The sequence below is a fragment of the Bombina bombina genome, chromosome 2 (assembly GCF_027579735.1).
Source record: "Bombina bombina isolate aBomBom1 chromosome 2, aBomBom1.pri, whole genome shotgun sequence".
Classification (NCBI taxonomy): domain Eukaryota; kingdom Metazoa; phylum Chordata; class Amphibia; order Anura; family Bombinatoridae; genus Bombina; species Bombina bombina.
This window is the reverse complement of record NC_069500.1, coordinates 141,130,184-141,274,362: the sequence shown is the minus strand read 5'-3', so window position 1 is coordinate 141,274,362 and position 144,179 is coordinate 141,130,184. Positions and strand designations below refer to the sequence as shown.

Genomic DNA, 144,179 nt, shown 5'->3' with positions numbered 1-144,179 from the left:
CTGTTAAGTTGCGTCCGTTCTCCTCACAGGCTAGCTCCGCCCCCCGTTTTAATATGTTTTGAATTTAATAAAGAAGACTTTTTATACCAAAGCAAGGATTTGTGGATTCTCTCTATATTCTCTCTTTACCCTTCCAGATTATAAGTGGCTTACTAAATTTAGTTTTGCTATTGCACAAAACACTGCTCAAAGTAATCTTCTAACGGACGGGTTAGCTACCGTATTACAAGTATGTATGTACAGGTATACCTCACTTTACAGCGCTTCACTTTACAGCGCTTCGCTAATACAGAGCTTTGTGGAGCTGAAGTTCAACCTCCAAGGATTTTAAAACAGTGCTGTAATCTTCGTGAGATTGCAAGAAAAGTGACTGGCACCATTTTATTATGCTTAGTTCACTCTGTTTACAGAATTACAGTGCAATCTATGTCTCAGTGCTATTGTACTACAGTGATTGTCACTATTTTACAGGTACAGTATTTATTGAATACTGTGCTGTGCGAGTGTTAAACTAAACTTAGCGCTATTGTACACCTAATATAAGTTAGTTCAAACATGTTTTTAAGTTTTAAAACACACTGGCAAGTGAAAAGAAAGCTAAAACTGCCTTGTTTCACTTTAAGGCGGTTTTCACTTTACAGCGGAGCTCCGGTCCCTAACCCGCTGTATGAGCGGGGTATACCTGTATAAACATAAATACATACACATATGTAAATACACATACATACATACATACATACATACATACATACACACATACACACACACACATTCATTATAGCCATTTCCAGTCAAATACCATATCATATACCTTTCAACCCTTATAAAAAATGTTTTTAATATCAACATAAGTAATTTTATCAGAGATATTAATCGGTAAATCTCACAGCGCTTAACAAACAAAAGTTCCTTATGGCTCCTTGAGAAAAGGGTCCCTAGCTGACCCTAAAAATTAGATACAGAAATAGCTTAGAAACAAGGAGCGCCTAAAATGCAAGGCAAAGGACAGATACTAGTATGAAAGTATTTACATTTATTGGTAATACATATAAAATAACACATAAATTAATATAATGTAATATCATGGATCCATGTTACAAAAACCTAATAGGTTACATATAAGTTGAATAAAAAACAAGTTCAGAGGATGTAATGGTATCCTACTATTGCATTTGGTTAATTCAATATAAAAACATTTCCTTAGTCCAATAAGTCTATAAATAGTCCAATATATGATTGTGTTCCTGATCCAATGACTAGGGCTGTGGAAAACGTTGTATCCCTGAGGATAGTGAGTGCCTCACAAAAGAAAAAATAGTGACAAATAAAATGGATAAAAACAATAAAAAATGGAAATGAGTGCACGAGAAAAAAATGGTGGTTTCAAAAAAGTGCAAACAATCCAAAATATTTATAATATGCACAATAAAAAACAAAATATGAAAAAATACAATGTATGTAGTAAGCTCCAGTGGTGAGCTAGAGTGAAATGCTCCCTCTTGTTTATAATCCTCTGAGTGGCAAAAGAAAACTGAGGAAAATGCTGACGGAAAAAATCGGGTTTTATCCAAAGTGTCCCCCTTAAAGTGCTTAAGTGTTTGTACCTGTGGATAGAAAAGATACAACATAATGCAATAATGCTAAAATCTTGTATAAATAATCAGAGTGAAGCTTACCATAAGTGTCAACGCGTTTGGGCCCTTTATTAGGCCTTTATCAAGACTATAATATGGTGTGCTATGGTAGCTTCAATTATAGTTGCGTGTATCCAATCATTGGCACCAAAATATCATATAGTATTGATCGCAAAACCGGAAGTGATGCCTTCCTTATATTTACTCTCCGTTTTGGTACCTGCAATCAGATCTTATATATCCCCATTTTATCAATATTATTCCTACGTTCCGGAGGGGGTGGAGCTAGCTACCGAGCGGTGCAGACGTGTGGACAGAGAGCTCCTGTAGCATATTGCATTTAACAAGCATTAAAAGTTTAAGAAGCTGGTTATCTCTTACATTTTAGGTACCCTGCTACTCTTAAGGGGGAATTATACCTTACAGGCTATTCCTATACCGCACGTCCCAGAAAGTTAACCAGGGAAGTTTCGGCTCTACAGCGGGACATACATTAGGCCTTGCTCCAGGCTTGCCACCTACTGTGCTCCGGAGGCTCGGGGATCTGCTCTGGAGCATTCTCTAACATCACAGCAGGACCGGAGAACAGACCTTTCACAGCCCAGGAGGTGTCAAAGAACCAGACGCACCTCAGAATCCGGCTTGAGACCTAGCGACACCGGCCTGCTAAACATTTGTCCTGGCGGACTGCTGAAGGATCACAGTGAAGGTAACCCCCGATCAGATAGGGGTCCGGAGGGTGGCCGGCGAAGAGAGCGAGCAGGTACAGGGAGCTCTAACCTGGGATATTATCAGAGCCGACATCGGCATCACTTTTGGCGCCAAAAGCAGTCATATTGGGCCCTGTGAGAAGGAAAAAGCCGCATGCAGGCCCGTAGTTAACCCGGACACACTAAGCCCGATAAGAAACCCTGCAGACACATAGGGGTGACAGTTGCCGGTTAACCTAGCTTGCATAACACCTGTAGCGGAGGAGCTCTAGGTGCAGAATACAGAGACAGGCTATCATAGACAGTGCGCAGCGCCAGTCAAACACGCACAATCTTTGACTGAGGCCTAACTGCTCTGTCTTTGGTATCTCCTCAGGGGCAGAGACCCATTTACACCCGCATAACATTTGGGGTATCAGAGACACACAGAAAGAATATTTATGTACATCTTTGTACCCTAAAAAGTTATTACCCGCATGTCAAAAGCAAACAAGTGATGTGAAGGGATTGTAGAGGAAAGGGTGAAGCGCCCTAGTAAGAACTTTATATAAGAACTGTGTACACTGGAAGGTGTTACAAAGGACTTCAGAAAGCTCAATAAAAGCTGCGGGGCAGGGAACTGGGACCTTGATTCATACAAGCAGTGGGTCTGAGAGGCCTGGATAAGGGGGACACAGCTTTATTGCCGTAAAAACACCACAATTGATCCTACAGAGTGCTCCAACAAGCGGGCACCAACACTTCTAGGCCGCACCTGCCTCACAACTAATTTCCTAATAAGATAGAGAGGAAATAAGATAACCTTATACTCCACGGCCTTGGTATCTTGGAAATTTGGTCTCTCTCCCCACTTTCCTGCCGGCCCTTCTTGCCTGCGGGTCATACCCCACACACCCTTCCCCACGTCGTCTATAGGAGACATCTCCCCTGGAGAGAGATCTATCAATTTTATTTTATAGAGATATATAGTCCCAAATACAGATCCCTCTTGGTTTTACCCATCATTGACACTGGGAATCTGACTATAACATATATTGCCAAACCAAGGTATTAGCCCCTACCATTTCCCACCTCTCTACAGGTCATATCCTCATCCCCTTTACCCACTCCGTCAAAAAGGAGACATATCCCCCAGGGAGTGGGGTACATATTGAGGGCTGTGATCATCGCACATTCTACCCTACACAGCAAGACCCACATATGTGCTGAGAAAGAACCTAATAGCGAAAGGAGAAACCTTCCAGACATTCCCACAACTACCCCTACACGGATAGGGCACATGGCCTAAAGGCGCTCAGAATAAGCTGTCATTGATAACACACTCTCCCCTTCTTTAGAGGGTCTGGACTGTGGCGACATGTAAATAGCCCCTAAGTGTCTGTGCCCCCGCCGGCCAATGTTGCACCACTAGCATACGTGTAATAAGCAGGTCCTCAGCAATAACAAGTAATTACTAATAGATTGTCTCACTCATTACTATACTAAAATGTTGCAGGCTCATAAACGTAAACAGAAGCCTCATTCCACGCCAGAAAGAACTGTTGCAGATCACTTTCAACATCGCTCAGGCACTGCTCAGACAAGATCAGAGGATGACTACTCAGATGCAGGCAGCGCCTCTGACACCCAGGTTGGCTCTACATTAGTAAAGAGAGCATCACAAATTCTAGGGGCAGATACCTGCTCTAACAACAATATGATGGACACCATGAAATCACTGTTAGCCTCACACCATGATTCCCTATCGAAAAGGTTTGACAGGTCACATGCAGATTTGAAGAGAGATATCGGCCTCATAGGAGAGCGAACAGATGCGTTGGAACGCAAGCAGGAAGACCACACTACTCTCCTTAGCTACTCCCAATCTCTAGCCACCCAAATTACAGATTTGGAACTGAAATTGGCGGATCTAGAGGATAGATCGCACCACAACAATATACGACTAAAAGGCATACCAGAATCTGTTTTACCACAAGACTTGGAGAAGTATCTACAGAGTCTATTCGAAGCGGTGTTGGGCCCTGCGACAAGTAATGAAAACCTTATAGATAGAGTACACAGAGCTCTCAGAGCACAGTCAGCAGATGGGGGCCAGCCAAGAGATGTGATAGCAAAACTTCACTATTATACATTCAGGGAAAAAATTCTCAGAACACTAGCCAGAGACAAGCGACTCCCTGAAGAATATACTGGACTACAAATTTACCCAGATCTTTCTCCCCACACACTACAGCTTCGCAGGCACTTCCAACCATTTACCAAAATATTGAGAGAGAGAGACCTAAAATACAGATGGGGGTTCCCAGTACGACTCTTCATTACCAAGGACGGCCACCAATACATGGCCTCTACTCCCCAGCAAGCACGGGAACTACTTCAACAATGGGACTTACTCCCACCAGACAGGGAGGATCATTCTACTAGCTCAGAAATGAGCACTGGCCTGAGAGCCTCAGCACCACCTTGGAAACCACTACCACGGAGACCTTCTGGAAATACTGGAAAATCTACTGAGACCCTCAAGAAACTCAGAGACACTGTTAGTACACACCAAACCACAGACCCATAGAGAACCTGCTTATACAATCTACCCTGACTGTATACCTCAAGAGGGAGTATCCCTCACGACTCGAGGAGGATCTCAAGAGATGAGCAAGGAGAAGATGGGTGAGATCAATGCAGTTTACATGTTATGATCTGTTTATTTACTATGATAATGGACACTAGTTAAAGACTTCACATATAGCTGCTTCTTGTTAGTAATGACCCATGTGTTACTACTATATTACATGGCACTATACATTTATTTAATCAACTGTTTATATGGAGTGTTATATTGTTCTCAATAACCTTTAGATACTAGATACATTATGTCTACCTCTCAAGATAATAGACATTGGTCAAAGACTCTGAACATATTTCCTTCCCCCTGCTGATAACACATGTGCTGTTACCGCATTATGTTATATTATGCATTTAACTAATCGACTGTTCATGTAGCGTATTATATTGTGCTCAATGACCCTTAGATACTAGAAATACCACTGATAGGCTGAACCTATGTTCCATTACTACCGTTGGCAATATGAGGCTTATAACCCCATCACTTATGGTCATACTTCACTTATCAAACCCCCACGGACCACGCTTATTACTCCCTGTTTGACTTCAATGTATAAAATGATATTAAAACACTGAGGCTATTTTCTAATGATTAGCTAACCTGTCAACCTACCCTCCCTGAGATCCTTAGCTGTAAGCCATAGACATTTCTGGTTGTTTTTATTTACTACCTCACTGCCAACGGTCGATAAGTAAAGTAAAGCCCACACCCCCTTTAGGCTATGACTTTAAGCCCCCCACTAGTCAACCAAAATATGATGAGTCCCATATAGTAACTCTAGAGCAAGGATAGCATACATCACATAGGTCCCCATGAGGACAACCACTGGTCATAACTACATAATAAGGAAATAACAGCTATATCACTCCCATTTATTCCTATTGCATTACCCCATACTGTTTCTTGTTTCTCCTGTTGAGATTAATGTTGCATATTTTGAGGTTTACAGCATCAAATTTAATCTCACATATGCCAAAAATACATGAATACAATGCATAAGCCTTTTTTTCTACAGATCTTTGCACTGCATATTAGGCCGGCGGGGTCCTGGACCCCTCTCCGCATAGCTCCACCCCCTACAATTTAGTTGTGCCCCTCTGGCATAGACCAGACGGAACACTCATTGCAAAAGTGTATATCTATCACTTTTGAACAGCTATAGAGGCTTTTCCCCTAGCACCCACTACTCGAGGATTTACCACGCGCTCCTATCCCCACGCAGAGAGAACAAACCCTTACATTTAAATCCCGGACTAGTCTCCTGTCCCTAGTGACCCCGACAACCTTCTGCCCACTCCCATAATGGCCCCAATACGTATAGCCACACTGAACACGCAGGGCTTAAATTCCCCCACTAAGAGGAAGCTCCTACTGCGTTACATGTTAGCGCACAAAATACATATCCTGTTTCTGCAGGAAACTCACTGGACAAGGGAGCCCCGGATCTCTGGGATCTCCCAGCATTACCCGATCTGCGAGATTGCCTCTAACTCTGAAAGCAAAAGCAGAGGTGTTGCCATATTAATCAGCAGAGACCTGTCCTATAAACTGGGATACGTTGAAAGAGATAGCGAAGGCAGATTTCTTATACTTATCTGCTCACTTAATGACACCCTGTTTACCTTAGTCTCGCTGTACTCACCTAATACCAAGCAAATACCCTTTCTTCGTAATCTTTTGACACACATAGACCAGATTAAAAGAGGACGCTTGATAATGGGGGGAGACTTTAATATGGTTTGGGACCCCTCCAAAGACAAACAGTCCACCCTCACGACACACTCTGACAGAAACGTCTCATCCACCTCCAATGCCTTTAGGAAACTCATCTACCAATATAACCTTTATGATACATGGAGGTGCCTGGCACCCTCAGAGAGAGATTTCACGCATCACTCAAAAGCCCATAATTCATATTCTCGACTGGACTATATATTCTGTGACTCTTGGTCCCTAGATCAATTCATTAACCCCAACATTAGACCATGTACGTGGTCAGACCGCGACATGGTATACCTGGACTTCGCCAAATTACAGTCCTTGTCTGGTAGACCCCCATGGAGACTCCCAGAGCAATGGCTGTCTGACATAGAACTCCCGGCACTTCAGGAGACTGTGAAGGAATTTCTATCACATAACGACACAGGGAACACTGATATTGAAGCATACATACGTGGACATTTTATTAAAAAAGCAGCGCGGCTTCGTAGAGAGGGCAGCCAGTCCTTAGCGAAACTTTACGGAGACCTGCGCGTCCTTGAACGGACAAATAAATTAAACCATAACACTCAAATAGCACACCAAATAGGAATCATCAGGGAGGAAATCTCCAAGAGAGATTTGCTGCGGGTCCAAGAAAACCTACATAAGCTCAAACAACTTTATTACTATAAAGGAAATAGAGCAGATAGGCTCTTGGCTAACAAGCTACGCAAGCGCACACAGCAGAAGAGAATACCCCACATTGCGACACCCAGAGGTGTGGTACATTCACCCAAGGATATAGGCGCTGCGTTTGCAACCTACTACTCTTCCCTATACAATATTGAGACCGCAGAAGAGATAGACAAATCTAATCATGGTGATATTCATGGATTCTTAGAAAAACTACCCATACCCACCCTTTCTAAGGAAGCTAGGACAGAGTTAGGGCAGCAATTTACGTTGACAGAGATCAAAGCAGCCATAGATTAACTTGCACCCCACAAGGCCCCAGGCCCAGACGGCTTCACAGTGGCGTTTTATCAAGCACACAGCCCACTTATAGCCCCGATACAGCTCCGTTTGTTTAAAGATGCGGCAACCAAGGGCGGTTTCTTGGCAGAACTCTTGGAGGCAAACATCACAACGATCCACAAAGAGGGTAAAGACCCTCTATTGTGTTCCAGCTATAGGCCCATTTCACTCATCAACGTCGATGCCAAGATTTACGCTAAAGCATTGGCGAATAGACTAGGGAAACACCTACAGACGCTCATACACCTAGATCAGGTGGCCTTTATCCTGGGCCGGCAGGGCACAGATAATACCCGGCGCCTTCTGAATATATTTTCGGAGGCCGCGGATATGGGACTCCAGATGCTCACCCTGTCACTAGATGCAGAGAAAGCATTTGACAGGGTGAGGTGGGACTATTTATTTCAGACCCTATCAGCTTTTGGTATCCCAGACTCCTTCATTACGGATGTCAAAGCATTATATTCGGCCCCCACAGCAGTTGTTAGGGGATTGGGATTCTGTTCACCCAAAATAACAATCCGCAATGGCACCAGACAGGGATGCCCACTTTCCCTCCTTCTATTTGTTCTTGCGATCGAACCCCTGGTGATTGCCATAAGGGAATCGGAGATGATCCATGGCGTACAGATGCATGATACTCCCCAGAAACTAGCGCTCTTTGCGGGCGACCTTACAGTATTCCTATCAGACCCTGTTGAATCCCTCCCCCCACTAATGGCCCTCTTCAAACAATTTGGGGAAATTTCCTATTATAAATTAAATGTAGCCAAGACAGAAGCATACTCCATTAATATCCCGCGGAGCGAGAAGGACTCTGTCCAGCTTAACTACTCCTTTAAGTGGTCCTCCAAAGGAATTCGCCACTTAGGAGTTTTTCTATCCCACGCAAAATCTACAGTGATTAACGAGAACTTTGAAACCCTCCTAACAACTATCACCTCTGAACTCCACTCTAAGAGATACAGTGAGATATCCTGGTTAGGTAGAATAGCGGCTCTCAAAATGATGACTCTCTCTAAACCTATCTGTTCCGCTGTGTTCCGTTACCAGTCCCATATACATTGATTAGGAAGTTCCAGACCCTTTTCAATGCATATATTTGGCACGATAAAAGACCCCGGGTAGCAGCACATATTCTACAAATGCCATTAGAGAAAGGAGGCCTAGGCCTCCCCAACATCAGAAAATATTATGAGGCGGCAATGATAACACATGTTACAGCCTGGGGAAGAGACCTTCCCCCAACAAGGTGGAAAGAACTAGAACAGGATTCTTTGCTAGCATACATTCATTTAGAGGACTTGCTCTGGTTGCCCCCGCACTGGCAAACTAAAATACACGTTGCAAATAACATTGTAAAGGGCTGTCAACAGACCTGGTTTAAGCTGAAACATAATAAATTAGTGGCCGCACACCCCTTGCCGGTACACTCTATAAGAGGACTGCTGGTAGGACTGCCAAACACACACCTTAGCGCCTGGGCTGATTCGGGAATAAACACTTTAGAGGACTTCTACAATAACGCACAACTACGACCTCACCAAGATATGTTAGACCTCCCTACCCTGACTCCCAAACTTCGATTTGACTTACTGAGACTACGTACACTAATGAAATCCTGGGGCTTCCTAGATGAATCATTACGAGACTTGACTATTTGGGAGGTAAGGTGGGCGACCAATCTCCAGCAGTTTAAACCCCTCTCAATACACTATCACTGCCTTATAGAGGGAGCATCCCCCCAAAAAACGACTCATATGGACTCATGGGAGAGAGACTTACAATTAACATTTACATCGGAGACCTGGAATAAGGCCATTAGTCTAACGAAAAAGGCAACACATTGTATTACCCTATATGAGCTGTATTTCAAAGTCATTACCAGATGGCACCTAGTGCCTACAAAACTACAGAAACTTTTCCCTGAGCACTCACAGCAGTGCTGGAGGGAATGTGGAGAGCCGGGATCCCCCATACATGTCTGGTAGACCTGCCCTAGATTGGCGGAATATTGGCAGAAAGTAGAAAAAATATGTAGGGACCTAGGACTAACAGCAACCCTGAACCCTGCCCTGGCCATACTGCATCTAGACATAGACAAACTCCCCAAAAGCAAACAAAACCTCCTGATATATATCCTCATCTCCGCCAAGCTACTTATAGCTAGGAATTGGAAAAAGAGCCAACCTTCAAGGCTGCAAAGTGTACTGGAATATGTAAACTACATTAAAAATATGGAAAATTTTGTAGCTAGAGAACGGGGTCAGCTGAACAATTACTGTCCTACATGGGAATCTTGGGAGTCTATGCTGAGCCGTCCACTCCCTACCTAGCTGCCTACGGAATCCATGCTGTGCCTTTCTCCTCTTCCCCTCCCGCACCCCTTACCACCACCCCCCCTAGAAACTGAACTGATATCCCCACATACTTCCTTACCCCCAGAAATCCCCTCCCTGAGACTAGCCCGTTAAAGGACAAAATAGAAAATGTGATCTGCTCTGCGAACCAACAGATAGCAGGCGGAGAGGGGTCTACGAGCCCCCCGGCCTACCACCACTAGGAGTCTGTGGTATAATACAATTTTCTAAGCTATGCTATGGTGTTACATCTATAGACTGGCTAGCTGTCTTGAAGATCGCATCAGCGCAGACTATTAATGCAAAACCCTACACATATTAAAAAGTGTTGTATATGTATAAGATACCTCTGTAAAAACGAGGACTCCCACACAGGGAAAGGTTTACACTCCCACTTGTCATCTATTTGTACAAACTATCTGCATTATCTTTGTACCTTTTACGCAATATTCGATGTTTGTATACTGCTTTTACCTTACACAGGAGCAAGCTGCACTTAATCTTATGGGCACGGTCGGGCCGGGCTGTGACTATACAGCTGGCCCGATGCGCTGTGAAAAAAAGCAGACCCGCTCAGCAGAGTGCAGAGAGCGGGTCTGTAAAACGGCGTTTTTTGTTAAAAATGAAAAGGGAATATTATGTGTTAGAAAGTTTGGCTAATATAATGTTATAGAATTCTGCACTATGTGCAGAATTATATAACATTAATTTTAAGGTTTACTGTCCGTTTAAAATGTGAGCTGTTTGTAAAATAAGTTGTTAATATAGCCGTAATAGAAGAACGGCAAAACCGGAAGTGACGTCATATCTCCGACGTCACTTCCGGTATCGCTGTCTATGCGGTGTGTCACTTCCGGTTTAGTTCTTATTGTTTGCTTATGGAAAGCAGCAAATGGCTAACTAAGATAATAAATTAAATAGATAGTAATATACATCATGTTGTGTCTTAGTGTTTTCTTCCAACATCGCTGTCTATTCCTATGAAGATAATGAAGGATCTAAACATAAATCTAAAATCCTCTAATCTTCTTATGGGGGGGGATGAGTGTACATTGCCACCTATAATTGTAATAGGTGAATATCAGGTGAATGGAAAGTTATTCAAAGTGATTGGAACCCATGTGTGTAATAACAATAAAACGTTTCTACCATTAAAAACTATCCAATAAGCAAATATAATGAAGAGAATCTATTAAAGAATAAAAAAGAAAATCTGTTGAGAAACAGATATGTATACAAATGAAAATAGAATACAATATAAATGAAATGCACAGATTTCTATGCAGTTTGACTAAGTCTCTCTAAAACTGAATAACATACAGTGGATATAAAAAGTCTACACACCCCTGTTAAAAAGTCAGGTTTCTGTGATGTAAACAAATTAGACAAAGATAAATCATTTCAGAACTTTTTCCCCCTTTAATGTGACCCATAAACTGTACAACTCAATTGAAAAACAAACTGAAATCTTTTAGGTAAAGGGATATAAAAAAATAAAATAATATGGTTGCATAAGTGTGAACACCCTTAAACTAATACTTTATTGAAGCACCTTTTGATTTTATTACAGCAAAGACAAAGATCAGACTATACTCGGGTCTAAGTGTATAAAGGACAATCATAACATATCTAAAAGAGAACAGTTAGGACATATCTAAAAATATATCTAAAAATGTATCCAAAAATATCTAAAAATGTACTTACTTGGGCAAATATAAGCTATATTCGAGTCGATATGAGGAGCATTCCAAGATAGGACAACTGTATCATAACTGATAGAGGCTATTGAATAGAGGATAACTATCAAGAGGTAAAGTTGGGATTTTACAAATCAGTTCTATAATAACCAAAACAAGTCGACTATATAACTGTAGAATATAGTTAACACTGATTCCACATCAGGCTGAGTTAAGGCTTGGGATAGAGGTGTGTCCCCAAAGCCATCTAATAGAGAAGACCTATCACATCTTCTTAATCTGAAATAACCAGTTAATATGTCAATTTATGAAGTCACACATCCGACTATTTGCATGTATGCTCATACTAGCTCTATAAAGTTGGATGGGAGTATTTCTTATTTTGTATATAATACGAGACCCAATAATAAGTTGAGTAATTACTTTATAATTATGTTATTACACATTTGGGTAATTTCTAGTCCCCTAAGCGAGATTTCACACTGTTTGTGATTATAGAGATCAGGACCCTAACCCTTAGATGGCTCTGGGGACACACCTCTATCCCAAGCCTTCACTGATGTGGAATCAATGTTAACAATATACTACAGATATATAGTCGACTCGTTTTGGTTATTATAGGACTGATTTGTAAAATCCCAACCTTTACGTCTCAATAGTTATCCTCTATTCAATAGCCTCTCCCAGATATGATACAGTTGTCCTATCTTGGAATGTTTCACTGTCCCTCACATCGACTCGAATATTGCTTATATTTGCCCAAGTATTTACATTTTTAGATATATTTTTAGATATGTCCTAACTGTTCTCTTTTAAATATGTTATGATTGTCCTTTATACACTTAGACCCGAGTATAGTCTGATCTTTGTCTCATTAGCCCATCCAGATCATTATTATTAGTATTATTTATGATATAGATGTTACATATCTACATATGTTATTCAGTTTTAGAGAGACTTAATCAAACTGCATAGAAATCTGTGCATTTCATTTATATTGTTTTCTATTTTCATGTGTATACATATCGGTTTCTCAACAGATTCTCTTTATTATTCTTTAATAGATTCTCTTCATTATTTTGCCTATTAGATAGTTTTTAATGGTAGAAACAGTTTATTGTTATTACACACATGGGTTCCAATCACTTTCAATTCACCTGATATTCACCTATTACAATTATAGGTGGCAATGTATACTCATCCCCCCATAAGCAGATTAGAGGATTTTAGATTTACTGTATGTTTAGATCCTTCATTATCATCATAAGAATAGACAGCGATGTTGGAAGTAAACACTAAGACACAACATGATGTATATTACTATCTATTTAATTTATTATCTTATCTAGTATCTTAGTTAGCCATTTGCTACTTTCCATAAGCAAACAATGAGAACGAAACTGGAAGTGAGACACCGCATAGACGGCGATACCGGAAGTGACGTCGGAGATATGACGTCACTTCCGGTTTTGCCGTTCTTCTATTACGGCTATATTAACTCATTTTACAAACAGCTCGCATCTTAAGTTCTGCTGAAAGGAGCGTAGGAATATTATTGATAAAATTGGGATATATAAGATCTGATTGCAGGTATCAAAACGGAGAGTAAATATAAGGAAGGCATCACTTCCGGTTTTGCGATCAATACTATATGATATTTTGGCGCCAAAATAACGGCGATAACTGCACAAAACAATCGCTGTTTAAATATTTATGTTTGAGGTCTTGAGTAAAACTGTTATTGACCTAATGTACCACTCGATACGTTATTGTATATCAATGCCTTTTTCTTACAGGTTTGTGTACATTGATTTATTTTAGTTTAACTGGCTCGGAGGTGGGGCCTATCCTCTGAGCTTATGTGTGTTTATATATGTTTGTTTAAGTTACATGTTTGAGCTATATTACACTGTCAAAACGTGGCCTATGGCCTGAGAGTGGCCCGTCCAGGGTGATCCTGGGCTTTGACAAGTCGCTTTCTGAGCAACAGAGTGCCTGGTTATATTAAACCCTAAGAGTGAGCTACTTACACTCATACAAGTTTTGGTTTTATATTTTATAGAGTTATATGGTCGGTTTGGTTTGCTCCCTCTCTCCCCGCCCTCTTCCCCCCATATGTTTGCCAATAGGCAGTTTCTATTTAGGTAATTTAGATCAGATTTCAAATAGTACCCCTAAGACCGCCGGTTATCCTGGCTGACTTTTCATAATTTAAGGAAACTCCACCATCTTGTTTCCACCCCCCCATGAAACTGTAGTTTACGTTGTAAACACCTGAACACAGATTCTAATTTCCTGCTTCCCTTTACACGCAATAGACCTACGGATTGGTTTGATAGCCAGTAATAGTTCTAGGTTTTAGATAACCAAGTCACTTGAGTGACCGTTCTACAGACTGTACATCTCCCTCTCTATCAAAACTTCCCCCCTCCTACCCTCCTTCCTTCCTTTCTCTCCCTTCTTTCCTCCCCCCCCCCCTTTTTTTTTTTTTTTAGGAAATGTCTCACAAGACGAACTTAGCTTTCCTCACATTAAACGTGAAGGGACTGAATTCCCCCAATAAGCGAAGTTTGCTTAGAAACTTCCTCAGGTCTCAGAGTCCTGATGTGGTCTTCATTCAGGAGACCCATTGGGCGACTACACATATGCCGGTAATCAAGTTCTCTCACTTTCCGGAAATCTTTCATTCCATTTACAAAGACAAGGCGAGGGGTGTTTCGATTCTGATTAGCAAGAATGTGGCTTTTCACCCGATACATATCGAAAGAGATGAGGAAGGAGTTTTCCTCATTTTAATCTGTAAACTCAATGACCAATTGTTTACACTAGTTAACGTCTATGCCCCTAATCAGGGACAAATATCTTTCTTGAAAAAAAACCTTCATCATGGTGGAAAGACTGAGGCAAAGAACCACAGTCTTGGGGGGAGACTTCAATCTGGTTTGGGACCCAACCCTAGATAAGAGAGTCCCTTCTCATAAAAAACTAGACTCTTTCTCCGCTTCTGTGGCCCCTAAGTTCCAGCACTTGATATTTCAGCACTCTCTCTTCGATGTTTGGCGGGCATGCCACCCTGACTCGAGAGACTTTACTTACTTCTCAGCCTCACATAGGTCTTACTCCAGGCTTGATTATTTTTTTGTCAGCTCATGGACTCTGAGCTATGTTACCAGATCGGCTATACATCACTGTGCCTGGTCTGATCACGATGCTGTTTCGTTTCGGATTCAGGGTACGGAGGCCTCTTATGTGAGGCCCCCCTGGAGGTTCCTGCAAGAGAACCGGGAAGGTCAAACCTCCCACCAAATTAGGTTTGCGGCCTTGAAGGCCTATATAAGGGGAGTATGTATCTCTAAAGTGGCGAAAGTACGTCGGCTTGCCGGCGCTCCGCTAGGCAAATTGATATCAGCTGAAACTCGAAATAGAAGAGATCCTTCTCAGACACTTATGGAGGAGATTAGGAGACTCAGAGGTCTGATTAGAGATCTTAAACTCCAGAGGATCCAAAAGGCTCTTTCTACTTTTAAGCAGCTTTTATGTCATAAAAGCAATAAAGCTGACTCGTTACTAGCCAGCAAGCTCAAGAACCGTCTCGCCACGGCGAGAATCCCTTGCATTTCCCACAATGGCAAGAAGGTTTATGCTCCAGCCGACATCAGGAGAGCGTTTGCGCTATTTTATGATAAACTGTATAATATAGCCAAAAATGAACACTCCAGCTCGGCCTCAGTTGAAGAGATTTCTCAATTTCTTAACAATCTACACCTTCCTACGCTTTCGGAGGATGACAAATCTGCTCTTTTAGAACCTTTCCATGGTAGGGAAATTACATTACTTCTTAAAAATCTTCAAAATAATAAGGCTCCGGGACCGGATGGGTTTCCCGGTATCTTTTATAAGAGATTTTCAAAGCTATTGATCCCGGTGCTATGCCCACTTTTCAACGAGATTAAATCGGAAGGTCAGATGTTGAGAGAGAACCTTGAGGCGTCAATTGTCACTATTCCCAAACCGAACAAGGATTCAACAATGTGCAGCAGCTATCGTCCGATTTCATTAATTAATGTCGACACTAAGCTTTATTCTGAGCTTCTGGCCGATAGGCTGGTTAGCCTTTTGCCTGCTCTTATACAGATGGACCAGGTCGGCTTTACCAAGGGCTGTCAAGGACCAGACAATACGAGACGACTGATCTCTGTATTTTCTGACGCACTTAAAACAAAGACCCCACTGGTAGCCCTGTCTCTTGATGCCGAAAAGGCCTTTGACAGGGTCCGGTGGGAATACATCTGGGAGGTGCTTAAGGCATTCAATTTTCCATCTCAAATCATTTTGGCCATCCAGGCTCTCTATTCCTTGCCCCATGCGCGAATTAGGGGTGCAGGTTTTTGCTCTCCAGAAATTGATATTTCAAACGGCACCAGGCAAGGGTGCCCCCTTTCCCCTTTAATTTTTTCTTTGGTAATGGAACCATTTGCCCAAGCGATCCGACAATCGGATCAGATCTCTGGTATTTCGTACTCTTCTCATGAGGAGAAAATCGCCCTCTTCGCTGTGACTTTATTGCTGACTAATCCAGAGACCTCGATCCCGGCTGTTTTTAGTTTAATCGATCAATTTAGTAGTCTCAGCTATTACAAGTTTAATGTGGCAAAAACGGAGGCTTATGCAATGAACCTCCCGGCGGACCGTCTATTTCTCTTACAGAAAAGCTTTCATTTCCAATGGTCTACGGAGCATTTAACCCACCTAGGGGTGATGTTAAGTTGAAATATAAACACTATGCTCAAATTGAACTTTGATAAACTACTTGCTGACATCCAAGCTATGACAACAGCATGGGACCATCGAGAAATATCATGGCTGGGGCGAGTTGCCACACTTAAGATGTTGCTCCTCCCGAAGGTTTTGTATCTCTTTCGGTGTCTACCGATTAATGTTCCTTACCGAATCCTTCACCAGATACACAGAATCTTCCTACACTATGTTTGGAGGAACAAAATCCTGAGAATAGCATATAAAATCCTTCAGCGGCCATTCTCCAAGGGAGGTATTGCATTTCCAAACATTTACCTCTATTATGAAGCGGCGAGGCTCACGCATATTTCTGCATGGGGACCGGCTGTTGAGAGACCGGGTTGGTATAAACTGGAGCAACTAGCCTTGCCTAAAGGCCTGGACCTGAGTGATGCCATCTGGGTTCCTAAGTATGCGAAATTATCTCCTCAGGTCGACAACCCAATTGTTAGACAGTCTATACTCATTTGGCACGATCTTAGACATCGGCTAGGTATCGCGCCTCATCCCTCCCCTATTCAGAGCCTGGGGGGTCTGTTGTGGAGTACTCCTGAGGTCCACTTGGACTTCTGGAAAAGTAAAGGCATTGTTTGTGTCTCTGACCTTTACCAGTTGGGAGTTCTTGTCGCTGCTTCCCAATTGGCTGGGTCCAGTGGAGAAAATCCATTATGGTTCAGATTTGAGAGCTATAGAGTGTTGAGTATTACTAAGGCCAGGGGATTCCCTAAAACATCCCTGCGGGACAAGACCAAGTGGGAGGAGAGGTGGTCAGGGCAGGACGGTATCTAGACCTATATCCTTTCACTATGCTACCTCCTTAAATGACTATTCATCGGGCTTACCATGGCAAATAAAAGCCTGGAGTCGAGAACTGAATATTTCTATTTCTGAAAGTGAGATCTCCTCTGCGATCTCTTTTAAAAAAAAAAAAACGCTTCACTGTGTCACAGTGTTTGAAACATACATGAAAGTTGTATTGAAGTGCGATTAGCAATGATGTACCCTTCCACCACTATGAAATGCTGGAGAAACTGTGATCTGGAGGCCTCAGACCTCCACATTTGGTGGGCATGCCCAAAGGTGACTCCATTGTGGAGGGAAGTCGAAATGTTACTTAGATCTATTAATGTAGACATTCGCTTGACTCCCCAGTTGGCTCTGCTACATATTTTCTCGAAATCCATCTCTTTATGTTCCAAGAGGTTTCTAGTTTATGTCCTGGCGGCTACCAAATTGTGTATAGCCCGAGCCTGGAAACAGGTTGAACCTCCGAACCTGGATGAGGTCTGCGATTTGGTGAATCATTTTGCGACTATGGAAAGATATGTAGCCGGAGAAACCAATGGCCTGGACTGGGAAACGTGGACAGATTGGTTTGCGATCCAATAATCTTGGATGGCAATACTCCACCCTCAATATCTGAACACTAGGAGCTCTGTGAAATGTGTTTTTATTTCCCCCCTCCGGAACCCTCACCTTCCCTACTCCCTCTTCTACTGGTATCTGTCATTCAGTCTACACTTGATATGCTACCCTTTTCATTCTTTCTTTGAAGGAGATGTTGAAATGTGTTCAAACTCAATCTGTAGATTTTCTGAAAACCAACCTATGGGCTTTGTCTGCCCACTTTATGCTAGATTTCCTTGACTGGGGCTACTGAGTGCCCTACTCCCTTACACTACTTCTCTGACTAGTAAGACCCCTTGTTATGCGACTCCAGATTATAGAGTCCCGATGTGTTTATTCCTTGGGAAACCTAGATCTCGGTCTCTTGCTCCCTCTAGACTTGGGGTCTAACTCTCACATGATGTTAATGATTTAGGGTCTGCCGATTTTTCTTTTTAATGAATAAATGTTTGTTATATTCTTCTATGTTCAAATGTTTCATAGACCAACAGTATGCAAATTCCTTGTGATTATTGAGCTGTAATCTGAGGTATATATTTGTCGAGCTTGTATTATGCTGTTATGTTTATATGCTGACATTGTACTGTGAATTTGTCTTCAATAAAAAATAAAAATATTAAAAAAAAAATAAAAAAATAACGGCGATAATGATTGGATACACGCAACTATAATTGAAGCTACCATAGCACACCATATTATAGTCTTGATAAAGGCCTAATAGAGGGCCGAAACGCATTGACACTTATGGTAAGCTTCACTCTGATTATTTATACAAGATTTTAGCATTATTGCACTATGTTGTATCTTTTCTATCCACAGGTATAAACACTTAAGCACTTTAAGGGGGACAATTTGGATAAAACCTTTTCCTCAGTTTTCTTTTGCCACTCAGAGGATTCTAAACAAGAGGGAGCATTTTACTCTAGCTCACCACTGGAGCTTACTACATACTTTGTATTTTTTTATATTTTTAATATTTTGTTTTTTATTGTGCATATTATAAATATTTTGGATTTTTTGCACTTTTTTGAAACCACCGTTTTTTCTCGTGCACTCAATTCCATTTTTTATTGTTTTTGAAGACTCCATTTTATTTGTCACAATTTTTTCTTTTGTGAGGCACTCACTATCCTCAGGGTTACAACGTTTTCCACAGCCCTAGTCATTGGATCAGGAACACAATCATATATTGGACTATTTATAGACTTATTGGACTAAGGATATGTTTTTATATTGATTTAACCAAAATGCAATAGTAGGATACCACTACAACCTCTGAACTGGTTATAGATTTTTTTTTAGAAGGTTTCAATATTTATTAATATCCATGTCAGTCTTTTTTTATTTAACTTAAATATAACCTATTAGGTTTTTGTAACATGGATCCATGATATTATTACATTATTTGATATGTATTACCAATAAATGTAAATACTTTTATACTAGTATCTGTCCTTTGCCTTGCATTTAAGGCGCTCCTTGTTTCTAAGCTATTTCTGTATCTAATTTTATCAGAAATACATATTTATATATGAGTGTAACACTTCCTTTTAATGTAGTTATGCTGTGCTTGGTGCAACTTTTTTTTAACCCCTTACGCAAGGTTTTCACGCTAACCTGACTAGCTCTCAAGTGCACCCATTTACTTTCAACTTGTAATACGTGTGCAAGTTAGCGTGGTAGCGACATTGCTTTTATTATGTTAATATTTTCTTTATTTAGAATCTCAGAAGATACTGAGTTATGCATTTCTCAGATAAAATATCACAAAGTGAAGAGATGCTATTAGAATACAAACAATGAAAAGGTAATTGATACATTCAACCTCAGCTCCAATGACAAACCGGGGTTGTAATTGTTTTCAATTCAAATATATCAGAAGGTGTTCAAAGTTCAGGTAAAATGTCCATACACAAATCACTTGTAGTTGAGTAAACATTTACATTTGTTTTCACCTGTGTGATTCCCCCTTTTTTTCCTTAAATCTTATTAACCCAGTAACAATATTAAACAACTCAACATATACAATTATATTTAAATCTGCATGGGATCATGAACCTGGAGAAAGACGGGTACATATCATATAGGTCGCGACATTGCTTATTACGACCAGTGCTAACTTTTGTGCACCACTTGTAATCTAGCCCATACTGAGCTGACCAAACTCTTGACTGACTTGACCCAAAAAAAGTGCTGCCATTCAAGAACTAAAAACAGCACTAAAAGGAACGAAAGCCATGCCGTTAGGGACGACTTTTTACAGTTACCACCAGTCATAATACCCTGGTCTGGTTGAACCTAGTGGCATAATAGCAGACTGTTGCGCTGGAGCCATGCACTTCAACTTAACAATATTACCATACAATATCGGTCAGGCAGGGACAATAGAAATAACATAAGAAGAAAAGAAGGCGCCCCAGTAATGTAGAATATGTAGAATCTTTAGTGCATATAATACTCCACACACAAAACAGAATACTCCTAGATTTAACATGCACCAACGAGTGCACACACTAGTGTCCTGAACCTTTGAGAGCTGTTCAGTAAGTTCACATTGATGTCACTGATCTCCGCTTTTCCTTCAGCCCTCTCCAAATCAGGAATCAGTGTTACGACTGTACACACCTAATCTCAGATGCCTGTACCTCCATTGAGCGCTATATTAATGGATAACATGCCCTAGGTACCTTTGCCTCTAATGTAAAAGAACAGTTATCAGGTGAATTGCGGTATTAAAAATATATATTTAATAAAAGAATAAAACCATAACATTTCACCATGCGTTTCTCTGTGTTGTAGCCATGGTTTCCTCAGGTGAATAAGTAAAACCCCGGCGTCTATAAAATTCTAATATGCATGCGATAGACTACGTCATACTACGTAACTATACTTCTAAGGAATGCCTCGATTATCAGCCCCAATTGGTGATGTTGAGTATTAACGCCCACAGTATCACAGGGTCACTCCCCTTTTAATACACAATCTCTAATTATAGTTTACCTACGCTATAAAATACTTGATATAAAATTACATTTAGGTTCAATTGAAATACATTTATATTCAATTAGCCTAAATGTCTCTAACAAGAATTCATCAAATTCCTATAGATCAACTACTCGTGAAAGGTTTTACACCTAGACTTATAGGGTCATAATAAATGCGATTTGAAATGTCATACACCTATTATACATGTGATCCAAAAAACTCACAATGGAAATATGGCCTTTCAACGCAATCAGAATGGAGTCTGGAAGATATACCCGGGCAGACTGCAGCCGACCCACCAAAGGATCTAGCATGACCTTCGATTAAGGGGGAGCATTGTGACACAAAGCCTGTTGCTTCTTCTACAGTCCAGCCACTCAGGAGTAAAAAAAAAACAGTTCTTAGCCACAAGTATTTTCTTTCTGCCCTATTAAACTATGTCCCCCCTCCCCTCAAAAAAAGCAAATTTTTCAGGCCATTCCTTAAGCGGCCGGAATGTGTTGCGCACCCGGTAAACACAAAAAGGCTTGTTGCACCCATGCCATGTGACTGAAATGAACCAAACTTTCACAGAACGAGAGCTTTAAAATGATATCAGACACTTCATGGTGCTTGTACCAAGTTTATTAAGCACATATAAACACTTTAAATTTGTATTGAGTCTAAGTGACTGTTCATATATGCTCCCCCGCATTGTAGATATATTGTTTCATCCTATATTAAAACCATATTAAGTGCGATTTATTATTGAGAATAGGTAGTTAGTGAGGGACTCTGCTACACCTATCTTTTAATATTTTATGGATTTGATAAGCATGAAATGAATGTAGTTGTTTATTCATGACCATACTGACAAGTGACCCCCCCCCACATACACTGTGGTAGCATTCATCTGCAAAAGGCAGAGAAGTTGCACTGTTACAGACAGAAATTGCTGCACAACCATCTCTCCCACCTTTGCAGAATGGATGCTTATCTCATGAGCACAATATACTTTGGGTAAACTGCAGAACCTCTCTGTATTTTAGAAATACACTATTACCATAAGCTGGAACAAGATAGATTTTAATGTTTTTTCATGTTCTTATTGTATAGAGTGTGTGCACGGGTGTGCGTCAGTATGTATGCAATTTTAATAAATAAACTACAAGCATACAAAGTGCATCCTTTCACAAATTTAATAACATCTATGGCAGGGAGCTAATCTTAAAAGTTTAGCCAAAGAGGAGGCCCACTGTGTAAGACTTTGAAAACCTCTGTTTTAGATCATCTGATCTGAGTGGAGATGCTTATGGGAGGCATATCTCTAATACTCACTCAGTGAGTTCAGCCCCTGTGAAGACTGCACTACAATTTCTCTCCAAGCAGCAGAATATTTTATTATTAGTTAAAATTGTCCCTGTCCTTTGTTATGCGAGTTGGAATGTGACCTTTGCCATATGTAGTGTGTTGGTCAAACAAAAAGAGAACTTAGGTCCAGAGTATGGGAAGAATTGCAAAACCCAGAAACTAGGGATTCAGCAGTTTATAAATATTAAAATAAAATTACAAATAAACAAAATTTAGAGTGGAATGAAAGTAAAAATTAAACTTCTATTATCAAATGTACTTCTTTCTATTGGTATCCTTTGATTAAAAGCATATCTAGATAGGCTCAGGAGCAGCAGAGCATTACTGATATTTGGTGATTTGTGGCTACAAACATATGACTCTTGTCATTGGCCAATCAGATGTTTTCAGCTTGCTCCCAGTATTGAATAGCTGTTTGCGATGTTTACTATCCATGTTTATGCTTTTAATTATATTTGCATAAACAATGCTTTTTAAAGACTTTTGCTAAACCTAAGTAATTTAAGTGTATGTAAAAAATGTCCCCCTGCCACACCACACCCTTTAATTGCCTAGCCACACCGGAATAGCCAAGTCACTTCCTACAATACCAATGAAGCATAGCACCTCCAGTGTAGTGCACGCTGCCAAGGAAGCTGTCCAACCTTCAATCATAGATCCACACACAGCAGCACATCTATGTGACACTGCTGTGAATAAAGGTACTTTTATTATAAAGTGCTGCTGTGTGTGGATCTAGTCACATCCTAGACCTAGACTTACCCTTAACAACCACAATGGTGCCTCCACCCACCATGGCACTGCCTATGTAACACCTACAACTATGTGCACATAGAGGAATAGAAGAAAATAGAGGGGCACCTCATGTGTAGGATCAACAGATATAAAAGCCAGTAATATTAGTAGTAGAGCCAAATGGGTACTCACACACTTCACAAGAACACCAATGTGCTGGTAGTAGCAGGCTGCAGATTCATATAGGTGTGGCAGCTCAGGTTAACCCCTTTTTATCCACCTAACACAGCAACTGTTTTGTTGTGTATTTTTAACTTTTGTTTTTAATAAATATCTGTATTTTATTGGAAATACGTTATTGAGTGGATATCTTTACCTACCTACTGCCTTGCTGATACATAAGAGTCTCTCTACCATTCTGGGACCTTGTGTTGCCTATTGGAGCCATTTGATTACAGCATCAAGAAATCTGATTTGGGGTGAGCTGCTACACCTGCCTAAAATTTTCAGCTTGTTCCTACCAGCACATAAGTGTGCTCATGGAGTATGTGAGTAACCATTTATACCACTGAAAATATTGTCAGTTATATTTTTAATGGTCTGCACATGTAGTGCTTTTTTTCCTTCTCTGTGTCTCCTATTCTATCTCCAGCATCACAGTACTGCCTGAGAGGTAAGCTGCCACACCTATATGAATCTGCAGCCTGCTACTACCAGCACATTGGTGTGCTTGTGAAGTGTGTGAGTACCCATTTGGCTCTACTACTACTAGTATTACTGGCTTTTATATCTGATGATACTACACATGAGGCGCCCCTCTATTTTCTTCTATTCCTCTTAGTTATACCCGGACCAGTCGGCGAGGAGGAGGCAGCCACCACAGGGCATTCCACTTGGCTTTGGAAAAGGACTTTTTTTTTTTTTTTGCCTTGACTTTGTAATTATCTTTATATTTCTCTCATTTAGAGAGGATTTTAGTTATTTGTATTGTATACACAATTACCAATTGTATTTTTTAAAAGAGTATATAGATTCACACTATTATCTTTATTATCACAAGCGCCCCCTTATTTTGCTGCAAGGCTATACATAAACTATGTGCACATGCCTCACTGGCTCAGTCCCCAGATTCCTGGCTCCTGCATGCCGCTCCGCAGGTTAAAAATGTAAGTGTTTTCCACACAAACACATCCAGACACTTCTGGATCCACCAATTTTTATACACAAAAACATTTAGGTCCATTCAGAACCAACACTTTTCTACAGAAAAACAACCGGATCCTGCCAGATCCATGTCTAATTTAGACAGATATACACAAATTAAATTGTTTTCCACACAAACACATCCAGACACTGGAGCCAACAATATTTTACACCAAATCATTTGGTTTGTGTGTAAATATAGCACTAGATTCAGTAGTAGTTGGTTGTGGTAGGATCCTGATGTGTTTGTGTACAATAGCTTTGGATTCAGGAGTGTCTGAATGTGTTTGTGTGGAAAACACTTACATTTGTGTGCACCTATCTAAATTAGACACAGATCGGGCAGGACCCAGCTGTTTTTATGTAAAAAAAAAAAAAAATAGTTGGTTCTGGTAGTATCCTGGCGTTTTGGGGTATAATAGCATTGGATCCAGCAATGCTTGGATGAGTTTGTATTAAAAACCATTTGGATTTTGTATGTGTTTGTCTAAATTAGATATGAATCGGGTAGGGTCTGTCTATTTTTCTGAGGATCAAGATGTTTTTGTCTAAAATAGCATTAGTTCCACCAGTTTCTAGATGTGTATGTGTGAAAAGCGCTTACATTTATATCTCTGTCTAAATTAGACATGGATCGGGCTGGTTGTGGCTATTTTTCTGTAATAAAAATGTTGGTTCTGGTAGGATCTATAGTATATGTTTTTGTTTGAAATATAATTAGATCCAGGAGAGTCTGGATGTGTTATGTGGAAAACATTTGGATTTGTGTGTGTTAACCATGGATCCAGCTGTTTTTCTATTAAAAAGAGATGGTGCTAGTAGAATCCAGATTTTTTTCTCAAAAATAGTGATGGATCCACCAGTGTATAGATGTTTTTGTATGGAAAATACTCAAATTAGTGTTTGACTTTCTAAATTAGACATGTATCCAGCAGGATGCGGCTGTTTTTATTAAATAGGGTTGGTTCTGGTAGTATCCAGATGTTTTTGTATACTATTACATTAAATTCAGCATTATCTGGAAGTGTTTGTGTGGAATATACCTGAATGTGTGTGTGCCTGTCTAAATAGGACATGAATCCAGCCTTTTTTCCATAAAAAAAAGCTGGTTCTGGTAGGATCCAGGTGTTTTTATGTAAAATATTCTTGGATTCAAAAGTGTCTGAATGGGTTTGTTTGGAAAAAAACTTCAATTTGTTTGTATCTTTTTAAATTAAGCATGGATCCGGCTGTTTTTCTATAAAAAAGAATTAGTTCTGGAAGGACCCCAATGTTTTTGAGTAAAATATTACGCTTACATTTGTGTATATCTGTCTAAATTAGAAATCAATCCAGCAGGATCCGGCTGTTTTTCTGTAAAAAAAAAGTGTTGGTTCTGAAAGGATCTCAGATGTTTTTGTGTAAAAAAAAAAAAAAAGTGGATCCAGAAGTGTCTGGATGTGTTTGTGTGGAAAACACTTCAATTTGTGTGTCTGTCTAAATTAGAAATTGATCCGGCAGGATCCAGCTGTTTTTCTATACAAAATAGAGTTGGTTCTAGAAGGTCCCAGATGTTTTGTGTAAAATATTGATGGATTCAGACATGTCTGGATGTGTTTGTGTATATCTGTCTAAATTAGAAATGGATCCGGCAGGATCAGGCTCTTTTTCTAAAAAAAAAAAAAGCAGTTGGTTCTGGAAGGACCCAGATGTTTTGTGTAAAATATTGTTGAATTCTGAAGTGTCTAAATGTGTGTGGAAATGTGTTTGTGAGTGCGTCTAAATTAGACATGGATCCGGCTGTTTTTCTGTTAAAAAAAAAATGTTGGTTCTAAAAGGACCCAGATGTTTTTGTATAAAAAATTGCTGGATCCAGAAGTGTCTGGATGAGTTTGTGTGGAAAACACTTAAATTTGTGTATATCTGTCTAAATTAGACATGAATCCGGCAGGATTAGGCTTTTACCCACACCCTAAAAAAGCTGTATAAAAGAGATTGCATTTTTGTATAATCTGATATATACAGTATCTCTTGCACAAAACATTAGCTCATGCTTCCAAAAATACTGAACCCTTTTTGATTTAGCACCTGGGTAGCGCTTGCTGATTGGTGGCTAAATGCAGCCACCAATAAGCAAGCGCTACCCAGGGCGCTTAACCAAATATGGTCAGCTCCTAAGCTTACATATACTGCTTTTCAAATAAAAGATACCACGAGAACTAAGAGAAATGATTTATAAGAGTAATTATTAAGTTGCTTTAAATTGCATGCTCTGTCTGAATCATAAAAAAACAATTGGGTTTCATATCCCTTTTGTGATGATAGCAGGATGTGATGTCACTAGCTGGTGGGCGGGGCTTAGGTCCGGTGTCTGTGTCGCAGTTAGTTTAGTACAATCAACCTGTCTGGATGTGTATTGCTATGCTCTGTAATAAAATAGAGTTGTACCATCATTGCTGTGTCCTGCATCTCATGACATGGTGTCAGAAGTTCTGGACTACGCTTCTGTTTCTGATGATGACGATGTCAAAGTTTACCCCACCTGAGCCTTTTGACTTTTCTCAGCCTGCAGCTTGGCCCACATGGCGTCAGCGGTTTCAGCGCTTCAGGATTGCTTCCAAACTGAACAAGGAGAGTGGTGAAGTACAAGTTAATTCTCTTTTATACTCTATGGGGAAAGACGTAGAGCCAGTGTTCAATGCTTTTACTTTCCAAGAAGGGGAAGAAGTTAACTTTGATATAGTTATGGATAAACTCAGTGCCCACTTTGTGCCCAAAAGAAATGTGATTCACGAGAGAGCTTGTTTTCACAAACGTAATCAGCGTGTGGGAGAATCTGTGGAGTCATTTGTGCGCAGCCTGTATGAATTAGCTGAATTCTGTGAGTTTGGTGTTGCTAAAGAAGAGCAAATCAGAGACAGAATAGTTATTGGAATTGCAGATGCTGAAGTCTCCCTGAAGCTGCAGTTAGAGCCTGATTTAACATTAGACGGGGCTATTAGGATGGCCCGCCAGAGTGAACTGGTGAAAAAGCAAAGTGCTGATCTGAGGTCTGAGAGTATTGTGGATGAAGTGCAACAGTCTAGGAAAATTACTAGTGAAAGGCACAGTGTGAGCGGTAGATCTAAAGTACTGGAAAGGCCTAGAAGTGGATGGGCGCAACATGGCCGATGCACACGGTGCTACCGGGCTCATGATCAGAGTGCTATATGCCCGGCCAGAGATAAAAGATGCAGAAAATGTAACAGAATAGGCCATTTTGAAGTGGTGTGTAAAACTGAATACATTAAGGAGATGCAGGTGGACAGTGACCAGGAGGGTCAGGAAGTGTCTTTTGTGGGGTCTGTTGTGGAACGGACAAGCTCAGAGGAAGATTGGAAAGTTACCTTTACTGTAATGGGAGCCAATGTTGATTTTAAGATTGACACAGGAGCTGATATCACTGTAATGTCTTTTGCTGAATTTATGAAACTGCCTCGACAGCCCCAGCTGGCGAAGGTTACTACAAATGTTCATAGTCCTGGTGGCCGCATTGATTGTGTGGGGAAATTTCTTGCCAGCTGTGAGTACAAACAAAGGAAGTTCACCATGTGGGTGCATGTGATCCGAGGTCAGTGTGTTAACAGTTTATTGAGCAGAAAAGCAGCCTGTGACTTGGGCCTCGTGGCCAGAGTGAATGAGATCTCTGAAGATATGTTTGGCGAGTTGGGCCTACTGAGCTGCAAACCTGTCCGTATAGCACTTAAAAGTGACGCAGTCCCGTATAGTATTTCTACTCCTCGTAGAATTCCGTTCCCGCTCATGCCTCAAGTGGAGAAAGAGCTCATGCGCATGAAGTCTATGGGGGTTATTGAAGAGGTTGTTGAAGCAACTGATTGGTGTGCCCCCATTGTTCCAGTTGCAAAGAAAAACGGAAAGGTGCGCATCTGTGTGGACCTGAAAAGGTTGAATGAGGCAGTAAAGAGGGAGAGATTTGTGCTGCCGACACTGGAAGATATAGCCCCGAAGTTGGCTGGGGCGAAGTTCTTTTCCACATTAGACGCTTCTAGCGGCTTTTGGCAGATCCCCCTGGATCCAAAGTGCCGCAAACTGACTACCTTTATCACTCCGGTAGGTCGGTTCTGTTTCTGCAGACTTCCCTTTGGGATATCCTCCGCTCCTGAGATCTTTCAGAGGGAAATGAGTTCTCTCCTGAGTGGCCACGTGGGCACAGCAGTCGTCATGGACGACATTCTAGTGTATGGGTCTACAGTGGAGGAGCATGATCAGCGTTTGAGTTGTGTGCTGCAGGCTATCAAAGAGTCTGGGCTGAAGCTGAATAAAGAAAAATGTCATTTTAGGAAAACTGAATTATGCTACTTTGGGCATATCATCAACGGGGATGGCATCAAGCCGGACCCCGAGAAAATTCGGGCTATCGAACAGATGAAAAGCCCTTCTGATGTACATGAGCTGAGACAGATATTGGGCCTTGTAAATTACGTGGGCAAGTTTCTTCCAGATTTATCTACAGTTTTGCACCCTATCACAGAGTTGCTTAAGAAAGATGTTGCCTGGGTCTGGGGACCCTCACAAGAAAAAGCGTTCCTGCATGCTAAGTCCCTGCTGGGGTCTGCCCCAGTGCTGGGGTTCTACGACCCTTCAAAAAAGACTGTGGTTAGTGCTGATGCAAGCAGTTATGGGTTGGGGGCTGCACTCCTGCAGCTGAATGACAACAAACTACAGCCCATCGCCTACTGTTCCCGCACACTGACGGCTGCGGAGTCAAAATACGCTCAAATTGAGAAAGAGTGCCTGGCTGCAGTTTGGGCCTGTGAGCGCTTTCAGCGTTATCTAGTGGGTTTGGAGAAATTTAGTCTGGAAACTGACCACAAACCGCTAGTCCCTCTTATCAATTCTTATGACATCGACAAAACACCCTTGAGATGCCAGAGACTTTTAATGAGACTGCTCAGGTTCAATGTTCAGGCAGTGCATGTGCCGGGGAAGCAGCTGGTTGTGGCAGATACACTGTCCAGGCTCCCGCTGGCTGCTGCTGAAGAATCCTCTACAGAATCGGATGTAAAAGTGTATGTTGATTCAGTTCTGGCCTCTAAGTCCATTTCTTCAAGGAAACTGGAAGAGATAAAGAAAGAGACATATTTGGACACAGATCTGCAAGAAGTTATAAGGTACATAAGAGATGGCTGGCCCGAGAGCCGGGCAGCCTGGATGTCTTTAAATGCTTACCAGCCAGAGAGGTCGCAGCTCACGGAGCTGGAGGGGTTGGTGCTGTTCCAAGACCGTATTGTAATTCCTGTCAGCATGAGGAAGGAGATGTTAAACAGGATTCATGATGGCCACTTAGGCATTACAAAGTGCAGAGAAAGAGCAGCTACAGCTGTGTGGTGGCCTGGGATCAGCTCCGACATTGCAAATCACGTGTCTAAATGTGCCTTTTGCCGGGAACGCCGGCCTACTCAGAGAAGGGAGCCCTTAATGTCTACTCCGCTGCCTGCGGGGCCGTGGCAGAAAATAGCTGCTGATTTGTGCGAACTGCACGGGAAAAAGTTTCTTGTTGTTATCGACTACTATTCCAGGTATTTGGAAATAGCACCCCTGAATGATATCACAAGTCAGGCCGTTATCATTCGCCTGAAGAGCTTGTTCGCCCGCTGGGGCATTCCAATGGAGCTGGTGAGTGATAATGGCATGCAGTTCGCTTCTACAGAGTTCAGTGCCTTCAGCAGAGAATATGATTTTGTACATTCCACGTCAAGTCCACATTATCCGCAGGCCAACGGAATGGCTGAAAGGGCAGTTCAAACAACAAAATTCATCTTAAAGCAATCTGAACCGTACCTAGCCCTCTTGTCATACAGGGCGACGCCCATTCAAGCCACCGGGTTTAGCCCGGCACAGCTGATGCTAGGACGCCAGATTCGCACCACTTTACCCTCAGTGGGTGTCTTCAAGCCGCCTGGCCCTGTTCCTCGGGACGAAGTCCTTAGGAGGGATGAAGAGGCCAAAAAGGGTTATCGTTTCTTCTACGACAGGAGACATTCTGTCAGGCCTTTACAGGAACTGAAAGCGGGCCAAAGTGTCAGAATTAAACTGGATGATGAGAAGAAATGGAAGACGCCTGCTACGGTAGTGGGCCGCTCTCCAGAACCAAGGTCTTACACAGTCCTTACAGAGGGAGGGACGGTTACACGCCGTAACCGAAGACATCTTCAGCCTGTACCTGAGAGTCTGGAACCGGATACCTCAGTACCACCGCCGGTGGGATCTCCTGTTCTAAGAGAGGTGCCTTCCCCTCAGCAAGATCATAGCGGGGATATATCTTTGCCTCCAGCAGACTCTTGTTCACCATCTTCTGTATCAGAGGACAATTCATGCAAAGTTACATCAAGCGGAAGAGTGGTGAGGCTTCCGGCCCGATACAGGGACTGACTTTAGCTAGAACAGTGACCGGAAGTATGGGCAGAATAATCCCATGGTCACTGTGGACTAGGGTAGTCTACCCCGATGTCCAAGTCAGGATGTAATTTGTTTGTTCATGTTTTCTAATCTATCTGTTTTTTATAATGTTCTAAAACAAAATGTTGTGTATACCCTGTTGGTGTACCTTGTTGTTTAATATATGTGAATGTATGCTTTGCCTTTGAAAAAGGGGAAGATGTGATGATAGCAGGATGTGATGTCACTAGCTGGTGGGCGGGGCTTAGGTCCGGTGTCTGTGTCGCAGTTAGTTTAGTACAATCAACCTGTCTGGATGTGTATTGCTATGCTCTGTAATAAAATAGAGTTGTACCATCATTGCTGTGTCCTGCATATGTCCTGCATCTCATGACACCTTTAAATGTATAAAAAGAGTGACATACAGAATACTAATCTGAAAATCATTAAAAATAAACATTATTAGATGTCTATTAAAACGACGCGACGCCAGATAACCACTTTATTGCCACAGAGCCACAACCGACTGAACTTTAAAGTGATATTTAAAACAACAGCGTTAAATTATAAAAATTCTACTAGTTTTAATTTTTTGACCCGTGCAAACCAGGATGGTTACTGTGCACCCAATAGAGCTCGCGGCCAGACACCAGCCCCCGCACTAACACAGCCTCACTAGCCCTTGACAGTGCCCGCACACAGACACCAGCCCCCGCACTAACACAGCCTCACTGGCCCCCGGGCCGACAGTGCCCGCACCTAACTAGCCTCACTGGCCCCCGATAGTGCCCGCACACAGACACTAGCCCCCGACAGTGCCGCACACAGATATCAGCCCCGCAGTAACACAACCTCACTAGCCCCCGACAGTGCCCGCACACAGACACCAGCCCCCACACAACCTCACACTTTGCAGGGCTCCTGTCCTGCTCTACCTCAGTACGGTGACGTCACGGCGCAGTGCGTGCACTCCCAGTTGGCACAGGCAGCATATCGGGGGCAGTCAGGGGTCGGAACTTCACAGAGATCCCATGGAGTTTGGTGTCGGAACTGTCTATGTTGCCGCAACATGGGACTCTGGGTCAGCCTCACTGCCGCTGTACTTGTGTGGGGAGCCGTGTTGTTCAGCAGCAGCCAGCAGGTTCACGGAGGTAAGGAGTGTAGTGTAGTCCACCCCCTTTATGAATCCGAGTTCACTTGGTAGATGGGCAGCTCCACCTGCCCATATTTCTCTGGGAAACAAAAGTCACTGTGCCAGGAAACGTTCTGCTCTGACGTCTGCTTCTTTCAACGTGTGATGTTTTCTGTCTTTGTACAGTTTTATTAAGTTATAGGTCGATAGAGTTCTTAAAAAAATAATAATAGCCAGTCCGGCTAGTGATCATAAGCAACTTACAGTCTATAGAGCTGAGTCTCAACCTTTTGTACCTGTACTGAAGAGCTTTTACAATTAGTGTTTACAAAATCTTTACATTATGTTCATGTCCTAGACTGCGTTATGCAGAATATTGCTTTATCTTATTATATCTAACAGGTATGCACACTAACATAGGGGTGTCCTGAAACCTAAATAGAATCACTGCTGTAGAGTTCCTGTAAGTTTTCTCCACTTCATGCTATCATATTGCTGTACATACTCCTGTGACCCATTACAAAGTCTGAAAATGTATGACACAGGTGAAATGATAATACTGTAGTAGTAACAGAGTATGAAATGAGATCACAAGTAAGACTTCAACTATTCCAGAAATATTAACCCATTCACTGCTATGCCGCTTCGACCCTTGTCCTGAGTCTGTTTATAGTTTAAAAAGGATAGGCAAGTCAAAATTAAACTTGCATGATTCAGAAAGAGCATGTCATTTTAAGACACTTTTAAATGTACTTCTGTTTTTAAATGTGCTTTGTTCTCTTGCTATCATTTGTTGGTTAAGAATACGCACATATCCCACACTAGTGGGAGTTTGTTGCCTGTTTAGCTAAATGCCAGTAGTGCAGTGCTGTTCTTTCAGCAATGGATGACAAGAGAATGAAGCAAATTAGATAATAGAAGTAAATTCTAAAGTTGTTTAAAATCGTATGTTCTATTCAAATTATGAAATAAAATGTTGGGGTTTCCTGTCCTTTTCATTTCTTTTCTGTGAGGTAACAGCAAAAATTCTCTTACTTTTTAACAGACCAAACACTTTTTCGAAAATAACTAGTTTGCAGAGTGTTTTTTTTTTTTGTGTGTGTGTAATCTATAGGGTACCTGATAAACAAGACAATTGGAATATATCAAAAATAATTTGTGGTTCCACATTCAGCATAAGTTCACTTTTCCAAGAAATACCATATATAATCATACACTTTTTTTTAGGTAAAATTTAAAGTAACCTGTGTTCTCCATAGGACCATCTGTCTGGCTTTATTTGGCACCCAGCTAAAAGGTAAGCCAGTATTCAAAATCTGTTACACATCTGCAACCACCAAAAAACACCCATGTTAAATAGTTTCTAAATTTTGCTTTTTTTGCAAGTTATAGGGCTATAAGTACAAGTAACACTTTGCTACTTCCAAACCATTTTTTTTTTTCAAAATGAGCGCTAGTTACATTGTAACACTGATATCTGTCAGGAATCCCTGAATATCCCTTGACATGTATATATTTTTTTAGTAGACATCCCAAAGTATTGATCTAGGCCCATTTTGGTATATTTCATGCCACCATTTCACCGCCAAATGCAAACAAATAAAAAAAAAATCAATAATTTTTTCACAAACTTTTTCACAAACTTTAGGTTTCTCACTGAAATGATTTACAAACAGTTTGTGCAATTGTGGCACAAATGGTTGTAAATGCTTCTATGGGATCCCCTGTTTGTTTAGAAATAGTAGACATTTATGGCTTTGGCATTGCTTTTTGGTAATTAGAAGGCCTCTAAATGCCGCTGTGCACCACACTTGTGTTATGCCCAGCAGTGAAGGGGTTAATTAGGTAGCTTGTAGGGTTAATTTTAGCTTTAGTGTAGAGATCAGCCTCCCACTTGACACATCCCACCCTCTGATCCTTCCCTGACCCCCATCATACAGTTCTCTTCCCTCCCCCACCCCACAATTGTCACCGCCATCTTAAGTTCTGGCAGAAAGTCTGCCAATTTAAAAAATAAAGGTGTTTTTTTTTAACCCCTTAATGACCACAATGTACCCTGTATGTCACTGGTTGTTAAGGGGTTTTTCAGGACATAATAGCACACGTCTAGCAAGAACACTCTATTAATGCACTCCCTCCAGCAGGCTTTGTGGAATAGAGCAGTCTCAACGCTGGTGACAAGGCAGCGCTATAAAACAATCAAGTCCCAAAAAAAGGCCAGCGACATACAGGGTACGTCGCTGGTCCTTAAGGGGTTAAAGATGTTTTTTATATATATATATTTTATGTGAAGTGTAGGATCCCCCAATTACCCCCTAACCTCCCTGATCCCCCCAAACAGCTCTCTAAGCCTCCCCCTCGACCTGTACTGTCTGCCAGTACCCAGTTTACTAAAAATGTGCCCCTTTTTTTCTAAAAAACAAACAAACAACCAAACAGGCCGTTTTCTGTTGTGTAGCTGCCCCCCCCCCCTTAATACCCCCCTCCCGGATCTTTTTCCAAAATTTTCCCCTCTCCCTTTCCCTCTCCCTCCTTAGGCTTAACGTTGATGTGCATGCGCTCCCGAGCCCCGCCCCCCTGACCCCTCGCGCGCCCCTGGACACTAAGGAACAGGATCAGGAAGTCGCACCAGAGATGGGCCTCCCATCTGCCTCTTGTAATGGCTCCCACCCACCAAAGATTGACACCATCGCTGGCCGATGCAGAGAGGGCCACAGAGTGTCTCTCTTTGCATCGGATGCTTAAAAAAGGTTATTGCAGGATGCCTCAAAATCAAGGCATCACTGCAATAACCTGAAAGCGGCTGGAAGCGATCACGATCGCTTCCAGTGCTTGAAAACAGCAAGGACGTACAGGGTACGTCCTTGGTCATTAAGTGACAGTTTTTGTAGGAAGTACCCTGTAAGTCCTTGGTCTAGTATTAATTAGCTAGTATTAATTTTTTCAGTGTCTCTGTCACATTAAGAGGTCAATTATCTATAGATGTCTGGGCTGGCGAGAATATTTAAGACTGTGCTCCAGTCTTTCTATTTTTCTGGTGGAATTCTATAAAGCCATTTTTTACTCTGAAAACAGGATATCTCCCTAAGGGGCGTATACTGCATTTTCATCTGGAAAGGAGATGCATACATTACAAAAGTGCACAATAAAAATTACATTTTAAAACTATACAAAACGAATAATATAACCATTCACCCAAAAATACACAGGAAAAATGTATCATGATAAGGTGTATCAAAAATCGTAAATTACACAGAATTAAATTGTATTAAATATGCACAGTGTAAATTGTAATTTAAGTACACTAGATGTGCAAAAGACACATAGAAATCCGTATTTATAAGTACAAAATACAAAAGCGTTATTGTAGTCTTTTTGTAAAATTGGCTGAACATGGGTGTTCCATGGTCGTATATGAAATAGTCTCATATATTCAATAGGACAGTGCTTGACAAATATGTTTAGAAATTAGGAGCCAGTAAAAATATTTAGGAGCCAGGCATATTTTAAGGAGCCAGACAGTTGGAATTGTATATTGATCAAGCCCTGCAATAGGGGACATCTCGTAACTCGCAGGGTGAAAAACCAAGTATGATCTGGTGAGGGATAGATAATCAGACCCTAAGTTATTCCATTTATTTGTACTTTGGATAGCATAAGTAACATTTAAAATTATGAGAACATTTTATAATGTTGCAAAGAATTAATCGGCCCCTACTCGGTTACTTTAAAATTGCCACCTTCCTGGCAACATTTGCTGTGGAGAACACAAGTTTGCACTGTATACATGCTCCTACACCCTGTCCAGACTCATTTTGTATGGGATAGTGGAGTCCACCTAGCGCCTACTAAAAACTGGGGAATGGGTAATAAAGGGATTATCTATCTTTTAAAAAAATAAAAATTCTGGAGTAGACTGTCCCTTTTTAATATCGCTTTATCTGTCTAACAGGTGATCCACCCTCACTTTAGGGTGTCCTGAAATATTTTTGATCACCTGGAATCCAAACAGCAGCAAATATCCATTGCAAGTGTGGCTGGCAGCAGTGATTTAACCCATTTATTGCCCTGTATATTCTTGGCAAACAAGGGTTACATTACAATTGCAAATCACTGCAGTGATTTGAAATACCTTAATTGTCATGTTTGGGTTTTATATATGTGTCCACCCAATGATTTCTGGCTCATACATTTCGGCTGCATTTTAGAATTTAAACAAATTTGTCAAGTTCTGAAATAAATACTGTGACGGATATCGGCTTCCCTGACTGGCTAGCTCCGCCAAAGGGTCCTTTCTATATCTGGAACATGCCGCTGTGTAGCGGAGAAAGTGATTATAGCGGAGCCCACCCAAATGTCTAGACAGACTAGTATTCAGGTGAGACACAAAGAACAACTTTATTGTGGAAACACACTGTTTTTATACACAAACTGATCAAGATAAAGAGCCTTATCAGATCCCCAGATTTCCCGCCCCTCCAGACAGGCTGGTGCCCCCCATAGTGTCCATTGTCTCATAGAGTCCCAGCGGTATGGTGGTGTCGCTTCTGGGGTGATCCCGGGTGAGCGGCGGCACTTCCAGGGTGTCGTTAGAAAGCCCTCGGTCCCCAGATACAGTCCAAAAAGCAACGTGATCCATGGCTGGGGGCCGGAGCTACGGGTGATCAAACGTACACCTGGAAGGCCAAAGGGAAATAGGAGTTGTAGGGGGGTCCGGAACCCCCAGTTCCCAAGGAAGCTCTCCTCCAGCAATCACCCCACCTCTTGCCCTCCTTAGGGAGTACCCATCCCCAAAAGAGCGGAGCTCTGGGGTGAAGGGCCGCTGAAGCGACCTGGTGTAAATGTCAGTGGGTATGCATGGAGGCGCGGCCGGCCGGTAGTTCCAGGAGCCCGGCCAGCAGGAAAGGGGTTGGGCGGTCCGAGATCAGCTCTTCAGGGAGGATGTAAAGCGTACAAAATAAACAAAACTAAGCGTCTGAGAGATCGCAAAATCTCTCCAAAGTCCAAATCCGGTGAGTCCGGCAGACCCAGCTAGATCCACACACGGGTTGGCCTGGGGCTGTCCGAGGAGCTATTCTGATTCAGTTTGCTGGAAAAATTCAGTCAGCATTTCCATTGCTTTTTCCCGGCCTGTATTGGATGGTAAAGTTAAAGGGCTGCAAGGCTAAACTTCCCCGCAGCAGGCGTCCATTGACCCCAGCAACTCGGTTGAGCGAAACCAGGGGGTTGGGGTCCATGAGGATAGTGAAGGTCCGTACGTACAGGTATGGCTGAAGATTTTTCAGGGCCAGGCACTCTTTCTCCACCGCAGCGTAGCCTACTTCTCTGGGCAACAGCTTCCTGCTGATATTGGGTACGGGGTGGTCCTGCCCCCTGTTGTCCACCTGGCTCAGTACTGCTCCCAACCCGAACATGGAGGCATCTGTGTGGACACAAAAATGTTTGGTTGGGTTAGGAGCGGCCAGGATAGGGGCAGAAATCAAGGCTGTCTTGAGGCTTTGGAAGGTGGCCTCACACTCTGGGGACCACAGGACCTGTCGGGGCAACCGTTTTCGGTTTAGGTTGGTCAGGGGTTTGGCCAGGGCACTGTAGTTGGGGACAAAATTGCAGTAGTACCTTGCGGTCCCTAGGAAAGCTTAGACTTGGATTTTGGTCTTGGGGGTTGGCCAGTTTGCGACTGCCTCAGTCTTGGCCGATGTCAGGGTTTTTTCCCTGCTTTGTTTACCATGTGCTGCTGGCAGCCATTTTACTCACCTCTCTTGCTGACTCTGGTGCATACTGTGTGATGCTGCTCATTTCCTGCACTTCCTTTTATGGCCAGACTGGTGTACATCATCCGTGTGAGACAGGATGCAGTCTCAGAATTGTGATGTCATCACTTATTATTTAATGGGCCTCTGTTCAGTATGCTTTGCCCTTGCGTTGTCTCAGACCTGTTTGTGAGAGCTCCTGTGTATTACCTGGCTGTTTGACGTCCCTCCTGGTTCCTGATCCCTGGCTTGTTCCTGACTCTGCTGTTCTCCTTGTTCCTGATTCCGGCTCGTCTGTCTACTCGCTTTGGCTCCTGACTCGGCTCGTCTGACTACCAGCTCTGGTTTTGATTCCTGGCTTGTTATTTGACTTGTAGACTTTTTATTATTTTTTGCTATTAATAAACGTGTGATTATTTTTGCACTTCTCGTCTCAGTCTGATTCCTGGCACCCTGACATTACGCAAGGGCCATGAATCCTGATGGTGCTAATAATCCACCTTTACCTGCCATCATTTCCAGGATGGATGAACAGGATCACCGCTTGGATCAAATTGCACTAGCCCTGCAAACCCTGCTGACTCGCACTGCACATTTGGACCAAAGTGTCCCGCAAGTTATCGCTGCTCCTTTTTCCACTGCTGCACCTAGTCCTACCAGGACCATGTCTGGTTCTGCACCAAGGTACTTGACCTCCAAGCGCCCTTTCGTACATTTGTTGGGCTTCAGGGTCAGACCGGCGGCTATGATGTGGTCTAGAACGACGCCTAGGTGGACCAGATGGTCCTCCCAGGTGTCGCTGTAGATCGCAATATCATCCAAGTAGTTGCAGGCATAATCCTGGAGGCCATCCAGGAGGTGATCTACCATCCTCTGGAAGGTCGCTGGAGCATTCTTCATCCCAAACAGCATGACCTTAAACTGGTATAGGCCGCATGGGGTGATGAATGGCGACTTCGGGATGGACTCGGGGTCCAAGGGAATCTGCCAGTATCCCTTGCAGAGATCGAGGGTGGTCAGGAAGTTGCCACGGGTAATCCGGTCTAGCAGGTCATCGACCCGGGGCATGGGGTAGGCATCGGTCGTGGTTCGGTCATTGAGCCTTGGGTACCATTTCCCTGAGCTCGTTGTGCATGCTTTCCCTATCTTCCCCAGGAACCCGTTATGCCAACTGTCGCAGGGGCGCCTGCCCCTGGGTCTCCACTCAGTGTACTGCTGCCAAGGTGTACCCGGGGGTAGTGGAGAACATGTGTTGCCGGCTCCCTAGCATCTGTTGGACTTGCTCTTTCTGCCTAGCCCCTAAGTCTCTCGTCCAGCTGTAGGTCCTATATGCCTGGGGGCATCCTATCTTGCCCTGGGAGCTCCGGTATGGAAAGACTCTCGGAGTCCTCCATAGCTGGAGCACAGATGGCGGCTACATCCCCGGCCCTCTCCTGGTATGTTCACATGAAAGGTCCGTCGAACTCGGTCATCTGAACATTTCACTACCAGGTTGTGTCATTCAACTGATCTACCACTCGGTAGGGTCCCTGCCAGGAAGCCTGTAGCTTGTCCGTTTTGACAGGCTTCAAGGCCAGGACCTTCTGCCCTACTGCCAGGGTCCGGTTAAGGGCATTCCGGTCGTTCCACAGCTTCTGCCTACCTTGAGTGACCCGAAGGTTCTCTTGCACCCTCTTGGCGAGGTCCTTCAGTCGGTCCCTGAATTCTAGAACGTACCCCACAACAGAGTGTCCGTCCTCCCCCTCTGATCCTTTTCAGTGGGCTCTCAATAGGTCTAGGGGTCCCCTCACTTTCTGGCCATACACTAATTCAAAGGGGGAGAACCCAGTGGATTCCTGGGGCACCTCTCGGTATGCGAACAGGAGGTGCGGCAGGTATCTCTCCCAATTATTGTGAGAGGCCGAGAACGTCCTAAGCAATTGCTTCAGGGTCCAGTTGAACCTCTCACACAACCCATTAGTCTGGGGGTGGTATGAAGCGCTGTACAGGGGTTTTATCCCACAAAGTCTCCATAGCTGCCGGATGAGCTCGGCAGTGAACTGGGTTCTTTGGTCAGAGATCACTTCCCCTCGAAAACCTACTCTGGTAAATATCCGGAGCAGCGCATCTGCCACTGTCTCCGTCTGGAAATTGGACAGAGGGATTGCCTCCGGGTCGCATAATCTACCACTGTCAGTATATACTTTTTCCCGGAGGGACTGGGACGGGACAATGGACCAATAATATCTACAGCTACCCAGCTGAAGGGTTCGTCAATGATGGGGAGGGGGTGTAAGAAGGCTTTGGAGTGGTCCCCGGTCTTTCCTACTCTCTGGCACATGTGGCAGGTCCTGCAATACTGCCTAATATCCCCTGTAACCCCTGGCCAAAAGAAAGTCTGGGTCAGTCAATGATGGGTCCAAGAGATCCCTAGGTGTCTTGCTAGGGGAATGTCATGCCCTATATGCAGCAGGTCGTACCATACATCTGCAGTACCACCAGCTGGCGCTTGGGAAATGGCCCTTTCTTTCTCTTGGCAATCCTGTACAGGAGCCCATTCTCCTACTCAAAACGGTCCCCCCCTGGGTCCTTGGAGTCAGTCCCTACCCGGTCACGGTAAGGAGCTACGGTCGAGTCGCTCAATGTCTCCTGGGTGAAGTCAGTGGGAGACACCCAGGAAATCTGGTTGGGCAGGGCAGGAGTCGGGGCGGAGTGTCTTACCTGGGTCCCCTGATCGCGTGCCGTGGTCTGGCTTGCTGGCGGGTGGTGACAAGGCAAGCATCCGCGGGGTTATCCTACACAAAGGCTGAAGCAAGGTGGCTGAGGTTGTTTCCTAACAAGACCTCGGTGGGCAGATGACTCATGATCCCTACTTCCACAGCACGTGAACCGACACCCTAATCCAGGTGCACCCGTGCAGTAGGGATCCGAAGTACTTTACCCCCAGCCACACGAACTGTAAGGTATTTTCCTGTTTGGTCCAAGTTGGGGACCAGGTGTGGCTGGACAAGGGTAACCATGGCTCCACTGTCTCGTAATCCCCGGGCTGACCGGCCGTTGATCCAGATGACCTGGCGGTGGTGCAGGCGGTTGTCGCCGGTTGCGGGGTCCACCTCGTGCAGGACCCCGACCTCCTCTTCTGCCCAGCTGGCATAGTCTGCATAGTCTGCAGGGCCCTCTGCGTCCAAACAGTGGGCAGCGGCTTGGTAACCTCCGGCAGGAGCACTTGTCCACTGAGCCGAAGGGGGACTCCGTGGCTTCCGCGCTGGACAGTCCAGTCTGATGTGGCCCGCCTGTCCACACCCGTAGCACCCCTGGGGTGAACTGGGCCCAGAGGGGTGGATAGGTGCCGGTTGGGTCTGGGGGTACTGGGTAGGTGTCAGAGGGCAGGCAGAAGTTGGAGCAGAGCGGGTCACTGGTCGGGGCTTTCGGGATGGTCTGATGCCAGGCATCCAAGTACTGATTAGCCAGGACGGCTGCTTGGTCGACTGTTTTGGGCCCCTTATCTTTAACCCAGTCCCGTACCTCTGCCGGGGAGTGGTTGTAGAAGTGCTCCAATAATAAAATGATCTGGATAGCTTCGTCAAGGGTAGTTACGTGGCAGCCTGTGAACCAAGAGTCCAAGGACCAGGTGAACCGGTGGGTCCACTCCGTGAATGGCTGCCCCTCCGGCGTGAGACCATAGCGGGCAAGTATGAGCTCCTTTACCCGGTCTATAGTTCTTTCGGTCTCCTGGGTGCACAGTGTTGAAAGCCTCCATGGCCCGTCCGGACAGCTTTCCAAGCAGGAGGGTCACTCGGTCGGCATTGGCAACACCCTGCAACTTGAAATGGGTCTTGAACACTTGGAGGTAGCTGTAGATCTCCTCTTCATTGTCTTTGAAGGCTCGAAAATCCTCATGGGGTAGCTTCTTTGGTCGGAGAGGTGGATCCAGGGGGTCTGGCACGGCTCCCCCCATAGATTTTTGGATCTCCAACATCCGGACCCGGGTGGCATCTGCGATTATCCGAGTGATAACCTCCTCCAGTGGGGCAGTTCCATAGAGGTCAAGCCGTGACTGGATCTCTCTCTGGAGTTCGGACATCGTGGTCTCCCTGGGCTGTTCGCTGTCCCGGCTGTTACCGGCTCACTAGCTGGCTCGCTAGCCCGATCACCTTCCATGAGTTCGGCTATGATTGCCGCCTTGGACTTGTTGCCGGCAACTTACCCCCGGGCTTCCAACAAGTCTTTCAGTGTACTCTTCCTGAACCCAGCGTACTTCTGCTCCATCCGAGAGGGCTTCAGTTGGTGGTTTGAATGTTCCAGGTAGATGGAAGCATCCCACCGCTGCCACCAATTGTGATAAATACCGGCTACCCCGACTGGGTAGCTCCGCCAAAGGGTCCTTCCTATACCTGGAACATGGTATGTAGTGGAGAAAGTGATTATAGCGGAGCCCACCCAAATGACCAGACAGACTAGTATTCATGTGAAACACAAAGAACAACTTTATTGTGGAAACACACTGTTTTTATACACAAACTGATCAAGATAAAAAGCCTTATCAGATCCCCAGATCTCCCTCCATTCCCGCCCCTCCAGACAGACTGGCGCCCCGCATAGTGTCTTTTGTCCCATAGAGTCCCAGCAGTACAGTGGTGGCTATTCCGGTGTGATCCTGGGGGAGCCCTCTGTCCCCAGATGCTACAGTCCAAAAAGCAATGTGATCCATGGCTGGGGGCCGGAGCTACAGGTGATCAAACGTACACCTGGAAGACCAAAGGGAAATAGGAGTTGTAGGGGGGTCCGGAACCCCCAGTTCCCAAGGAAGATATCCTTCTGCAATCACCCCACCTCTTGCCCTCCCTAGGGCGTACCCATCCCCAAAAGAGCGGAGCTCTGGAGTGAAGGGCTGTTGAAGCAACCTGGTGTAAATGTCAGTGGGTATGTGGGGAGGCACGGCCGGACGGTAGTTCCAGGAGCCCGGCCAGCTGGAAAGGGGTTGGGCGGTCAGAGATTAGCTCTTCCGGGAGGATGTAAAAAAAATAAACAAAAACAAGCGTCTGGGAGATCGCAAAAGCTCTCCAAAGTCCAAATCCGGTGAGAAAAGGTGAGGGGCTAGGTAGTAAGGGGTGGAGGTTTAACCTTGGCAGTCTGATATCCATGAAAAATACACAAACTAAATAAGTCTTAACTGCACTCATTCTGTTTTTTTTTAAATTAAATGTCTTTATTAATTTTTTTACGAGTGTACATGAATTGAAATTTTACAGTTACCATTAGCGTACAAAGAAAAGCAAAAGGAATACAAGTGTGAAATCAACACAGTATTTGAGTTCATAAGGTTCTTGTTTAGTCTAAATGTCTATACAAATTTAGCTGATTTGTATATTTCACTCATTCTGTTTCTATGTAAAATGCATTCGCTGAAAAGTTCTTACCCGGTAAAAAAGTAAATAATAAATTATATTATTAACTGCATTCTCAGTCAAAGTTTAAGTATTGCTATCTTTTTTTTTTTTTACCTCCAATCATTTGTTTTCTTTATGTTACACAGCTGTGCACAAGTATGACTTTTATGTGTGGGAGTTAAAACATTTGTAAAGCAGATGCCATGAAATCCCAACAGCTGAAATCTCTGAATGCAGAATGCAGTTCTGTATTTTCTCATGTTCCAAAGACTATCTGCTAAGTCATTTTTTTTTTTAAACAATCTACCTGTAGTGTACATCTTATAGATAACACATGATTAATAATCATGTGTTATTTATTTTAAAAAAGTCCCACTTTATTTTATTATTTTTAAGTCAGGATATCATTATGTTGTTTTATTTGTTATTTAAGGTATTTATTAAAATATCATGAGCGTCATTGCTGCTTAAAATGAGCTGTCAATCTCCCTGGTCGGACGAGACCGGTGAGATTAAAATTCGCCACCTAAGAGAGGCGAAGAGGTTAGAGAAGCAGTGGTCTGATGACTGCTGCTTCATAAATACGGACAGCAGGTTGTCTTGTGGTAACCTGCAGTAGTAGGGGGGTGAAGGCTGGCGAATCCTTTAATAAATCGACCACTTTAGATTGAATTGTGTTACTGATGCTGGGAGTACATATTTATTTATTTGGTTTACTTTTTGTATATTGTCACCAAAAACCTAGTGTGCAATATAATTTGGGACTAACCACTTTTTTTCACAGTTTTAGTGCCTCTAATTATTAATTGTTTCCCCTAAGCTCAGCAGTAATAATTTTAGGGTCATCTTTAGGGTTGTCAACTCTTCTTATATTTTCCTGGGCAGCCAGTTGATCTACTGCAATGTTTCTCAACTCCAGCCATCAAGTAACCCTAACAGGCCAGATTATCATATTTTAACTAGAGCAAAAGTGAAATAATCAGCTGATGGGTGAGGTTAGTAAACATGGTTACTGATCAGCTGATTATTTCACCTATGCCCTATTTCAGATATCATGAAAATCTAACCTGTTAGTGGTACTTGAGGAGTGGAGTTGAGAAACACTGATCTAGTGCACACTAGCTTCACACCAGGACACCCAGCCACAATGCCTGGCCAACATGACTTTATGCTGGGTCATTAAGACGACACTCTGCTTACACCATACCAGTTATATCATAGGGAAAAAAATGGGAGTTATCAAAGCTGAACACTGTAAGGGAATCTATTTTTATATCCAGTATTATTTTGGGGAAATTAAATGTTTAAAAAATGTTCAGATTGTATTACAAATGTGACACCCCGAGTCTGTTGTCTTCTTTGCCCCCTATCACCGTGGTATTGTGCCATAACAACCTAGTATGTCTAAAATAAAATCTACAACCTGAAATCATCTGCCTCAAACGCTTGTGATTCACTGGACTGTGGCTTTCTAAGGACGAGGGAGTGCCAGGAACAAAATACCCAAAGGAGTGTAAGCTTCTTTTTTTCATTGTGTAGTCCTCCGAAAACCAATAGAATCTCTACGAGGTAGAATTATCATTGATCGGACTGACAACTACATGTGAACCCGTCTGTCCGAGATTGCAAATTGTGGCATTTATTCCCCGTATTTAACATTGCACAATCATCTACTCTTACAGTGCTGCCTCTGCTCTCGCGCAACCAGTTGTGAGAGAGAACAGCTTGTGAATCACCCTGTTCAAATCATTTGTCATTTCTAATTTGGCATAGAGGATTTAGGAGGCAGCGTTTTACATTGCTATTTCATAATGTATCAGTTACAGGCTCTAGTGAGCGAGTCTACAGCCGCTTAAAGGGACACTAAACCCAATTTTTTTCTTTCATGATTCAGATAGAGCATGAGATTTTAAGCAACTTTATAATTTACTCCTATTATCAATTTTTCTTTGTTCTCATGCTATCTTGATTTGAAAAAGCAGTACTGTAAGCTTTAGAGCCAGCCCATTTTTGTTCAGCACCTGGGTAGTACTTGCTGATTTGTGGCTAAATGTAGCAAACCAATTAGCAAGCGCTACCCAGGTGCTGAACTAAAAATGGGCCGGCTCCTAACCTTTCATTACTGCTTTTTTCAAATCAAGATAACATGAGAACAAAGAACAATTGATAATAGGAGTAAATTAGAAAGTTGCTTAAAATGGCATGCTTTATCTGAATCATGAAAGAAAAAAATGTGGAGTTAGTATCCCTTTAATAAAACCCCTTTGCGTGTGATAGTATTGCAAAGGAGATAGTCACTCTTTTATTTAGCTGCTGATTACCCATGAATCTTCAGTGGCTTTTAGGTATCTAAAATCATATGGTGGAACTAAATGCAAATAATTTTATTATGAAGGATTTGAAAATAAAAGTTTGGCTATTCTTTGTGTTCTGTACTATTTTTCTGTTATAACTTATAAACAAGCTAACTTAAAGGGAAACTGAACCCAAATTTTTTTCTTTTGTGATTCAGATAGAGCATGCAATTTTAAAGGGACAGTCAACTCCAGAATTTTTGTTGTTTAAAAAGATAGATAATCCCTTTATTACCCATTCCCCAGTTTTTTGCAAAACCAACACTGTTATATTAATACACTTTTTACTTCTGTGACTAACTTGTATCTAAGCATCTTCTGACCGCCCCTAATCACATGACTTTTAGTTATTTTGCATATAGTTGCATTTTAGGTAATTAGTGCAGTGTCTGCCACTAGCCACTGGCATGATCACAATGCTATCTATATGGCCTACATGAGCTTGCTCTCCCCTGCTATGAAAAGTAAATAAAATAGAGGCGGCCTTCAAGGGCTTAGAAATTATCATATGTGCCTTCCTAGGTTTGCTTTCAACTAGAATACCAAGAGAACAAAGCAAAATTGTTGATAAAAGTAAATTGGAAAGTTGTTTAAAATTACATGCCCTATTTGAAAAATGAAAGTTTTTTTTGGACTTAACTGTCCCTTTAAGCAACTTTTGTAATTTACTCCTATTATCAAATTTTCTTCATTCTCTTGGTATCTTTATTTGAAAAGCAAGACTATAAGTTTAGAAGCCGGACCATTTTTGGTGAACAACCTGAGTTGTTCTTGCTAATTGGTGGATACATTCACCCACCAATAAACAATTGCTGTCCAGTGTACTGAACCAAAAATTGGCTGGCTCCTTAGCTTAGATGCCTTCTTTTTCAAATAAAGATAGCAAGAGAACAAAAAAGAATTGATAATAGGAGTAAATTAGAAAGTTGCTTAAAATTGCATGCTCTGTCTGAATCACAAAAGAAAAAAATTGGGTTCAGTGTCCCTTTAAAGGGACATGAAACCCAACATGTTTCTTTCATGATTCAGATAGAAAGTTGTTTAAATGTAAACTGCATGCACTAATTTACTTCTGCAGTATTATCAAATGTTCTTCCTTCTTTTTGTATCTTTTGTTTAAAAGCATGGGCGTAAGCTTGGTAACTTGTATATGTCTCTAGCACTATATAGCAGCAGTTTTACAAGAATGTTATCCATTTGCAAGAGCACTAGATGACAGCACTATTTCCTGCCATTTAGTGCTCCAGATGCCTACCTAGATATCTCTTCAACAAAGAATAACATGGGAACAAAGCAAATTTAATAATACAAGTAAACTGGAAACTTTTTTGAAAATTGTATGCTCTGTCTGAATCACAAAAATATTTTTTTTGGATTTTATATCCCTTTAAAGGGTTTAGTTTTCTGTGTGTAGCAATTCCCTTTTTTATATTTTTATACAAAAATAGTTTTATGTGTACAGTTCTGTAAGTACTCACTATATTGAAATACAATCACCGGAGTGGTTGTGTTATCAGTACTCCAGGGCCGAGTGTTTTTTGTTTTTTTGTGCAGGGGAAATAGTATTTAGCCTAAAGCCCTTACGTGCCTGAGCAAGCATCACCTGGAATGCAGGAATACTTGGATGTGGTCTGTTTACTTATGTTTAATTTTGCACAGCAAAGAAACTTTGTTTTCAAAGGAATAAGAAAAAAGACAAAATAAACTTTTTAAATTTTGATATCTCTTTTTTCCTGGTAATTTTACTCAACTTTTTTTAATTCTTTTTATATAGATATATATAACAGATATCAAAGTACAATAATTTATAAAAATAGTAATGTATTGAAATAATGAAATAGTTACTGTTGCTACCTTAATAGCTGTGTGCTCCTTTAAAGGGACAATCTACTTGATTTAATTGTTTAAAAAGATAGAAAATGCCTTTTCTACCCATTTCCCAGCTTTGCATAACCAGCATCGTTATATTCTTAAACTTTAGAACCTCTCAATCGCTTCCTGTTTCTAAGCGACTGCAGGCTGCCTCTTATCTCGGTGCATTTTATTAGCTTTTTACAGCCAGACATTGCTAGTTCATGGGTGTCATATAGATGATTATGCTCACTCCAGTAGAGTTATGCAGGAATCAGTACTAATTGGCTAAATGCAAGTTTGTAAATAGAACCAAGATAAGAGGGCAGTCTGCAGAGGCTTAGGTACAAGGTAATCACAGAAGTAAAAAGTATATTAACCCCTTAAGGACCAGCGACGTACCCTGTATGTCGCTGGCCTTTTTTTGGAACTTGATTGTTTTATAGCGCGGTCTTGCCACCAGCATTGAGACTGCTCTATTCCACAAAGCCTGCTGGAGGGAGGGCATTAATAGCCTGTTCTTGCTAGACTTGTGCTATTATGTCCTGAAAAACCCCTTAACGACCAGTGACATACAGGGTACATTGTGGTCATTAAGGGGTTAATATAACCGTGTTGGTTGTGCAAAACAGGGGAGTGGGTAATAAAGGGATTATCTATCTAATAATATTTTTTTCAAGTAGGAAGTCCCCTTAACCCACCTGCTGTTGAACAATTTCATTTAACATCAATTTCACCATGTGTATGTTTTCACACATGCAAAACTTCCCCTAGACACGTTAATTAATGCAGATAACCGTATGATTCATTATTTTTTATTATTTTAAGGTCTTAATCTGCAGCTATATCTGAAATGATGCAGTGGGGTAACTCACATTTGGTATAGGAGAACTGTTCAAAATCGACCCCCAAAACTCTCACTCTCTCTCTCTTTCCCCACATATATATATATATTTAAACTTGACAACACAATGTATTGATCTAGGCCTATTTTGGTATATTTTATGCCACCATGTGACTGCCAAATGCCATCATATAAAAAAAAATAGTTAACTTTTTCACAAACTTTGGGTTTCAAAATTAAAATTATTTACACACAGCTACTGCAGCCATAGAAGCCCTCTAATTGCAGCTGTTCACTACTCCTCTGAACTTCCCAGCAGTGGAGGGGTTAATCAGTTAGCTGTAACGGGTGAAATGTATTGTAGCACACTGATTACTTACCACCTCCCTGATCCCTCCCAAACAGCTCTGTTCCCTCCCAGTATGCTGTTAGGGATTTTTTTTCTGTAGTGTAGGGATCCCTTCTAACCCTCACCACCCTGATCCCTCAGAAATAGCTCTCTCCCCCCCTCCTACAGCACCGCTATATTTGTTACCTGCATTAGGCCAGCATGTAGTCTGGGGGGTAGAGATTGTGTTTAGTATTTTTTTATTATTACTTTTTTATGTAGTGTAGTGAGCCCTCCTCACCCTGCCCTTCTTTCCTTTCAAGCAATCTTAGTGTAGGGGCCCACTGCCCCCTATAATTACCCCCTTTTCTGTAGTGTAGAGACCCATCCCTCCCTCTCCCCATCCAAACACTTTTCCGTAGCGTAGGAAACCCTCCCCCCTCCTGAAATGGACCACCCACCCACCTCCCTCCTTCCCTCCCAAACCTGCCACGGCACCACCACACCCAATACAGAAAGTGACACGGTTTGTGTCACTGTCTGTATTGGCAATCTGGCTTTATATATAAAGGGAGCGAGATCAGTGCTCCCATACTATATGAAGGCTGATGCCTTCTGCCCCCAGCTGCAGTTTCTGCTGTCTGAGATGACAGTGAGGGACACAGGATGAGCCAAAGTATTAGATTCTGGGCAAAGTACTGTGTGACGTAGTACCTACATCTCTTTGGCTTAAGGGGTTTAGGTACCACTCATAAGATGCAGAGCACTGATGGTTCCAAACAGATACATAGGCCAATCTGTAAGGACAGTTGCATGGCTATTAGACTGCCAATGTTTATTGGTTCAACAAGTGTGTCTGCGTGGGACCAGCGGTTCTCTGTGACCCCTGAATAAACGCACAGAACTCCAGGTCTCTAGTACTAGACTTACTATATAAAAGACAAAACAAAGGGGCGCCTCGTGTAGTATCATCAAATAAGCATAAAGCCACAGAAAAAAGCCAAATGGGTACTCACAAGGCTCTGGAGCACACCTATGTGCTTGTAGGGACAGGCTGCAGATTTTATCAGGTGTGACAGCTCACCCACAGAGGATATCAGTCATTAACTGTAGTAGGAAAATAAAACACAGGAAAAGCACCAAATTGTGCAGATCACAAAGGATATGGTGTTTGACTTAGCACAAAGAAAGATTGGGTACTCACATATTAGATGAGCACACTTATGTGCTAGTAGGAAACTGAGGAAACGGCGTATGAGCCGAGAAACGTGTTGCATTTACAGGGGGCTTGACTGTATGCCCCTAGTTCACTCCTTTGTATATGTATTTTAATTTGTTTTTAATAAATAGTACTTTTTAATTTTTAAAAAATACTCTTGTGAGTGATTTTACCTGCCTGCACCTGCTTGGAGTGGAACCCAACACACAGAAGTCTGCCACTTTTGGATATTGCATCCTAAGGAAAAGTCCCTTGGTGGTGAGCTGACACACCTTACCATAATATGCTAGCTTGCTCCTACTAGCACATAAGTGTGCTCATCTAATATGTGAGTACCCAATCTTTCTTTTTGCTAAGTCAAACACCATACCCTTTGTGATCTGCACAATTTGGTGCTTTTCCTGTGTTTTATTTTCCTACTACAGTTAATGACTGATATCCTCTGTGGGTGAGCTGTCACACCTGATAAAATCTGCAGCCTGTCCCTACAAGCACATAGGTGTGCTCCAGAGCCTTGTGAGTACCCATTTGGCTTTTTTCTGTGACTTTATGCTTATTTGATGATACTACACATGAGGCGCCCCTTTGTTTTGTCTTTTATATAGCATCTCTGGACCATTGTTGGTGAGGAGGAGGCTGCCATCGTTGGGAAGAAAGATACACTTCTTAATCTGAAATTGAACTTTCCTTTAACATGCCAAATTGCTGGCAATTCTAATTGTATTTACATGCTTATATATCATTGAGGTTATCACTAGCTATTTATTAGCGCTCACCCTTTTGTTGTGTAGATAGTACTAGACTTACATGCTCTAACAAATTACAGTATGTAATTGTTCCATATAATGTCCCTTTAATTGTGAGCATTGTATTAAATAGAGCGCACACAGACACAAGTTGTCTACTGCCCTGCTTTATGTATTTATTACAAGTTCTCCAGCAAAAACAGAGAATTTTGTTGTGTGACACTTGTTTTTTGAATAGCAATACCAGACCATGTGACATCCTGAAGTGTGAATACAATTTTATGTATGTACACGTGTGGCTGCTAAAACATATCAGCTTCTTAACATTTTTGTTAGATCATTTTAAAGATGAAATTTATTTTCATTGGACTGCTGAGAGTTTTTAAATTCCTTATCTTCAAGTCAATAACAACACAGTCTATACACTGATTTTACAAATAATTAAACTCATAATATTGTAAAAAAAAACTGTTTTAGCGGCCTGGATAAAAGTCTAGCTTTGTAGTAGAATTACACCATTCCATAAAAAACAAACACTGAATAGATTACACACACATTTAACAGAAGCAGTCTTTCTCAGACTGGTGCCAGTAATAGCCGAGCCTTAAACCACCAAACAGCTGTTAGTTAATGATGGGGTATGGTAAAAATATCAAATGCTCAGTACACATTGGGAAACTGAACATATAGAGCACATTAATTTTGTATAAATGATAAAAGAACGTTACATTTAAAATGTAATTAAATGTATTAATTTCTGTTACAGGGACATGAAAAACTATTTTTTTCTTTCATGATTCACTAGCAGAGTGTATACTTTTTAATTTAGACAACTTTCCAATTGATTTATTTTATAAAATGTGTTTTAATTCAATTAATATAATTTTTTTTTTAATAAAAAAAGGCACAGCAATGCACTGCTGGGAGCCAGCTGAGAACTTTGGGTGAGTCAATGACAAGAGGCATATATGTACCCAGTAGAGCATTGCTGCTTCTGATCCTACTAGGTATGCTTTTCAACAAAGGATGCCAAAAGAGGGAAGCAAAGAATGTTGTTTAACATTGCATGCTCTCTCTAGATATCTATCTAAAATTTATGATAGAGGACACTTTACAAAGGGATTGAAATCCCCCCCCCCCAAGAAAATCTGTGAGTTCAATTTCTCTCTTTTTCTTTCTCGTTCACTCATTCTTTTTTTCCCTCTCTCTCTTTTAAAAACATAGGAGCCAGGTGTGTGTGTGTGTGCGTGTATATAAACGTTTTCCTATCTTTATCATGGTGTGGACTAGTAACATTTTCCCTCTGTGCATTGGGTTTGTACAGCTCTGCTTTATAAAATTGTATACTATTAAACACTTATCTAATAAGGTTTGTGGGGATACTACATAGAATTTATCTTTTTTTCTCTGCGCCCTTTCTACAACCTGATTTTCACGCTAGCTTCATATACATCTCCTATTCTTTGCGGTGTATATCAAGTCCCTTTAAAAACTTTCTTTGTTAAAGCAGCTTTTTCTCTTTGCTATGCGTATGTGCCCCCACCCTTTTCCATGTCTCCTGTTATGTGCCCTAATAATCTTCTATATGACTTATTCTTTCCTTTTGTGGATTTTCACGTTTGAATTTTACATTTGATTCTAATGTTTTTAATTTTACTTCCCTATAGCTTCTTTTTATGGTGAGAGTTACATCGTGTTAAGAAATGTGGAATCCTTTTCTAAGTTCTCCCTTCAGCTAAGTTTTCGTACGTACAAGCCATATGGATTACTTTTCCTGGCAGCTGGGAAGACCGAGTACTGCTTGGTGGAACTACTTTTAGGACGTGTACAGGTAAATGATCGGTAGACATGTCTGTAATATGTTGCTGCTTTAGTTAGTGTTCGTATGTACACTTTTAGTTTAGTCTTTTTGTAGGATTTAGTGTAATGTGTAAAGAACAATGAATTAGAGAATGCCATTTGTCATTTCACTTAGCTTAGTGCAACTTACTGTTTTATACCTTTTTAAGAGTGTATATTAATATAGTTTATTGGGAAGCGGCTGAATTCAGAGCCACTTACAGCCAAGGTACTCAACACATAATTGTTGATAGTTGTTTTGATTGATTTTTTTAAAAGGCGATAAACAGTGCTGCAATTTCTGAAAAAATCTTTATAATTTAAAAGGTAAAATTAAAACAAAAATATCAGTGAATACCATAGTATATTTCACCTTTTATATCTGAAATCGAGCCTTTTAAAATATCATGGTAAGCTGCCTGTAGACTCCGTAGGGCGCCACCATATTATAACCTAGGTTTTTGCTCATTGCAGTCATGTGAGGAGCCTGCAAGTACCTTACAAAGGGCCTGGAAATAAAATCCCTATTACTGTACCTGGCTCTTTCTAACTGCAGGGATGTTTTAGGGGCACGCCTTTGCATGTATGTGTTTCACGTAAACTTAGTATTTTCTGATTGTGCTTGCTTGCGAGCAAATAACAGTTACTGTGAATGGTTCTGGATTTTTTCATGCATGATCTGTATAACACCAGTGTCATTTGCTTGGGAATATGTGCAAAATATGCACAAAAAGGAACTCTGCTCAGTAGTTGTAATTTCATACTATAAACTGATACTGCCAGCAAAATAAAGCAGCGTCTGTGCATACCTCATGCTAATCTACCTCAACACAACAGGCAGCAGTTTATGTATACTTCGTTCAAGGGGGACCGACAGTGACAGACAAGTGCGCAAGTCTGCACACATCCTGCTACTTCTATCTGAGGATATAACCCATGTGAGGCACTGACCGAAAGTAGTTGCTACTAATAAGCATCACTTTTTGTCAAATAATATGGGAAACCAAAAAAATAATTATTAAACATTCTACTACTGCTTTCCTATGGTGTTTCTTAAAGGACCATTAAATGCGGTAGAACTGCATAATCAGAAAGTTTATAATAAAAAGACAATGCAATAGCACTTACTCTGATTTTTAAATGAACAATAGATTTTGTTTCTAACAAATTTAAACATTTTTTTTAATTTGCCAGTATTATGTGACAGGCATCAGCCAATTACAGACTTATATACATATATACTGTGAACTCTTGCACATGCTCAGTAGTAGCTGGTGCCTCCTAAAGTGTGCAAATAAAAAGACTGTGCAATTTTATAACACAGGTACATTGGAAAGTCTTGTAAAATATTTTAATTTTGACTTTAGTGTGCCATTAACTTGGTTTTATGCAGCATCAGTAGGAAGTTTACTATGCACTTACAACCTAATGTTAATTACATTGAAAAAAATAGTAGAAACCGTTATTTAATTTCCAGTAAAATATGTAATTATATGTAGTTAAATAACTTTGCAGTTGATTTTATTATTTATTTTACAAATATTCCTGTAAATCTGAAAACTGTAATTTTTCCACTGCCTCCAGTGAGGTTTAAATGCATTCTTTGAAATTCAGAACACTGATCCATCTTCATTCCACACAGTGATTGCTTATTTATTAGACGTGCATAAATTTAGAATTCATTTCACAAACTAATGCTGAATATGGCCGGGGGCAGCAGCAGTTGGCGGTTTTCAGCATTCAGTATATTAGTGTTAAAGTGTATCACACAAATATCTAGATTTGCCTGCAGAAATATTTGGCATTTGTTTTTTTAATCAAATTACAAATTTATGCACGTCTATTATTTATATCTGTCTTATCTCCTTTGTGCATTCCTGGACTGCAAAATAAGTGTTTTTTGTTATTTGTAATAAATTCTTTTTAACATTCTCTGGCATCTTCTTTTAAGATTCGACTGGTCTTGTAGAGTTGCCTCAGAGTCTAGATATAAACTGAAGTACTGTAGTAGTATAGAGAATGCTATGAAAAGAGGAAAGGGAAGGACTTTGAGAGATAGAAAGAGGAAAAAATGTCAGGGAGATTGGGTGGATGTAAGAAAGAAGATGGGAGCACTAAATGGAGGTGAGAATGTACAAGTATTTTTAAAGCCCTGAGCTATATGTTCCCCATGTTCATCTAAATATCTAAAATAAGCTTAAGAATCAATAGTTTTTATTTTGTGTTGTAATAATTTATAAACAAACATATCAACTGATTTCTTACTTAAATATTGTTTTAATTTCTTTCTTTAGGTAAAGATAAACTTTGGTGAAGGTGAACATGTCCTCCTTATTGAACAAGGACCACGTTTAGATGACTTGGAGTGGCATCCTATTACACTAAACCATGAAAATGCAGAAGTTACTCTTGTTGTTGACAATGTCTATAAAGCAAGTGTAAAAATGCATGGAAGAGGTTACAAACTCAGTGTGCAGCATGGGCTTTATGTTGGTGGGCTTGGGGAACTTCGTGTTCCTTACATAAAAAGTTCAAATGATCATTTTCGAGGATGTCTGGAATATGTTGTATTCAATGAACATGAATTACTTTCCTCTTTAAGATCATATCCTGGACTAAAAAGTGTTTATGAAGTTTCTCTGGGATGTAGTGATGAGTTTTTTGTCGGTGAAGAGGACCCCATCAGTTTCTTTAGCTCAAAGTCCTACATAGCTTTGCCATCTTGGAATGTTGGGGAAGGAGGAACCTGGGAGTGTGTACTGCAGGCTTCAACTGGAAGAGGTTTGGTGCTTTATCATTCTGGATTTGAAGGGGAATTCATTTCATTGGAAATCCAAGACTGGATAGTAAAAGTGTATTATGGGAAAGGAAAAGATATAGTCCAACTTTCATCCTTAAGTCGTATCACTGAAGATAAGTGGCATTTCATTAAGCTTAAAATCACAGCAAAACATCTGTATCTGACACTGGATAATGGCACTGCACAGATGCCTCTTACTTCTCATACCAAAACTCTTCAGCTAAATGGGCCATTGTATATAGGTGGTGTAGATGATGCCACCCGTCCACAAGTGATAAGATTAGGTTTATCTGCAGTTTCTGGAAAGTTTGGAAAAGGAGGCTCATTTAAAGGTTGTATGAAAAGTATAAAAACCAATACAGTTAAATATGGTTTAAAAAATGTTTTGTCTTCTAAGGATGTTTCACCTGGTTGCAAAACCGAAATAATTGTAACCACTCTTCCACTACTAAAAATGGAAACCCTTAATTTTTCAACACTTGGTCCTAACATACATTCGACCACCAATTCTCTGGCAGTGCAGGAAAATAATGTCAAGGAACAGTTTATTGTACTAAATAACTTAGTAGTTCAAGAAGGTGGCAGAGCTTCTTTGCAATCTAAGCATATCAAATTAAATTTGGATTTTAAAAAGTTGGGGCTTCGTCAATCACAAGTTACATTTAAAATAATTGAGCACCCTCAACATGGTCAATTGAAAATAGAGGTTTCTTCACAGCAGGAGAAGGACACATTCACTATGTTAGATCTTTGGCATGGAAGAATTATATACATACATGACGGCTCTGAGGGAGCAGTGGACCATTTTAGTTTCTCTGTTTCTGCAAGCAGTAAGAAAGAGATTCCATCGTATTTACAAGGTTTCGAACAGCATTTGTTTACTATTTCTGTTACTCCTACAAATGATGCTCCAGAACTTGCTCTGCCAGAGGGAAACCTTTTTGTTTTATTGGAAAACTCAAAGAAACCCCTAACTGCTAATTTGATTAAAGTATTTGATGTGGATACAGAGCCTCACAGTTTGAATTTAGTCGTACTTGGCAATCTTAATGCTGATGCTGGATTTTTAGAAAATGTAAAAGATCCAGGAAGGGCAGTAACAACATTCACCCATGAAGAATTACTTGAAGGAAAAATATTTTATGTACACCATGGGGTGAAAAATTCAAGGCTTGTACTCCGGGTAAGTGATGGTGATAAAGTAAGCAACACAGTGGTGCTTCGCATCTTGGCTGTACCTCTTGAATATAAGGTAGTTAATAACACTGGAATAGAAGTAGTACAAGGAGAAAGTGCTTTGATACTAACAAACAACTTGGCTGTTGACACAAATGCTCTGAACCAAGAATTGGATATCAAATATGACATTATTGAAACTCCCAAATTTGGCCAGATCCAACGACGGGGCACTGGAAATGAATGGAAGCCTGTAACTTCATTCACTCAACGGTCTCTGGAGCGTGAGCGAGTACGATACCTAAGTACTTTTAAGGAAATCCAAGAAACTGATGTTAAAGACAACTTTAGGTTTAAAGTCTCCATAGCTAACAAGATAAGTGAAGAGCATATATTTTCTGTTAATGTTCAGTGGCTTAAATATACTGTGGTGAATAATGCATCGTTAACCGTGGAGAATGGAAAGAAAACTACCATTACCTCTGATAACCTATTTACTGCAGTGCAAGGACTTAAAATACAGGATAAAGAAATATTTTATAAGTTGGTTTCTCTGCCAGAAAAAGGAAATATTATTCTTAAAAATATGGTTTTAAAGCTAGATGACATGTTCAGCCAAGTAAATATCTCAAATGGTGTTGTTGAATATCAACTGATTGATCAGCCTCATGAAGATTCACAGGATTATTTGAGCTACGCATTGTTCACAAAGTACGCAGAATCTAAATTGCTTAAATTCATAATTAACATTAAGGCTGATTTAAACAGTATTTTTCTAACAAACAAAGTCTTGACTATATCAGAAGGGGATGCAAAACTTATAACTAATGCTGAGCTGTTTGTGCAAACTTTGAATAATAAAACATTCAACTACAAGGTTTCTAAGAGCCCTCAACATGGAACATTAAAGTTAATTAATTATTCAGACTCTCTTGTAAGCAATGATAACATCACTGCCTTTTCCAGTCAAGATATTTTAAGTGAGCGTCTAATGTATGTCCATGATGACTCAGAGACTGTGTCAGATACATTTACAGTTCTTGCTTACTCTACAGTTCCTAAAAATGATGGCCTTGAACAAAGTGTAATTCCTCTGCAGACTGAATTAGTCTTTAATATATCAGTAGAGCTGAAGAATGATGAGAAGCCAGTTCGCGTAGTTGACCAACTTTTTCATGTAGTTAGGAATGGTCAGAGATTGGTCACACTGGACGACCTTTGTTATCATGACCCCGATTCAGATTTTAACGATGGAGAACTTTTATATTCGAGACGTGGAATTTCAAATGGAGATCTAGTATCTTTTGATAATCCTTCTAAAAAGGTATACCAGTTTACCCAAGAAGACTTAGAAAAAAAGCGTGTACTGTTTGTACACCATGGAAGTGACTATGGACGTTTTGTTTTGTTTGTAACAGATGGGAAACATTACACATCATCACTTCTAGAAGTTAGTGCATCAGATCCTTATTTGAAAATAGTAAATAACACTGGACTATTGGTCCAGAAAGGAAAGGAAAAGATTCTGTCAACGGCCAACCTTAGTATTGCAACAAACATGTTTATCACAAGTGACGTGGACATTATGTATCTTCTACTGCTGCCACCCAAGCATGGAAAAATCTATCTGCAGAATTTGTCTGTAGAATCTTTTACACATCAAGACTTAAGAAATGGTCATGTAGTTTATAAACATGATGACAGTAACAATCTTTTGGACACTTTTACTTTGACTGTGAAAGTCGAGAGCATTAAAGTGAATGTAGACATTAATGTACGGATGTACTTAGAAAGTCATCAGCGCCCACCGAAGTTACTTCGTGTTGACAACCTTTTAGCTGAAGAAGGAAAGCCAGTTAAGATTGATAAATTGAAGTTGCAAGTGAGTAGTTTTCATATTTGGTAAATTATTTTCTCATTGTCAAAAAACTGTTTATGACCTGCACTATAAATTATTGCTAAGTTCTAGTCTTTAAAATGCTTCGTATTGTTAGTACATGTTATGATGTGTACAATGTGTCATATATAACCATATGTTTTCAGATATCTTCATGCTATTTGTTACTTTAAATTCAGTTAATTCATTATAAAAAAGAAAGAAATACTTACCCAGGTGACAGTTAATCTGTAATCTATTGTACCATACTGATTAATCAGAATTTTATTGTGAATATGGTATGGCAGTTGGTTTTTTTTTTAAATATTTTTTTTCAAAGTTATTCCAAACCATTAGAAGACCCACCATGTAAAATAGAAAAACTGTTCAAATTAGTAAATAGCATAACAGGCTTGTTAAAAAGACACTAAAGTTAAAATTAAGCTTTTTTGACTAATAGATCATGCAGTTTTAAGAGACTTCAATTTACTTCCATTACATTATCAAATTATGCAGTCTTTAAATAAATAAATAAATATATATATATATATATATATATATATATATATATATATATATATATATATATATATATACAGGAACAACAAAAAATTGAGGACTGCAGGATCAGTTTAAACCAAGTGGTTTATTCAGGCTTGGGTGATTTCACACTCAGTGGGTTACAAGGTGAGGTGTCATGGATCTGACGCGTTTCGCGCATGTGCAATGCGCTTCATCAGAGATCATACATGTGTGTTCAACAGGTGAGGTGATATACAAAGTGTTAGCCAATCAGGAACGTTTTAGAATACATTTAACCAGGTGCTAATGCTGTTGAGCATATTGTGTGTGACTAATTAGTAACAAGTGATCTGGTTCGTGTGCTAGTGCAAGCAGAGAATAAAATAAAAAACTCATTTGTTAATAACATGCATGCTTATTGTTGCCTACTTGCATAACATTGCTTTTCAACCAATAATTGTCGGAAAGGGAAATTATACATATATTTAAGTTATGCACTAATGTATAAAGAAAACTGCCTAATTGTGAGAACTAAAATTAAAAAGAAAAGGCGTGGGTGTCTATAACTATGCCGCTGGAGTCATGATTAATTTTTTTAAAAGGGAAAAAAAAAAGATAATACTCTAAAGTAATAAAATTATTAGTTAATGTTGATGGTAACCGATGACGATTACCAGTAAATATCTGGTATGATGATTAGTGATAGGAAAATGAAAAAATAAAAAAATTAATTAAAATTAAAAAAAAACCATTGTGTTTTGACTGTGGAAATGCGGCCGCCAATTCTACTGAATAATAATGTATAGGACACTAAGGAACCATGTACATGAGAAACTCATGTATAGGTTTGACACTAAAAGAGCTTATTAAGTGTCTGTAGGGAAGGAGGGAAAAAGAAGATAAAGAATAAGAAAATTAATTAGAGGATTTTTGCTTTTACATGACAAAATGAACAAGAGTAAAAATTGTGTAACTAAACTAATAATAAAACTATGTTTTTTTCTTTTTCTTTACTTTACTGCTCTTCTATAGTAGCTGCAACTAGTATCTCTCTTGGTGATATTTATGCCTAATCTACAGTTATCTAGTGATCTGAGTCTGATTTGGGCCAGCTTATGAAGAGTAGCTAAATATAGAAGGGCATAAGATTCTTTTACGGATTATGTACCTACAGTCTACTCTATTGCCCTTCCAAGGAAGTAAGATATATACTCAAATTTACTAAATAAGTCTGTGAATTAGTGTCTACTTCCTATATTGAGTATATCAACCACCTGGGTGGGCTAAATGCACATCCGAACTTTAGTACTATGGAAAATGTCAGGTATATGATGACCTACTGGTTCATAAATGTTTGGAAAGGGGGGGGGGGGCAGGGTCCTCAGTGTGGGCAAGTGTATGGCAATGGGGGAATACATTGTACCTTATCACTTATCCAAAAATAGATCTAGATCCTGTCTCTTGTTAATACCATTGGGATATTTGGTTTGGAGAGTAAAGATCCAGAATGCCTCTTGCCTGAGTAATTTACCCATTCTATCACCACCCCTGATGTCCCTTCTGATATGATCAATGCCTATAAAGTGGAACAGGTGTTTTGTGTGTAATCCATGGGTTCTAAAATGTTTAGCGACTGGAGTTTTAGGTTTATCTTCATCTAGAGAGAGGAGATGTTCCCTAATGCGGTCTTTTAAAAGACGAGAGGTAAGTCCTATGTACTGAGCCGAGCATTGTACGCATGTTATTAGGTAAATAACATAGGTACTGGTACAGTCTATTCGATGTTTGATGCGATAGGTAAGACCTGTTTGTGAAGATGTAAAATGCTCTGTTTTGTTGGTGTAATTGCAGCTTTTACAGATGTGACCACATCTGTAGAAGCCATTTGAGACAGATAGCCAGTTGGTAGATGTGCTTGGTTTATTAAAAAAAGTTTTTTGATTTTTTCGCCTATAGTAGGGGCCTTTTTAGCTACACATCTAATGTGTTTCTTAGTGATGTCTTGTAATTGGTTATCACTTTGAAGTATCGGTAGGTATTTTAGAACTATGTCGCAAATTTTATAGTATTGCTTACTATAGGCTGTTGAAAACACTACATTATTTGTTTGTGAGGTAGTTTGGGTGATTGTGTCTTTTTGTTTGTAAGAGCCTGAAAGTAGTTTTTCTCTATCCATTTCTCTGACCTTTTTGGCAGTTGATAGTAGGAGGTTTTTTTTATAGCCTCTTTCTTGTAGTCTTGTAGTGATCAGGTTTGCTTGAATATTATATTCTTGGAGTGTGGAACAGTTTCTGCGGGCTCTAATGTACTGGCCTTTAGGTATACCTCTAGTGGTATGGCCCACATGACAGGAATCCGCTCTAAGAATGGTATTCCTAGATAAGGATTTTCTGAATATAGTAGTAATTATATTTTTCTGATTACCTGCTGTTAGTTGGAGGTCTAGGTATGGAATAGTATTATCATCTATGGCATGGGTAAATTTCAGATTAAGATCATTGGTATTTAGCCAGTCCACAAAAGAGACAGCACTATTATGGCTGTCCTTGTTCCAGATGACCAGCAGGTCATCTATGAAGCGACCATACACAACTACTCCGTCATCAAAGGGGAAGCCTTCACAGAATATATGGTTGAGCTCGAACCAGCCCATATATAAGTTTGCATAAGCGGGGGCAAATTTTGCCCCCATGGCTGTGCCACATTTCTGTAAATAAAAGCTTCCCCCGAAGACGAAGTAGTTGTGGGTAAGTAGGAACCTAGTGATTGAAACTAGAAAATCAACATATTCTATGGAGAAATTTGTGTACCTCATGATCATATTTTTCATGGCCTCTAGTCCCTTATCATGGGGTATGCTGGAATATAAGGCTGACACATCAATGGTTAACCATTGATAGTCAGAATGCCATTCAACTTTCTCCAATTGTTGCAGTAAGTGTGTACTGTCTCTTATGTAGCCCGGAAGGGATGTCACTATGGGTTGTAGGATAGAATCCAACCAAGCTCCTAATTTTTCACATAGAGAGCCCATGCAAGCCACAATGGGACGCCCCGGAAGGCTGGATAGTGTTTTGTGGATTTTAGGAACGACCCTGAAAGTGGGTATCAATGGGTCATCTGTGAGAAGACGTTCAAAAACTTCACGAGTGATAAAGCCCTCTTCCAGTGCCGTATCCAAAAAATCCACAAGTTCCCTAGTGTACCCTACTGTGGGGTCAGACTTTAACTTAGTGTATGTGTTATCATCATTCAATTGGGTGTTGACTTCCCTAAGGTAATCGGCGGTGTTAAGTACCACTACGGCTCCCCCTTTGTCCGCTTGGGTGATCACTATGTTGGGGTTGTCGTGTAGTTGTTTCAAAGCCAGTCTCTCCATACGGGAGATGTTGTTATATGTGTTGGGTGATATCTTGATCTCATCATGTAATCTAACAATATCTCTTTGTACTGCTTCTTGATACATTTCTATGCAGGGACTCCTAGATTGAATGGGGTAAAAGTAGGAGTTATCTTTATTGGCCTTGCCGGTATGTGCTGGAGTGTGTCTCTGATCATTGTTCTGTAAGGATATAAGTGAATTAAAAGTGCTTTGATCTTTATAAGTTAGTCCTATGTTGAGGTTGTTAGGATAAGGGTCTGTGATAATAAGAGAAGTGGGAGTGTTGTCTGCATGAAAAAAGTGTTTCTTAAGTGTGAATTTGCGTACCAATCTATTCACATCTACCATTGTAGAGAATACATCAAAGTCAGTGCTAGGAGCAAACGTGAGGCCTTTATTCAAGATAGAAATTTGTGCTAGTGAAAGAGAATGATCAGATAGGTTTATAACATTATCTATTTCTTCTTTGTTTTGGAGGCTGCCCTGCTGGGGTATCTATGTGTCTTGGCAGTATTTTTAGGTGTACTGGTCTGATTTGGTGTTTTGACTAGAGTGGCTAAAGCCGGTCTAGCTGTATTGCTTAGTTGTAATTCTGGGGGGGGCAGTTTGTTCTAATGTTAAAGATTCTTGGCTGATGTTGGTAGTTGCCTGACTGCATTCTGAGGTGCCTATATCTGTGTCTATGCTTGAAAAAGTGACTTTCTTTTTCATCTGGTTGCGATGTCTATTGCCCTTTGTCTTTTTTAGTTTGCTGCCCCCTGTAGGTTTGTGTTGTTGCCATGAGTATACTATATTAAGATCGTAATCTTTTGTGTCTCTATTGTATTTGTCACTTTCCTATTGGATAAATCTAGATCTAATTTAGATATAGTTTCCTCTAATTGTGCAGTGTAATCTTTATATTGGGTTGTGGTTTCAAATGGTTTGATAATGGATGTGGTCTCATTTATTTGTAACAACAATTGTTCTCTTTCAGACTTTTTATGTCTCAGTAATTGATTCATTAGAGTCATTGAACATCTTGTTAAAGTATGATTCCACTCCTCCATGAATTCAGGTTTCTGTTGTGCAAAAGAAGGACATTTTTTCATACGGAGGCCCCTAGGGACTTTGGCCTCTTTTACATATAATTCCAAAAATTCGATGTCCCACCACAGGTTGGTTTCTTTGTATCTCAATTTTTCCAATTCTGAGAACAAGTATGGTAAGTTATCTTCTTTGGGCTCTAGAGTAGGTAAGCTCTCTCCTTGTAAAGCTGATGCTAAAATGAGGCGACGTTTTTCATCATTTATTACCCCTGTGGGAAGTGTATGTGTGGCCTCTTGTAGATCAGCCATGATGGTAATGCCTGAATATGTCAAATAATGCAACCTTAGGGCTGTGTGCTGAGCAATGGGTTAAGAAAAACAACAGGAGATGTGCACTGTCCTAAGTTGTTGAAAAAATACTTGGCTAAAGAGGTTATGTGGAAGTCCTTATGTGTGGCTGTTCAGCAAGAAACTGTGTTTTGCTTAGTAATTTAGCCTCTCCCCTCTATTGTCTGGTCTGCTAGTAATTTGATATATATTTGATTTTATATATCTAAAGACTGCATCATACACATATACACACACACTTTCTGAGGCACCAGCTCCTACTGAGCATGTGTACAAGTTCAGTTTATGTATACTAGTCTGTGATTGGCTGATGGCTGTCATATGATACAAGGGGCCGGCAAACAGACAGATCTACAGACAGATCAGTCTATGTATATGTCACACCTAGAATATATCAAAGAAGGGATGACAGAAGGGTACACTTAGGAAATGTCACAATAAAAAGTTTGGAGGAAAGCGCACCAAGTAGCAGCAGAAAGAACATGAGAATTAAATGTATAACAGCAAATGCAAGAAACATGACAAGTAAAATGGGGAGCCGGAGCTCTTAGTTGCAGAAGAGGACTATTATATTATCAGTATAACTGAAACCTGGTTGGATGATTGGATGGTTCACATGACTGGGCGAGCAGTTAATGTAGAGGGTTATACTTTATTTTGGAGGGACAGGTGTAAAAACAAAGGGGTGGAGGAATTTTCACGTATATTAAACCTGACCTTAAACCTGTTATATTTATGATGATGCAGGTGATAATGTAGAGAACCTGTGGGTTGAAATAACGAGTGGGGGGAAAATCCTAAAAAAAGTATTACTAGGAACTTGCTACAAGCCCCCCAACATTAGGGACATGGAGGAAAATCAACTACTAAAGCAAATAGGAAAGGCTGCTAATAATAACAGTGCTGTAATTATGGGAGATTTTAACTACCCCAACATAAACTGGGCCAATAAAACTAGTAATACAGCTAAGGGAGATAGATATTTAATTATTTTTTTTATAAATGTTCTCAAGGTTAACTTCATGTCACAATTTATAAAGGAGCCAACTAGGAATAAAGCTATATTGGACTTAGTGCTATCAAATGATACAGTTGTAATATCAAACATAGAAGTCAAAGAACATTTTGGTAACAGTGATCATAATATGGTCACGTTTGAAATCACTCTCTAAAAACAGTTTTATAAGGGTTCAACTAAGACTTTATATTTTAAGAAAGCAAAATGCAATGATTTAAGGAAACCCTTAAATAACATACATTGGACAAAGTATTGTCTAATAAAAATACAGAGGATAAATGGATAACATTTTTTAAAAAATGTTAAATTAATATACATATCAACACATTTCACATAGTTATAAAAGTAAAATAAATAAATCCAAGCCAATCGGCTAAATAAAAACCAAAGGGCATTTAAATTATTCAAAGAATAAATAATAATAAATTCAATTAAATAGTACAGACTCAACATTCCATATATAAGAAATGTAACAATGCATGCAATAGAGCAATCAAATTAGCCAACATTGAAAATAAAACGCTAAAACTTTTTTTTAAGTACATAAATGGCAAAAAATCTAAGAAGGAAAATATAGGTAATTTAAAATGTGTGAAGGTTAACATGATAAACAGTGACAGGGAGAAGGCTGAGGTACTAAATTACTTCTTTTCTTCAGTAAACACAAAAGAGGAACCAATAAGAGATACTGTGAAACAAACTAGAACATACAAGCTCATACCATTAACTGCGTTATCTCTAGAGGATATCAAGAAAAAACTGGATAATTATTAAGGTAAATAAAACTCCAGGCCCAGAAGGAATGCTCCCAAGGGTTTTACAGGAATTTAGCACTGCTATAGGCAAACCCCTACTCTTAAAGGGACATTAAACACTTTGAGATGGTAATATAAAATGATAAATTGTATATAATAAACCAACTCTGCAATATACTTTAATTATTTATTTTGTCCTCTTTGCCTGTAATTCCATTCTAAAATTGTGAGCTTTTCAGTTCCTGTTAGAAATGGAAGGGCAGAACACTGTTAAATCCAGCACAACCATTGGCTGCACACTCTAGTGACCTATTTATAACTGTCTCTAATTGGCCACAGCAGAGAAGGTAACACAAGTTACAACATGGCAGCTCCCAGTGTTTTATAGATACTAAAACCTTACACTTATTTTGTCACTTTTTAAACAACTAATGAAACTTTAAAAAATACATCTACATGTTACTAATGGACTAATCTTTTCTTTGAATGTATCATTCTATCTAGCATGTATTTAGTGTTTAATGTCCCTTTAATTGCTCAAGACTCATTATCCTCAATCATAAAACCCCAGGACTAGCGTAAATCTGATGTGGTGCCACTTTTTAAAAAGGGAAGCAGGGCTGATAGACCAATTAGTCTGACATCAGTAGTCGGGAAGATACTGGTAGGGGTCGTAAGGGATTATATTGATGAGTATATTAGTGTAAACAATATTTTGAGTTAATATCAACATGATTTTATGAGAAATAGATCATGTCAAACTAATATAATTAGATTCTACGAGGAAGTAAGTAAAATATAGATAAAGGGGAATCAGTTGATGTGATATACTTTGATTTTACAGTGCCACATGAGAGATTCATGTACACAAATAAGGGACTGGGAATAGCTAAGAATGTCATCTCATGGACAAATAACTGGATAAAAGACAGGGAGCAATGAGTAGTAGTAAACGGATCATACTCAGATTGGACAAAGGTAATTAGTGCAGTCTCCCAGGGATCAGTACTGGGCCCTGTTCTTTTTAATAATTTTTATTAATGACTCGGAACAAGGATTAAATAGCAACATCTCTATTTTTGCAGATGATACATAGTTGGAAAATGCAAGGTTCTACATTTTGGAAGTAAAAATAAGCAGGCATCCTATTATTTAAATAGGATTAGACTTTGCAAAACAGGAGGAAAGGGATTTGGGACTACTTATAGATAACAAACTAAAGATAGGTGCATAATGCTGGACAGCAGCTTCAAAGGCTTCTAAGATAATAGCATGAATTAAAAGAGGTATTGATGTAAGGGAGGAAAGCATAATTCTTTCACAAATCCCTGGCAAGACCTCACCTTAAGTATGGAGTACAGTTTTGGGGAAAAATCTAAAAAAAATACATTGCAGACTTAGAAAACGCTCTGAGAAGGGCCACATAACTAATAAGGGGAAGTGAGAAATGAACCTATGAGGAGAGGTTAGCCAAACTTTTTTTTTTTTCTCTAGAAGTCCCATATACAGAGATGGTGGAAGCTCTGATTATTACAAGGAGATTGTTTGTGAAAAGGTCACAATTTAAGGCTTGAGGAAAAGAGATTTAATCTCCAGCAACGTAAACTTTTTTTTTTTACTGTAAGAGCAATCAAATTGTGGAGCTCATTACCTAAGGAGTTAGTAAATGCCAATACATTAGATATATTTAAAAATGGTTTAGATACATTTCTGGCTAGAAACAATTCTGGAATATGATTGCTTGTGTTAGATGGGTCACCTTCTTTTAATTGGATTAATTTAAGCTCAATTGGAGATTTTATTGCAAGTATATTAAGATTTGTATAGGCTGATCTCGATGGATTTTGGAATATTTGTATATTTGCGTCTGTAAAATGGGACCAAGTGTAAACAACAATATCTTATGTCATTTAGGCAGTATTTACATATCATAATACAGCTTATACGTGCAACCTAAAGGTAGTTTATATATATATATATATATATATATATATTTTTTTTTTTAACATACTACTATCATTATTATTATTATACTTTATTTAAAAAATGCCAACATATTCCGCAGCGCTGTCCATGGGTACAATTTATTTAAATAAAACAATGATAGAAAACTTGTGAGAGACAAGACAACATTTTTCAAACACATACAGGAGGAATTAAGTGCCTATTCCTGTGGGAATTTACAATCTAGACGGGTAGGAGGTTGAGAAACAGGAGGTGAGGACTGCAAGATTAAGAAAGATGTTAATGCAGAGTTAGATAAGGGAAATGTTAGGTAAGTGAAATTAATTTATTGCTGAGTTGGGTGGTAGGGTTCTCTGAACAATAACGACTTCAAGGAGCATTTAAAAGAAGAAAGATTAGGGGAAAGCCTGACAGGACGAGGGAGAGTGTTTCAGAGGGTAGGTGCTGCACAACAGTGGTCCTGCAGTCTAGCATGGGAAGAGGCGATAGTCGGAGATGCAAGGAGCAGGTCATTATTAGATCTTAGTGGGTGGGCTGGAGTATACTTGTTGATTAGAGAGGATAGGTAGTGGGGAGCGGCGTTGGTGAGAGCTTTGTATGTAAGGGTGAGAATTTTGAATTTAATTCTGCTGTGAATGGGGAGCCAATGAAGGGACTCACAGAGAGGTGCAGCAGATACAGAACAACGGGAAAGGTGTATTAGTCTGGCAGAGGCATTTAGAATGGATTGAAGGGGGGAGAGGTGGGAAAGAGGAAGGCCAGTAATTAGGTTATTGCAGTAGTCGGGAAATAACAAGGGATTGGATTATTTGCTTTTTGTTGTTAGCCCTCAGAAAAGGGCAAATCTTGGAAATATTATGTAGGTGGTTGCGGCAGGATGAAGAAAGTGATTAGATGTGGGGGACGAAGGATAGATTTGAGTCAAGTGTAACTCCGAGGCAGCGGACTTGGGGCGATGGGGAGATAGTGATGCCGTTGACAGGGATAGAGAAGTCAGAAGTCAGCGTAGAGCTTAAGGGGGGGATTAGAAGGAGCTCAGTCTTGGACATGTCAATCTTTAGGTGGTGAGAGACCATCCAGGAAGAAATACCAGATAAGCAGTCACTGACATGAGAAAGGACAGAGGGAGAGAGAACGGGGGTGGAGAGGTAGATCTGGGTGTCATCAGCATGGAGGTGATATTTGAAGCCATAACTGTTGATAAGTTTACCCAGTGAAGAAGTATAACTGGAGAAGAGTAGGGGACCCAGAACAGATCCTTGAGGTACTCCAACAGACAGAGGCATTGGAGAGGAGGAGTGTCCGGCAAATGACACAGAAAAAGACCTGTGAGAAAGATAAGAGTGAATCCAGGAAAGAACAGTGTCACAGAGGCCAAAAGAGCTAAGGGTCTGTAGGAGGAGTGGGTGGTCAACTGTGTTGAAGGCAGCTGAGAGATCAAGTAAGATAAGTATGGAGTAGTGGCCATTACTTTTAGCAGAAAGAAGAATATCATAAAGATATTATAGTACTGTAATCAGAAAGGTAATAGATGTTTTAAATAAATATAGAGGAACATAAGTATTTTAGAACACAAAACAAACCAAAGATTCAGGCAGTGAAGTTTGTGACTTAAAAGAACAGTAAAATTAAAATTGCATGTCCTATCTGAATCATGAAAGTTTCAACAACTTTTCAATTAACTTTTATCATCAAATTTGCTTAGTTCTCATGGTATTCTTTGTTGAAAGTTAAACCTTGGTAGGCTCATTTGCTAATTTTTAAGCCCTTGAAGACCACCTCTTATCATTTTGTCAATTTTTCACAGTTAGACAGTGCTAGTTCATATGTGCCATATAGATAATATTCCTATTGCATTTAAAAACTGATGCTGTCATTTAAATGTGTTTCTGTTTTAGGTTGTTCACGAGGATAACTCTCCCAGCGAAATACTTTTCACAGTAATAACACCTCCATCTCATGGATATATACGTACATACAAATCCATTGAAGGTGGACATTTAACTCTGGAACCAAGTTCTCTTGTAACATTTACTCAGCAAAATATTAATGATGGTAATGTACAGTATGTGCACACTGACTTTGGGCAGCTGCAAGATAACTTTACACTGGATGTAACCAATGGCATCCGAGAAATTGTAGGAATTTCAATGTTTGTGGATATTATTCCTATTGTGATTCCACTGGAGGTGCACAACTTCACTGTGATGGAAGGCGCATCTCAATCCTTGACAAAGGGATATCTGAGGATCACTAACAAGCATTTTGCTGGCCTCAATTACGAGTTTGTCTTTACAGACTTGCCAAGACATGGTTATATTAAAAACATCCGACTTCCTGGAGAAAAGCTTACAGGATTTACATGGAAACAGGTACTGAAGGTTTAATATTAGAACACCTTAAATATATTGTTTAATCAAGCACAGTGGTTGTTAGACTGTTTAATAGTTGTTTTAGACAAAAAGAATATGAATTGTTACCTAACCCAGTGCTCAACAAATTTCTTATTATCATAGGGATAACATGGAGTTGAAACTATATGATGAGGCAGAAACACACACATGTGTATATATAAATAAATATACAACACACACATAATATATATTTTCTCCTGTTAAGTGTAGTCAGTCCACGGGTCATCCATTACTTATGGGATTATATCTCCTCCCTAACAGGAAGTGCAAGAGGATCACCCAAGCAGAGCTGCTATATAGCTCCTCCCCTCTACGTCATACCCAGTCATTCTCTTGCACCTAACTAATAGATAGGACGTGTGAGAGGACTGTGGTTGTTAAACTTAGTTTTTATTTCTTCAATCAAAAGTTTGTTATTTTAAACGGCACCGGAGTGTGTTGTTTCTTCTCAGGCAGCATTAGAAGAAGAATCTACCTGAGTTTGTCTATGATCTTAGCGGTCGTAACTAAGATCCACTTGCTGTTCTCGGCCATTCTGAGGAGTGAGGTAACTTCAGAACAGGGGATAGCAGGCAGGGCTCACCTGCAAGGAGGTATGTTGCAGTATATTATTTTCTAAGGAATGGAATTGACTGAGAAAATACTGCTAATACCGATGTAATGTAAATGCAGCCTTAAATGCAGTAGTAGCGACTGGTATCAGGCTGATATGTATGTATGTATACTCTGAGGTATTTCTGGGGAATGGAATTTCACTAAGAAAATACTGTCTTTATTTAAGTAATATTTGAGCCTACACTGCAGTGAAAGCGACTAGCAGCAGGCTTATTAATAACATTTCATAATTTCATTTTTAAAACGTTTACTGGCATGTTAATCGTTTTTTTCTGAGGTACTTGGTGATAAAACTTTATGGGCATGATTTTTACCACATGGCTGTCGTTTGTTTCTGAATAAAATCAGTTTACTGAGCTTCCCCACTGTTGTAATATGAGTGGGAGGGGCCTATTTTAGCGCTTTATTGAGCAGTAAAAATTTAGTCACAGTCTTCCTATTTCTTCCTCCATGATCCAGGACGTCTCTACAGAGCTCAGGGGTCTCCAAAACTAGTTTTGAGGGAGGTAATCACTCACAGCAGACCTGTGATAGTGTATTTTGACTGTGATAAAAACGTTAATATTAAATTGTTATCCGTTTTTGGGTATTAAGGGGTTAATCATCCATTTGCTGGTGGGTGCAATCCTTTGCTAACTTAATACATTTACTGTGAAAATTTGGTTGCTATAACTAATTTGGTTCATTGTTATTTCAACTGTGACAGTTTTTTGTGCTTCTTAAAGGCACAGTAGCGTTTTTTATATTGCTTGTAAATTTATTTGAAAAGTATTTTCCAAGCTTGCTAGTCTCATTGCTAGTCTGTTTAAACATGTCTGACACAGATGAATCTATTTGTTCACTATGTTTAAAGGCCAATGTGGAGCCCAATAAAAATTTGTGTACTAATTGCATTGATGCTACTTTAAATAAAAGCCAATCTGTACATGTAAAGAAATTATCACCAGACAACGAGGGGGAAGTTATGCCGACTAACTCTCCTCACGTGTCAGTACCTTCGCCTCCCGCTCAGGAGGTGCGTGATATTGTGGCGCCAAGTACATCAGGGCGGCCCATACAAATCACTTTGCAAGACATGGCTAATGTTATGACTGAAGTACTATCTAAATTGCCAGAATTTAGGGGTAAATGCGATCACTCTGGGGTAAGAACAGAGTGCGCTGATAATAATAGAGCCATGTCTGATACTGCGTCACAATTTGCAGAACATGAGGACGGAGAGCTTCATTCTGTGGGTGACGGATCTGATCCAAGTAAACTGGAAAACCACCACAAAAGAAAAACATAGAGCGCTAGCGTATATAAAACATAACCTTTATTTTGGTTATTTAAAAACAGGACATATAGTCAATCAAAAGGACAGAGATGGGATACCTCTGGCTGGCAGGCTTACGCGTTTCGGCAAAGCCGTAATCATAGCATACTATGCCAGCCACAGGTGTGCTTTATATACAAAATTAGAAACAACACCATTGGTTAAAAGGACATGTCATTTAAAACAACAATACGCCCAGAGAAATTTGCATTTAACCCCTTATATTTCGGAGGTGAAAGAACAGATTTTATCCTTAATAACATTATGAGTCCATGTAGGTATTCTTGAAACATATGACGTTATTCACAATAAATGAATCGTTCACCATAGACGTTATATAAATACTTATGTTGGCTACCTTCAGATTACAGTCACAGCTTATCACATCCTATTCATAGCCTATAGTAACGGCCTTCTATTTAAATAAATTATAAATCTAATTACATAGTACAAATGTGGGCTATCGTCACTAGTAACGGTCTTCTGTTCAAATAAATTATAAATCTAATTACATAGTACTAATGTGGGCTATCGTCACTGAGGCTAAAAAAGGTGTGAGTATAGTGGTCTCAGGATGTGTCAGTCGGATATGGGGAGGGGGGGGGGGTGGGGGGGGGTTTGTGTGTTTAATGTATTATTGAGGGGTGCTATTTAATATTTTATAATTTTATAAATTTTATAAAAAAGATGAAATCGGGGTAACCTTATTCCCAATTGTTTATAAGATCGAACTCTGAGTTCAGGCCTTTTGGTATTCTGGTATCCATTTTTAGGATCCACAACATTTCTCTTTTAGATAAAGTTACTCCACGGTCACCCCCTCTTTTTGGTCTAGGAACCATATCTATTGGTTGCCATGAAAAACAGGTGAGATCCTTTTTATGAACCTGAGCAAAATGATGCACTACAGGGGTAGTCGCTTTGCCCCTTCTAATGGTAGACAAGTGCTCAATAATTCTTGTTCTAATATCTCTAGTGGTGAGCCCGATGTACTGTTTTCCACATACCGTGCAGGTTACACAGTAGATGACAAAGGTAGAGGTGCAATTGAGACAAAAATTAATCTCGTAAGTCTTTCCTGTTGTAGTAGAGGTAAAGTGTTCTGACACAGTTAAATAATCACATGCTCCACATCTTGAACTTCCACATTTATAGGAGCCTTTACAACTGAGCCAGGCACTCCCCTTTGTGATAGTCTTTGGTAAGACTGTTGGGGACAATATATTGCCTAAGCTCTTGTTTCGTCGATATGAGCATCTAAGCCCTTCCTTGACACATTGTGTAAGTCTATCGTCTGCTATTAGCATACCAAAATGGTATTTGACGATTCTGCATACTTCCTCATACTGTGCACTGTACTCAGTGACAAATGTAACTCCCTTCTGGGTCTTCCCATTTGTCTGGTTTGGTGTGTCCCTTAACAAATCACATCTGTCCATTCTATCCACCTCCCTTTGTGCCCTATTTATTATCTTTCTAGGATAGCCTCTCTGGGATAAACGTTTTCTTACTTCCATCATTTGGTTGGCACTCTCATTGGCCTCGGAACAATTCCGTTTGGCCCTTATGAGTTGCCCCTTGGCTATAGCATACGGCACATGTCTGGGGTGGCAACTCCTTGCATGTAATAGTGAGTTGCCTGATATAGGTTTTCTGTATAGGCTTGTCTCAATCCGACCATCAGGAGTCCCACTCAGTACTACATCCAAAAAGTTAATTTTGGTCCTTTGAATTTCACTTGTAAATTTTAGACCAATATCATTGTCATTGAGTTTCCCTAGAAACTTTTCCAAATTATCAGGGCTGCCCTCCCAGATGAGGATTAGATCATCTATAAAACGGCGGTAAAAGGTAATGCAACCACGGAAGGGGTTCTTATCTCCAAAGATGTGGGACAGCTCCCACCAACCCATGAATAGGTTGGCGTAAGAGGGGGCAAACTTCGCCCCCATAGCTGTCCCACATCTTTGGAGATAGAACACACCCTCAAATTCAAAGAAATTGTGAGTTAACAAGAACTCAGCCACTTGTAGTACATATCTCTGAAAACCTTCAGTAAGGGAGGACCAACCCCTGAGGAAGAATGACATAGCTTCCAATCCCTTTGAATGGGGAATGGAAGAATAAAGGGCTGTGACGTCTATGGTGACCCACTGGTTATTCTCCTCCACCCATGCAACATCCTTTATCAGATTCATAAGATGCTTGGTGTCCCTGAGATAGCTCGGGAGGGCTTCAACAAATGGATGTAAAATCATGTCCAGCCATTGGGACAAGCGTTCAAAGAGAGACCCTATACCACTTACTATAGGTCGTCCCCTCACATCTGTGAGGGACTTATGCACCTTAGGTAGATGATGGAATACTGGAGTGACCGGATGTTCCACAAATATATATGACATAGTGTCCTGATCAATAAAGCCATTTTCCATTCCATCATCCAAAAGGTGCATAAGTTCAATCTTGAACCGGCTTGTAGGGTTCGTGGTCAAAACTGAATAACATTGTCTGTCATCCAGTTGGCGCATTGCCTCATTGACATATTGCGCCCTATTCATTACCACCACTGAACCACCCTTGTCTGCATTTTTTATGACCAGATCATGGTTATTGGCCAGGGAGGACAGCGCTTCCCTTTCAATTCTATTCAAATTATTTGAAGTATTGCGGCCAGCAGAGTCAGCCAAGAGCTTGAGGTCACGCTCCACTCTTTTATAGAAATTTTCAATTATATTCCCCCTATTTTGTATTGGGTAGAATTTAGAAGGAGGTTTTAAACTTCTTGCTTTGCTAGTGCTTTGCAAAGTTTCAAGTCCCTCACTTTCTAACATAAGAGTGTTTAGTGAAACCAAGTCACATGATTCGGGAAAGCTAAGATCAGTGTTCAGATTGGTGGTGACCCATTTGGTACCCTCCCCTTCACAAATAGACATAGTATCATTGCCTGAGAAATGATCTTTTAATGTTACATTTCGGATTAACCGATTTACATCAATGATTGTATGAAAGAGATTAAAATTCATGGTTGGTACAAAGCCCAAACCAAGACTTAATACACGTATCTGGGCATCTGTTAACACAGTATCTGAAAGATTTATAACACATGTCCTTTGTATTTTGTTTGATTCCTCGTTTCCCTCAACCTGTATCCTGGCTTCTGTTGGCCTCTGGCCCTCCCCCCTCTGTCTGGATTGCTCTGGGGCAAGGAAAAAACCTGTTGCAAATGTTCTTGCCCAATATCTGAGTTAGTGGGTTTAGCTAGTCCGCCCCTTGGTTCTGTTGATACCTTGGCTAGTTCACTAGCTTTATATTTGCTTCCTGTCTCCCTTTGTCCATTATTCTGATTAGAAATTGTATTCATGTGTGTTGTTGTATGAACATTTGTGGGCTCAACCTGGCCATTTTTTAGAATGCCTCTCGGTGTTGTAGTCTCATCCCCACTAGCACTATCTCCTGACTCTGCCTCAGTGTCGGAAAAAGTCACTTGAGTCTGTCTCCTACCCCTCCTATTGCGTCTCCCTCTACTACGGTTCTGTTGTCTGCGAACCTGAGTTCGTCTTGTCCGGTTCCACACATAAACTGAGTCTGTGTCATAGTCTGTCTGGTCGCGTATGTATTTATTGTGTTTAGTATCAATAACTGATTTCTTAACCTCAATAATAGTGTTTCTTAAAACCATGTCAAATCTACCATAATCTATGTCATTTCTTCTGGAATTAAGTTCTGTTTGTATTTCACATATGTTTTCTCTAACACAAGACAACATTTTTGTTTTATGTTCACAAAGCAGTAACATTAATCTCACAGAACATTCTGTTAATATCATGTTCCAAGCTTTTATAAATTCAGAGTCATTTGTATCAAATGTAGGATACTTATTAATTCGTAATCCTCTTGGGACAATACACAACTCAATATATTTATTCATAGACCAAATGTCCCATTGTAGCTTTATTTCTCTGATTTCAAGCTTTTCCATATCATCAAAGAGTTCCCCTAAAGAGGAATAAGCTTTGTCAGTTGAGAAAATCCTGGACAGTTCTGTATCCGGTTCACCTCCAGTCTCTATCGGTTGTAAAGAAAAATACTGAGTGACCATAGCATTGTCCATATTAAAGTCCCCCTGCATGTTTAGAACTGACCTCTCGAGCGCTGCCCAGATGTGCTAACAGATACACAATACCAAAAGAAAAATGAGAGGGTCAGTTACATAAACAAGGTAGATGATGCAAAGAAACTTTTTTCCTTTCATACACCGCAGCAACTTAAGCTACAGCGTACCCAGAGAAAGTGTACATTTCAATCTGTATGCAGTAGAGATAATCAAAAGATACAGTCTCACCTCTGCTGACTTCCACCCGGGGAGCTTCTAAATTTCAGCAGGATCCTTGTAAGTAGAGCCGGTATCATATACACCTCCACCTTAATCTGTATCTCCGTATCTCGTCCACCGCTACCCGGCACTTTTCCAGAGGCACCGTGCTTCCGCGCCCACCAGGGGGCGTGTCCAAGTTACAACAGATGATCCTCCAACCGGATAGCTTAGACAGGTACCACGTGCGCCATCACTCACAACGCCTCCACTCGGAATCCTCCAATCCTCAGGCTGCCTTTAGTTGCGCCTCTTTGTACGGACCAATACTGGGGCTCCACTGGTTTTTCAGCGTTTAATGCTCAGCGTTCAGCGTAGTGGTATTATTGTATGCTCTGGGGATAATTTGCAGCATGCAATGCAGGGACACTAGCGCTCTCAGGGCAAGGAAAACCACCACAAAAGAAAAACATAGAGCGCTAGCGTATATAAAACATAACTTTTATTTTGGTTATTTAAAAACAGGACATATAGTCAATCAAAAGGACAGAGATGGGATACCTCTGGCTGGCAGGCTTTTTTAGCCTCAGTGACGATAGCCCACATTAGTACTATGTAATTAGATTTATAATTTATTTGAACAGAAGACCGTTACTAGTGACGATAGCCCACATTTGTACTATGTAATTAGATTTATAATTTATTTAAATAGAAGGCCTTTACTATAGGCTATGAATAGGATGTGATAAGCTGTGACTGTAATCTGAAGGTAGCCAACATAAGTATTTATATAACGTCTATGGTGAACGATTCATTTATTGTGAATAACCTCATATGTTTCAAGAATACCTACATGGACTCATAATGTTATTAAGGATAAAATCTGTTCTTTCACCTCCGAAATATAAGGGGTAAAATGCAAATTTCTCTGGGCGTATTGTTGTTTTAAATGACATGTCCTTTTAACCAATGGTGTTGTTTCTAATTTTGTATATAAAGCACACCTGTGGCTGGCATAGTATGCTATGATTATGGCTTTGCCGAAACGCGTAAGCCTGCCAGCCAGAGGTATCCCATCTCTGTCCTTTTGATTGACTATATGTCCTGTTTTTAAATAACCAAAATAAAGGTTATGTTTTATATACGCTAGCGCTCTATGTTTTTCTTTTGTGGTGGTTTTCCTTGCCCTGAGAGCGCTAGTGTCCCTGCATTGCATGCTGCAAATTATCCCCAGAGCATACAATAATACCACTACGCTGAACGCTGAGCATTAAACGAAGAAAAACCAGTGGAGCCCCAGTATTGGTCCGTACAAAGAGGCGCAACTAAAGGCAGCCTGAGGATTGGAGGATTCCGAGTGGAGGCGTTGTGAGTGATGGCGCACGTGGTACCTGTCTAAGCTATCCGGTTGGAGGATCATCTGTTGTAACTTGGACACGCCCCCTGGTGGGCGCAGAAGCACGGTGCCTCTGGAAAAGTGCCGGGTAGCGGTGGACGAGATACGGAGATACAGATTAAGGTGGAGGTGTATATGATACCGGCTCTACTTACAAGGATCCTGCTGAAATTTAGAAGCTCCCCGGGTGGAAGTCAGCAGAGGTGAGACTGTATCTTTTGATTATCTCTACTGCATACAGATTGAAATGTACACTTGCTCTGGGTACGCTGTAGCTTAAGTTGCTGCGGTGTATGAAAGGAAAAAAGTTTCTTTGCATCATCTACCTTGTTTATGTAACTGACCCTCTCATTTTTCTTTTGGTATTGTGTCCAAGTAAACTGGACTCAGACATTTCAAATTTTAAATTTAAGCTTGAGAACCTCCGTGTATTACTAGGGGAGGTATTAGCGGCTCTGAATGATTGTAACACGGTTGCAATTCCAGAGAAAATATGTAGGCTGGATAAATATTTTGCGGTACCGGCGTGTACTGACGTTTTTCCTATGCCTAAAAGGCTTACAGAAATTGTTAACAAGGAGTGGGATAGACCCGGTGTGCCTTTTTCACCCCCTCCTATATTTAGAAAAATGTTTCCAATAGACGCCACCACACGGGACTTATGGCAGACGGTCCCTAAGGTGGAGGGAGCAGTTTCTACTCTGGCTAAGCGCACCACTATCCCGGTGGAGGATAGCTGTGCTTTTTCAGATCCAATGGATAAAAAGTTAGAGGGTTACCTTAAGAAAATGTTTGTTCAGCAAGGTTTTATATTACAACCCCTTGCATGCATTGCGCCTGTCACGGCTGCGGCGGCATTCTGGTTTGAGTCTCTGGAAGAGACCCTTAGCACAGCTCCATTGGATGAGATTATAGACAAGCTTAAAGTCCTTAAGCTAGCTAATTCATTTATTTCTGATGCCGTATTACACTTAACTAAACTTACGGCTAAGAACTCCGGATTCGCCATTCAAGCGCCTAGAGCGCTGTGGCTTAAATCCTGGTCAGCCGATGTGACTTCTAAATCTAAATTGCTTAACATTCCTTTCAAAGGGCAGACATTATTCGGGCCCGGTTTGAAAGAAATTATCGCTGACATTACTGGAGGTAAGGGCCATGCCCTGCCTCAAGACAGGGCCAAACCAAGGGCTAAACAGTCTAATTTTCGTGCCTTTCGTAACTTCAAGGCAGGAGCAGCATCAACTTCCTCCGCTCCAAGACAGGAAGGAACTGTTGCTCGCTACAGACAGGGCTGGAAACCTAACCAGTCCTGGAACAAGGGCAAGCAGGCCAGAAAACCTACTGCTGCCCCTAAGACAGCATGAAGTGAGGGCCCCCGATCCGGAAACGGATCTAGTGGGGGGCAGACTTTCTCTCTTCGCCCAGGCTTGGGCAAGAGATGTCCAGGATCCCTGGGCGTTAGAGATCATATCTCAGGGATATCTTCTGGACTTCAAAGCTTCTCCTCCAAAAGGGAGATTTCATCTTTCAAGGTTGTCAGCAAACCAGATAAAGAAAGAGGCGTTTCTACGCTGTGTACAAGACCTTTTACTAATGGGAGTGATCCACCCAGTTCCGCGGTCGGAACACGGACAAGGGTTTTACTCAAATCTGTTTGTGGTTCCCAAAAAAGAGGGAACCTTCAGACCAATCTTGGACTTAAAGATCCTAAACAAATTCCTAAGAGTTCCATCGTTCAAAATGGAAACTATTCGGACCATCTTACCTATGATCCAAGAGGGTCAGTACATGACCACAGTGGATTTAAAGGATGCCTACCTTCACATACCGATTCACAAGGATCATTACCGGTATCTAAGGTTTGCCTTCCTAAACAGGCATTACCAGTTTGTAGCTCTTCCCTTCGGGTTAGCTACAGCTCCAAGAATCTTTACAAAGGTTCTGGGCTCTCTTCTGGCGGTACTAAGACTGCGAGGAATAGCGGTAGCTCCGTACCTAGACGACATTCTGATACAAGCGTCAAGTTTCCAAACTGCCAAGTCTCATACAGAGTTAGTTCTGGCATTTCTAAGGTCGCATGGGTGGAAGGTGAACGTAGAAAAGAGTTCTCTATTGCCACTCACAAGAGTTCCCTTCTTAGGGACTCTTATAGATTCTGTAGAAATGAAAATTTACCTGACAGAGGACAGGTTATCAAAACTTCTAAATGCTTGCCGTGTCCTTCATTCCATTCAACACCCGTCAGTGGCTCAATGCATGGAGGTAATCGGCTTAATGGTAGCGGCAATGGACATAGTACCTTTTGCACGCCTGCATCTCAGACCGCTGCAATTGTGCATGCTAAGTCAGTGGAATGGGGATTACTCAGATTTGTCCCCTATGCTAAATCTGGATCAAGAGACCAGAGATTCTCTTCTATGGTGGCTTTCTCGGCCACATCTGTCCAGGGGGATGCCCTTCAGCAGGCCAGATTGGACGATTGTAACAACAGACGCCAGCCTGCTAGGTTGGGGCGCTGTCTGGAATTCCCTGAAGGCTCAGGGATCATGGACTCAGGAGGAGAGATTCCTTTCAATAAACATTCTGGAATTAAGAGCAGTTTTCAATGCTCTTCTGGCTTGGCCTCAGTTAGCAACTCTGAGGTTCATCAGGTTTCAGTCGGACAACATCACGACTGTGGCTTACATCAACCATCAGGGAGGGACAAGGAGTTCCCTAGCGATGATGGAAGTCTCAAAGATAATTTGCTGGGCAGAGTCTCACTCTTGCCACCTGTCAGCGATCCACATCCCAGGCGTGGAGAACTGGGAGGCGGATTTCCTAAGTCGCCAGACTTTTCATCCGGGGGAGTGGGAACTTCATCCGGAGGTGTTTGCCCAACTGCTTCATCATTGGGGCAAACCAGATCTGGATCTCATGGCGTCTCGCCAGAACGCCAAGCTTCCTTGTTACGGATCCAGGTCCAGGGACCCGGGAGCGGTACTGATAGATGCTCTGACAGCACCTTGGGTTTTCAACATGGCTTATGTGTTTCCACCCTTCCCGATGCTTCCTCGATTGATTGCCAGGATCAAACAGGAGAGAGCATCGATGATTCTAATAGCGCCTGCGTGGCCACGCAGGACTTGGTATGCAGATCTAGTGGACATGTCGTCCTGTCCACCATGATCTCTGCCTCTGAGACAGGACCTTCTGATTCAGGGTCCTTTCAAACATCCAAATCTAATTTCTCTGAGGCTGACTGCATGGAGATTGAACGCTTGATTCTATCAAAGCGGGGATTCTCGGAGTCAGTGATTGATACCTTAATACAGGCTAGGAAACCTGTTACCAGGAAAATTTACCATAAAATATGGCGTAAATACTTATATTGGTGCGAATCCAAGAGTTACTCATGGAGTAAGGTTAGGATTCCGAGGATATTGTCTTTTCTACAAGAAGGTTTAGAAAAGGGCTTATCTGCTAGTTCGTTAAAGGGACAGATCTCAGCTCTGTCTATCCTTTTACACAAACGTCTGTCAGAAGTTCCAGACGTTCAGGCTTTTTGTCAGGCTTTGGCTAGGATTAAGCCTGTGTTTAAGACTGTTGCTCCGCCGTGGAGCTTAAACTTAGTTCTTAACGTTTTGCAAGGTGTTCCGTTTGAACCCCTTCATTCCATTGATATCAAGCTGTTATCTTGGAAAGTTCTGTTTTTAATGGCTATTTCCTTGGCCTGAAGAGTCTCTGAGTTATCGGCCTTACATTGTGATTCTCCTTATCTGATTTTTCATTCAGACAAGGTAGTTCTGTGTACTAAACCTGGGTTCTTACCTAAGGTAGTCACTAACAAGAATATCAATCAAGAGATTGTTGTTCCATCATTGTGCCCTAACCCTTCTTCAAAGAAGGAACGACTTCTGCACAATCTGGACGTCGTCCGTGCCCTGAAATTTTATTTGCAGGCAACCAAGGATTTTCGTCAAACTTCTTCTCTGTTTGTCGTTTATTCTGGACAGAGGAGAGGTCAAAAAGCTTCGGCTACCTCTCTCTCTTTTTGGCTTCGTAGCATAATACGTTTAGCCTATGAGACTGCTGGACAGCAGCCTCCTGAAAGGATTACAGCTCATTCTACTAGAGCTGTGGCTTCCACTTGGGCCTTTAAGAATGAGGCCTCTGTTGAACAGATTTGCAAGGCTGCAACTTGGTCTTCACTTCACACTTTTTCAAAATTTTACAAATTTGACACTTTTGCTTCTTCGGAGGCTGTTTTTGGGAGAAAGGTTCTACAGGCAGTGGTTCCTTCCATGTAAAGATCCTGCCTGTCCCTCCCGTCATCCGTGTACTTTTAGCTTTGGTATTGGTATCCCATAAGTAATGGATGACCCGTGGACTGACTACACTTAACAGGAGAAAACATAATTTATGCTTACCTGATAAATTCCTTTCTCCTGTAGTGTAGTCAGTCCACGGCCCGCCCTGTTTTTTACGGCAAGTCTAAATTTTAAATTAAACTCCAGTCACCACTGCACCCTATAGTTTCTCCTTTCTCGTTTGGTTTCGGTCGAATGACTGGGTATGACGTAGAGGGGAGGAGCTATATAGCAGCTCTGCTTGGGTGATCCTCTTGCACTTCCTGTTAGGGAGGAGATATAATCCCATAAGTAATGGATGACCCGTGGACTGACTACACTACAGGAGAAAGGAATTTATCAGGTAAGCATAAATTATGTTATCTTGTGTCTCGTCCTATGCTTTTTAACCCCATGTTTAAAAAAAAATAAAAAAAAAATAAAGTGTGTGCAGAATTCATGTAAATTCATACATACTTTTATGAGCTTACATGAATCATTTGCACTAATTGCACTAGTATTCAGGTCTTAAAGGGATAGTACATTCAAAAAATGTTTTAATTTTTAAAAAAACTTTATTAAGTATTATAAATATTTGTAATAGTTACCTATTAAAAGTTTCCTTTTCTTTTCTTTGTATTCCTATTTAAAAATCTTTATTTCGCCAAACCCATTTTTTTCGTCATTATGTAGGCCTATAACGGTGTTCTACCTCATGGTGGCCCGCATGCGCATTTGCCATCTTTTCTGAGTAACGCATGCGCATCTTGGTCCCTCTAAGTCTATTCTGTAGCGTGTTACCAAAGACAGGGCTGACATCTACATTGTGATGTAGTCAACGGTGGGCGTGGCACACCAGAGCGCTGAAGATTAACACAGCTAGCCCAGCTCCCCTCAGTATTACTCTCAGGAGGCATTAACCACACAAAAGTGACTCCGGACTTAATATAGAAAAAAAAAAGGACTTTCTTATAAAAATAAAGCCGGACACAGCTGTGCGCTATCTTCTGACAGCTGAATATAACTGTAGCATCTGAATATGCATCAATCACAAAATGTGTTACAAACCTTTATGCGAATATATTTTGTGATTGACGCGTATTCAGATGCTACAGTTATATTTAGCTGTCAGAAGATAGCGCACAGCTGTGTCCGGCTTTATTTTTTATAAGAAAGTCCTTTTTTTTTCTATATTAAGTCCTGAGTCACTTTTGTGTGGTTAATGCCTCCTGAGAATAATGCTGAGGGGTGCCGAGCTATCTATGTTAATCTTCAGCTCTCTGGTGTTTGTTTGTTCAGCCTGACTATGAATATATAAATGAAATGGGTGGAACCGCTTCCCTATTGGATGGGTCACAGGAACTTATTTTACATAAACCCTGCCTATTTTTATGGGAGGTCGTTGAAGCTCATATTATATAAATTTCAAAGTTAAATTAAAGATATTTAGAAGCTTCGTTTCAGCAAAAAAGTAGGTTGATTTTATAACATATATTTATATAATTATAATTATGTTCCTTTATTCTCATAATATTTTGCAAATATTTCTAACCCTTTAAAATAAAAAAATCAACAAAGGCAAAAGCAAGTGTTAATTACAGGTGGGGACTGATTTATAGCCTGTACCTGCCTTCAATAGAGAGTAAACCCCCCAAGCTAATTTTACTAAAAATAAAAAATGTAAAATTACAGAAAAAAATAAACAATGCTATCCAAAATAAAAATTTTAAACCTAAACTAATACCCCTATAAAAATAAAAATCCCCCCCCCCAAAATAAAAACACCCCCTAATCTAATACTTTGTAGGGCATTGCCCTAAGTTAAACAGCTTTTTTACTTAAAAAAATACCATTAACCCCTAACAACCAACCCCCCTAAATTAAAAAAACCTAACGCTAAAAAAACCTAAACTACCCATTGCCCCTAAAGGGGCATTTGTATGGGCATTGCCCTTAAAAGGGCAATCAGCACTTTTACAGCCCATTAAATCCCTAATCTTAAAAATAAAAAAAAAATCCTAAAACTAAGCCCCAAATAGGTACTCAACGTTCCTGAAGTCCGGCGAATAAGGTCTTCTTCCAGGCGGCTCCATCATCTTCTATCTTCATATTGTGTGAAGGTGGAGCGGTCTTCCCCAATGTGCGGTTCCGGAGCGGCGGTCCTCAGCGGCAGTCTTCAGTGGTGGCGATTCTTAGCGGCATAGATGCTCATCTTCATCCGATCTCCGGTGTACACTAAAAATTGAATGAAAGGTACCGCAATCAATTTGGGGTACCTTGCATTTCTATTAGCTGAAATTTTGAAATCATCCAATAGGGTTAGAGCTACTGAAATCCTATTGACTGTTCAAATTAGCCAATAAGATTTAATTAGCTCTCATCCTATTGGCTGATTTCAAAATTTCAGCCAATAGGAATGCAAGGTACCCCAATAAATATGGCGTCCCTTGCATTCAATCTTCAGCGTGCGATGGACGATCGCATGAAGAGGAGCCTCCACGCTGCTGAGGATCCGTGCATCGGGAAAGCCAGCTCCACACCTCCACTCCACGCCGCCTTCCCTCTGGATGAAGATAGAAGATGATGGAGCCGTCTGGAAGAAGACCTTCTCCGCCAGTCTTCAGGAACGGTGAGTACCTATTTGGGGCTTAGTTTTAGGATTTTTTTTATTTTTATTTTTATTTTTAAGATTAGGGATTTCATGGACTGTAAAAGAGCTGAATGCCCTTTTAAGGGCAATGCCCATACAAATGCCCCTTTAGGGGCAATGGCTAGTTTAGGTTTTTTACTGTTAGGAGGGACTTAGTATTTTTTTAAACGTAAAAGAGCTGCTTAACTTAGGGCAATGCCCTACAAAGGCCTTTTAAGTAGTAGTTTAGTTTAAATTAGGGGATGTTTTTATTTTGGGCAGCTTTTTTATTTTCATAGGGATTAGGTTTAATTTTTTTTATTTTTGTTTTTTTCTGTAATGTTATACTTTTTTATTTTTTGTAATGTTAAATTCATTTTTTGTAATTTATAATGTTAGGATTTTTTATTTTAAGTGTAATTTAGTAGTAATTGGGGTTAATTTAGGGGGTGTTAGTTTAGGGGACTTAGTAATTAAATTAGTTATTTGCGTTGTGGGGGGTTGGCGGTTTAGGGGTTAATTTGGTCTATTGCGATGTGGGGGGTTGGCTGTTTAATTAGGTTTATTGTGATGTGGGGGTTTGTCGGTTTAGGGGTTAATAGTTGAATTAGTTGGCGTTGTAGGGTTTGGCGGTTTAGGGGTTAATATTGTAATTTATTTAGTTGGCGGTGCAAAGGTTAGGTAGTACGGGCGGTTTTGTTTATTTTTTTTCTTAATACTTTGTGTGGGTGGTTAGTTTTTTTGGTTTTTTTTATACTACGTGCGGGTGTGTAGTTTTCTTTCTTAATATTTAGTGCGGGCGGTTCGTTTTAATTTTTTTTAAAAAAAATATATATTTCTTGCGTGCGGTTACTTGTATATTAGTTATTTCATGCTGGTGGTTGCATGTTTCATTTTTTTAAGGCTTCGCTTGCCTACACTGCATCCCGGTGGTTTCCGAAAATGGCAGGGTGGTGAAAGAATCCCCCCATATTTGGAATCCACCGGGATGCAGCTTTGCTGCTTCCAGGTTGATTCTTTTGGCTGTGCAAGCAGCCAACATTCTTTTGGCTGCCTCGCGCAGCCAACATTCCTTTTAACGGATGTGTGCGCAACTGGCGACACTGACGGACGCGTTACAAACGCGATTATTGTATAGATAGAAATAGCAGAAACCTAGATTAACTGACAAAGAGTATTTTTCGAACAGTAATTTAGCAGGGAGCACACGTGTTTGAATTTTGAATTGCTTGTTGCGGCTGGTGTCATCTAACTGCAGTTCGTTCCACTGACACTGAGCAAATCAGTCAGTCCAGTAAGGTAACACACAGTGTCCAGAAATGAGTTGAAAACAGCCAATAGGATTTCAGTAGCTCTCATCCTATTTGCTGATTTGAATACACCCCTCACCACACCCACAATTCAGTTTAACGAATTCCAAGTAGTGGGGTGATAAAGGATAAAAAGCATCAACAAAGGAATTTGGAAATAACTGTGCTTTATACAAAAAAAACACCATAAAAAAGGGGTAGGCCTCATGGACTCTTGCCAATATGAAAGAAATGAATTTATCAGGTAAGTTCTTACATAAATTATGTTTTCTTTCATGTAATTTGCAAGAGTCCATGAGCTAGTGACGTATGGGATAGCAATACCCAAGATGTGGAACTCCACGCAAGAGTCACTAGAGAGGGAGGGATAAAAATAAAAACAGCCAATTCGCTGAAAAAATTAATCCACAACCCAAATATAAGTTTATTCTCATAAATAAAAGGAAAAACTTAAATCATAAGCAGAATAATCAAACTGAAACAGCTGCCTGAAGAACGTTTCTACCAAAAACTGCTTCTGAAGAAGCAAATACATCAAAATGGTAGAATTTAGTAAATGTATGCAAAGAAGACCAAGTTGCTGCTTTGCAAATCTGATCAACTGAAGCTTCATTCTAGTAGAATTAGCTGTAATTCTCTGAGGTGGGGCTTACCCAACTCCAAATAAGCTTGAAGAATCAAAAGCTTTAACTACGATACCAAAGAAATGGCAGAAGCCTTCTGACCTTTCCTGGAACCAGAAAAGATAACAAATAGACTAGAAGTCTTCCTGAAATCTTTAGTAGCTTCAACATAATATTTCAGAGCTCTCACCACATCCAAAGAATGTAAAGATCTCTCCAAAGAATTATTAGGATTAGGACACAAAGAAGGGACAACAATTTCTCTATTAATGTTGTTAGAATTCACAACCTTAGGTAAGCATTTAAATGAAGTCCGCAAAACTGCCTTATCCTGATGAAAAATCAGAAAAAGAGATTGACAAGAGAGAGCAGATAATTCAGAAACTCTTCTAGCAGAAGAGATGGCCAAAAGGAACAACACTTTCCAAGAAAGTAGTTTAATGTCCATAGAATCTATAGGCTCAAATGGAGGAGCCTGTAAAGCCTTCAAAACCAAATTAAGACTCAAGGAGGAGAGACTGATTTAATGACAGGCTTGATACGAACCAAAGCCTGTACAAAACAGTGAATATCAAGAAGTTTAGCAATTTTTCTGTGAAATAAAACAGAAAGAGCAGAGATTTGTCCTTGCAAGAAAATTGCAGACAAACCTTTATCCAAATCATCCTGAAGATACTGTAAAATTCTAGGAATTCTAAAAGAATGCCAAAAGAATTTGAGAGGAACACCATGAATTGTAAGTCTTCCAAACTCGATAATAAATCTTTCTAGAAACAGATTTACGAGCCTGTAACATAGTATTAATCACTGAATCAGAGAAACCTCTATGACTAAGCACTAGGCGTTTAATTTCCATACCTTCAAATTTAATGATTTGAGATCCTGATGGAGGAACGGACCTTGAGACAGAAGGTCCGGTCTTATTGGAAGTGGCCAAGGTTGGCAACTGGACATCCGAACAAGATCCACATACCAAAACCTATGAGGCCATGCTGGAGCCACCAGCAACACAAACGATTGCTCCATGATGATTTTGGAGATCACTCTTGGAAGAAGAACTAAAGGCGGGATAATATAAGCAGGTTGATAACACCAAGGAAGTGTCAATGCATCTACTGCTTCCGCCTGAGGATCCCTGGACCTGAACAGGTACCTGGTAAGTTTCTTGTTTAGATGAGATGCCATCAGATCTATTTTTGGAAGACCCCACATCTGAACAATTTGAGAAAACACATCTGGATGGAGAGACCACTCTCCCGGATATAAAGTCTGACGACTGAGATAATCCGCTTCCCAATTGTCTTTACCCGGGATATGAACTGCAGAAATTAGACAGGAGCCGGATTCCGCTTAAACAAGTATCCGAGATACTTTTTTCATAGCTTGAGGACTGTGAGTCCCACCTTGATGATTGACATGCCACAGATGTGATATTGTCTGTCTGAAAATAAATGAACGGTTCTCTCTTCATTAGAGGCCAAAACTGAAGAGCCCTGAGAATCACACGGAGTACCAAAATATTTATTGGTAATCTCGCCTCTTGAGATTTCCAAACCCCTTGTGCGGTCAGAGATCCCCAAAACAGCTCCCCAACCTGAAAGACTTGTTGTGATCACAGTCAAGGTTGGATGAACGAAAGAGGCCCCTAGAACAATACAATGGTGATCTAACCACCAAGTCAGAGATAGTCGAACATTGGGATTTAAGGATATTAATTGTGATATCTTTGTATAATCCCTGCACTATTGATTCAGCATACAAAGCTGAAGAGGTCTCATATGAAAACGAGCAAAGGGGATCGCGTCCGATGCTACAGTCATGAGACCTAAAACTTCCATGCACATAGCCACTGAAGGGAATGACTGAGATTGAAGTTTCCGACAGGCTGCAACCAATTTCAAACGTCTCTTGTCCGTTAGAGACAAAGTCATGGACACTGAATCTATCTGGAAACCTAAAATGGTTACCCTTGTCAGAGGAATCAAAGAACTTTTTTGTAAATTTATCCTCCAACCATGTTTTTGAAGAAACAACACTAGTTGATTCGTGTGAGATTCTGCAGAACGTAAAGACGGCGCAAGTACCAAGATTTCATCCAAATAAGGAAACACCGCAATACCTCACTCTATGATTACAGAGAGTAGGACACCGAGAACCTTTGAAAAGATTCTTGGAGCTGTCGCTAGGCCAACAGGAAGAGCAACAAATTGGTAATGCTTGTCTAGAAAAGAGAATCTCAGGAACTAATGGGATTTGGATGAATCGGAATATGAAGATATGCATCCTGTAAGTCTATTGTGGACATATAAATGCCCTTGCTGAACAAAAGGCAGAATAGTCCTTATAGTCACCACTTTGAAAGTTGGTACTCTTACATATCGATTCAAAATTTTTAGATCCAAAACTGGTCTGAATGAATTTTCTTCTTTGGGACAATGAATAGATTTGAATAAAACCCCAGACCCTGTTCCTGAAACAGAACTGACATGATTACCCCTGATAACTCCAGGTCTAAAACGCACTTAAGGAAAGCCTGAGCCTTTACTGGGTTTACAGGGATTTGTGAGAGAAAAAATCTTCTCACAGGCAGTCTTACTCTGAATCCTATTCTGTACCCCTGAGAGACAATACTCTGAATCCATTGATTTTGGACCGAATTGGTCCAAACATCTTTGAAAAATCTTAATCTGCCCCCTACCAGCTAAGATGGAATGAGGACTGCACCTTCATGCGGACTTGGGGGCTGGCTTTGATCTCTTAAATGGCTTGGATTTATTCCAATTCGAGGAAGGCTTCCAATTGGAAACAGATTCCTTGGGGGAGGAAATAGGTTTCTGTTCGTTATTTTGTCTAAAGGAACGAAAACAGTTAGAATCCAACTTAAAACCAAATAACTTATTACCTTGGAAAGAAAGATATAGCAATCTGGACTTAGAAGTCATGACAGCATTCCAAGAATTAAGCCACAAAATTCTTCTAGCTAAAATAGCTAAAGACATAGATTTAACATCAATTTTGATGAAATAAAAAAATGGCATCACAAATAAAATTATTAGCATATTGAATCAAGATAACAATGCTAGACAAATCATGATCTAATACTTGTTGCACTAAAGTTTCCAACCAAAAGGTTTAAGCAGCTGCAACATCAGCCAAATAAATTGCAGGCCTGAGAAGATGACCTGAATATAAATAGGCTTTCTTTAGATAAGCTTCATGTTTCCTATCTAAAGGATCTTTAAAAGAAGTACTATCTTCCGTAGGAATAGTAATACATTTAGCAACAGTAGAAATAGCCCCAACAACTTTGGGGATCTTATTCCAAAACTCTAAAGTAACTGCTTGGAAAAGATACAATTTTTTAAATCTTGAAGAAGGAAAAAAAGAAGTACCAGGCCTATTCCATTCCTTAGAAATCATATCAGAAATAGCATCAGGAACTGGAAAAACCACAGGAGGTTTATAAACAGAATTTAAACGTTCACTAGTTTTAATATCAAGAGGACTAGTCTCCTCAATATCCAATATAATCAACACTTTTTTAACAAAGAACATATGTACTCCATTTAAAAAAAAAAAAAGTAGATTTGTCGGTGTCAATATCTGAGGAAGGATCTTCTGAATCAGATAGATCCTCATCAGAGGAGGATAATTCAGTATGTTGTCGGTCATTTGAAATTTCATCAACTTTATGAGAAGTTTTAAAAGACCTTTACATTTATTAGAAGGCGGAATGGCAGACAAAGCCTTCTGAATAGAATCAGCAATAAATTCTTATAAATTTACAGGTATATCTTGTACATTAGATGTTAAAGGAACAGCAACAGGCAATGTACTATTACTGATGGACACATTCTCTGCATGTAAAAGTTTATCATGACAACTTAATACAAACCACAGCTGGAGATATAATCTCCATAAGATTACAACAAATGTACTTAGCTTTGGTAGAACTGTTATCAATCAGCAGGGTTCCAACAGTGATTTCTGAGACAGGATCAGATTGAGACATCTTACAAATGTAAGAGAAAAAACAACATATAAAGCAAAAATATCAATTTCCTTATATGGCAGTTTCTGCACTTTTTAATGCACACAATAGACCTCAGATCAGACCCTATAGCCCTGCTAACACACTGTCACATAGCTACATTATGCATCAGATCAGATACTTTGGCCCTGCACCCCTTAAATAAAAACACTAATTAGAAACATGTTTTTGTAGTCTAAACCTGATGGTTAGCAAAGGCCACAGTGGATATAACAATAGAGGAAAAAGACAATAATAATGTAAGGTGTATGGAAATCAGCTGCCCTTTTATTACATGCACTAAGGTAATATGTACTGCCTACAGTTTAAATTTAACAAATCTAGCCAAATAGACCTTATAAAATGGATGCCCCATGACAGCACTTTAACATGTAATTACTAAAAATAACTTAGTGAAAATTAATTTTAAATGACATATAAAGTTTTCAATCTGTGTATATAACTGAATTACAAAATAATATTTTTTGATGACAGAGTCCCTTTAAATATATAAATAAATATACACTTCATGTGTATTCCTGTACTGTTGCCTAATAACTTTTTTTTTACACATTTTGTTGATTTTTCTTTTATAAGTAATATGTAATATAAACTGTAGAGTACATTTGGGATTTTTTACTGGGGTGTCAGGAATATATGTTAATTACAGCACATCCCTGAGGAGGCACATATATATTTTTTTCCATCGCTTATATATAGTACAAAACACGATTGTCACTTGGCTTCAGGATCACACATTATCCTCAGTTTAAAAGGACATTAAGGCTATTTTTATTTATGCACTAGCCCCAAGGCAGAACATGCTGTGATCTGAGATGGCATCGCAGAAAATGCAGCATGTCTGCAGAAAGAATGGGACACATGAGGGAATAGTTAGCACATTAGCTTTGCAGCACTGCTCCACAACAGGCTATTCTTTAAACAGCACTTTGCTCTGGCTGCATTGCGTACATTTTCCTTAACACAATGCAGCCACAGCGAAGCACTGTTTGAAGAGAACAGTCAAATATGAGGTAGCACTGAAAAGGAGCAGCACATTGATTGATGACTGCCTCTTTTTAACTACTACAATATAATATATAAAACTTTAGCTTTATTATCCAGTTAATCTGTATATTGCAATTGAGCTGGTGCTTTAGTATAGCTGCCTAATTTAAAATTGTATTTCATTTCAAAATGACCTGCAGACATTTTTTTACTAAAAAAGTCATTGCAGAAAGTAAAAAAAAGTTCTGCCTCTGGGTGCACTAGAAACTAATCACTGCATAACTATTAAAACTTTTAAAAGCCTGCAAAACAATGCACATTTTTTTAAAAAAAATGACGGTTTTAAATACTTTTAATTATAAAGTATTTAAAACTGTTTTTTTTTTTGGGGGGGGGGGGTTTAATGTGCATTGTTTTGCAGGATAGGGACACATTTCTTGAAAAGCCTCTTGTTTCTTATCTCATTTGCTTTGACCAATTAGAGATGGCTATAAATGAAGTCCTGCACATATTAAGGAATCACTGTGAAATATGTTGGATGGTCATGTTCTATATTCTACTACTTGCATCCCAGCCTCTCTGGAGCAGAGGAAAAACTAAAATTTTCAGATTTAAATTATAGTAAAAAGCAGGCAACATTAACAATCAAAGTGCATTGCAGTTTAACGTCTAACTTATTTGTTGCTCTTATTTCATTTACAATATATAAAAATCTTTTTTTTTTATTTCAGGTGGAGCAAGAGCTCATATTTTACGTGCACGATGACAGTGACACTTTGCTTGATAACTTTACTGTTGTTGTAAACAGTACTGATCTTTCCAAGCAGAGTCTGCCTCAAACAGTGTTTATATCTGTTACACCAGTAAATGACGAGCCTCCAGTAATTACCGCTAACCGCATATTTCGGGTAAGTTTTTTATTTTAATAAAATATCTGCTTTTTTATTTCCTCTCTGTAACATAAAATTCTGATTATTTTAGTTTATTGGTGAAGTGTGGTACAGTGTTAGCTCTGGGGGGCAAAACAGTAACAGTTAAAAGTGGCATCAATAGCTAATTGACCAAGGGTAAAACCTACTTACTTTCTGATAAAACCACAATTTTATCACTTACACATGGCTGAGAACATCTGAAGCATCAGCCTTCAAGGGACAGTGTAGTGTAAAATTGTTCTCAGTGTTCCTTTTTATCTGCTAGAATGTACTACATTGTTTACAGTTAGTTCCTTTACCTTTTTGTCATTTGAAATAGCTGTTTTTGCCTGTAAAAACTGCCATTCATACTGAAAATTCCAATATACTGTATATACAAATCCCCCAATCCAGAATTACAAAATCAAAACTTATTCTGAAATCCAAACTTTTAATTTAGTATTTAAAAAAAATTACACAATCTTCTCTGCCTGTGTCTTTGATTTGTTTTTTTTTTATGTCTAAAATGCAAATAATAGTCCATATTTATTTAAAATAGCAACTATAACCTTTCTGATTACAGTACAGTACTATCTTTCTGAAGGTACTATGTATACAAAATTATTTTAAAATAATACAAAACTACCTTTAGGTTACATGTATAAGCTGTATTATGACATGTAAATATTGCCTAAATGGCGTACAATATTGTTGTTTACACTTGGTCCCATCCCCTCTCCAAAGAGTCAGATTTTTGCAGATGCAAATATTTCAAAATCCAAACTATCCTGAAATCCAAACCTTTATTGGTCCCAAGCAATTTGGATAAAGGTTTTTTTTTACCTGTACTGGTGTAATGGCTACAGATATTTATGTAAACAATAGGCAGCAGCTGTGGGAGAGATAGGTACTAAAATGTTAATTTTCACTAGTTCTAAATATTGACCTTTGTGTTTATAGAGAAATATGCTAAGGAGGTCTCATCCACCCAATTTGATGGGTTTTGGTTTCAAAGACCAAAGACAGCTACTGTATTTTATATAGAAAATAAATCTAAAGGAGCAATTTCTAATACATTTTAATCCCTGCCGCTGGTATAACACATTAAAGGGACAGTCTAGTCAAAAATAAACTTTTATGATTCAGATAGTACATGCAATTTGAAACAATTGTCCAATTTACTTTTATCATCACATTAGGTTTGTTTTGGTATTCTTTGCTGAAAGCTAAACCTAGGCAGGCTCAAATTGATTTCTAAACTGTTAAGAACCGCCTCTTATCTCAGTGGATTTTGACAGTTGGAGAGTGCTATTTCATGTGTGCCATATAGATAAACATTGTGCGCACTCCCGTGGAGTTATTAAGAGTCAGCACTGATTGGCTAAAATGCAAGTCTGTCAAAAGAATTGACATAAATGGGCAGTCTGCAGAGGCTTAGATACAAGGTAATCACAGAGGTAAAAGGTATATTAAAATAACTGTGCTGATTATGCAAAACTAGGGAATCGGGAATAAAGGGATTATCTATCTTTTTAAACAATACAAATTCTGGGTTAGACTGTCCCTTTAAGCGGAAAACCAATTTTACAGTACACGTTCCCTTTAATGGCACAGTAAAATAAAAAATTAAACTTTCATAAATTAGAAAGATTTTGCAACTTTCTGGGAGAATGAGGTAACATTCTCATGTTATCCTTCATTGAAAAGTAAACCTAGGTACCTAGGTAGGCTTAGGAGCGTGCATGTGTCCTTAGCATGTTATCCTAATCAAACATTCAGTCCAGCACTGGTGGTAACCTGGGTGTAAGCCAATAGAAATCACTGCAGAATTCCTCCAAACTAAAAGTCACAAAGAGAGATAGCAGCATTCCAGTACATATAAAAATATTTATTGATAAACAAAGTCCATAATACAACAACGCTTCGGGATTGCTCCCTTTGAGTGCTAAGCACTTTCCCACCTGGGTGCTAAGCTGGATTTGAGGGGTTTTTATTTTTTTTAAATGTATATTTTTTTTAACTTTTTATTTTTTTAGATCCCCAATTAGGCAATTACCTTTCCAACGGTGGGTCTTGGGGGTCTGTAGCTGCTTAGATGCCTGAGATACAGGCTTCTAAGCAGCATGCCCCATTTCTCTATACTGTCTATTGTATTTTTTAAATAAAGTTGCGCAGTGACGTCATCACGTCATTGCGCCTGACGTCACCGCACAAAACGTGAAGCCCCGGCTATGCCTGTCACTATACAGTCCCGATCGCCGGGGTGAGAATCGATGGGAGCCCCCAGATTGCCCTCAAGGTGGGTGAGTTCTAGCGACGGCTCTGAGCCGTCGTCAGCACCTGACTGGGAAAATTTACAACGGCTCAGAGTCATCGTTAGCACTCAAAGGGTTATGGGTTAATCATGCTTTCACTATAACATGCTCATACTTATACCACAAAGGGCAGTGTACATTTACATGCATAGGGCTAGTGGCACGGTATGTTTTTTTTCCACAATAGTGAAAACCCTGCTAGAGTTAAGCTTTTTGCGCAAAAATCTGAACTTACAATATTGCATGCGCATTCACATATTCCCCCATAGAAGTCAATGGAGAAAAAGAGTGGGGGAAAAAAATATTCTCATAAGCGCAAACCTGTATATTTAATATTGCAATGTTCTTTAACATGTTAGTTTGTAGTATGTGCATACCCGATCACATACTGTAATAAACACCTACATGATTACATACATATGCATATGTATGTATATTAATGGTTTTGATATGTGTATATATGTCTGTAAATTAGGGTTCCAGGTGTCCTCCACAAAAATACCGAACACAGAAGAAAAAACTGTGGGTGGATTAGTTTGCGGTGAAATTTACTGGGGAAAAAAAAAATATATATATATATATATACACACACATATACAGTATATATACACAGTATAATTATATATACAGTATACAGGGAGTGCAGAATTATTAGGCAAGTTGTATTTTTGAGGATTAATTTTATTATTGAACAACAACCATGTTCTCAATGAACCCAAAAAACTCATTAATATCAAAGCTGAATAGTTTTGGAAGTAGTTTTTAGTTTGTTTTTAGTTATAGCTATTTTAGGGGGATATCTGTGTGTGCAGGTGACTATTACTGTGCATAATTATTAGGCAACTTAACAAAAAACAAATATATACCCATTTCAATTATTTATTTTTACCAGTGAAACCAATATAACATCTCAACATTCACAAATATACATTTCTGACATTCAAAAACAAAACAAAAACAAATCAGTGACCAATATAGCCACCTTTCTTTGCAAGGACACTCAAAAGCCTGCCATCCATGGATTCTGTCAGTGTTTTGATCTGTTCACCATCAACATTGCGTGCAGCAGCAACCACAGCCTCCCAGACACTGTTCAGAGAGGTGTACTGTTTTCCCTCCTTGTAAATCTCACATTTGATGATGGACCACAGGTTCTCAATGGGTTTCAGATCAGGTGAACAAGGAGGCCATGTCATTAGATTTTCTTCTTTTATACCCTTTCTTGCCAGCCACGCTGTGGAGTACTTGGACGCGTGTGATGGAGCATTGTCCTGCATGAAAATCATGTTTTTCTTGAAGGATGCAGACTTCTTCCTGTACCACTGCTTGAAGAAGGTGTCTTCCAGAAACTGGCAGTAGGACTGGGAGTTGAGCTTGACTCCATCCTCAACCCGAAAAGGCCCCACAAGCTCATCTTTGATGATACCAGCCCAAACCAGTACTCCACCTCCACCTTGCTGGCGTCTGAGTCGGACTGGAGCTCTCTGCCCTTTACCAATCCAGCCACGGGCCCATCCATCTGGCCCATCAAGACTCACTCTCATTTCATCAGTCCATAAAACCTTAGAAAAATCAGTCTTGAGATATTTCTTTGCCCAGTCTTGACGTTTCAGCTTGTGTGTCTTGTTCAGTGGTGGTCGTCTTTCAGCCTTTCTTACCTTGGCCATGTCTCTGAGTATTGCACACCTTGTGCTTTTGGGCACTCCAGTGATGTTGCAGCTCTGAAATATGGCCAAACTGGTGGCAAGTGGCATCTTGGCAGCTGCACGCTTGACTTTTCTCAGTTCATGGGCAGTTATTTTGCGCCTTGGTTTTTCCACACGCTTCTTGCGACCCTGTTGACTATTTTGAATGAAACGCTTGATTGTTCGATGATCACGCTTCAGAAGCTTTGCAATTTTAAGAGTGCTGCATCCCTCTGCAAGATATCTCACTATTTTTGACGTTTCTGAGCCTGTCAAGTCCTTCTTTTGACCCATTTTGCCAAAGGAAAGGAAGTTGCCTAATAATTATGCACACCTGATATAGGGTGTTGATGTCATTAGACCACACCCCTTCTCATTACAGAGATGCACATCACCTAATATGCTTAATTGGTAGTAGGCTTTCGAGCCTATACAGCTTGGAGTAAGACAACATGCATAAAGAGGATGATGTGGTCAAAATACTCATTTGCCTAATAATTCTGCACTCCCTGTATATATATATATATATATATATATATATATATATATATATATATATATATATATACATACACATATACATATATAGACACACACACATATATATAGATATAGATATACATATATAAATATATATATATATATACTATATACAGTATGTGTGTGTGTGTATGTGTATGTATATATATATATATATATATATATATATATATATATATATATATAATGTTCAAACTAAGGAAGAATCTAGAAACTGCAATATTTCTAATTATTTGTGAACATGTAGCTCCTCATGCTGTCAGATTTACACACAGTCATACACAATCTTAAAGCTTCACACTGAAGTCTGCTTATTTATAGTCTCTCACACCTAACTACACACACATGCTGTCAGCCTAACAAAGCACACTCAAACATGCACATATATACATACACACATTCACATACACTGTCACAGACATTCAGTCAGACATACACAGACTGCCTCACATATAATGTTACACATACACAGTCACACACGCACTCTCACACATAAAGTTACACACACACACACTGTCACACATACAGTTACACATATACTGTCACACATACACAGTCACACATACAGTTACACACACACACAAACACACTGTCACACATACAGTTACACATATACTGTCACACATACACAGTCACACATACAGTTGCATACACACACAAACACTGCCACACATACAGTTACACACACACACACACACTGTCACACATACAGTTACACATATACTGTCACACATACACAGTCACACATACAGTTACACACACACACAAACACTGCCACGCATACAGTTACACACACACACACACACACACACACACACTGTCACACATACAGTTACACATATACTGTCACACATACACAGTCACACATACAGTTACATACACACACAAACACTGCCACACATACAGTTGCACACACTGTCACACGCACACACTGTCACACATACAGTTACACACACAAACACTGCCACACATACAGTTACACACGCTGTCGCTCACACACACACATAGTTGCCAACAGTCCCTGATTTCCAGGGACAGTCCCTGGATTTTATTGTATGTCCCTGGATTTATTTTGTCCCTGGAAATGTCCCTGAAAATCTCCTTTGCACATTTGTTGTTTGCATATATATATATACACACACACATACACCTATACAGATAGATGATAAATAGATATAGTGTATTATTTAAATATAATTCATTCCTAATGGAATATTGTTATTATTATTGAATGGGTTCACATATTATTTGTCTTTCTAATTATACTATTACTTTCAAATGGGTGTGTTTTGATTGTAGAACTGAGTGGGCGGAGCAGTTGAACAGTAGGTCGTCAATACTCTAGTAACCCGCTTGCTTGCTCTGCTGCAAAGTGTGCCTGAATTTATTTATTTTTTGAAATGTTGGCAACTATGACACACACTGTCACACATACAGTTGCACACACTGTCACACATACAGTTACACACACACAAACACTGCCACACATACAGTTACACACACACACACTGTCACACATACAGTTACACACAAACACTGCCACACATACAGTTTCACACACTGTCATGCACACAGTTAAACACACTGTCACACACACATACACACACACACATACACACACAGTTAAACACACTGCCACACACACAAACACTGCCACACATACAGTTACACACACTGTCACACACACATACACACACACAGTTACACACACTGTCACACACACAAACACTGCCACACATCCAGTTACACACACATACAGTTACACACACACAAACACAGTACATGTGATCATAGTTGTAAAAAGTGTATTCATATAACAGTGGTTATGCAAAATTGGGGAATGGGTAATAAGGATCAATTTTTTTAAATAATAACTATTTTCAAGTAGACTGTCCCTTTCTCTCAAAGAAGTGCTGTTCAGGACAGGAACTGTAAAAAACGTCTACCTTTAAAAGTTCCTCTAGGGCATAATGAACACACAGGTGCAGCATTTATACTATAAATTGACATAGAAGTGAAATTTAAATGGCATGATTCAGATAAAGAAATTAAATAAAAATAACACTTATATTTACTTCAGTTAAGAAATGTACCTTTTTCTCTTGGCATCCTTTGCTGAAATGAGCATGTCTAGATATTCTCATGCATCTGCTTTGAGATATTCGTGCATCTGCCTTGAGAATTTGAGATATTGTTTTTTTCTGGTAAACGTTTTATGTTTGTAGGTAGTAAATGTAAACCTTACAAGTCTGCGCAGAATTAGATTGCACCTGCATGCACTGCCTCAGTCGCACTCGCAAGCAGCATGTGCAGCGCAGCCAATGGGTCTTTCTTGCTGTTGTGACATCACATGCGTGATCACGTGACGTCCGACAGTCTTACACAGGCAGCACGCACGGCGCAGGCTTAGGAATTAGGATGTGCAAGTGCTGAGTCCTGCTGCAGCCACTACAGCTGACTCAGAGACAACTAGTAGGGCTAGAAGGGGTGCCGGTGGACACGGCTGGGCTTGGGTTACTGGGCAGGTTGGTTGGGTATAGCCAGATGCGGCCACCGAATTAAAAACATTTAAAAAAAATTAAAAACGCATCTTAGCTACCTATGGTTATGTCCGTTTTTTAAAAAAATAATATTATCGGGCAGTAACCTTAAATACCGGACAGCCCAGTCTAATAGCGGACACCTGGCAACCCTACTGTAAATACATTAAACACATATAAATACATTATTGCATATGTTTAGACATGTGTGTGTGTGTGTGTGTGTGTATCTCAATGTTAAAGCCCTTTGACTGCCTTTTTTTTTATAACACCAAAGATCTTATATCTTTGAGCCCTTATAACTTTTTAATGCATTTTTATTTAATAATTTTAGTTGATAGTGTTATTATGAGTGAAACTGTACTGTACAATGTATTTTTTTTTTATAAACAATTTTTTTTTTATTTATTGAAGTCATACGCAAGTATAACACTAGTGACACTTCCAAAAAAACAATGACAAATGAAAAGAATATAGTGCTATTACAAACATACTGCCCAGCCAAAAATACCAATTATGCCAACCTAATGAGTATTTATAAATTTAAGGAATGGTATTTAATGAAGACTCTTAATGAAGTGAGGGAGCGAAAATTGGCAGGAAATACGTCAAATTAAAGAGGTTGACTAGGCAATAGAGGAAAACAGAAGGAGCAGATGAATCCAGTTCATCGAGAGCTTTAGCAAGGATTTGGACTATATAAATTGAGACTTCAGTTTTATATTTTAAGCTTAAAATTGGAGTAGTTACAGCGTTGGTCACATGCGGACCGTATATTATCCAGAACGTTAAATCTAATGTAGCTACTCAGAGTCAGTTGTTTGGCCACTTTTGGACCAAATTAGCTAAGAGGGGGAAAAAGGAGTGCAACGGGCAAGAGCCGCTCAAAGTGAAGTGGGGAAGGGAGAGGGGGGGCGGAGCCAGGCAGGATAGTAAATTAGGTAATAAAGGTTATATTATGTGGTTGCACCATATTGGGCTTAAGAGGAAGGACATGCTGTTTATAAAAAGTGTGGGGTGGTAGATAAGTAGGAAACAGCTGAAACCTGGTCTAAGACTTAATGCAAATAAATTCGGTTTCTATGAAATGAGCAGATGCTGAACTCTACAATATTGTATAGTATGGTGGTGGAACATTAGATTATTCAGGATTTAGGGGGTCTCAGGGTGAGCCCCTCTCCTAGGGGAGTGCCACCTTTAGGCAGTGTGGGAAAAAGGAGGAGGGATATGACCCGCAGGCAGTAAGTACCAGCGGGAAAGGGAGGAGAGAGGCTCAACCGGATCAAATAATGTGTACTAAAAATGTGGGCATGACCATAAGAAATCTAGGGATGGCACTCATACAGTCGCAAGTAATAATAGTATGTGACATATAGAATAACAATAACACAACGCTTTAACAATAATAAGAGATACACATACAACTGAATATATCGAAGTGTAAGGTAGATGGTAAATAACTTCACCCTAAGGCAGACCCAAAAAACTGCATATCTAAGTGACTAGATAAATTTCGGTGCAAGTATAATAGATGGCATTTTATAGCTAGTTCAAAATACTTTTAACTACAGTCTTGAACCAGTGCAGGGGAATATAATTCTATTCAGGACCTTATGAAATTTAAGTTCCTGTGTTGGAACGATTAGTATTAAACTGGGTAAGTAAATCGTGGGTATCAAGCTCATGTATATAGTGTAGGACTGGGAGCCAGGGTAGTTAGGATAGAGTAGCCATATATTAATATAGATGTAAGCCGGGTCAGCTTAACCTTAGCACTCAGATAGAAGGGGCAATAAAGCATATTAAAATATACACGTATGGTAAGTGGCAACATACTTGTAAGATATAAATACAAAGACATAATAGTATTATCTAGAGTTATGGGGTTACTGGACTTCCTGATTATCAAAGGGATAGAGAACTTGAAAACTATCACTAGACCATATAGTTATTTTTAAAACAGTCTAACACTGCACATTCCAGAACTAGTATAGTAGACTCTAGTATCAACATTATCATACGTATTGTAGAGTGAAATAGGTGTACAAAACCTTTAAATCAAAAGCGGTATCTAACCCCTATATGAGAGTCCCCTAACCCCTAGCTGCTGTATCATACATGGCAATTATAATATCTAAAAAGAAGTTGGTATCAGCAAAGATCTATAGACTCCCAGTGACCTATGTTATGAGTAAACCCTGTTTAAAATTTCTCCAAATATAAACACTGATATGCACTCGAAACTGATGGTAGAAGAAAAGGTGATCTCTAATAGATGTCAGAGACTGGTACGAGTTACATGAAAGTTATACTGTGCAATATTCATTTGTAATATGCATACCCTAAGAGTAAACAGATTGCTGTATTTAGACAGATTATGCAAGTTGATGTAACAGAGATCGTGGTTGAGAGAAATAACTAGCAAACAGACAACTGAGATCAAAATAAAATAAAAGTCCCAAACTGACTGGGGAGAGAAACATATCCGACATTTCAGTCATCATAAATATCTCCCAGAGCCAATAGGTATCCACTGAAACTTAGTCCACTGCAGAGAAATATGGTAACACAACCAAATGCTTTAACACAAGCTACTAGGTGCTTATACGAATATATATGTTGTGATCAAAGAACGGAGTACCATAAAATAGAATATAACATAAGCAAAAGGATATCATCTCATGTACCCTGAGAGACAGTTTAGGCTGCCATGAATATGCTTAGGAACTGTCCTTTAGCCAATGCCTGTAGCCAATGTGACTCCAGTTCCTGATAGCTGCATTGGCATGAAGGAGTTATAGAATCTAGTATACAGCATTATCGGAGCCGTGAGGAAAGGGATATGTGAAGGCTCTGGAAATCTAACCTGCGGGTAGGCTGCTTGCGACTGATATGCGACCGGGGTCTGCCTCGTATTCTTCGTCTCTCTAGGGATTCCCTGCGGTAACTGGAGAGAGGTGGGTGTACTTGGGCCATCAGGTGCGATGTCGGCTGGGCCTGCATTCATGCGCAGCTCCTGTGAGCCCTGAGGAAGTGTGGCCTCTGTGAGAAAAGATCGCTGTAGCTTCAATGCGAGATCCCGGGGAGCCGGACGAGCTGGTAAGAGGTTCATAATGTCATCACTGGGTATTAGCAGAAGTTTGAGTTGCGGCGATACTTCAGCCTCCAGTTCTGCCGAGATGGTTATTGAAGGACAGTGAGCCAGAATTAGTCCTAACTTGTCGCCCTATTGACTCCGCGTTAAACTGTGAGAGGAGATCCCTGGGGCTTCCTGTGGCTGAAGAGCAGATGTAGCAGAGATCTCGTCGCTCTTCAGTAGGCCAGGTCCCTCAGCTATGTGTTGCAACGACGGAGTAAGGGCCAAAAAAAGTAGTGTTAGATCCTCCTTCATACTCCGGTAGTGCCTCTCAAGGAGCAGTTGAGTGCGCTGTTCCCAGGCTTCCAAAGACTCCATGTCTGCACAGCTTTTTAGGTATAAGCGTTATCGCTTAACGTGGCCAGGCCTAGAAGGAGATAGTAGTGTTAGGAATCCAAAAAACACCGGGTTTTCGGTTACTCTATGTTGGAGGCTATAAACCCCTGTTTTCCATTGAATCCTGGGATAAGTTTGAGCTCTTTTTATGTAAAATAATCTATGAAGTTAGAATTAAGAGCTCAGAGCTTCAGAAAACACGTCTAGCTGGCTTGAAAGTTGGCTCCGCCCCGTACAATGTATTTTTAATGTGTTTTTTGTGCAAATTTTAGTTTCGGAAAACAGCTAACCACAGTTCTGAGATCGCGGTAATGATTGAAGCGAGCTTGCGGTAGCAATTAGCGCTCAGAACATTTTCTAAATTTCCCCCAATTGGCCCCAAAAGTGTGGTGTTTGTATTATTAAAATAAAAAATGTAGCTTTTTTTTTTTTTTTTAAATAAATCTGCACAAAGCATTTTTTAAGGGTTACAGTTGGTAGGTATGGGGTGTTAGAAAAGAAACACACTGAAAAGTGTCTTTACATTGCGGTCTATAGGGAACTGTGTGTTCCCTTATAACTGCTTTGTAGAGGTTTTTTTTTATTAAAGAAAAATCATATTTCTTATTTATTTTAAACTACTGTCCACTTTAGGAGAAAAAGGGTTTTTAGTGGCACTACCTATATAGTTTAGAAGCCTACTCCTTCCTTTTGTTATTAGCTTTGTAGCTGTATATAGGGGTAAGTGGTGCTGTGTATTAAATTAACAGAACAAAAATATGATGGGTAAAGAGCCCATCTTAGAATACACTGTTAGCACTCTTGGTAGGCATATAAAGTATAAGGTAACTATGTTTAAAGTAGACTCCAAATGGTTAGAGAGGTCTCATTGAAATTAATAAAACATAACTTTTATTATATACACATAAAATCAGAGTTAAAATATAGGGATGTGCAAATTAAAAACAAAAAACTCTAGGTAGGATGGTGAGATAAGTAATTGCTGTCTCAGTTGTGGAATTAAGTAGCAAATTATAAACGTATGCTGGGTATATCGATACCTGGGTATTCAGTATTCAGTTTTCTGAAAACCTATACGCACACAATCAAGCAGATAATCCAAAGTTTCTACTGCTAGAGGTTAATTGATAGTTCTCTAATGAAGGCAATAATATACCTATATGTGGTTACACTATTATAGCAGTGTCTAATGACACATGGGTTTAGAGAATCAGTAATATGAATTGCGTACTGATATGGTACTGAATGGATAATTATTGATTAAACCCGGTAACAAACCTTACAACATACTATATAAAGTTTACCAGTCAGTATGTTTGGTGTATACTTGGATATTTTGACATCAGATATTTATGAAAATATCTCATAGGGTAAGTGACAGTTTGGAATTTGCCTACTTAAATATCTTATCATCAGATATTGTCTCATGAGGTTAATGACAGTTTGGAATATATATCTGATTTATCAACCAAATTTATTTTTCGGTTTCCAAAATGTTTGGTATGTGTTATAGTTAGAATCACCTTACACTCCACAGCAAGCACAATGTTTTTGCAAGTCTACTATTCAGCTATTGATAAGGAACTGTTATAACAGCTCTTATAAGATGGTCACTGAGAGGGAACAAAAGCTAAAAGATAATAGCTATATCGCTTGAATCTATAGTTGTGTGGTTGAGATGTGTTTACAAATAAACTTGTGACTGAAAGAAGTTATATAGTGACACTCCGTAAAGTCTATCTGGAGTAGTACAGCTACAGTCAGTTGATTGGTTACACCTTAACCACCAGTGGCTGCATCGAGGTTCACCTCCAGCAACGTATGGGGGGCTGCTTATGCCTTGATCGTTCAAAGTATCCACATGTCTTGAGACATCTAAGATATTAAACCTGTATAGCCAGTTCAATAAATATGTCCAATCATAAGCGTGGTATACCTATAGTGAGTCAGAGACACTCTGTAAAAACTAGTAACAAGTTATTAACAATTATGGCGCCAAACACTAGCACATTATTTGTAGCAGTACTTGAATTCAAACTGCTCTGTAGGTAATAACTATTGGGTTATAGTATCCAGTTGAATATAAGTAATTTAAGATTTGTGTGCTAAAACATAGCTTGGACCAGGACAGTGTATTAATGTTACTGGTATGCTGGTAAGTTCTAGTATCTGACACTGACTCAGTGGCTAGCCGTTACCCCAACTGTTCGTTCGGTTGGACGTTACCACCTTGCTGATAGTATTGAGACTGCTTCAATAAATAAATAAATAACCGCTTGCCTAATAGTTCCGGTTCTGAACCGAAGTGTTAAAGTATGAGGGTGAATATAACACCACCACGTCCTTATGAAGAGTTTAAGCCCTAACAAACACAGGAGCTCCCTGACTCCTCACCAATTCCCTAACATGTTTCTCCGTTCTCACGGCTTTCTCAAAGGGGGGTGTGTGCGCGCGTCGCGCTAGCATTGGCAATTTATGTGCAGAGAAGGCTGATACTCCTCCCACATAAGTGACGTCACTCTGACATATGTGGTGAACGAGTCTAATATAGGTGGAGACTATGCTCCCGTCCGATACCATAACTTCAAAGCGATGGATTGAATGAACATATAACGTTAACATATGGCTGCTAATTTGTTCACATTGTAGCTATGATATGAACACCGTAATACTATTATGTTTACTTGTATTATGCATGAGATGTAATTCACTGTGTGAAATACTCGTGTATATGCTTGATTGCATTGTGTCACCAAGTGAATTGTCAATATGTGTTATAGTGCATATTGACACCCTGAAAAAAGTGAAATTCCTCGAAAAGCAGAATATACATATGTTAGTGTATAGACATAATATTTTACCGTTACGTGCCTAGTGATTCAGAACCGGAACTATTAGGCAAGCGGTTATTTATTTATTTATTGAAGCAGTCTCAATACTATCAGCAAGGTGGTAACGTCCAACCGAACGAACAGTTGGGGTAACGGCTAGCCACTGAGTCAGTGTCAGATACTAGAACTTACCAGCATACCAGTAACATTAATACACTGTCCTGGTCCAAGCTATGTTTTAGCACACAAATCTTAAATTACTTATATTCAACTGGATACTATAACCCAATAGTTATTACCTACAGAGCAGTTTGAATTTAAGTACTGCTACAAATAATGTGCTAGTGTTTGGCGCCATAATTGTTAATAACTTGTTACTAGTTTTTACAGAGTGTCTCTGACTCACTATAGGTATACCACGCTTATGATTGGACATATTTATTGAACTGGCTATACAGGTTTAATATCTTAGATGTCTCAAGACATGTGGATACTTTGAACGATCAAGGCATAAGCAGCCCCCCATACGTTGCTGGAGGTGAACCTCGATGCAGCCACTGGTGGTTAAGGTGTAACCAATCAACTGACTGTAGCTGTACTACTCCAGATAGACTTTACGGAGTGTCACTATATAACTTCTTTCAGTCACGAGTTTATTTGTAAACACATCTCAACCACACAACTATAGATCCAAGCGATATAGCTATTATCTTTTAGCTTTTGTTCCCTCTCAGTGACCATCTTATAAGAGCTGTTATAACAGTTCCTTATCAATAGCTGAATAGTAGACTTGCAAAAACATTGTGCTTGCTGTGGAGTGTAAGGTGATTCTAACTATAACACATACCAAACATTTTGGAAACCGAAAAATAAATTTGGTTGATAAATCAGATATATATTCCAAACTGTCATTAACCTCATGAGACAATATCTGATGATAAGATATTTAAGTAGGCAAATTCCAAACTGTCACTTACCCTATGAGATATTTTCATAAATATCTGATGTCAAAATATCCAAGTATACACCAAACATACTGACTGGTAAACTTACCCTATGAGATATTACTCATATATATTTGATGTTAAGATATTCAAGTATACACCAAACACACTGACTGCTAAACTTTATATAGTATGTTGTAAGGTTTGTTACCGGGTTTAATCAATAATTATCAATTCAGTACCATATCAGTACGCAATTCATATTACTGATTCTCTAAACCCATGTGTCATTAGACACTGCTATAATAGTGTAACCACATATAGGTATATTATTGCCTTCATTAGAGAACTATCAATTAACCTCTAGCAGTAGAAACTTTGGATTATCTGCTTGATTGTGTGCGTATAGGTTTTCAGAAAACTGAATACCCAGGTATCGATATACCCAGCATCCTATATTATAAAAGGCCAAGTGTTTGTCTGAAGCCGTCATGCGCAGTAGAGACAAACACTTGGCCTTGAGATAGGGAGCGCGAGGTACACAAACAGCTGTGAGGTCTGGGGAGCGCGAGGTAAGCTGATTGAAACAGCCTGTGGCAAGAGATATGGAGCGCGAGCTACTCAACAGCTGTGAGGTGTGCTGCGTGAGAAGCGGCCACATGCTCCCCAGACCTCACAGCTGTTTGTGGCCGTCGGGAGCGTTGCGATGGGGGCGTGGCCGGGTGTCGCGATGGGCGTGGCCGGACGGGTGCCGCCGCGGTGGGGCGTGGCCGGACGGCGTGATGGGCGTGGCCGGGTGGCGCATACCCCCCAACTGTCCCGATTTTCGCGGGACAGTCCCGATTTTAGGGGTCTGTCCCTCTGTCCCGAGTTGCTAGCCATCTGTCCCGATTTGCCCCAGGCATTTAAAAAATTTTTTTTTTTTTTTTTTTTTAAATTCTATTGGGCCCATACTCAGAAGCAGCTGGCTTTGCTCTCACAGGGTTAGATACCTGTTATATTCCCTGTGGAAAAGGAATGGTGTGTGGGTTAAGCAGGAGTAAGAAGGCTGTATACACTCTGACCACGGGTAATGGTGACCTCTCTAACCTACCTCTGGTAATGATGATATCTAACCCCTGGTGATAATACTAGCATGCCTTCAGTTTTATACAATGAGCAGTGGCAGCCGCAGACTGCCAGCTAATGTGCTTGCCAACCCCAGGACCCCATACAATGAATTACAGATACCCATATATGATGTAGTGTGTGTGTCTATCTGTATCCATAACTGTGTGTGTGTATCTGTATGTATAAGTTTATGCTATGTAGTGTGTGTGTGTCTGCATGTATAAATGTAAGCTATGTAATGTGTGTATGTGTATCTGCATGTATAAGTGTATGCTATGTAGTGTGTGTGTGTCTGCATGTATAAGTGTATACTATGTAGTGTCTGTGTATCTGCATGTATAAGTGTATGCTGCATGTGTAAGTGTATGCTATGCAGTGTGTATGTATCTGCATGTATAAGTGTATTCTATGTAGTGTGTGTGTATCTGCATGTGTAAGTGTATGCTATGTAGCGTGCTACTCTGCATTTTTGCTGACTTTAAAGGCCAGAATCTAGAATATTAATGGGGAATGCAGAGAGTAGTTTTAAAGAATTTATTAATAAATGTGCAATTAAGATAAAAATATTTAGCAATGTCTTTGCAGAGGCTAATTAAATACAGCGCTCACATAGCCATACCAGTGGTTTGAGCTTGTGTTTGATTTGCTGCCTAAGTGTATTAAAATATATGACTTTATTTAGAATTTTATTTTTATTACTTTGGTCTTATGATTTTTTTAAGCGCCGCCCACCACATTTCAATTTTTTTGCCCCGGGGGGGGGGGGGGTGTCCCTCTTTTTAATTTTGAAATGTTGGGAGGTATGGGGTGGCGTGATGGGCGTGGCCGGGCGGGTGCCGCCGCGATGGGGCGTGGCCGGGCGGGGTCCCGCAATGTGAAGACTTCAAGACAGAGCCAGAGAGGGAGCAGGAGAGGGGGGGAGAAGGGACAAAGAGGGGAGAGAGAGCCAAAGAGAAGGGGGGAGAGAGAGCCAAAGAGAAGGGGGGAGAGAGAGCCAAAGAGAAGGGGGGGAGAGAGAGCCAAAGAGAAGGGGGGGAGAGAGAGCCAAAGAGAAGGGGGGGGGAGAACCAAAGAGAAGGGGGGGGAGAACCAAAGAGAAGGGGGGGGAGAGCCAAAGAGAAGGGGGGGGGAGAGCCAAAGAGAAGGGGGGGGGAGAGAGCCAAAGAGAAGGGGGGGGGAGAGCCAAAGAGAAGGGGGGGAGAGCCAAAGAGAAGGGGGGGAAGAGCTAAAGAGAAGGGGGGGGGGAGCCAAAGAGAAGGGGGGGGGAGCCAAAGAGAAGGGGGGGGGAGCCAAAGAGAAGGGGGGGGGAGCCAAAGAGAAGGGGGGGAGAGCCAAAGAGGAAAAAGAGCCAAAAAGGAGAGAGAGCCAAAGAGGGGGGAGAGAGAGCCAAAGAGGGGGGAGAGAGAGCCAAAGAGGGGGGGGGGGAGAGCCAAAGAGGGGGGGGCAGAGCCAAAGAGGGGGAGGGAGAGCCAAAGAGGGGGGGAGAGAGCCAAAGAGGGGGGAGAGAACAAAAGAGGGGGGAGAGAGCCAAAGAGGGGAGAGAGAGAGCAAAAGAGGGGGGGAGAGCCAAAGAGGGGGGGCAAAGGGGAGGGGAGAGCCAAAGAGGAGGGAGAGAGAGAGCCAAAGAGGAAAGAGAGCCAAAGAGGGGAGAGAGAGAGCCAAAGGGGGGGGGAGAGCCAAAGGGGGGGGGGAGAGCCAAAGGGGGGGGGGAGAGCCAAAGGGGTGGGGAGAGCCAAAGGGGGGGGGGAGAGCCAAAGAGGGGGGAGAGAGAGAGCCAAAGAGGGGAGAGAGCCAAAGAGGGGGGGAGAGAGCCAAAGAGTGGGGAGGAGAGCCAAAGAGGGGGGGAGAGAACAAAAGAGGGGGGGAGAGAACAAAAGAGGGGGGGAGAGAACAAAAGAGTGGGGAGGAGAACCAAAGGGGGGGGAGAGAACAAAAGAGGGGGGAGAGAGAGCAAAAGAAAGGAGGGAGAGAGCAAAAGAGGGGAGAGAGAGAGAACAAAGGAGAGGGGGGAGAGAAAGCAAAAGAGAGGGGGGAGAGAAAGCAAAAGAAAGGGGGGAAGAGAGAGCAAAAGAGAGGGGGGAGAGAAAGCAAAAGAGAGGGGGGAGAGAAAGCAAAAGAAAGGGGGGAAGAGAGAGCAAAAGAGAGGGGGGAGAGAGCAAGGGGTGGGACAGCTGTACTGCAAAAAATGGCCCGTGTACACGGGCTTTAGTACTAGTACGTTTATAATTTGCTACTTAATTCCACAACTGAGACAGCAATTACTTATCTCACCATCCTACCTAGAGTTTTTTGTTTTTAATTTGCACATCCCTATATTTTAACTTTGATTTTTTGTGTATATAATAAAAGTTATGTTTTATTAATTTCAATGAGACCTCTCTAACCATTTGGAGTCTACTTTAAACATAGTTACCTTAGACTTTATATGCCTACCAAGAGTGCTAACAGTGTATTCTAAGATGGGCTCTTTACCCATCATATTTTTGTACTGTCCACTTTATTTGTGGGACAATTGGGGCGACTTTTTTCTTTTTAACCAGAGGTCTGACGTGGTTAATTGCATTTAGTGCACAGTGAAACTGCAAGCTCGCGGTTACATTGAAGGAACATGAAACCCAAATTTTTTCTTCCATGATTCAGATAGAGCATGCAATTTTAAGCAACTTTCCAATTTACTTATTATTTCATTTGCTTCCTTCTCTTGTTATCCTTTGCTGAAAGGTTTATCTAGGAAAGCTCAGGAGCAGCAAAAAACCTAGGTTTTAGCTGCTGGTTGGTGGCTGCATATATATACCGTTTGTCATTGGCTCACCCATGTGTTCAGTTAGAAACCAGTAGAGCATTGCTGCTCCTTCAACAAATGATACCAAGAGAATGAAACAAATTAGATAATAGAATTAAATTTAAAATTGTATTTGGATTTCATGTACGGGCAAATTTGCCCCTTTACGGGCGCACGTTAAGATATCGTCTCACTTGTAATCTAGCCCTTAATGTGCTTAATGTGAAAAAGTGCTTAATGTACCAAAAATGCATAAACATAATGAGTTTTGTCAATACTTTGCACAAACTAACCCACTGCCCAAGAAAATTCTAGGCTTGATTTATTTGCAGTGTAGGGATCCAAAACTCCTGAAACGTCTAGACTAGGCCTAGGCAGTGATAAACTTAGCTGGTGTAAAGTGTTGAGACCATAGATGTTAATTCATTGTTTTAGGAAGTTCCACTCTGATGCTCTTTCTAGTTTTTCTTCTTAACCAGGAAGAGTCCACAGCTGCATTCATTACTTTTGGGAATTCAGAACCTGGCCACCAGGAGGAGGCAAAGACACACCAGCCAAAGGCTTTAAATACCTCCACCACTTCCCTCATCCCCAGTCCCCTCATCCCCCAGTCATTCTTTGCCTTTCGTCACAGGAGGTTGGCAGAGAAGTGTCAGAAGTTAGAGTTAAAGGACCAGTGAACGCAACAGATTTGCATAATCAACAAATGCAAGATAACAAGACAATACAATAGCATTTACTCTGAATTTCAAATGAGTAGTAGATTCTTTTCTAACACATTTCAAAGTTATGTATATTTCCACTCCCCCTGTACCATGTAATAGCAATCAGCCAATCACAAATGCATATACGTATAGTCTGAGTTCTTGCACATGCTCAGTAGAAGCTGGTGACTCCAAAAAAAGTGTAAATATAAAAGACTGTGCACATTTATTTTAATGGAAGTAAATTGGAAAGTTGTTTAAAATTACATGCTATATCTGAATCATGAAAATTTAATAAAACCTGAGTGTCCCTTTAAGTCTCTTATGGAGGGTAGTACTCTTCAAAATGGGACTGGAGTTTTAAGTAGTCAGCCTCTCAGTGAGAGCATGGATGAAGGTTAGAGTCCAGAGATGCAGGGAGAGTTTCTCTTTTAAGATGTATCGAGTCCACGGATTCATCCATACTTGTGGGATATTCTCCTTCCCTACAGGAAGTGGCAAAGAGAGCACCCACAGCAGAGCTGTCTTTATAGCTCCTCCATTAGCTCCACCCCCCAGTCATTCTCTTTGCCTATTCTAAGTACTAGGAAGGTCAGAGTGAGTGTGGTGACAAAAATGTTAGTTTTTATTTTCTCAAGCAAAAGTTTATTTTATATGGTACCGGTGTGTACTATTTACTCTCTGGCAGAAAAGGGATGAAGATTTCTGCAAGGAGGATGATGATCTTAGCATTTGGTAACTAAGATCCATTGCTGTTCCCACTGAGGCTGAAGGGTACAGGAAACTTCAGCTGAGGAACGGTTTTGCAGTCTCTACTGCACTGAGGTATGTTCAGTCAATTTTTCGAGAAAGACAGGATATTTCAAGAAAAGGGCTGACATTATCCCCATGAGGGGAAGGGTAAGCTTTAATCAGACACTTAGGGCTAGATTTATCAAAGGCTAGGCGAACTCTGTATGTTCTTCGCCTGTAACTGCGTCCCAGCTTGCCTCCGGAGAGGCGCACATGTGCGCCTAAATTTATCAAAAAAATAGACGTAACTTTGCGCAGGCGAGCTGGGGCGTAATAATGATAAATTGCGCCTGTCGGGAACAGCATTTACTCCCTATTTACTCCCTATTTATCACAGTACATCCCTATAAATATTTGCGCCGCCATGTTTTGATTATTAAAAAAACGTTTTTTAGGTAACTATTTAGCTAATATTTATATTACACAATGTTTCTGTGCTGTTTGTGCCACATGTTGACACAGAAATAAATATATCAATATATCGATATATACATATAAAACTTTTAGTACCATATGCGCCTGTGGAAGCGCAAATTACTGGGAATAACAGTATCTTCTTTGCGCTGAACTTTTGAAAAATTAGTTTGAAAAATTAGTTAAAAGAGTAAAGTACTGCATCACAAGATGTAAAAGCATGTATTATAATGGTGTTCGACTCAGTCTGTATGGCGAAATATACAACACGCAATTACAGCCGGAATTATCGGCGCAAAGCAATGATGAATAAGCAACTGGGCGTATTTGTAGGTCGGGCTGTTAAATTACGCCTATTACTAATGTATATTGGTGCACTCGGGAGCGCGCCTGTGCGCCTAGGCGAATGCAAGTGGAGTGCGAAGAAGTTTCTTTCAGATTTGCGCAATTATAGGCGCAGAGTGCTTTGATAAATATGAGGATCCGTTTGTATGCGTTATTTTGGACGATATTACAGGAGAATGGCTTTGATAAATCTAGCCCTTAGGGTAGTATTATAAGCTTGCATAAGGGCTAAGTTACTGCTGGTTGACACTTATAGGTTTTAAATAGACGTTTTTGGTAGATTTGAGAAAAACGTTTTTTTATGGGACTTTTATTTAGGGGTTCATTTGGCTTATATTGGAAGGTTTTTATACCACATGGCTATGTTTTTAACACTTGAGGTGTTAATTTAAGGTCCCTCAGACATCGTATATGAGGTGGGTGGGGCCTAATTTTGTGCCTCAGTTGCGCATTTGTTTTTACTTCTGGATAGCAAGCTTCAACACAGGAGGGTCCTTAAGCAGTTTTGGAGACAAAACAAAGCTTTATTCCCCCAATTTCAACCCCTAAGGGCAGGTAGGCGCCACAGCAGAGCTGTGGCAAGGTGCTGACTGTATATTTCCGGATTTTTAGACTTTTGTCAATCCGGTTTGGTAACTAAGAGGTTAATCTCATTCTTACTAGTGGTGCAACCTTACTAAGGCTTGCTACATATGCTGTAAAAAATTCGTAAGATTTGTGATATTTTTAAGCAGTTTTGAAGAAAGTGTACATGTTTTTTTCTCTTAAAGGCACAGTACTGTTTTTTTGAAAGTGTTGTTTTTCATTGAATAAAGTGTTCTCCAAGCTTGCTTGTTGCATTACTAGCCTGTTTAACATGTCTGACATCAAGGAAAATCCTTGTTCAATGTGTTTAGAAGCCATTGTGGAACCCCCTCTTAGAATGTGTCCCACCTGCACTGATATGTCTATAAATTATAAAGAGCATATTTTAGCACTTAAAAATAATGCCATAGATGATTCTCAGACAGAAGGGAATGAGGATTTGCCATCTAGCTCTCCCCAAGTATCACAACCAGTAACGCCTGCACAAGTGACGCCAAGTACCTCTAGTGCGTCAAATTCATTTACTTTACAAGACATGGCCACAGTTATGAATAAAACCCTCACAGAGGTTTTCTCTAAACTGCCTGGTTTCCAAGGAAAGCGTGACAGCTCTGGGTTAAGAACAAATGCTGAGCCGTCTGACGCTTTAGTAGCCGTATCCGATATACCCTCACAATGTTCTGAGGTGGGGGTAAGGGATTTGTTATCTGAGGGAGAAATTTCTGATTCAGGAAAGACGCTCCCTCAGACAGATTCTGATATGACGGCCTTTAAATTTAAGTTTGAACACCTCCGCTTATTGCTCAGGGAGGTATTAGCGACTCTAGATGATTGTGACGCTATAGTGGTCCCAGAGAAATTGTGTAAAATGGACAAATACTTAGAGGTTCCTGTTTACACTGATGTTTTTCCAGTCCCTAAGAGGATTGCGAATATTGTTACTAAGGAGTGGGATAGACCAGGTATACCGTTCGCTCCCCCACCTGTTTTTAAGAAAATGTTTCCCATATCTGACACCGTACGGGACTCGTGGCAGACGGTTCCTAAGGTGGAGGGAGCTGTTTCTACTCTCGCTAAGCGTACAACTATACCTATCGAAGACAGTTGTACTTTCAAAGATCCTATGGATAAAAAATTAGAGGGTCTCCTAAAGAAAATTTTTGTTCATCAAGGTTTTCTTCTCCAACCTATTGCGTGCATTGTTCCTGTAACTACTGCAGCTGCTTTCTGGTTCGAGGCTCTAGAAGAGGCTCTTCAGATGGAGACTCCATTAGAGGATATTATGGATAGAATTAAGGCCCTTAAGTTGGCTAATTCTTTCATTACAGATGCCGCTTTCCAACTGGCTAAATTAGCGGCAAAGAATTCAGGTTTTGCCATTGTAGCACGCAGGGCGTTATGGCTTAAGTCCTGGTCTGCTGATATGTCATCAAAATATAAACTTTTGAACATCCCTTTCAAAGGAAAGACCCTATTCGGGCCTGAACTGAAAGAGATTATTTCAGACATCACTGGAAGGAAAGGCCATGCCCTCCCTCAGGATAAAACAAATAAAATGAGGACCAAACAAAATAATTTTCGTTCCTTTCGGAACTTCAAGAGTGGTCCCGCTTCATCTTCCCCTGCTGCAAAGCAAGAGGGGAATTTTGTCCAATCCAAGTGAGTCTGGAGACCTAACCAGGCTTGGAACAAGGGTAAACAGGCCAAGAAGCCTGCAGCTGCCTCCAAAACAGCATGAAGGGGTAGCCCCCGATCCGGGACCGGATCTAGTAGGGGGCAGACTCTCTCTCTTCGCTCAGGCTTGGGCAAGAGATGTTCACGATTCCTGGGCTTTAGAAATTGTGTCCCAGGGATATCTTCTGGACTTCAAAGACTCCCCCCCAAGGGGGAGATTTCACATTTCTCAATTGTCTGCAAACCAGACAAAGAGAGAGGCATTCTTACGCTGTGTAGAAGACCTACATACCATGGGAGTAATCCACCCAGTTCCAAATGTGGAACAAGGGCTAGGGTTTTACTCAAACCTGTTTGTGGTTCCCAAAAAAGAGGGAACTTTCAGACCAATCTTGGATCTCAAAATTCTAAACAAATTCCAAAGAGTACCATCATTCAAGATGGAGACTATTCAGACCATTCTACCAATGATCCAGGAGGGTCAATATATGACTACCGTGGACTTACAGGATGCGTATCTACACATCCCTATTCACAGAGATCATCATCAATTCCTCAGATTTGCCTTTCTGGACAGGCATTTCCAGTTTGTGGCCCTTCCCTTCGGGTTGGCCACGGCTCCCAGAATTTTCACAAAAGTGCTAGGGTCCCTTTTGGCGGTGCTAAGGCCGCGGGGCATAGCAGTGGCGCCTTATCTAGACGACATCTTAATTCAGGCGTTGACTTTCCAATTAGCCAAGTCTCACACGGATATCGTGTTGGCTTTTCTGAGATATCACGGGTGGAAGGTGAACATAAAAAAGAGTTCTCTCTTCCCTCTCACAAGAGTTTCCTTCCTAGGGACTCTGATAGACTCGGTAGAAATTAAAATATTTCTGACCGAGGTCAGAAAATCAAAACTCTTAACCACTTGCCGAGCTCTTCATTCCATTCCTCGGCCATCAGTGGCTCAGTGCATGGAGGTAATCGGACTCATGGTAGCGGCAATGGACATAGTTCCTTTTGCCCGCCTACACCTCAGACCACTGCAACTATGCATGCTCAAACAGTGGAATGGGGATTATGCAGATTTATCTCCTCAAATAAATCTGGACCAGGAGACCAGAGATTCTCTTCTCTGGTGGTTGTCTCATGACCACCTGTCTCAGGGAATGTGTTTCCGCAGGCCAGAGTGGCTCATAGTAATGACAGATGCCAGCCTACTAGGCTGGGGTGCAGTCTGGAACTCCCTGAAAGCACAGGGCTTATGGTCTCAGGAGGAAACTCTCCTCCCAATAAACATTCTAGAACTGAGAGTGATATTCAATGCGCTTTAGGCGTGGCCTCAGCTTGCTGCGGCCAAATTCATCAGATTTCAGTTGGACAACATCACGACTGTAGCTTATATCAATCATCAAGGAGGAACACAGAGTTCTCTAGCGATGATGGAGGTGACCAAAATAATCTGATGGGCGGAGGATCACTCTTGCCATCTCTCAGCAATCCATATCCTAGGAGTAGAGAACTGGGAGGCGGATTTCCTAAGTCATCAGACTTTTCATCCGGGGGAATGGGAGCTCCATCCGGAGGTATTTGCCCAGCTGACTCAGCTATGGGGCACACCAGAATTGGATCTGATGGCGTCCTGACAGAATGCCAAACTTCCTCATTACGGGTCCAGGTCCCGGGATCCCCAGGCGTTACTGATAGATGCTCTAGCAGTACCCTGGTCCTTCAATCTGGCCTATGTATTTCCACCGTTTCCTCTCCTTCCACGTCTGGTTGCCAGAATCAAGCAGGAGAGGGCTTCGGTGATTCTGATTGCACCTGCGTGGCCACCCAGGACTTGGTATGCAGACCTAGTGGACATGTCATCAGTTCCACCGTGGTCTCTGCCAATGAGGCAGGACCTTCTAATCCAAGGTCCATTCACGCATCCAAATCTAATTTCTCTGCGTCTGACTGCTTGGAGATTGAACGCCCGATTCTATCAAAGCGTGGTTTATATGAGTCGGTCATTGATACCCTGATTCAAGCTAGAAAGCCTGTCACCAGGAAGATTTATCATAAGATTTGGCGCAAATATTTTTATTGGTGTGAATCCAAGGGTTACTCATGGAGTAAGATTAGGATTCCTAGAATATTGTCTTTTCTCCAAGAAGGATTGGAGAAGGGATTATCAGCTAGTTTGTTAAAAGGACAAATATCTGCTTTGTCTATTCTTTTACACAAACGTCTGGCAGATGTCCCAGACGTTCAAGCATTTAGTCATGCCTTGGTCAGGATCAAGCCTGTATTTAAACCTGTTGCTCCACCATGGAGCCTAAACTTAGTTCTTAAAGTTCTTCAAGGGGTTCCGTTTGAACCTATGCATTCCATAGATGTTAAGCTTCTATCTTGGAAAGTTTTGTTTTTAGTAGCTATCTCTTCGGCTCGAAGAGTTTCTGAGTTATCTGCTTTACAGTGTGATTCACCTTACCTTGTTTTCCATGCAGATAAGGTGGTTTTGCGTACCAAACCTGGGTTTCTTCCTAAGGTTGTTTCTAATAGGAATATCAATCAGGAGATTGTTGTTCCTTCACTGTGTCCTAATCCTTCCTCAAAGAAGGAACGTCTGTTGCACAATCTTGATGTGGTTCGTGCTTTAAAGTTCTACTTACAAGCAACTAAAGATTTCCGTCAAACATCTTCATTGTTTGTTGTTTAATCTGGTAAACGGAGAGGTCAAAAGGCTACGGCTACCTCTCTTTCCTTTTGGCTGAAAAGCATCATCCGTTTGACTTATAAGACTGCTGAAAGAATTACTGCTCATTCTACTAGAGCAGTGGCTTCCACATGGGCTTTTAAAAATGAGGCTTCTGTTGAACAGATTTGTAAAACGGTGACTTGGTCTTTGCTTCATACTTTTTCAAAATTTTACAAATTCAATACTTTTGCTTCTTCGGAGGCTATTTTTGGGAGAAAGGTTCTACAAGCAGTGGTGCCTTCCGTTTAAGGTCCCTGTCTTGTCCCTCCCTTCATCCGTGTCCTAAAGCTTTGGTATGGCGTTTCGCTCCATGTCCATGTCAGAAGCGAGGCTACTCTCTGTCACACTTGAAGGGCCATGCTCCTGTTCCACGGCGTAGATTCCGATAAGATCGTTTCTTTTTACTTCATTATGTGAATGTGATGTTAACGTAATGGTAGGGTCCCAATGGGACTCCTTTTATCTTAAAAATAAGGAATCATCGGTTAACCCTTTAAGGACACAGCTTTCAGTTTGCTCAATTGTTTTATGACGGAAAAATTCCGTCATATGTCCTTAAGAGGTTAATATACCCTAAGGGGGGTTATTGAGCAGGGGGGACTTTAATCATGTTTGTTATGTGGTTCTATCTGCTGAGGTGTAGTAATACTTTAGGCTCATGGCTTTTCTGAACATTAACGGCCTTATCATAATTTGGCGCAATCTTTAGATTTGCACGCTATTTTATGACTTGCACGGTGCACCTCATGACCGGGTGCAGTTACGTTGTTTTTCACTTCCGTATGCTGACCGTGTGGCGACAGAGAGAGTCTGCTCGTGGGTTGTCTGGTTCACAGGAGGTGGTGAGTGCCCCAGCCATTGGGGGTGTAAAAAGAAGGTGTCAGTTACTGTTTGTCATTTTTGTAATCCCATGATGGCGGATTCTGACTTTTTAGACACGACTGTCTCAGATGCGGAGAATGTGTCTTGTGAGGAATATAAAATGGCCCAGGTTATCCATGCCCATCAGTTATGTTGCGATTGCCCTTCCAGAGTACTGTCTTCTCCCGATTCAGGGTCCTCGGAGTGCGTTGAGCCATCCGTCCCCCAAGGATGCTAGGTCCTGCGGGGCGCATGTCCCAGAAACTCCCTTTGCTACGCAAGCAGGTGTCCCTTTGGTTTTTACTCCTTCTCCGGAAGGTGGCCTGTTTCCTCCCGAGGTTACAGCACGGTTCCGCATGGCCATATCTGCGGCCTTGGCTCATTTGTATCTCCCAAGTGAAATATTTTTAAGATAATGTCCGTGTTATGTCAACCAGGGCCAGCTAGGTGGGGGATTGCCCGATTCAGTTCGGCCTCTGAACTGAATCGGGCAATCTCCTGCCCAGCGGGCCCTGGTTGACATAACACAGACAGTATCTTAAAAATGTGGGGGGTCTCTGAGGCTTCAGGGGCCCCAACCTTGGGGCCGGAGTCGTTTGTTGATCCGGCAAGGGATAATTTTGCCTTCAGTTATAGGTTGGCACATCTTCGTGAACTACTAAGACATGTTTTTGCGTTGCTAGAGGATCCCAGTCCTAGTGGGCCGAGGGATTCGAGGCCTTAGATACCGGATGGCAACCTGGATAAACGTTTTGGGGATGAAGCTAATCTCCTTATCGTCTTCCTTTTTCTTTATTTTCTGTATCGGTTCCAGTTCTGAGCTTGGGTGAAGGGGGCCTTCTGTTTGGCTGGTCCGGTTGGGCGTACTCTTCTTCTCCCTTGGGCGTTCACCCGCGGGTGCTGCCTTACATTTATTTTAGATCCGGATAGAATGTATTTGATTTATTTGTATAAAGCTGACGGCTGATATAACTTTCCTTTTGAGAACGTTCTTTCTCTGGAACCGATACTTGCAATTTTGTGGTCGCATGGGCACTTCCTCGGAAGTTGCGCACTTTGGTTAAGTCCGAGGATATGTTTTCTAGTTCATATTATCGAGCCTCCAGTTGATTTTTCTTGGACCTTAGACAGATTCTGAAGTGCTTTTGTACCACGCAGGTACTGGTCGGGCACTTTCTACTGTTTCTTGGGTTCATGTCACCCTCGTGGTGCTGATTAGCCTATCGGGTTTAGAAAAAAAGAATAAAAATAAGGCCTAGTGTTATGGACTCCGGACTCAGATCCTACAACGAAGTTTGGGGCCTGGGGCGTAGATCCAAAGCTTCTGGTAGGAGGGTTTTTGTGCTCTGATATAAGTTGGTTTTTGCTGGCAATATTGCTGAGATGCGTGACCGACTATTTCAGACGTTTCTAGGTTCCCTGGGGACTCGGAACCATGTTTTTCCATTCATTTGGAAGTCTGGAAATGTGATTGATTTCTGGAGGTTTAGTATCTGAATAGTGGATGTTTCCATCTTCACTTGCTGCATCTCTGGATGAAGACTCTTGTAGCCTAGTCGCATTCCTTTTGCGGTGGCGAGGTTTCCTTCCCTCCCGTCTTAGGTAGGGTCATTTTTTATGGAAGAGTGTACGTGTCCTTCTTTTTCTCAGTGTTTCGTTTTCCCTAGTGCGTGGAGTGCAGGGGTCTCCCTGTCGTTCTACCAGGAGCTGCAAGGCTCCCATTGTTATTCCATTCAAGGATGTCGGGAGATCAATCCTGCAGGGATCTCTGAAGACTGTAGTCTGTTCAAGATAAAAACTACCCCTTGTCATACTATGGTCTTTGACTCTCGGGTGCTACCCGTCGATCTTATTGCAGATCTAGCCCTTCAGGCTTGAGGGTAGGAGGTCTGGGGTCAGTTACAGTCTTTTCGCCTGTCTGGGGTTAGGAAACTGACTATTTAGCCTTTCCAGCGTGGGGTCAGGTTGTTAGGCCTGTCTACATGGATTACCTTGAGATCCAAGGGTACTGGTGGCCCATTCCTAAACTGGTCGGGAGTTCTTTTCAGACTCTTGGGTTTGTGGATATTGCTGGGTGTTGTACATCTAAGGACTTTATATGGCGGAAGGCTCTGTATGGGTGCATTTCTAACCATAGGAGGCAGCTTATAGGTTCCTCAGGGGCTTCAGATCTTCGGATCGGTTCCGTTCTCTTGCCTGGAAAGGGTATGGACGGTTCTGCTTAAGCTCAGGGTTTGGTCTCCCGAGTTTCCCTTTGGAGGGAGCGGGGGTTTTCTGTCTCTTATGAGAGATTAATATTAACCTGAGGCTTCAGTTTGAGGTTTTCTGACGGGTCCCTACTTGTCTGCTGGGACATCTTAGGCTTCCTGGTAGGCTCCAGTTGCTATTCAACTTGGCTGACATTTGCCGAAGGGTTGACCTCTAGTAGGGTGTTTTCCATTGATTAATCTTCTTCTCACCTAGAGGAATTTTACGTGTTCTCCTTGGGTTGGAGTTACCTCAGTATCTGTAAAGGGCCCAGGGATCCTTGTTTTTCTCGCCTTGTAGGGTTTTTTCCATCTCTTGCGTTCTTAGTATCTCGGAATGATTACTGGTATCGGAATGCTGTGGGTCAGAGTACTTTCTTCCCTGGAGGAGTGTTCCTTCTTATGGAAGGCTGCAGTGTAGGGGTTCCTTGGACCCAAGCATGAGTTCAGGGTAGCATGCTAATTTTTTAGTAGCGGTCAGAGTTCTACTCTGGGGCTTTGATGTCTCATAGATCCATCTTTCTTTTTTTCTTCCGAAGGTCTGAGACTCTTGTCTGCAAAAGGTCTTTCACTAGCCTTGGGACTGGGACCGTTATCCTGGAAGGAAGGTCGGGGATCAGTCTGCTCTTGCAGCATGGACCGTTTACTTTTATGAATCTGTCCTCCCCTTTGTTGGGGGGACTCTGAGTGCCCATCTCTCTACCGAAGGCGGCTGTTGCTGGGATGGATCGCTCCTTGGATTCTGGAATTTTCTAGTTGGGAGCTGTTGTCGAGATTTTTCAGCACTTTTCAGTGGGATGAGTCACACGATGGCTTAAGATGGCTTAAGATGGCTTTGTTGCCTGTGGATGGGTTATCGCGAGTTTTGCTCACAGGTGGCTCTGTGCCCTCTTGGAGAGCTCTTTATAAGCTGTGGGGATGGTTTTCCTGTCTCTGCATGTCTATGCTTAACCTGACGGGTCTTGTCTAGGTTACAAGGGGGAACTCGCAGGTTCCTGAAACACCATAGTTGATATGGTGCTGTGTCAGGAATTGAGGGTATTTTAGTGGCGTTTTCTCCTGACTACGGACTTATCTTCTGGTCCTTGTCCTCCAAGGGAGTTTGTTTCCCTGGACAGTGGTCCTGCAGCAATCTCAGGTTGCTCTAAGTTGATTGGTCTTTTAGATGTCTCATGGGGCCTCTATTCTCCCTCTCGGGGGTAGATAGAGATTTTGACCAGTTTTTTATTTGAGTCTGTTTTGGATGGTCCTTCGGATCTCCTGGATTCCTCTACTGTCCCTCTAGGGGGTTGATAGAAGTTTTTCGGTTTTGGAATTGTGGGAGTTGCGTGCCGCAGGGCTGACTCCTCGGAGGCCTTATGCTCAGCGGACTCTGGGTCTGAGTGGTCTCTAGCACGGTTTGCAGGTTGTGTAACTGATGAGTGGTTACCCGGGCTCCGGTTTTTCCCTTGTCATTATAGTTTTTTTTAGGATGTCGAGTAATTTCAGGCTGTGGTGCCTTTCGAAGGAGCCGCCTCTTTTGTACCCACCCTTTGTTTGCATTCAGTTTCCTCTAGCTTGGGTATTGTTTTCCCAAAAGTAATGAATGCAGCTTTGGACTTCATAAATTACATAAATTATGCTTACCTGATCATTTTCTTTTCTTCTGACAGGAGTCCACAGCTCCCGCCCGCGCTTTATCTATAGGGCAGCAGTACATTTTTGTTCTTCTGGCACCTTTTTTAAAATCACCCTGATTAGGGATGCACCGAAATTTTGGCCACAGAAAGTTTCGGACGAAAATAGCATTTTTTGTTATTTCGGTTTTCGTGTTTTTTGCCTTTTATTTTCAGCAAAATTATTGTGTAGCATATTTTAAATTTGATGCCAGCCTAGAGCTGCTGTTTGAGTTCATTACTTGACTTACTATTTTGCATATAATAATAGTTTTCTAGGACTATACTTTATTTTGATAATTGGTAACAAAACAAAAACGGTTAAATCTGATTCTGTTACACAGAACTAAATAAAGAATAATACTAGCGATGCACCAAAATTTGGGCCGCCGAAAATGTGCAATTCCAATTTCGGCCCAAAGAGGACCAAAATGGCTAAAAATGTACAGCCCTCCCCTGTTCTATTGAGTTACATGTCTATCCTTAGCATAAGGTGAGCAGCACAGCACTGGCATGGTACACAGAGCACACACATAAGTACCATTACATGATGATATTTGAAACCAGCAGAGAAGGAAACCAAAGTTCTGAATAGTGAATACAAATATCAAAGGAGGATAAGTAATATGTTTATAAACACTTGATATTATCAGACACAGCCCTAAGCACACACAGTGAATATCTTTAAGCCTTATATACAGTGCTCATACATCAACCTCTTGTGCGTAGACTTTCTATTTGCCTGAGGCAGATATGCGTGCACACTTTATAAGCCCCAAGCTCGCACACAGTTGGTACAAATTAGCACCCACCAGACAGTGTATACAAAAAAGCACAGTAACTTTCTATAACCACCTTGCACGTAAGGTTGTAGCTAAGTCCAGTGGTCCTGGTGATAGGTGACAGGCAGACTCCATTTGGGGCTCCGGACATATAATCTGACGGGTCAGTGTGAGACCCGAACCAGGAACTAGGCGGGGATACCATGAGAGACGATCAGGTGCAGCCACGCTCATCGCACGGATAACTACACCCAAAAACAAAACACATGTCCACCTCGTATTGTTGTCTGGCTATAACCACGCTCTCCCTTATAGAGCTCCAGTTTCACTGCAGATCACGCCCTACTGTACAAGTGACCATGTCCATTTGTTGGAGCTTTCCCGCCTACAAGCTCTCTCAGCTACACACACACACTGTAGTTAAAAAAGGAAAAAACTATTTCGGTTTCGTTTCGGTTTTCGGCCAGGATCATCCTGAATTTTCGGTATCGGTTTCGGTCCAGAATTTTCATTTCGGTGCATCCCTAACCCTGATATTTCTCCTACTGTTCCTTTGTTCCCTTGGCAGAATGACTGGGGGATGAGGGAAGTGGGGGAGGTATTTGAAGCCTTTGGCTGGGGTGTCTTTGCCTCCTCCTGGTGGCCAGGTTCTGAATTCCCAAAAGTAATGAATGCAACTGTAGATTCCTGTCAGAAGAAAAGAAAATAATCAGGTAAGCATAATTTATGTTTTTGCTTTTTTAATTGCTTTGCTTTACATAAATTAAAACATAACACCACAATTCTAATATATAGTACTTTTCCTGTGTGTTTTAGGTATGGGTGGGGTCCATAACTGTAGTTACCTCTGATGATCTATCTGCTGAAGACCAGGATTCATCCCCAGCAGATCTTCTCTACTCCATTACACCACCTAGCAATGGTCACCTATCACTCAAGTCTTCTCCAAATAGAATTATCCTCAATTTCACTCAGGAGCATATAAATGAGGGTCAAGTGGTATTTGTACACAGTGGTAAGCAGCTGATTTCTAAATGATTTATAGCGCTGGTAGAACTATGAGCAATCAATTAACAAAATTATTTGTTGTCATCATTTATTTATTATGGTTTGTCTCTCGTATCAAGTAAAATAAGTATTAAAATACATTCATTTTAAAAATAAATGTCCTACATTGCTAGAGCAGTTTGTTCATTTTACTCATTGGACTGTGCCTTGTTTAAACGTACCTGATTCAGAAAGAACATACGGTTTTAAACAACTTTTCAAACTACTTTTATTATCAAATTTGCTTCATTCTCTTATTACCCATTGTCAAAGGAGAAGCAATGTAGTTCTGGGAGCTAGATGAACACATTGGGTGAGCCAATGACAGTTGGCATATATGTGCAACCACCAATCAGCAGCTAGCTCCCAAAAAAAGTATCAATATACGGTTTTAACATCATTTTAATAGTGATCTTGGTAAAACGAAAAAGCAACACAACAATAAAGTCTTATTTTTCCCATTTAGAGTATATTAACAACACACAAATTATGCAATTATTACAGTTTAAAGATTTATATGTCCACTGTGTACTCAGTAGATTTAGATTCTAATGTTAAAGGGATATAATAGTGCAAAAATAAAATGCACTAATATATCAGAGGATTTTATTGTAGCACTATTGCTTGCATTTAATTATGTGTTTAACCCCTTCAAAGGAGCAGCAGTGCTCTACTTGGGACCTAGTTGAAAACATCTGAGCCAATGACAAAAGACACATGTGCATAACCACCAATCACCAGCTAGCTCCTAGAAATGCATTTTTGCTGGTTATATGTACATATGCTTTTCAACAAAGCATTCCAAGAGAACAAAGTACGTTTAAAATGATCTTACAATCACTCATGTTTAAGGATAAAGGAACAGCTTATTCATGGCACTGGTCAAAAGTGAGTTATTGGATCTGATTCATATAAATAGAGTTCTAGATCTCTTGAAACATGGTGTAGTTGTGAAGCTGATTTTTTTTTAGCTAGTTTTTTTACAGTTTGGATACAAATCTAACTGTATCTAACAGTTGCTGCCTATTGGAAATAAACAACTTTTGTAGCTTTGGCATAATAACTGAATATGTAGGTTTCTTGCCTTATTAGTTTAGGTCTGTGAAAAAGATGGGTCCGTTGCTGTCCTCTTAAATATTAAATATACATAAATCTTAAACCTGAAAAGCACATAAATGCAGTACATTTATGAAAAAAACATTTTTCCAATTCACATTAATACTATGGAAATAAACATCCTTGTATATTATAATCGAGATCCTAACAATTGTAATAGGAGTCAAATTAATCACACTGATGAACTTACACTTTAGAGAAAAGAACAGATGAAACTTATAAATATACTAGATACATACACCGAATGAAATTAATCTAAAAGTGTATGTACAAAAAATAATAGAAAAAAGGATTTTATCTGAGACAAAACTAAATAATAATACCAAATATATTGTAACACAGATAAATAAACAGATACAGACAACTTTTGATTCAATTTGCCTGTTCTAACCAAAAGATGTTAGTACTTAGATTATGCCTTTTTGTTGTGGTAGTTTAAAAGTCCCAGGGGGAATTAAAAATGAGGACCTTATGAGTCTCCACTATAACACCCCAAAATGATAAAGTGATTAGGTAAATCCTTACAAGTTCCCCTTCCCACTGAACCATTAAGGGACTTAAACAAGGGTAAGAAATAAAAGACTAACATAACACATATAAGAACATCGGCATATGCTCAGTCAAAGCCTTTCAAATAAATGATAAGATTGAGACCCTTTGGTATAATAGTTTCCAGTATGAAAATCCATTGGTCCTCCCATTGTAGAAAACGCTTATCCCTTTCGCCTCCCCTCGATAATTTTGGTGTATGATCAATGTCTTCATTGAAGAAACCTAGAGTCCAGATTGTGCAAAATGACAAGCTACCGGTTGAGTTCTCAGTCTTTAGGGCTTGTCGAATACTACAATGGTTTGTCATGTGCTCACGGAGAGTGCCATTGGATTAGCCCTCATAATACAGAGAACATGAGCAAATTATGATTTAAACTATAAGTTGTCTTACATGTCACAAGATGATTAAAGGTATATTTCTTATTACGGTGTGGATGGTAAAATGTCTTTGTAGCAATTTGACTATTGCAAGTTGTACACTCCAAACACTTTTGGCAAGCTTTCTTCCTAAGCACAATTGCTTACTTACAATAACAATTGACAGAATCTGTCTGTACCAACAAATCCCTAAGATTCGCTGCTCGCATATAACCAATCATGGGTGATGGCATATTGGAAAAATGGAGATTTGGATCACTGGAAAGCAAATGCCAAAGCTCTTGTAATTTCTGTCCAGTTTTGTATGTATTCAAAACAAAGGTGGCCGTCATAATTATGCTGTCCATTATTGTGGTTTTACTAGAGGAACCAAGTAAATTGTTATGAGTAATGCCATTCAATTGTTGGATATTATAGTACAATGTAAGTGCATGATATCCCCGCTGAAGAAATTGGGATTTTATGTTCTGTAACTGGAAGACCCCCACCTTTATTATTTGAATTGTTTCTCAATGTTCTGATAAATTGAGGCTTAGTTATACCCTTAATTGTAGAAGGAGGATTATGGTCAGTTGGTTTTGAGAAAAGGGTAGTGCTCAAAAAGTTATCCTCCATCATCCTTTTTTTAAATCCAAAAAAGTGATCTCCTGCAAGTGGTATGCCATTTTAAACCTAACTGGTTTAGGTGTGGAGTTTAAAGCATAAAATCAACCTGAAAAGGAGTGAATATCTCCTTGCCAGATCATAAAGATGTCATCTATATATCTAGTGTAAAAAAGGATAGAAGTATGTTTCTATGACCAAATAAATTTGTTGTCAAAAAAAGCCATATATAGGTTCGCATATGATGGGGCCATATTAGACTCCATTGCTGTGCTAGATTTCTGCAAATAAAAAGTGTGCGAGACACAATTCCACCAGCTGTAATAAAAATTGTGTTGGTGGGTGATTGTAATGCTCAGAGTGAGTAACAAACCGTTCAACAGCTGACAAGCCATCCTGATAGGGGTATATAGGTTATTTACAGCTAATGAAATAAGAATATCTCCCTCACTAATTTGTACATCAGGGATGGTAGCAAGTATTTAGTGCCCAATAATTTTTGGACCACCAGTTACAAAAAGAAATCAATATATTATGCAATATTCTGTAACAGGGAGTCTGTTGTAGAGATGATAGGCCTACCCGGAGGTTTGATTAGAATTTATGGATTTTAGTAATAGTGTGATCAATATTCATAGCACTTTTGTAGAAAGTGGGAGTGTTTGTCACTTTACCAGATTTGGTCCATTCTTTGGTGATTATTTCAGTAATGATGTCAGGAACAGGAAAACCTCAGGCGCCTTTAGGAGTATGCTTGAAAATCAAATCCAATTAACAGATTTTTCCTCAGCTGGTTTAGGATCTTGTACTCCTAACGTACACAAATTTCAGTTTTAGGAATAGTGTGATCAATATTCATAGCACATTTGTAGAAAGTGGGAGTGTTTGTCACTTTACCAGATTTGGTCCATTCTTTGGTGATTATTTCAGTAATGATGTCAGGAACAGGAAAACCTCAGGCGCCTTAGGAGTATGCTTGAAAATCAAATCCAATTGTTTAACAGATTTTTCCTCAGCTGGTTTAGGATCTTGTACTCCTAACGTACACAAATTTCAATTTATTAAAATGCGTAGGTGTTCCAGTTTGAACATAAAAGAGGATGAATGGAAAATCTATTTCCTAACAGGAGGAGGCTAGAGGACCTGTCCCTGCAACTCCTGTGTTAGGCTTGTGACTAACTCCAACATTGTAAGTAATTGTATCACTACCCTATACTGCATTATCCCTTCTTTCTGTAGCAGCTCTGTAAGGGGAAAAACTGGGTCTTAAATTGGTCTGAGGATCCCTCTACAAAGAACCTGGAACACCTAATTTTTCACACACCTCTGGGGAGGCAAAGATCAAACTGACTTATCAGCGAGGTGGGAGGGATAGAATACTCTTGGAGTTTTGGGAATCTTTGCCTCCACCTAGTGGCTAGGAGCTAAATCCCAGAAGTAATGAACTTGTGGACTCTTACCACCTTACGAAAGAAAAGATAATACTCTTGACATTACTGCAAATGTGCCAAATCTAGTAGTCAACTTATAGAAAACTGATTTACAGTATCAGTGTAAATCAGAAAGAATAGCTGCTTCCACACTCTTAAAATGTAACATTTATTATATCCCTAAAAATAGGAGGTTGATATTGATAGAGAGAAAAATCTGTGCTTTAAAGAAAATGTAGCCCGTCTTCCATATACTTTTCATTCCCATTGACACTTGTTTAACTATGTGTGAGTGCAAACACATGCTGTGCCATGTAAAATGATTTTGTGCCAAAAAATAAAACTTAGTTTAACCATATTTTTTTTCTACTGCTCTTGCGCACAATTATAATGTTTTATAGTTCAAATAGAAATTAAATCTAATTATTAGAAAAATACAGAATTTTTATTATATGTTATAACATTATTATACTCTTTCAGGAGCAACGTCTGGAGGATTTAACTTCCAGGTTACAGATGGCTTAAATTTTGCACCAAGACAAATTTTTAGTATCACTGCAAGAACCATGGTTATTAATCTACTAGTGAACAAAGAACTGGGTGTATTTCCAGGTAAAGTGTTTTCTTCTGCTAGCACTTATAACAGCCTTGATTACGAGTGGGGCACTAACTGTTGCACACTAGCGATATCGGGTTTATCGCTCCTGTTTGCATGCATTGGAAAAAAACTAAACGCAATCGCTTGAGCTCAATTTAATTTACTCAAAATAGTGTCACAAAACACATAAAAATGGAACTTATGCTTCTATGTGAAAAACATTGGAATGTGAAAAATTTATATTTTATGTCGGGTTAGGGCACTTGAGAGAATGCAATTGGGTTTGCGTGCAAGAAAGAGTGTTGGGTTTTTTCCCCTCACTTTTTGTGCTCCATTGAAGTGTATGGGGGAATATGTTAACACAGTTGCAATATTCTAAGTTCGAAAGATCGAAAACCTTTCAACTTGTAACACACGCCCTGCCCGCTATGCACAGAAAACTTACTTCTAGGGGAGTTATCTCAGAAGCAATAGATAGCACTCCACTCGTAATCTAGACCAACATAATTTGTGTCCCATAATTGCTTGGATAATGCATTACAGCCTCCGTTAGAAATAAGATTGCTTATTGCTGGTTCTGTAGACTGAGCCCCTATCTTATTAAAAATAAAAAAATGAAACTTTGTGAATTTTCACTCACCTGGTGAGATTTCCCATCCTTTATGGCAGTGATGGCGAATCTTGGAAATCAAGATGTTTCAGAACTACATTTCCCATGATGCTTGACTGGACTGTAGAGTGCCTAAGCATCATGGGAAATTATTTCTGAAACATCTGGAGTGCCAAGGTTTGCCATCACTGCTCTAGGGAAACCAAACTGAACTGACCACTCGAGTCCCTTTTTACCATCTTTAAAGTGGCTTACTCTTACCTAACTGGTCCTTCATTGTTGGTGCCATTTCAAGTACTGAATGCCCAGGATATTCAATCTTTAAAAATAGAAACCTTGTCTAGGCTTAGTAGGTAGTTAAAATTGTAGTTTTTGCTTTTACTGATTAGTCTTTTTATTCTGATTTCCTGTAGCCTTGAGCACTGGATGACTTGCTGCAGACAAATTGTGTACTCTGTAACAAGCCTGTCTGGGATAAGTCTTTGTAATACATTTATGGGATGTTAAAACAAAATATTGCACAGAGAGCTGTTAAAGGGACAGTGTACTGTTATTTTTTCTCCCCTTTAATGTGTTCTCAATTATTCATTTTACCTGTTGGAGTTTATTTAGTTATTTACAAATAGCTAACTTACCTTTATTTTCACATTTGAAATGGCTGTTAGCTGTGTTTGCCTGTTGAAACCATCACTTATATTGATAATTTCAATACTGCTGTAATGGCTATAGAAAAGCAAGAGCCAGCAGAAGAAATTACACTCCCAGTGGGGGTAAGAGCAAGATTCTAAAATGGTAATTTTTAATTGCTCCCTGTAAGTATTGGGTTAAGAGAGAAGATAAAACGCATTTGGTGTGTATAATGACTGATAAGATTTGGTTGTGGTTATAAAAAGCAAAAATCCTCTATATCATATATAATAATAAACCTAAGTGAGCAACTGTACCTATCACAAAAGCATTGATCGTTCTCCGAACTGAAGAATCCAAAAAATCATTAATTTAAAATCCTTCTAAGGTTGATGTTGTCAAAAAAGTTACATTTCCAACTAAAAAAAAAAAAGAAAGATTAAAAAGCGCATTTTTACATCACTTTGCTGTTTCAAGTAATGCCCCTACTGTGCACAATAGACAGAATAAAGTGACTACCCTTTATTTCAGAATGATGTCATATTACGTCTTTTTACACTGAAATTATGAATGAACTTCTAAAGTTGTATGGCTGGAACATAATAGCTACAAACCTGGTATGGCATTCTGTATGCTTATGCCATTGAAGTGAAAATTACTGTCCCACAGTCTATAATATTATACAGTATTTATTCTCCTTTTTCTGCATTTCTGATATACGTCTGAGTTATAGAGTGTTTTTATCCTTTTTTTTGTGGGAGATAAGAATGTGACACCATCACCTCTTTCATGCGACCTTGGTTGAACTATCCAATAAACTATATAATAAGCATACAATAAAGGTTTTGTTTTTCTTCTTTCAGGAACACAGAGGACCATATCTTCTGACATGTTGAAAGCTGTAACTAATGATGATGATGACGACAAGCAAAACAGGACTGTGACTTTCACGGTTACCAGTCCACCAAAACGTGGACGACTTCTGAAGTTCATTTCAGAGAATATGACTGAGGAAATTAACAGTTTTTCACAAAAAATGGTACGTATGCAGAATTGTATAATGAAGACTAAGTCAATTAGAAAATAAGAGCATAAGTTAAACTGAGATAGTGTTATAGATTGTGGGCTTGTTAGGGCTTTGTATTTATTTACAATCTATAAAACTACATGCACAGATATTATTTGTATATATACAAATATGTTTTTCAATTAATGTATACACTGGTTTTTTATCTTAGAAAGGGTCTTATGCAAATAGATTACTTAATTGGTACTTTGGGCTAGATTTATTACACTGCATTTGCAGCTTTTTCAGGCTATGTGGAGCAGGTTTGCATAAGTGAGACTGCTGCCACGTATTTAAGAAGAAGAAACTGCTTCTTTTCTTTCTCTGCCACCTCTGAGGGGGTGAGTTCAATCACCTCGACACTCGCTCGTTGACATTCCCTGCTCTAGTGCAATTGAGCTGGAGCAGGGAGCAGCATTGCACAAGAATCCTCTTGTGCAATATTAAATTTCACAACATCGCAAGTAGTGATTGCAGGCGGACAGGTTCACTACTTGCGAACCTGTTTGCCTGTAGGGATAGTAAATGTTGCCCTTAGCTATCCCAGTTATTAATTTGCCCTTACTATTTCTATTTACTGTATAGTTTTAGCTTCACTTAAAAGGGATTTTTTAAGAGATATTTAAAGCACTTCAGTATATTGTATACTAGATTAAATGGCAGCTAAACTTTTCTTTCCTAAGACATGGAGAGTCCACAACGTCATTCCAATTATTAGTGGGATATTCACACCTGGCCAGTAGGAGGAGGCAAAGAGCACTCCAGCAAAGCTGTTGTGTCACTTTGCTTACCCATAACCCCCATTCTCTTTGCCTCTGTCAGTGGAGGAGGTGAAGTTAGGTGTCTGAAGATTTTATTCCTTTTTTGGGTAATTTTCCCTGCAAGCAAGGATTTGGTTATAGCTGTGTCCACGTCAATTTCTTGAGTTAAAGTAGTGGTGGCTTTTAAGCAGTTAGAAAGTGGTGAGGTGATCCTTACTTTGTTTTCTAACATATTTCCTGCCCTCGGTATAGAAAGCCAGGGTTGGTTAATCTGCTGGATTTGCAGGTAAGTGCTTTTGTCTTCTAGGTCTTGTAGACTTGCACTTGAGAAGATTTTTTCTGCAGTATTTATTTGGGACATTTAATCCTTTATATAGGATTTAAATAGGAAGTGTGCAGGCACTTATTGTATGTGTGGAGACTAAGGGGTTAATCTTCCCTTTCTGTTTATGGGAAGTTTACTCTGTGGCTGATAACTTATGATTTAGTGGGACTTATATTATTTTTTATTGGGGGATTTGGGATGTTGGGCTCAATATTTAATCCTCCGGTCTTAGTTGACTGTTTTATAAGAAAAGCACGCTTTTGACTTGCTGCACAGTTTCTTTTTCCTCCGGTCATGTGACTTCCCGCTCATCCGGTTGAGTCTCTGAGCGGAGCGGTGTCATTACTGTGCCGACTTCTTTTGTGACGGCTCGCTTGACGATCGGCAAGACAGTTTCATGACCGTCTAAATTTGGGATACTTTGAAGGTTCAGGTTGGGCACCTCAGACTGTCTGAGGTGTAGAGGCGCTTATTTTGTTTCTCTTGTTCTAAGAATTAATTTGAGAGCATATACGCTCTGAGGAAATAACAATAAAATTAAAAAAAATCTTAAAGTGACAGTGTCATTTTCAAAGTATTTGCCATTCCTTTAATTTTTGGGAATTCTTTCAACTATGGACATGGAACAGGAGTCTGTTTCTATTGATAGATGTTTATTGTGTCAAGAGGCCCAAATTGATTTGCCTTTGCAATTTTGTTCTTCATGTTTAGCTAGAACGCTGGAGTGTAAAGACACATTATTGCCCTCTGAGCCTATTGTCTCCCAGGATAATGCTGTTCAGGTTATGCCACAGCTTTCTCCTCCCAAGCCTTAATGGCATCACATACAGTGCCCTGCGGTTCCTCTCAGCCTCCTGGAGGAGTGTAATGGCCAATAGATTTTGCTGCACAGATATCTTATGCGGTATCTGCGGCTTTATCTGCTTTTCCCATAATGGAGAAGCGCAAGAGGAAATCAAAACTTTTTTTGATAGTAAGGTGTCTGTCCCATCTGCTGCTGCTGCGAACGTTGACCTCTCTCATAAGTCTGATGAGAAGGATACCTCGGTAGCTTCTGAGGGTGAAATCTCAGATTCTGACAGTATAAATTCTTTGACTGATTCTGAAGAAGTAAACTTCAGATTTAAGCTTGAACACCTTTGTTTACTTCTAAAGGAGGTATTGGCTACTTTGGACGACTCCGATTCTTCTGTCGCTATCAATCCTAAAATATCTAGTAAACTTAACAAATACTATGATGTTCCTTCCCCTGTGGAAGTGTTTCCTGTTCCAGACCGTGTTTCAGAGATCATTTCACAGGAATGGGATAAGCCAGGGATTCCATTTTCCTTGTCTCCTGTCTTTAAAAAGATGTTTCCTATTGCTGATTCCATTCGAGACTCATGGCGCACGGTGCCTAAGGTAGAAGGGGCTATTTCTACACTGGCCAAGATAACTACTATTCCTATAGAGGATAGCTGTTCTTTTAAGGATCCCATGGACAAAAAGCTGGAGGCTTATTTAAAGAAAATGTATGCTCATCAGGGTCTACAATGGCAACCTGCAGTTTGTATTGCCACAGTAACAAGTGCATCATCTTATTGGTGTTATGCTTTGTCCGAATTGATTTTAGAGGAGACTCCTTTAGAGGAGATCCAAGATATGATTATGGCTCTCAAACTAGCCAATTCCTTTATCTCTGATGCTAACATGCAAGTCATAAGACTAGGAGCCAAAATGTCTGGCTTCACTTTCCTAGCCCGCAGGGCTCTGTGGCTAAAATCTTGGTCAGCTGATGTTGCCTCCAAGTTAAAGCTCCTGTTGTTACCTTACAAGGGTAAGACCCTGTTTGGACCTGGTTTGGTGGAAATAATTTCTGAAATTTCGGATGGAAAGGGGTCTTTTCTACTACAAGACAAGAAGAATAGACCTAAGGGACGACAAAATTCTAATTTTCGCTCCTTCCGTAACTTCAAGGGTCAAAAGTCTTCCTCCTCCTCCAAGCCGGAGCAGTCTAAGTCCTCTTGGAGATCCAATCAGTCTTGGAAGAAAGGGAAGCAATCAAAGAAGCCTTCATCTGAGACTGTCAGCATGAAGGATCTGCCCCCGGTCTGGGATTGGATCAAGTGGGGGCCAGACTTTCCTTGTTTCGACAAGCTTGGATTTGCGATGTCCCAGACCCTTGGGCTGTAGATATAGTATCTCAAGGTTACAAAATAGATTTCAAGACTCATCCTCCCAGGGGCAGATTCCTCCTCTCAAGGTTATCTGGGTATCAGGTAAAAAGAGAGTCATTCTTAAGCTGCGTTCAGGACCTTTCCTCCCTGGGAGTGATTGTTCCAGTCCCAGTAAGGGAACAGGGTCTAGGGTTTTATTCAAATCTGTTTGTGGTTTCCAAAAAAGAGGTAACTTTAAAAAACGATTTTAGACCTAAAGTGTCTCAACACATTTCTCAGGGTACCGTCCTTCAAAATGTAAACCATTTGTTCCATTCTTCCTTTGGTCCAAGAGGGTCAATTCATGATGACTATAGACCTGAAGGACGTGTATCTTCATGTTCCCATCCACAGGGATCATCACCAGTTCTTGAGATTCGCTTTTCTAGACAAGCACTTTCAATTTGTTGCTCTTCCGTTTGGCCTTGACACAGCTCCCAGAATTTTCATAAAGGTTCTGGGGACTCTCTTGGCAGTTGTCAGGTCTCAGGGAATTGTGGTGGCGCCTTACCTGGACAACATATTGGTTCAGGCACCATCTTTTCAACTAGCAAACTCTCATACAGAGATCTTGTTCTCTTTTCTATGTTCCCATGGATGGAAAGGGAATCTGGAGAAGAGTTCCCTTGTTTCAACTACAAGGGTGTGTTTCTTAGGGACCATCATAGATTCCCTATCTATGAAGATTTTTCTGACGGAGGTCAGAAAATCGAAACTTCTTTCTTCTTGCCTCTCTCTCCAGTCTACTGTTCGGCCATCAGTTGCTCAATGCATGAAGGTAATTGGTCTGATGGTCGCTTCCATTGACATCATTCCTTTTGCTCAATTCCATTTGAGAGCTCTACAATTATGCATGCTCAGACAATGGAACGGAGACCATTCGGATCTGTCTCAGAGGATAGATCTGGACCAGCTGACAAGAGACTCTCTCTCGTGGTGGATTTCTCAGGATCATCTGTCTCAGGGAACATGCTTCCGGAGACCTTCCTGGGGAATTGTGACCACGGACGCAAGCCTACTAGGCTTGGGAGCAGTCTGGGACTTGTTAAAGGCTCAGGGCTATGGACTCGGGAGGATTATTCTCTCCCCATAAACATCTTGGAGTTGAGAGCGATCTTCAGTGCCCTGATGGCTTGGCCTCAGTTATCCTTAGCCCGGTTTATCAGATTCCAGTCGGACAACATCACCTCAGTGGCTTACATCAACCACCAGGAAGGAACGCAAAGTTCCTTGGCCATGAAGGAGGTGACTCGCATCATTCAATGGGCGGAAGCTCACGATTGTCTCCTGTCTTCCATCCACATTCCAGGAGTGGACAACTGGGAGGTGGATTTTCTGAGCAGACAGACCTTTCATCCCGGAGAGTGGGCTCTCCATCTGGAGGTGTTCTCCAGGTTAGCCCTCAAGTTGGGGGTGCCGGAGTTGGATATGATGGCGTCTCGTCAGAACTTCCAAAGTACGGTTCAAGGTCAAGAGATCCTCAGACCGCCCTGATAGATGCTCTGGCGATTCCTTGGGATTTCGGTCTAGCATACCTGTTTCCTCCGTTTGCTCTCCTTCAATGAGTCATTGCTAGTATCAAACAGGAGAGAGCGTCTGTAATTCTGATAGCTCCTGGCCTCGCAGGATCTGGTTTGCAGACTTAGTGAAGATTACATCTCTTCATCCTTGGCGGTTACCTCTGAGGAAGGACCTTCTAACTCAGGGTCCTTTCCTCCATCCAAATCTCATTTCTCTGAAGCTGACTGCATGGAGATTGAACGCTTAGTTCTGGCTAAGCGTGGGTTTTCTGAATCAGTCATTGATACCATGCTTAAGGCTCGCAAGCCTGTTACTCTTAAGATTTACCATAAGGTATGGTGTACATACCTATATTGGTGTGAATCGAAGGGCTTCTCTTGGAGTAGGGTCAGGATTCCTAGAATTTTGTCTTTTCTCCAGGAAGGTCTGGAGAAAGGATTGTCAGTCAGTTCTCTGAAGGGTCAGATTTCTGCATTATCTATTCTTTTACATAAGCGTCTGGCGGATGTGCCAGATGTTCAATCTTTTTGTCAGGCCTTGGCTAGAATCAGGCCTGTGTTTAAACCTGTTGCTCCTCCTTGGAGTCTTAACCTAGTACTTAGAGTTTTGCAGCAGGCTCAGTTTGAGCCAATGCATTCTGTAGATATTACGTTGTTATCTTGGTTTTGTTTCTTATTCCTATTTTCTCTGCTGGTAGAGTTTCTGAACTCTCGGCTCTGCAGTGTGATTTGTCTTACCTTATTTTTCATGCGGATAAGGTGGTCCTTTGTACTAAATTGGGGTTTCTCCCTAAGGTGGTTTCAGATCAAAACCATTAATCAGGAAATTGTTGTCCTTCCTTTTGTCCTAATCCTTCTTCCCACAAGGAACGTCTTTTGCATAACTTGGATGTTGTGCATGCTCTAAAATTTTACCTACTAAATATTTTCGTCAGTCTTCTGCCCTGTTTCTATGTTTCTCTGGAAAGCGCAAGGGTCAGAAGGCTACTTCTACTTCTCTCCCTCTGGTTGAGAAGTATGATTCATTTTGCTTATAAGACTGCTGGTCAGCAGCCTCCTGAGAGAATTACGGTTTATTCCACGAGGGCTGTCTCCTCTTCTTGGGCGTTCAAAAATGAAGCTTCTGTTGAACAGAGTTGCAAGGCGGCAACATGGTCTTCTTTGCATACTTTTTCCAATTTTTTTTTTTTTATATATACTTTTGCCTCTGCTGAGGCCTCTTTTGGGAGAAAGGTTCTTCAAACAGTGGTGCCTTCTGTTTAGGTCTGCCTGTCTTGTTCTCCTTCCCTGTTCATTCCGTGTCCTCTAGCTTGGGTATTGGTTCCCACTAGTAATTGGAATGACGTTGTGGACTCTCCATGTCTTAGGAAAGAATATAAAAATTATGCTTATCTGATAAATTTCTTTTTCCATTTCCCTTCGGCTGAATGACTGGGGGTTATGGGTAAGGGAAGTGACACTTAACAGCTTTGCTGGGGTGCTTTTTGCCTCCTCCTTCTGGCCAGGAGTTAATATCCCACTAGTAATTGGAATGACACCGTGGACTCTCCATGTCCGAAAAGAAAGAAATTTATCAGGTAAGCATAAATTTTATTTTTCTTAAAACACAAGGGGGAGCTCTTTGCTTCAGGGACTGATAAAAGCACCTACATAAAATAAATGCTGCAAATTAGATGCCTGATTTAGACAATTTGCAGCATTTGTAGAAAACCTAGGTTACTTATTTTGCTTTTTGACCTCTCCAGGGAGTGTGGGACAAAGGAAACGTTTTTTGTTTTGTTGTAGTATTTGATGTCTTTTCAAGTATTCTTATTAGAGCAGATAGTGCATCTTATCTTAGGCAGGTTAGTGGTTATCTAGATATTCCTGGTTGAATGCTTTCATCTCAGCTGTTTACAGCTATGGAATACATTTGTATAAATTCTTTTGATACCAGCGTCCTTTATGAAAAATGTACAAAAATGAAGAAAAATAAAAACTCAGGATATCACAAAACTAGAAAGAGCTTGTTTCCCCCATAACAGGCAAGTTCACTTGTACTTTTTACAGCATTGTATGTCTAAAACTCTGTCTGTCCACACAGGTAGATGACGGACTACTAATTTATGAGCACACAGAAAAAGCAACTCTGCTTTGGAACACTCAGGACTCTTTTACCTTCACAGCTTCCTCTCCTCCTGCTGCTTTGGAATCCCAATTATTTCTTATTACTATCTCCTATGAGGTTAAAGATCCTTCCAGGCAAACTAGCCTTCTAGCCAATACAGGTAAAAGAGCGATTTTAATTAGTTTTAAGCCACAGATCAAGACAAATGTTTAAACTAGCTTTGATAACTGTATACAAATGTATTGTTCTATACAAAGTGCTTATAATGTCACTTTAATTTATAAACTGTTTAGGCTTTTGAGTTTATGGATTTTAACATGATCATTCATATTTTGCACCAGGTTCTGCTGTTGAAGAAGGAGGCAAGATTCTAATAGACAAATCAAAGTTAGATGCATCAAATCTTTTGGCGAAACTCCCTGAATCCCAGCGTACGTCTCAGGAAGTTTGGTATCAGGTGACCTTGTTGCCTAAGCATGGCATGATCATTGTGGGCGATAGAAACATTACTAAAGAAAAACCCAACTTTTCACAATATATACTTAATAAGTTTGGCATTACATATGTACATGATGGTTCAGAGTCACTTAAAGATAATTTTACTTTTGCTGCATGGGTAAATTCAAAAAGCAAGTCTGCAATTAAACCTGAAGCCAACATAGTAGAAGAGATGTATAACATTACTGTTCTACCTGTAAATGATCAGCCTCCTGAATTAAAGACCAAAAGGCCGCACTTAAAAGTCCTGCAAGGAAAAATGATAGCGATTGAAACTGAAAATCTGAATGTTGAAGATCTAGATAATCCCCCAGAAGATATTAAATACACCATTATAAGTGCACCTAGCAATGGTTACTTGGCAGACTATGAAAACCTAAATGTTTCCATTCAGCATTTCACACAAGCAGATATTAACACAGGTAGAGTATGGTTTGCGCAAGATGGCAGCTCCTCTTCTGGGGCATTTTATTTTAGCGTGACCGATGGAAAGCACAAACCATTGTATAAATTGTTTAATCTGGAAGTGATTCCAGTGTCTATCACCATCATTAACAAAACAAATGTGATCTTACTACAAGGACAATCCTATGTAACTATTAGAAATGCCCATTTAGCAGCTACAAGTGATGGAAGAAGCACAGTTATTAATTATGAGTTGGTACAACCACCTAGTTTTGGCCAATTTGTAATTGACAGTGTATCAGTCACCAGATTTGACCAGACCGATATAGAACTGGGAAAACTAACTTACCATGTAGTAAACTTCACTGAACCTCAGGATAGTTGTGAGTTAACACTGTTTACTTCAGAAAGTAATCTCACAGGACAAGTATTAAACTTTACAGTGGAACCTCTCTTGAAGCTAACATCTGGGATTAAAATCCCAACCGGTACCATATATGTATTAAAAACTAAAGACCTAGATGCAACAGAGTTGGGGAACTTGACAAGTAGTGATCCGCAATATCATCTACTTGAGTTACCAATGTTCGGAAGACTTTTAAGAAAACATATTTCTAAGAAGGACATATATGAAGATACTGAAATGTTTACACAAAGTGACATTGAGACCGGAACAATAATGCTGAAAGTAGATGCTAACATAACCGATATGGAAACATTGAATGATTCATTTTCGTTCTTACTTACAGCTGAAAATGTGCCACCAGCAAAAGCCTTCTTCCCATATCTTATTGTGCCATATGATCCTCTGCTTGTTCAGGTTGTGACAACAAAAGAGCCTTTATTATGGAGCACAAGTTATTTGCACATGGGTTCAGCCTCTGAGAAGAAGACTCCACCTATCTTGGAAAACAGTACTAGCACAGCTGTTCCCATAAAGACTGTGCAAAGATGGGGTAGTCGAAATCGTTGGGGAAATCAAAAAAATGAGACATCCTTTTCTGCAGAAATAGCAACAACAAGCTCTTTTATTAAGGCAACCACAGTTAGATTAGCTACCATATACGCTAAAGCAGAGCCTAATAAGGCCAGCAACTCGCTCTCCATAATTCTTCCACTGGTAATTCTTGCGGTTGTTATACTTGCTATTATTTTACTTGTGTGGTTTCTGATTGTGAAGCGTAAAGCTAAAAAGATGCTACCACATGTGAGAAGCCATTCATATAGCATAGTTCCACAAGTCCAATCCACGTACACAGAGAGAAGTCCAACTGTACCAAGTGTTACGGTTACCCCTCTACAAAAAGTAACTGAAAATGTATCTGTAAGCCCCCTACTGGCAACCAGATATGAACATCATTTTCCGATCTCTGATCCTAATGGTACAAATAATCAGCAGAACTCTTGGTTGCATATGGATCCTGAAATGATACAACACTGTCGAAAAACAAACCCAACTTTGAAGACCAATCAGTATTGGGTATAGCAGAAGAATGTAACGTAAACCTTTTTGTCTTTAATATTAATAAATAAATATGTATATTTTAATATTTTTTTTTATATGTAAACATATTTATTTTTGTGATCTTGTTATAAAATATTTCATTTAAATTTTGTATTATGGTATACTTGTATATGAAATATATATTTTTTATATTAGATTTTCAAATCATTGCATGCTCTTTGTGAAATTTTTGTAGCTTTGACAATGAATGCCTTGAATTTTTTTTAATTAGCTCTACTCGTCTTCTATTGAACACTTACATACACACACGAGTGGTTACAATGAATGTGATGTGTGTGTATAATATTTATATTTATTCTTGTTAGTAATATAGTAGTACTATGATAAATTAATCACAATGATGCTATATAAATAGCCGTGTTGTTTTTTTTATATATATTCCAAGTGTCTATATTATTTGTAATTTTTGTTTATTGTAATTTTGTCCCTTTAATATATTTAATATGTCCCAATATACACAAGGTGCTTTGAAAATATTGTCTAAAAATATATTATTGCTGATATAAAAAAATGTGAATAAATAATGTTACCAAACAATGGACTAGATTACAAGTTTTGCATTATGGTGCGTGCGGTACGGCTATACCTCTGAAAAATTGGCCATTGCACGTGGAATGACAGGTAATGCATATTACAAGTCACGGCGGTATAGCAAGCATTTTAACCTTTAACGCATTGTCCATTCTGCACTCAAAAAAGGTTGAGCGGTGAGGCTAAAATGCTTGTGTTACAGCCTATACCGACACAATCCATTCCGCCATCTGAGACCAGTAGTTATGGATTTTGCAAAACAAAAATGTTTCACAAAACTCATAACTAAAATGTTACAAAGTACACTAACACCCATAAACTATACTATTAACCCCTAAACCACCATCCCCCCACATTGCAAATACTTTATTAAACTTATTAACCCCTAATCCGCCACCCACCTACATCACGACTATCAAATAAACCTATTAACCCCTAATCCGCTGCCCACCCACATCGCCAACACTATATAAACCTATTAACCCCTAAACCTCCGGCCCCCCACATCGGCAACACTATAATAAAGTATTAACCCCTAAACCTGCAGCCCCCCACATCACATCTAATAAACTAAACCTATTAACCCATAAACCACCAGCCCCCCCCCACAGTAACTAATAAACTAAACCTATTAACCCCTAAACCTCCGGCCCCCCACATCGCAAAAAACTAAATTAAACTATTAACCCCTAAACCTTACACCCCCCTAACTTTAAATTAAAAGTTACAATATAACTATCTTAAAATAAATATAAACTTACCTGGGAAATAAATAATTCTTAGATTAAACTATAAATTAACCTAACATAACTATTCTAATAAAATAAACTACCAATTAAAAATCCTAAATTACATGATTAAAAAAAACCTAACACTACGAAAAAAATAAAAAACCTAAATTATAAATTTAAATAAACCTAATACTACAAAACGTTAAAATTACAAAAAATAAAAAACGAAATTATCCAGAATAATAAAAATTACACCTAATCTTATAGCCCTATAAAAACAAAAAAGGCCCCCTAAAATAAAAACACCCCCTAACCTAACAAACTACCAATAGCCCTTAAAAGGTCATTTTGTAGGGTAGTGCCCTAAGTTAAACAGCTCTTTTACCTAAAAAAAATGACAAAGTCCCCCCTAAAAGTAAAACCCCCCACCCAACCAACCACCCAAAATAAAAATCCTAAATCTAAAAAAATCCTAAATTACCCTTTGCCCCTAAAGGGGCATTTGTATGGGCATTGCCCTTAAAATAATTTTATTATTTAAAGATAGTTGTATTGTAAGTTTAATTTAAAGTTAAGGGGTGTTAGGTTTAGGGGTTAATATTTTAATTTAGTGTGTTGCGATGTGGGGGGCCAACAGTATAGGGGTTAATATGTTTAGTCTTTGGGATGTTGAGGGCTAGCGGTTTAGAGGTTAATAGATTTAGTTTATTAGTACCAATGTGCGGGCCGAGCGGTTTAGGGGTAAATCATTTTATTTAGTTTCGGGGTGGCGGATTAGGGGTGTTTAGACTAGGGGTTTATGTTAGGGTGTTAGGTTTAAATAAACGTAACTTACTTTTCCCCATAGACATCAATGAGGTTGCGTTACTGTGATTTGCCATTCCGCGATCGCAGGTGTTAGTTTTTTCTAACACTTTCTCCCCATTGATGTCTATGGGGGAAAGCGTGCACAAGCATGTAAACTTAGCCCTTGGCTTTTGTACGATATGGAGCTTAACGCACCATAACGCACAGCACAAGGAGGTTTTTCAGTAACTCATTTTTTGCGTTCTTTACGCACCCAGTATAGTGCAAAACTCGTAATCTAGGTGAATGTCCTCAAGGTCCTTGAAATAAGTAAAATCATTCAAAGCTAGTGTGTTCTAAAAAAAAAGGTGCGTTCCTCCAAATTACAGCTCTTTCTCTCAAAGCCAGTAGCTCCTTCTTAGTATAATTAAAGGGATAGTATGTAATTTTAAACAACTTTCCAATATACTTCTGTTCTCAAATTTGCTTTGTTTTCTTGGTATCCTTTGTTGAAGAGTAAAACTAGGTCGACTGATAGGAGCGTGCATGTGTCTTTATCAGTCTTCGGCAGGAGTATTTGCAACAATTAATAATGTTGCCATAAACATTGTTGCAAACACTTGCCACAGGGCTATTGACACACGCATGTTCCTGAACCCAACTAAGATTACTCTTTACCAAAAGATACCAAGAGAAGTCAGCAAAATTGATAATGAATGTAAATTTGAAAGTTGTTTAAAATTTTATGTTCTGCCCAAGCCATTTAAGATTAATTTTGACTTTACTGTCCCTTTAATTAATCAATCCAGAGCACTAACAGTAGAAAACACTAAAGTGCAATAATGTTACAAATTTATTATAAAAATTGTAATTGCTCACTCACAAGGTTAAAGAGTAATGGCATTTTGGCTACAACACAGACGAGTCCAGTTTGTCTTTCTGCTAGCCAATGTTGGCATGTGACAGCCCTCTCAAAATGGAGATCTAATGAGAAAGCAGCCAGTGGAGCTGGGAAATGCATTGAGGCCCTTTGTGAGGTTGGACTCAGATCTATTCAAGTCTGCTAGGGAAGACTTTACTCTGTAAACGTGTGAGTGAGCAGTTATAACGTTTATAATACATTTGTGGCAGTATTGTACTCTTGTGTTTTCTCCTGATTGTGCTACTTACATAGTTTTAAATTCCAGTCCTTAGAGCACACCATATAAAGATATACTTGCTTGAACACAGTAGTTAGTCCTCAACTCAGTCCATTGTGGGATTTGGGTTATGAAAGTAATAGCTAACTCTGCATATAAACCAGTTAATATTGACAAATTTTAACCTAGCAAATAAGGCCAGAATATATTCAGTTTAATATCTGTTGCCTAGTATTTTTACTTTTATAAAACCATATTCCAGCTGGTAGGTATACGTCTGAAGAAGCACCGGGTAACCAGTGGGAAATGCATCATACTACCTATAATCTGACTTGTCACCTACTGTATATTGATCTGAACGTGTGAATAAAGCAGTAATGAGTAGTGAGTATTATTGTGCTGGTGAAGGGCAGGACCCTTCCTGCTTGAGCCAGTTTATTTTCTACCTACAGTATATGGAGTTAGGTAGGTAGTGCCAGATTGTTGATTCAGTAAAACATCTTTATTTGCACTGTATGGAGATAAGGTTTGTGTTACTACAAATTACTGCTATTACCCCTTGTCTGCCAGGGACCGTGCCTGTGACCTAGTGATGTGTGTTCCTGCCCTGTTTTGTGTTCAGTGTAATCTATACATATCTATATGGTGAAGTCCTACTTTAATAAATAAAAAAAGAGAAGCGCTCAACCTGGGAATGAACAATAGCATAATAGCTTGTTCTGTGGCTAGTTACCACCCAAGAAGCAGCCTCTTTCTTTCATGTAATTGGCAAGAGTCCAT

The 144,179-nt window shown here is 40.3% G+C and overlaps 1 protein-coding gene across 1 annotated transcript; it reads left to right on the top strand.

Annotated features, from left to right (window-relative positions):
• The first annotated feature begins 31,631 nt into the window (after nucleotides 1–31,631).
• LOC128648546 (chondroitin sulfate proteoglycan 4) lies at nucleotides 31,632–140,419 on the top strand. The gene is made up of 10 exons (XM_053701276.1): nucleotides 31,632–31,805; nucleotides 51,915–52,078; nucleotides 54,381–57,944; nucleotides 68,855–69,328; nucleotides 91,668–91,844; nucleotides 123,666–123,864; nucleotides 128,456–128,587; nucleotides 130,674–130,849; nucleotides 137,761–137,944; nucleotides 138,126–140,419. Exons 1-10 carry the CDS (start codon nucleotides 31,724–31,726, stop codon nucleotides 140,171–140,173), a joined length of 7,200 nt encoding a protein of 2,399 aa, XP_053557251.1. The 5' UTR covers nucleotides 31,632–31,723; the 3' UTR covers nucleotides 140,174–140,419.
• The last annotated feature ends 3,760 nt before the right edge of the window (nucleotides 140,420–144,179 follow it).

Bases quoted from the DNA above. Each gene is read 5' to 3' on its own strand.
- LOC128648546 (XM_053701276.1), top strand. From the start codon at position 31,724: ATGGGACTCTGGGTCAGCCTCACTGCCGCTGTACTTGTGTGGGGAGCC. The intron at 31,806-51,914 runs GTAAGGAGTGTA...ACTTCCCTATAG, and splicing joins CAGCCAGCAGGTTCACGGAG to CTTCTTTTTATGGTGAGAGT. The intron at 69,329-91,667 runs GTACTGAAGGTT...TTTTTATTTCAG, and splicing joins CAGGATTTACATGGAAACAG to GTGGAGCAAGAGCTCATATT.